Raw genomic sequence first — 112,049 nt, forward strand, 5'->3', positions numbered from 1 at the left:
CATATGAAAGGGGAAACAATCTAGCATCATGTCTCTTTTTCTTCTCTTTCAATATTAATCAGGTTATAGATTACATACAAAAGTTAAAAGGTGTAAAAGGGGCATAATTTGGTAAAACAGTTGGACCTGTTTTGCATGTAATAAGATAACAGTGAACAAATGTGTTCAGTTTCATTCAATTCACACTCGAGTCTTGTGGTTTCTGGGAGATATCAGCTTACAAAATCTTAACCTAATCACAATGCTGTTGCAGACACCAAAGAACAGATGAATGCGATGTTTATTCTTCCAATAGTCGAGGTAAGAAAAAGGGTTACTTGAAAATGATGTATGCCCCATCACTGGAGAGTGCCTGGGTATAGGACCATCATGCTTTAAAGGACGATTGGTTGTTGTCACTATGTACATGATGGCATTTATTCCCTAGGTCATTAGGTCAAGATCATAATGCTTTCGATACTGAAAATGGTTTCTGAACAATACTTGGGAGAAAACTTGGATCTGTATCTGTCAAACTTTATAGGATAATTGCAGAGGATTAGTTAATAATCCATATCGTTTTGGAGTGAGCAGATAAAAGGTATAGTCACAGCTATTTTAAGACTGAAAATTACACACTCGTCAAACCCTGGAATGGTATCATGGGAGACATAGGTTTGTTTTACATATCATACATTTTCATGTTCATGTTTGGATCTAGAAATACAACTTCATTTTTCCTTTACTTTTGTGACAACTAACAAATAAAAGGAGAAAAATACAGTTAATATTTCTTTTATTATAATTATTAACCTTCATATAAATAAACATCTTTCAAACAATTACATCATAATCTGTTATAAACTTTATATATGTACAAAACAATATAATGCAAACAGTATTATAAAACAAAATGTCTTTGGTTGTCTGACAGTAATTTCTGTTATGTTTCTAAAATTGTACAATTTGCACAACATACGTAATTAGTATTTAAACTCCTTCCAGATAGGATAGTATTCCATCTTGTCTTATCCAGTACAGACCAATATCAAAAGCTTTTATTCATTAGTTTGTTCTTCTCTGTGATAAAATGCAGGTGATATACACAGTACCACAACAGTCTCCAAAATGCACCCCAAACACAGCTAGAAATGGCGGATATAATAGAGTTATCATTACAGTAGTTCGATCTGCAATGCTGTATTCAGCTCAAGTGAATTTGCCAGGCCAGGATCACAAGAGCCCAGTAATAATAGAGTTATCATTACAGTACATGTAGTTTGATCTGCAATGCTGTATTCAGCTGAGGTGGATTTGCCAGGCCAGGATCACAAGAGCCCACCCAGCAAGTGCCAAGCATGATCTCTCAAACTCCACATCAGCCAAATGCATGATCCAAGATCAAGCTACTGTTATAATGACCTCATTTTGCCAAATTATAATCTCATCAGAGGCAATGAACTAGGTCACCATTATATATGAAAGTAGTCGTGAATATGAATGGAAGTAATCCTTGCACAGGCAAAATGCAGAAGTGGTCTTTCACATTTGATACAAGTCATATCATGGGGAACTGAATTTTGTAGATTTTGAGGTTGCATCAAATCCACAGAATTAAATCCCAACGAACAAGCAAAGTTGCCATTCTTTTATCTGGATAAGTGGAAATCCACAAACTCGTATTCCCTCAAAATAGCTGATCTGGGCAAAACAACAGCATTTCTACCCATGAAGTTAACCTTTACAATGAACTGGTCTATCATCACATTTCAACAGTACCACTTATTATACAAAGGGTGTACACTGAAAATTTACTGACAGAATAGCGAACAGTGCAGACCATGAACAGCTTGCGCAGATGCGCAGGCTGATCTTGGTCTGCACTGGTCGCAATGGCAAAATCAGTCACCTTTTGGCTAAAAGTTAAAAGTTAAACAGACTAACAAATGATACAATTCCCCAAAATTATAAGAAATACACTTACTTAAGGCCTCTAAAAACTGATATCAACTTACTAGTACAGGTCATACTGATCACAATCATAAAAACATGTGAAACTTTAACAGCATTACAAACGATCTAAGAAAATCTCTTGGCACAATGTGTATCCTATATACATTCATTCTAGTAAATCAGTCAAAGACAATAAGGTCCACAATTAAAAATTCACAGTGGAAGGGAAGTACTTGTGCTTAAAAATATGGTGCAAGTGACCTCCCCTGAAAAATGCAAAGGGGGTTTAGTCAACAAAGGGAAGCTACATATAATAGAAAAAAATAACATAGTAAGAGAAACATAAAACATTTTCTTGTTTTCAGGGCGAATAACTTAAATATAAGGAAACAAATATTGAAAGTCAAAGAAGTAAAAGCCATGTCTCTCGCATGTTTTTAAATTATTTGAGCCAGTGCAGGAAAAACTGCCATGTGCACAAAACTTCAGATTTCACTCTGCTTAAATGAAGGACATATAAAAGTATATGTTTTATATTTTAAGCTTTACAGACAGTTTGTAGTCTTTGCTAAGAAGTGGAGATTGTTTTGAGCTGGCTCAAATATTTTCTTATCAAACTTTCATACTAGAACTGCATTCATCAACCATGTAGTAAATAAATTATTGAAATAACACAAAAAGAACAAGAGGACCATGATGGTCCTGAATCGCTCACCTATCCCCACATGACCCAGTGTTGAACTGAGTATGACGTCGTTATTTCTATTATTTGACAAAGTGACCTAGTTTTTGAGCACATGTGACCTAGATATCATCAAGATAAAAAATTCTGACCAATTTTCATGAAGATCCAATGAAAAATATGGCCTCTAGAGAGGTCACAAGGTTTTTCTATTATTTGACCTAATGACCTAGTTTTTGAAGGCACGTGACCCACTTTTAAATTTGATCTAGATATCATCAAGGTGAACATTCTCACCAATTTTCATGAAGATCTCGTGAAAAATATGGCCTCTAGAGAGGTCACAAGGTTTTTCTATTTTTCGACCTACTGACCTAGTTTTTGACTGCACATGACCCAGTTACGAACCTGACCTAGATATCATCAAGCTGAACATTCTCACCAATTTTCATGAAGATCCATTGAGAAATATGGCCTCTAGAGAGGTCACAAGGTTTTTCTATTTTTAGACCTACTGACCTAGTTTTTGACCCCAGGTGACCCAGTTTCGAACCTGAGCTAGATATCATCAAGGTGAACATTCTGACCAATATTCATGAAGATCTCATGAAAAATATGGCCTCTAGAGAGGTCACAAGGTTTTTCTATTTTTAGATCTACTGACCTAGTTTTTAACCCCACGTGACCCAGTTTTGAATTTGATCTAGATATCATCAAGGTAAACATTCTGACCAATTTTCATGAAGATCCATTGAAAAATATGGCCTCTAGAGAGGTCACAAGGTTTTTCTATTTTTAGACCTACTGACCTAGTTTTTGACCGCACGTGACCCAGTATCGAACTTGACCTAGATATCATCAAGGTGAACATTCTGACCAATTTTCATGAATATCCATTGAGAAATATGGCCTCTACAGAGGTCACAAGGTTTTTCTATTTTTAGACCTACTGACCTAGTTTTTGATCCCACATGACCCAGTATCGAACTTGACCTAGATATCATCAAGGTGAACATTCTGACCAACATTCATGAAGATCTCATGAAAAATATGGCCTCTAGAGAGGTCACAAGGTTTTTCTATTTTTAGATCTACTGACCTAGTTTTTATCCCCACATGACCCAGTTTCGAACTTGACCTAGATATCATCAAGCTGAACATTCTGACCAAATTTCATGAAGATCCATTGAGAAATATGGCCTCTAGAGAGGTCACAAGGTTTTTCTATTTTTAGACCTAATGACCTAGTTTTTGACCCCACGTGACCCAGTTTCGAACTTGACCTAGATATCATCAAGGTGAACATTCTGACCAATATTCATGAAGATCTCATGAAAAATATGGCCTCTAGAGAGGTCACAAGGTTTTTCTATTTTTAGACCTACTGACCTAGTTTTTGACCCCACGTGACCCAGTTTCGAACTTGACCTAGATATCATCAAGGTGAACAGTCTGACCAATTTTCATGAAGATCTTGTGAAATATATGGCCTCTAGAGAGGTCACAAGGTTTTTCTATTTTTAGACCTACTGACCTAGTTTTTGATGGCACGTGACCCAGTTTCGAACTTGACCTAGATATCATCAAGGTGAACATTCTGACCAACTTTCATAAAGATCCCATGAAAAATGTGACCTCTAGAGTGGTCACAAGCAAAAGTTTACGGACGCACGGACGCACGGACGGACGGACGACGGATGCCGCGCGATCACAAAAGCTCACCTTGTCACTTTGTGACAGGTGAGCTAAAAATGTGTTAGAAACATAGAAACAAAAATTTGCACTTCTAAAATATCACAGATTTCAGTATAAACTTAACATTACTAAATAAAGTGGTATCACTTTGGAATCTTAATACCACATTTTGTCTTAACTGCTTAGCAAGAGTGGACGCAGTGGTCTGGTGTTAACACTGTTTGACTACGCAACCAGGGTTCGTGAGTTCGAGCCCCCACTTTTCCAACTAAAAATTACTAACATTGGGATATGAGTCCTGTGTATGGGTGGTTTACATCTGGCCTGCTAAAGAACCAGGGAAGGTTCTGGAATTGTAGCATCTTCTTTATCTTGCACTATCCTCCCACTAAGATTACTAACAGTCTTCTGGAGGAGTCGCCCATATGTGTTACTGGTGGCGACTATAAATAAACTTGTATACAAACAAACTGCTTAGCAGTTGAAACAAAACAATTGATACATTCAGCTATCATGTTTGGTACATATATGGCATAAACACAATAACATACAGCAACAGGGAGAGCCTATCTTACTGGAAAAAGTATCTTAAAAAGAAATATTTATTAGAACTGCATGAATTTCAAATACGAGGTAGTTCAAAAAATAGAAGAATATTAGTTTCTGTAAAAAAAATAATGTAAAGATGGAAATAATTAACACTCAGAAATAGGCTAGTAAGTATGTAGTGTTAGAATAACCATTTTATTGATTAAATGGATATCAAAATTGATATCCTTAATTAAGAAAACTACAAAATACATTTTGAAATATTTAGTAGAATGTAAGTAAATCCATATTCTAACATGCTTGTCTCTGTTAAAACACGCTTACGCTAGAATAACGTCACATTAACGTGTGGTGACGTCAAAGTTTTTGTTGCGACCAAGAAAGAGCACTACTATATTTTATCTACTGTTTTTGATTAAAAGCATATTAGAATTGAAATAATTTATAGCAAAGCCGTGGTTTAACACTATTTATACACTCAGGTGGCAATACATCGTACAAATAATTTCACTCAGGCTGCGCCCTCGTGAAATTATTACGCCCGACGTATAACCGCCCATCATGCATAAAAATTGTTAAAGCACTCTTTTGCTATAAATTATTTCTTAACTAATTTACCTTTTGTTTTGAGTATAACACGGTCATGATTTCAGGTGAATAATAAATTAATGTATTGTCAAAAATCTTTTTTGAAAGAGTATTTTCTATTACAAAGTTCAGACATTTTGGACACCAGAAAGTTTTAAAATTTCAATTTCGGCTTATTAAGCAATGAAACAAACAGTAACTAAGAGATTCTCTTCACTGGCTTCAGATATTGCATGGCTTATGATGTTTGTCCCATCTCTTACAGTCACGGTACAGTAACAGAATACATTTTATAAAGGGAGATAACTCTACAGACTCTGGCAAATATCTATATAACCTAAACTGTGACACAGTTGTCTTTTCTTCTATTAAAATTCAATATTATTATAATATAAAAATAACAAATAGCAAAACATTTTACACACAAAACCATCTCATATATTTCTACTCAGAAAATGATTTATCCTTTTAACAGCAGTAAATAAACTGTTATTTTATGCTGTAAATTTTCTGAGATGTTAATCAAGTACTGACTTGACTTTATTTTACATGTATAGTATAGTTTCTCCAATGGACGGATTCCCACTAGCCCTTCCACATGTGCAATAGATGTTGCTACGATAAATAAATGAAGCCTTCTCATTTCTTCTTCTTCTGCAAAAGAAAAATATTTCTTTCATTTCAATTCCATTAATCACATCATTTAGAATCATGTTCATGCCAAGAGCTATACATACATGCATATATATATATATTAATTTTTTGTCAAAGTACCACCCTAAAAAGCAGCCAGACTGCACCAAATGAACTCAATATTTTGAAAGTTTTCCGGGGGAGGACCCCCATACCCCCACCAGCAGGAGGGAGACACACCCTCCAACACCCACCCCCTTTTCCATGCCTATAATTCATATCAAATTGTGATATACTGCTGTCAATAAAATTACTATCTTTTGCTTGACTCACCTTTCTAATCATCCATTGCAGAAAAAAATCTCACAAAACGAATATCAAATCTACATAATACTAGCTCTAAATCTCTTCATCTGTTTTGGGTTTAATGCCATTTTTCAACAGTATTTAAATTATTTAACAGCATGCAGTTGAAAGCAGTGGTCTTAGATTCTGTACCAGTACTAAACCTGTTCTCTACAAGTTACTTCCAACTTCTCCACATGAATCAGAGATGGAAGGCAAAAAGGGTTAAGACCAAAATTAATGTTATCTATCAAACTGTCAGGGAGAACATACACCTCATCTGCAGATCAAACTCCCAACCACATGAGCTGCAGACCTGTGCTCTCCCTATTAAGCTAGGTGGGCAGTACAGGTTAAAACTGTCAGATAAGAAATAGCAGCTTGGTGGTGTATACAACAGTAGTTTTGTGGTCACAGATTTGGGCTAGTCTCAATTATTTCATTCCTAATGTACACAACTTCTTTTCAGCAATCCAGGCAACAGTCAATTGATACAGATAATTTAAGCTGACAGTATTTACTTATAATAAACAGACTTATTACATACACGTTTCTATTCCCCGTTAAGTTACACTGGTACCGGAAACGTCAATATTTTTCCATACACTGACGCCTGAATTTCATATCGGGTGCCTGACGTAATTCAGAGTTTGTTCTTGCACTATTTTTTTCTGTTTAGTCCAGTATTGTCAATGCTGTTCAGGCTATTAAACAAATTTATAATATTTACGTTATATTTATACGTGTAGATGTGTATGTAATAAAAAGGTTATTATCTTTGCATCGGGAAATATGCACTTGTTCTTCAGCGGAAGAATATTGCGCTCCTAAAGTCGCGCAATATATCCACTGAGAACTCGTGCATATTTCCCGATACAAAGCTAATAACCTATAAATATTCACCCAGTTTCTTGTATTTTACCTTTTTGCCTTTCTTTTTCTTCTTCTTGAGACCTGATCCAAGTTTTACAATGCTGTTGAATACATCTGTGCTCAGTTTATGGGTAGTTCTTACTTTAACCCCGCCCATTTTCTCTGAAATAAAACATTATAACTGGTAACTACACACAAGTCATGAGTCTTTGAATATATAAATCTTACATGTACTCTGACAAGAAAAAAATCTTGTTAAAATTTTCCAAAACTCCAGTTTCTTTAGCCTCTCAAAACAAATAAGAAAACAAACTTACTGAGAGTTTACTCAAAGTTTATATGCCTGAATACAGGCATGCATAGACCTTATGTTTAATAGACATCAACAATAACAAGAAAAGTTATTTTGACTACTCAATTCTGCTGATCTGCTCTGTGTATCGGGTGAAAGCCTGTATCTCAAGTAATGTTGTGACTTTCATTTTAAAAATCTTTGCTTCCACTTACTGTTATCTTAGGAGTGCATTTTTTAGTGTTTCAGTGTATTAGAATCAAAATGATAAACAGCAAAAAGAGTGTTATACTAAAATTGAACACTCCAACCTGGTTTTATGCCATGAGAAATAATTAATTTGGGCTGGCCCCACACAAATTTTTCTATGGGATGTACACCCTCTCTTTTGTGTTTAAATTAAAAAATACTCTATATTATAGATACTAGATAAAGAATCCACCGGTAGGAATCATTCTGCATTTTTTACAGACAGACAAACATGAAGAATCAGCAAGCCAGTCAGCAGGGCTAAATTCAGCAGCAGTGTGGCACAAATTATTTAAAGCAAATGAACTTAACCACCACGCCTTCATTACAGTGTACTATACAGTAATTATATTCTATCAAAGACTACTATGGGCCAACTTTCTTGAATTAAGCTCTCTCTCTCTTTTTGAAGGGTAGGGGCAGCATATGGATGCCCCTATCTCTTCCTAACCCAGAAAAAAAATGTTACACACCACACATTTTTAAACTTCTAGATAAACATATATGAACTTTCACTGGAATCCCTATAAAGCTACTGAAGTAGTTTGCGCCACACACTTTGGAAAAGGAAGACTTATTAGTACCACCATCTTGCCTGCCCAAGAAAACAAAAATGTCAAACTCATCTACACTTTTTTGTGATTATTTGTACACAGGTTCATTTGAATCCACATATTAGTATGGAAGAAGTCTGAGCCACAAACCCGCAGGTAACAAAACTGTCAGGGTACTAGGACCATAACTCTGCAACTCTTTCAGTTTAGTTTATACTAATTCGTTTTTCATTTTAGATCTATTCTGATGAATGCTTCAAGCTTATATGAACCACTCTCAGGTCCACTTCCTGGAAAAAAAACATTACTGGTGTCATATAAGAAGGCTTGGTCATGACCCCAGGCTTAAGCTCCCAACACCCTAACCGCTGTACAACTATCCCCTTAGAATGACCTTGGAAAACAAAGGTCACACACATCTACTCTTCATGATGATCATTTTTATAAAGTTTCATTTGAATCTCTTAAATAAATTCTGAAGCACAAATATTTTGGAACAGACCAACCGATAAACAGATTTCCAGAGGACTCCTACAAATCCACCTTAACTTTGTTTTTGAGCCTAATGGAATTCAGAATTTTCAGTAACCGTTACCTTCTTTTCTATGTTCTAATGCTTCGAGTACTTCTCTACCAGCCAGATCTCCTATCCAATTATCTTCTAAATCCAACTCCTCTATACAGTCAGAGTGCATCAATAGTCTAAATATAGAAACATGGGACATGATTATTTAATATAAGTTTTTCTCCTTCTTTCCATAGGGTATATTGTTTTTGCAAATTTCAATTATGCAGCTGAAAACATTAATTTTTACAAATGGGATAGAAAGGATTCAAAACTGCTCTGTTCTTACTGAAGCCTACATTTGAGCCGCGCCTTGAGAAAATCAACATAGCGACTTTGCGACCAGCATGGATCCAGACCAGCCTGCGCATCCATGCAGTCTGGTCAGGATCCATGCTGTTCGCTTTCAGAGCCTATTACAATTAGAGAAACTGTTAGCGAACTGCATGCATCCTGACCAGACTTTGCGGATGCGCAGGCTGGTCTGGATCCATGCTGGTCGCAAAGCCACTATGTTGATTTTCTCATGGCACGGCTCATTTATTATTTTGAATTACTTTCTCACATAGCATAATAAAACAAATGAGGATTATAATACCAATTGGTTAATATATGATACTGATGTAAAATGTTTCCAAACTTTCAGCTTCTGATATATATATGAAAGGAGAAAATAACTATTAAACAGACTAAGATCATTATGGATCCTAACAAAATGTTTAGCAAAAAAAATTGATAAAATCTTTCACCTAAAAAAAATATAAATATGATAATACTATCATAGAACAAAATAAGAAAAACATTTACTTTTTAAACAGTCTCATGCATATAACTGGAGCAAATTTAGCACCGTAAGCTAGGTTATCTATGGCATTGTCCGCTATATGTAACTTGTGTATCCATGGACCTATCCGAGGTGGAGGTGGGGGCTCCTTCTTCTTTTTCTTTTTACCTTATCAAGAAAAAAAACAACTTCAGTTAAATACTGTGTTTAAGACTTTATCAATATTTCCATAAATCAACTATCCAAGAAATTATGGTTATCTCCCCTAACAGCTACAATTAGATTGTTGACTACAGGGAAAAAAACACAAACTTTTCCACCTATCAGGGAGTAGGGCTGTCATCGATAGAAACGATATCGATGTATCAACGATATATTTTTGTCGATCGATTATCGATTCCCATTTTCAAAAATCGATATTTTACAGAGAGAAAAAAGTATCCAGATAAACACCCAGACCCTCAAAAACAATTAAGTTCACAAAATTGTACATTTAGATAAATGTAAAAGAGAAGTGAAGGCAAAATAAAAATGAAAGATTTTATTAATTTTCATTTCTTTTATTTCATAAATACAAATACAACACAATCAAACAGTAATATGATAAGTATGCAATAAAACTAAAAATAGCATTTACAGGACGGTATATAGTATGCATATGAACTAAAAGGTTGTTAATCTAACTTAATAATCGGTATATCGATGTATCGTCGATATTTGTCTTCTGATATATCGGTATTGTCGATATGCCTAAGACCCAATCAATGACAGCACTATCAGGGAGAAACTGTTTTAGAGACATACTAAAGTGTGGGATTTCTGCCAGAAATGCATCAAATTTCAATAACAAACTACTCTTAGACTAGTAATATAAGTACAAATGATATCCTTTTTTTATTTAGAGATTTCTGATTTGTTAGAAATATAATAAAGTGGACAGAGTATCACCTTTTTTCTTCTTTTTCTTTTCTGGAGCAGCTTCGAGTATATCTGAGGCCTTGCCACTCTGTTCCCCACCACTCTCAGGTGTGTAACGAAGTTTGTTCTCCTTAGCTGAAATCATTAGAAAAAAAGATTATTCTATAAATACATATAAATACAACAGTAGTATTTCTTTCTTTACATCTTGTTCTAAAAAGGTCTGGACCTGTAAAAAAGGAGGTTTATATCTAAGATATTGTTAAATACTCACTATTTTTTTCCTTTTGTTATATATTAAGTGTTTACCGATTATGTTAATCTATCAAATGGGATGAAAATACGGGATGTGGAATTTTGTCAAGAAAAATCTTTAAAATCTTTATACTGCTTCTCTACAAATTTTAAAAATGGCACCTGAACAAAATTACTTAAAATGGATAATACATGTGCACTAAATAAAACATATGTTAGCCACCCACTTCACAAATAAAAATTATACATTATACGTAGCATTAAAACCTTCAGTCTAGCACAAGTCCTGCAAAACAACAAACACACAGCTGCTACAAATTAATGCATGACAAAATATACACAGAAAATGAACTATTTTCTAGCCCCCTTTTTTTAAAATGTTAACCGTAGTACAGCCAACATGCATGAAACATGTTTGATCCAGATGCCTTGATATATATACATACTTTTTTTGAAATCACTGCAAATGTTCATACAACCACTCACAGGTATATTCAAACAAACAATAGCCATTTTGAACATGGAGAACATGGAGAACAATTTTTTCAGTCAAGAATTTGCGGTAAAGTAAACATTCTTGCAAATATTCATCTCCCAGAATTATCAAATTGTATCTGCTCATGAACTAGAAATCAAACAAATATTTAATATAAGATTTGTTGTTAGCAAAGTATAGTATTTATGCTCCATAATCTAGTGCATACATGCTTCATAAAAATATGTTTTAATCCACAATGTAACAATTGAGCTGCACCATGAGAAAACCAACATAGTGTGTTTGCGACCAGCATGGATCCAGACCAGCCTGCGCATCTGCACAGGATCCATGCTGATCGCTAACAGTTTCTCTAATTGCAACAGGCTTTGAAAGCGATCCATGCTAATCGCTAACGGTTTCTCTAATTGCAATAGGCTTTGAAAGCGAACAGAATGGATCCTGACCAGACTGCGCCAATGTGCAGGCTGGTCTGGATCCATGCTGGTCGCAAATGCACTATGTTGGTTTTCTCATGGCATGGCTCAAATGTTCCATTACTAATCATTAAAGATTACATAATTCTCCATATTAGTATTAAAAGTATTCAATGCTCCATAATCAAAATGACCTTGACCTGAGCTAACAAGTCTTACCATACTCATCATAATTGTCATCTATGCTCACTAGTAAGAAAATAAAACAAATCTACAGTGACATATGTCACAACAGAACAAAAACAAAATTATTCCACTTTTTTTTTCTTTTGCTTGGCCCCTATTTGCCCACAACATAACAAGAGATTAAACGTCTGGCTTGGCATCTTTTTACTTTGAGACTTTTTGCTCCCACCAGAACAACTGTCTGCCATTTTATTTTTCTTGTGTGCTTGCTAGAATGAAAGAAATAAGTTGGCAGAAATCAGCCAACATACAAATTTTATATTCCATTCAAAGAATCTTCTATTATATAAGGTAATCTGGTGAATATAATTTTTATGAGTACATCAAAAAATTTCTACTTAACGAACGAATTTCTCAAAATTACATTCATTATATTGTAACTATGTAAAGTGCATGAAATTTCAATGTTTTTGCCAAAATGTCTATTTCATGGGGATATTACAGTCAAACTGCATTTGTTCGAACTCCTAAGGACCAGAAAACTTTGTTCGAGTTATCAGCAGTTCGCGCCTTTGAACAAAATGCATTATACATGGATTTTGCCGGTGGACCTGATGATTTCGAGCGAAGGGTGGTGTATGAATTATCTGAGTTCAAGTGAATGAAATTTGACTGTACATCATGGATTTCATTTTTGGACATAAAATAACATTAATTTGACATTTAATAGTCTGTTCGGATTTTTTTCATGCATTGACAATATAACCCACAAAATCCATGAAAATTAGTCCCCTACAATTACTGACGATTTTACAGTAACACAATTAATGTATACCAGTAGGTGGATAGGTTTGTGTCGTGGAAATGTTCACAAATTCAAAAATTTCGCAAAAATATCAGCCAGGGTAAAATTTCCATGTTTCACCAAGGTATGTCATTATCAAAATTAACTTAAAAACTATACAAATTCAACCTTTGCACTTCACTTTTAGGTAATTCGCAAATATTTCCACTCACAAAACATCTTGAATTGGCAATTCACTAACTTTTTTACCTGCAAATGTATCCGCTTAATATATAGAACATCCTTTAATACACTGAGGGTTCGCAAGCATAATTGTTTTCATAATTTTGCTTACCTGACATAATACATTACATTGTTTGTTGAAAAATCTTTATAGGAAAATATACAGCATAAAGCAGCTTATGTGGTCAAAAGCAAAAGAGGTAGAATTAAATAACAAAACATAATAACAGGTCAAAGAAAAATATGAAAAATAAGCAAACAATCTGGTTGGTACTCTGGTCTTACATCAAACAGGAGAAAAAAGCACAAGGGAAATGCTTGTCAAAGAAACAGAAAAATATTATATTACTCTGAAACTGTTGATGAAAAAACATTCATTGCAGTAGATAACTGGATAATACTCCTGGCAATTTTTTTTCATTTATTTCCCAAATAGTGAAAAATGCAAAAACAAAAAACAAAAAAAAACAGTCCTGTATACTTATAAACATATTAGCTTAAAATAATTTTGCATCATGAAAGTCATAGGAGTAACACCGTCATGTCATAAGTCATAGGAGTAACACCCGTCATGTCATAAGTCATAGGAGTAACACCGTCATGTCATAAGTCATAGGAGTAACACCCTATCTGCTGATTATCATATCATAAAAGTCATAGGAGTAACACCCAATCTGCTGACTTTCTTGTCATGAGTCATAGGAATAACAACCAATCTGCTGACAATCTTGTCATGAAAGTCACAGGAGTAACACCCAATCTGTTGACTATTATGTCATAAAAATCATAGGAGTAACACCCAACCAGTTGACTATCATGTCATAAAAGTCACAAGAGTAACACTTAATCTGCTGACTATCTTGTCATGAAAGTCATAGGAGTAACACCCAATCTGTTGACTAGCTTGTCTAAAAGTCACAGGAGTAACACCCAGTCTACGTTTATTAGAATGTAATTTCAAGGCAAATACATTGAAGCCAGTAACAGACACAGCACATACTAATTTGTTTAAGAATTTTGATCATTTAAAAGTGTCTGATAAGGAAACACGAACAAACAGAGAAGATGTCTGATCATTACAGGACTAAAACTATTTTGTAAAACTTTTCTTATGCATATACATGTAACAAAAAAACAACTCTATATAAAGTAAACCTCCTATAATGAAAGTAGTCAAAAATACACACATGTGAAAACTGAGATCTTGTGTCCTATAAAAATTCTATCACTTTGAGTGATCAAACTCAGGGCTATATACAATATATATGGTTTGTTAAAGTTCCTTCAGATGTGTTTTGTTGTTGTTGTTTTATGACTGTTTTAAAGACTGACACGCCTTTACAGAAAGAGTGATTCATTTTTCCCTACAGGTGAGTAAAAAGCCAAACTTGTGGTCAATAAATTTAAGTCTCTGCAAAAGGAAATCACAGAACTTTTTCTAGAATAGGTACAAGTGTATTTTTTTATATAAACTTTCATGGAAAGAAATGGAAATTATTTTGAATATTTCTGAAAGAACTTTTTTATGATGATTTTTTTTTGTACAAATACCTGTTGGTCTACCTGAACCATAATAACTGACTGTAATACAACACATAATACAGTTAAAATAACAAACATTTATCTGCTTTACTTGAAACACATTACACAGTGCCCCCTGTATCTGTATTCTATCTAAAAATCTAAAGTGGACTGGTCCATTACTCAATTTGGTCAGTACCATTTATCATTCAAAGGGATATTCGTTTAAAATTTACTTACTGAATAGCGAACAGTGCTGACCAAGATCAGACTGCATGGATGTGCAGGCTGATCTTGGTTTGCACTGGTCACAAACTTTTAAGGCAGAATCACTTGCCGCCAGCAGGCTAATGGTTAAGCAGTCATTTGCGAATTACTTTTGTAGCCAGTCAGCTAACTTTCAAAGTTGACTTTCTGACCTAATTTCAACTTGTCTTCAGCAATCACCTGCATTTAGCAGACAGATCACATAGTACAGGTATAAATGTGGTTACTAAAAACCGAGAAGAGACTTGAACCTCCCTCTTGCCCATACACTGTATGGTTTCTTTCTATGAAGAAAAAGTTAACTGCATGGACTTTAAAAGTGACAGTCAATGTCCTTTTTTACTGATTTTTCAAATAAAAATGTCTTTAATACTGTAATCTACTAATTCCTTTTCAAACCCTAAGACATACAAAAAGACAAATAAGATAAGACAAAAGGAAGGGACACTAAATTTGACAAATACATGTATATACAATGTTTTGAAGTCTACAAAAATGTGAAAAAAGAAATATGTAAAAAAAGGACTAATTCTCACTAGTATCAAATTTGCCAAATTATCAAATTTTATAGTAATAATGAATAGAATTGTAGATTTTACTAGGAATGAATAATCAATCTACTCTTAGTATTTGGCTTTCTTTTTATTTCAAACATCAATGAAACCAGGGTGCCAGGTTACAAAACTAAGTATGGAGACCAGTCACAAATCTCTATCAGCTGATTGGTCCTTTTTAAGCAATATAAAAAACTGACCAATGGTAAGGCTGCATTTTCAGACTGGTCTCCAAACTCACTAAATTGTCAAGCAAAATAACCTGAAAAGACATTATTGGATAACCAACCTGCTGTTTTAGTAGCCTCTTCCTCCTCTAATTTTTTCTTCGCAGCCTCAGCCCTTAATAAGGCCTCCATCTCTGACTGCTCCACACACAGTTTGATCAGCTCCATTGCACCCTCACACTCCAAGTTGTTACCATCTATATACAAATCTCTGAAAAGTATAAACAATATACTATATAAATACTCCAGGGAAGTCAAAATTAATTAATAAAATAAATACAGTAAAACAAGGATTGCTCAAGGTCTCAAGTAGGGGATAAGCAAATGCCTCGAGTTATCCACAGTTTCAAGCAACCCAAACATAGATAATATATGAAAATGGCCAGTCTACACATAACTTGCTCGAGTTAGCTCTGGTACTTGAGCTATCGATGCTAAAGTGAACAGTGTTTCACTGTTCTATGCTTCACACTTGTTGGCAACTGTGTGATTGCAATCCATCTACTTACTTTTATTACAAACTAAATGTAGTATAATGTAGGTATTTCAAAAGAAAATGGTTCAAAACATAGTTCACAGGTTATTGTTTGGTTTGTATGAAACAATAAAATGACTACAAAAACTACTAGGACATCCCTACTATATGCCACACCTGTAAGTCAATATACAAGTACGTTCCACTCAATCATTGGGACTTTTCTGTTCATTTGCCCAAGTCATTATTTAAGAACATTCAAAATTGTAGATGCATTTTTTTTCATACCCTATTCAGGTAATATGCATAGCATTTGCAAATATTCAACTTAATTTTTTTTTTTTAAATTCACAAAATGTATGCAACCACATTTCGAATTTTATCAGGCAAGCTTTAACATCGCTCCTAGTAGCAAAACAGCAATAAACTTTTAATGTTTCAAAGGTGCTTTCCCCTTAAGAAAGAAAAATACCCAGCACAAGTACCATCTAACATTTACACTTTTTTTAAATGTAATTACCTGACAGCTGTAGTAGATATCATTTTTCCGAGAATGGTGCCACTTTTGACTCCAAGATCACAATAACACAGACTGACGGACAACATAGTGATATTTTTCTCCAGACCTTTACACAAACTTTCACATCCTTCGTCACCAAATTCATTGTAGTCCAGACTAATTTTTGTTAAAACTTCAGCCACTTTGAAAGACCGAGACAACCTCTCTACTCTATGGGAATCCAGTAGACAATCCATCACTTCGAGCATTCTGATTGGATAAAATGGTTTCTCTAGTAACAATGCCTGAAAAGGAGGGCAATAAATGAACCTAATTATCAATCATTTTATAACAACATTAATATTGTACATTGATATTCACAAAATTTAATAATGTAACTCATATTCAGCCAAAATTGGGCCAACTCAAATATAGAGTTTCCATTACTCTTTTATTTTTGTTTGTTTTGGGTTTAACGCCGTTTTTCAACAGTATTTCAGTCATGTAACGGCGGACAGTTAACCTAACCAGTGTTTCTGGATTCTGTACCAGTACAAACCTGTTCTCCGCAAGTAACTGCCAACTGGTGGAGGACTAATGATTTCAGACACAATGTCATTTATCAAATAGTCACGGAGAACATACGCCCCGCCCGAGGATCGAACTCGCGACCCCGCGATCCGTAAACCGACGCTCTACCTACTGAGCTAAGCGGGCGGGTTTACTCTTTTATAGATTATAAAATCTATGAGAAGATCCTTTGGAAGCAAAGAACGCAACCAAGCAAAATCATAGCGGACTCAGTTTGACTGAGCCTGTTCATGAGGTATTGAAATGTGCATCACCCCTCATGCCCCCTAGCACCAGATTGAGCATAATGCTATTACCGGTATACAGAGTAAGTGAACTCCATGATCCAAAAGAATCATAAAACATTATAACAAAGATATGAAATGATCAGATGATCAACTATTTAGAGAGTGTAGTTGGTAAACAGGCCATTTGAAATCACTAACTAGTAATTACAGCACGTATATACTGACCAGTGTTGCAGTATTCTCATATGACATGGGATATTTCCAGATGTACAGATCTCGGATAAAGGTGTATCTCTCTTGTCTTAATGCAGCAAGAAACGGTTCTATCAACACAGGTAAAGCTCCCTCCTTCTCCATTTCAACAGATTCCAATATAAACTGAAATGTACATAAAAGTCATATCAAAATCTGTATGATAATAATTACTGTAAACGCACATATTTTCACGGGTCAAAATTTCACGAATTTGAAATTCTGAGTATGTTCATGTTTAATATTCGCGAAATTGTAAAAATGATATCCTGCATGAGTTAAAATTATACTTATGGTGAATATTTATGCGAGGATTAATTTTCGCAATATGTAAGACCTTGCGAATATAGCGAAAATTAAACCCTCGCGAAAAATTTCTGCTCTTACAGTAATCATTCTGTTACAAAATCAGAATCATAATCCTTAAAATTATGCATACTGTAAAATCATTAAATTTCATGGGCATGAATTTTCGTGGTTTTGGTCAAAACGGCAATTTCGTGGGGATATGAATTCATGGATTTCAACTTTTGAACATAAAATGAATGGGAATTTTACTTGTTCGTTGGGATTAAATTTCGTGGATTGACACAACCACGAAATCCAGGAAAATTAGTCCCGAAGGAATATTAATGATTCCACAGTATTTTACAAATATCTATAATTTATCATGATAAAACTATCAAGGAAGAGCAGAACTGATCAGTCACGATTTGCTCCCCTGAGTAGTAACTGTATGAAACTAGTAAATTATGTCTTGAATTTTTTACTTGGTTATGTTGCTTTGCTTAAGTTAATACAGTGTAATTATCATGTTGTAACTTGTAAGTTATAGCCTGCTTTGCACAGCTCGTATGTGCAGTAAAATTTTAAATAAGTGCACTATTACAAGAGTTGCCCATAAGACAGTGCTCTCACCTATCTGACAGCTTCTGAGTCAAACAAGGGCTGTATCTTGGCAAGAATTAATTAACCGAGTTAGTTATCAAATAAAATTTATGACAACCTGCATGCAAAACTTCAACCAAATTTTCTAATTCAAACAATGGCAATAATTTGAATCAGTTTAAATAAATTGATGTCCTGTGTGAAGTTTCATTCAGTTGCTACTGAGATGCAGCTTGGCTGTTATTTGTAAGCAAAACTTTAAATGCATTTTCTAAGTCAAAGAAGGGCCATAATTTAAATTAAGTTCAATGAAGAACTTTCTTACTTACTGACTTAAGTAGGGCTGAGGACTGGGAAGCATTGTGTGATGTTACAATGCAACACATAAAGTCGTTACTCAGAAATAGCTTCATAAATAGTTGCACACCATTAACCAAATTTCCTTACTTGAAAAAGGCCATAATTTGCATTTAATTCAATGAAAAGTCATCTAAGTTGGTTACTTCAGTAGATTTGATGATTAGGAAGCCTAACATGAGGTTTCATTTCAACACATTTGATGGTTATTGAGACATGAACTTGCACAAACAAAGGTGTGACATCGACTTCAAGGTGAGTAGAATAGCTCTGACTATTCTTCAAACAGCCAAGCGAAAAACCTCAAGGGTTTCTGTTCCATAATTTGATTTTTTTAGAAATCTTGGCTACTGCCTTCAAGAAACTACAAGTATAACTGCCAGATGAAATGTTATGCAAAACAGATTTTTAAGTCTATAGGAGAAACTCCCACTGGCAGTCTATCTACTGGCATTTCCTTAACCTTAAGCCTGCAGGATGCAAGTCCAGATTCTGCCTTTGCAACCAGTGCAGACCAAGATCAGCCTGCATATCCATGCAGGCTGATCATGGTTTACACTGTTTGCTATTCAGTCAGTAAATTTTCAGTGAACACTCCTTTGAATAAGAAGTGGTACTGCTAAAATTGAAAGACAGACCAATCCATTTGAACAAGAGATCACAGAGTGATCTTGGCGCCCACCAATGTGCCATTTTGGAGTGTTCCAAATTTCAAGACTTACTGACTAGCTCAAGGTCAAATTTCATTTACGTACACAACACTGTGCATGTGGTCCAAATTCGAAAGCTGTAGCTTGAGAAATGTGAAAGTAGGTCACTAGATCAATCTTAAGGTCAAAGTTTAATTTGGTACACAAAACTATGCAAGTGGTCCAAATTTGAAGGCTTAGCTTGAGAAATGTGTAAGTAGGTCACTAGGTCAAAATCAAGGGTCAAATTTCACTTCAGAACACAAATCTATGCATGTGGTCCAAATCTGAAGCCTGTACCTTCAAAAATGTGAAAGTAGGTCACTAGGTCAATGTCAAGGTCAAAGTTTGTTTCGGTACACAATCCTATGCATGTGGTCTAAATTTGAAGCCTGTAGCTACAGAAATGTGAAAGTAGGTCACTAGGTCAATCTTAAGGTCAAAGTTCATTTCGGTACACAAAACTATGCATGTGGTCCAAATTTGAAGGCTGTAGCTTGAGAAATGTGAAAGTAGGTCACTAGGTCAAAATCAAGGTCAAATTTTATTTCAGAATACAGAACTATGCATGTGGTCCAAATTTGAAGCTTGTACCTTCAAAAATGTGAAAGTAGGTCACTAGGTCAATGTAAAGGTCAAAGTTTGTTTCGGTACATAAAACCCTGTATGTGGTCCAAATTTGAAGGCTGTAGCTTGAGAAATGAGAAAGTAGGTCACTGGGTCAAAATCAAGGTCAAATTTCATTTCGGAACACAAAACTATGCATGTGGTCCAAATTTGATACCTGTACCTTCAAAAATGTGAAAGTAGGTCACTAGGTCAAAATCAATGTCAAATTTCATTTTGAAACATGGAACTATGCATATGGTCCAAATTTGATACCTGTACCTTCAAAAATGTGAAAGTAGGTCACTAGGTCAAAATCAAGGTCAAAGTTTTTTCAAGTGCACACAACTATGCATGTGGTCCAAATTTGAAGGCTGTAGCTACAGAAATGTGAAAGTAGGTCACTAGGTCAAAATCAAGGTCAACTCATGTCAAGGTTCATCTTGCCACTCAAAAATATACATGTCCAAATTTGAATGTTGTAGTTATTGACAAGAAGATTTTAAAAGCTTTTCCCTATATAAGTCTATATGAACCATGTGACCCCCGGGGCGGGGCCATATTTGACCCTAGGGGGATAATTCGAACAAACTTGGTAGAGAACCACTAGATGATGCTACATTACAAGTATCAAAGCCCTAGGCTTTGTGGTTTGGACAAGAAGATTTTCAAAGTTTTTCCCTATATAAGTCTATGTAAACCATATGACCCCCAAGGCGGGGCCATATTTGACCCTAGGAGTATAATTTGAATAATCTTAGTTGAAGACCACTAGATGATGTCACATACAAAATATCAAAGCCCTAGGCCCTGTAGTTTTGGACAAGAGGTTTTTCAAAGTTTTTCCCTATACAAGTCTATATAAACCATGTGACCCCCAGGGCGGGGCCATATTTGACCCCAGAGAAATAATTTGAATCATCTTGGTAGAGGACCACTAGATAATGCTTCATACCAAATATCAAAGCCCTAGGCTCTGTGGTTTTGGACAAGAAGGTTTTCAAAGTTTTTCCCTATATAAATCTATGTAAATTATAGAAATAAACAAAGGGCCATAACTCACTCATAAATTGTTGAACCAGTCTGATTTTCTGGGGGACACAACTAGGGTACCAATACATCATTCTGACAAAGTTTGGTCAAAATCCCCCCAGTAGTTTCTGAGGAGATGCGATAACGAGAAATTGTTAACGGACGGACGGACGGACGGACGGACGGACGGAATGACGGACGGGCGGACCACGGACGCAGAGTGATTTTAATAGCCCACCATCTGATGATGGTGGGCTAAAAATTTAGCACATTAAGCTATGGCCTACTGAACAATAAAATAAATGGCATATAAGCACTGGTAAATTTAAACACAATTAGGTTATCATGACAGTACCTTGATCTTCAATGGTGTATTCTGCTAGAGTGGATTTTCCAGATCTAGATCCACTAGCTATTTGCGACAAGTGTGATCTGGCCTGGCAAAATTCACGAAATGTAATAAACCAAATTTCTATAACTTTAACCGTCAACCTGTTGGTGGCAAGTGATTCTGCCTTTGCAGGCTGATCATGGTCTGCACTGTTTGCTATTCTGTCAGTAAAATTTCAGTGAACACCCCTTCGAATAATAAATGGTATTGCCCAAAGTGAATAATGGACTAGTCCATTTTAGAAATTTAGCAGGGTAAAGGTTAATACCTGTGCCAAAATTGCATTATTTTCCATGCATCCCCTAAGAGCAGCTGCAATTCTGGGACACATTCTAGAGTCTGTATTATGACAATTGCGTTCATAACACTTCAATAATCTCTGCATAATATCCTCTGCATTAGCTGGACCTTTGGCTTTCTTTTTTCCTCCTTTCTTCTTTCCCTTTTTTCCGCCCTTCTTTCCCTTCTTAGGCATGATGTATTACTTTACCCTGGCAAAAAAAAAAATTATGAAGATGTTTGCATTCAAAAGAGCAATCATAAACTGATAACAATGTAAAATGCATCTATGAAGAAAGTGCCAAATTTAGACATTATCTTAAAAATAATGAAGAGGCATTTTCACAAGTGTTTCATTTAGACAATTAAGCTGTGCAAATTTAAGAATTGCGGGATATACTGGCATACCTCACTTTTCAATTTTGGGATATTTTTCCAGTATTCCAAATTTTCCTGTATAAAATCACTGACATTTACCATTGTAATTATTCCAAGAAATAGATTAAAATTCTTATCTTATCTCACACAGCGACCTTGAGCATGTTGAGACAAAATGAAAATAAAATTAGTTTGGAAAGAATGCTTATTTGCACAACTGAATTTTAAAGAACTGTTGGGACTATAAAAGTATCTGTCAATAAAAACAACCTAGTAAACATTCCCAGTGTCTTTTCTGTTTTCAGAGTACTAGGGACACTAGGGATAGGGCCAGTTAGAAGTTGTGACTAAAATACAGGAAAATCACAACAAAATATATAGATTTTTTTTTACATTTTAGGGATGATACTGGTGTCAGTAAAAATATGGAAAACGCATCCTTAATTCTGGATATAAGATTCATGACTGTCTTTAGAATATTAAAGTAGCATAATCACTTTCATTATAAAAATAAAAAAATACGATATTTCAATCAGGCTTTAGGCATGTCCCACAGATTAGCCTTACTTATTTGGCTTATCGGGATGACTTATTTTATGATCTGTTATTTTATAGTTGTCATCCCTCTAAGCCTTACCTGTATCTGCATTTTACTGTTATGAAAACGCTAAAAAAAAGTCATAAAATACTGGTCAAACTTACTTGCTCCAATAAATTAAACATTAATATTCACGTAGAAATTTCCCATGGGTTGAATATAACTCATACTTTTAAAAGAGACTTTAATCTTCAGAAATATGTGTAAATATCATATGTACGAGGAGATTTCTACCCAGACGGCGGTTTCAACGCGGTAGGCCTAATGTACGAAAATAAGGTTATTTTCGCGAAAATAAGATTTTTTTACGAAAATAAGCCATATATTTTTTATTTCTTTATTTTTTTAAATTCTTTCTTTGGTTTCTTAAAGACTATATTAGTATATGCTTCCATACGAAAAATGAGCGATTTTTTTATAATAATAAAGAAATAATCATCATTTATATGCAAACCGCGCTGATTTTACTTACGAAAATAACCGTAATAAATGCGAAAATAAGGCATATATTTTATATCAGTTCTTTTTTCTAAATTCTTTTTTTAGTTTCTTAAAGACTATATTAGCACATTCCTCCATACGAAAAATGAGTGATTTTTATTCAATAATAAAGAAATAATCATCATTTATATGCCAACAGCGCTGATTTTACTTACGAAAGTAACCGAAATAAATGCTAAAATAAGCTATTTCTTTTATATCAGTTTATTTTTTATATATTTTTCTTTAACTTTCTTAAAGACTATAACAATACATGCCCCCATACGAAAAATGATTAATTTGAATCTTATAATAACGAAATAGTAAGCATTTATGTGTCAGCCGCGCTGATTTCAATTACGATAATAGCAGTAATAATTGCGAAAATAAGCCATATCGTTTAAACTTTTTTTTTTAAATATCTTCTTTTACTTTCTTAAACACTGTAACAGTTAATGCCTCTATGTGAAAAATCAATCATTTTTATCTTTTAGTGAGAATAACGGGAATTATTAACGAAAATAACGGGAATTATGTATTAGATTACGGGGATTTCAACTACTATATTATAAAATAACTTTAATAAAGTTACATATTTTAAATCTCTTTTTATTATTATTTTTTTATGAATGATACATGCATCTCATTTCAATGGGTTTCATCCCAATATAAATATTTGTAATGTTATTCAAAGTAGTTTATGATGTTAATATTTCCAATCATAAACAGGAAAACGTTATATATATATGCAGAGAGATGCAGGTTTCGCATTTTAATAAACGGGAATAAGAATTACTTTTTTTGGTGAAATTTCCGTAAAATACATAGAAAAATAGTTTATTTCATACAAAATAACGATTTATGTCCCTTTGAAATAATATGGTATATAATAATATTTCTCTCCATTGTTCCCTTTAATTGCTACTACAAACAACATATCACTTTTGATTGGATTATCACACCTTGATTAATTGTTTATATAAAGCACGTGTATATTATCAGCAATGCGCATTGCAATTAACAATCAATTAAGCGATTGTGCTGGCATCGGGTAACGCTTTGAAAATATTTCTTTCTTCATATAATCGATCTCTATCTTATCATTAGTCTACCAAATTTCAGTAACTTATTTTCGCATATAAGAAGTTATTTTCGTTATGATTTGAGGTATGTTAATAAATTTCGCTAATTATTTCATAAAATTGTTGGACTAAAATCATTAATTTTCTCTTCATAAGTGTCTTATGATCGTATCTATATAATGATATAAATTCAAGTTGAATTAGATAAAAAATAAATAAAATATAGCTTATTTTCGCATATAAAAAGTTATTTTCGCAAGCGATTTTGACGCATGTTAATTAAAATCGCTAACTATTTCCTAATTATTGGGCTAAAATCACTTAATTTTGCTGTATTAGTGTCTAATGATCGTATCTTTATGATGATATAAACTAAAGTTCATTTAGTTAATAAATAAATAAAATATAGCTTATTTTCGCACATAAAAGTTATTTTCGCAAGCGATTTTGACGCATGTTAATTAAAATCGCTAATAATTTCCTAATTGTTGGACTAAAATCGTTTTGTTTTGTTTTATAAGTGTCAAACGATCGTCTCTATATAATGATATAAAATAAATTGTAATTAGATATATAATAAAATATATATGGCTTATTTTCGTAAAAAAATCTTATTTTCGCGAAAATAACCTTATTTTCGCACTTTAGGCCTACCCGTTTCAACGCACAGTGGACTGCTGATGACACTAAATTGCAAATTTTTTTATCAAAACGCAAAATACACATTAAAAAATGTCAGTGAGGCAATTTTATGCTTTAATGTCATCATAAATTCATTATCAGAGATGTAATCATTACAAATATATTGTAATGTACCAGAAAACATTCCCAACGGATTTTATTGGGGACTTAATTCTTAACAGAAATATATGCAGAATAAGTTTGGACGTAACAAGACAGCGACAGTCAAAAGTTATCACACTGTCGTAGCCCAACTAACTAGATACAAAAAACGAAGGGTGTGGAAAGTGTTGTGTTTTTGGGCCATATATAATGCAACTAACTGTACAAAAATATAGACTATAACACCATCCTTTAAAGCGGACATATGGTAAATGTCACTCTGTGAAATCGATCTATCTTGCAGTTGAAAATTGAGACTACCCGCTGTCATCCTATTTGTACTACCCACAGATGTACTAGACTGATGCATGTGCAACTAAATCCGACTAAAACAAGTGAAAATCGGGCGAAATCGATGTATCGGGCGAAATCGGTGTACACAATCGAGTTTTTTAGTTTTTTGGAAAATTTTATCAGACGTATTTATCAGTACGGAATTAAAAGAATGAATGCAAGAATATTGCATAGATTAAATGATAAGACTTAAAACTGCATGTTTTAAAATAACAACAAGTACAGATTAAAAGAAATTGATAGTATATTTTGCAATTTTTGATATAATTTTACTTTTTGTTTGGGTTGTTGTCATCCACACTTTTCACGCCTCCTTTGAAGATCCCTTTCGGCGATAAATGTCGGTATACGGTATACAATTCCTGATTTGCCTAGTATTAAAAACTATAAAACTCCATCGTGCCCATCTCCAGAAAAGATAGGGTATAGAATATGAAGTTATACTGTGTTGGATTATATATCGATTGTCAAGGAAACTCTTAATCCGCGAGAGGATTTGACCAACCATAAGTTCGCACTTTTCAAAGACTATAATAGAATCTAATCGGATCAGGTCAGCCTATTGTTTGTTGTATACCGGTTTGACAATATCGTTTGCAAGCATAATTCTTGTGTCGCACATGATGCTTTCCCCCAGAAACCATGCTGGAGATGGTACAGAACACCGAAGGACACTACACGCTTCTTGCTTCTGCAAAGATATGGACCGGTAGTGGACTTGGTCAGACCTTATAGTCGGTTCATTTAAGCACCTAGAGTGCTTATGTTGTATTGTTACTTGTCTTGCCGACTCAAAATAAAATTTATCTTATCTTATCTTATCTTATCTTACCTGTCGTCCTTTTCACTTTTATTAGGTGTTGTTTTTTTTGATCAAACAATATATTTGTCTCGAAGATCTATTTTGTGTTAAAGCTGTCACTTTTGAAGTTCCATCTGAATGAGTTTGTTTTAGGTAGTTAAAAGGTTGCATGAATGCTGCACTTTTTCTGGAATGCTTCAGGTGGAAACAGTATTTTTAGTTGTAAGGTTTGGAAGCCGGAAGGTATATCAGGCTGATTAACATTTTGAATATGAACTAATGTATCTTTGATGAGTCTCTTTTAGTTTCTTCCGGACTGCATGCTTTGAATTCCAGTAAATATTTGCAATCAGGGGATATCTTTTTATAAAGGGCCTGTCATGTCTTTTACTCTTTAATTCCTAATGGGAGAAAGACAGTGAGTTTTGACGCAATATATTTTTTATGATATGTTGTTTAGTGTGGATGAGAAACTTTCTCATAGATCTTTAGATGACAGTCAGAAACATTTGTTCTCCCTTGACAGCTCCCCGTGGTACTTATCAGATCATGAGGTAGAATTGACCTCATGACAGATATGGCAGAAAATCGATACCAGGGGAGACAACAGCTATATGGTATTGGTAACGGGTGACCGGCATTGCGATGTCGATAGTTATTGCCTCCGGGTATTATCGCCTGGATGTTTATTTCAGTTTCAAGAGGTTTTCCATAAGAAATTAAACAAGCATAATTGACATGCACTTTTAGTTACAAACTATGTAAAAGAAGGGACTTTTCATAAGAAATTTAGAAAAAGTCATTTTTACCATAACAATACTAAATATGTAGTTTCTTAAATGCTATTTTGTATTTTTGTCTTTCAAGTCACAAAATATCAATAAATAAAACAAATAAATTTTAGAATTGACATTGTAAAATCATGTCGATTTATAAAAGTTAATACTGCTCTTACTTTTCTGTGTGACTTTTTAGAGTGATGAGACTGTAACCATGACAGTAAAATAACCATGTAATCCAAGGTAGAATGGTGTTTTCTAATAAAATCTATAAAAATATCCTTTGGAAGCAAATAATGCAACCAAGAAGATCTAAAAGAGTTGTAAACAACCCTTGGACGCAAACTGGTAATGGCTTTGATCTGCAATATTCAAGTTTTGTAAAATCAAATTCAATCTTACAAATTGGTTGGATATTGCTTTAAGACGATCGATCTAGAACAAAACCAGTATCTCCATATAGGGTGCTGTATTGGCAGCTGCTTTCTTTGAATGTGACTTTTCCTGTTTCCTGGCAAGGGTTGACATTGTAATTGTTATTAAAAAATCTTATTTTGGATAGACCTATGGCTTTTGTTTTTGTTTTTGTTTTTATGTCTTTGACAACTGCAAAATTGCAATAGTTATACAATTATTTAGTATAGATTATTTTTTAGTTGCTGATTCATCAAAGGTGGATTAATGATGTATATATATTATATAATATATTTGTTCATATGGTGGGTCATTTTTTTGCACTTTGCTCTGCACTCCATAGGAAGTCAATGGAGAGAGACCTTTCAATGCAAAATATAGAGCTGGCTGTGATGGGACGTCATAGATGCAATATAGGCTGCTCTATTCTGAACTTGTTGCAGTTTGTCCAGTATGTTATTAAGGACACGGCGCAACAGCGTAATACAATACACTTATCACGAGGTAACCAGGTAATTCATGATGGATGAGTCAAATATGTGACACATTGTGCGTACTTGTGCCAGACATAGTCGAAATCTTGGCGTGATTATCACTTTCTTTCCATGCCAGTCTGATATCTGTGGACGGATCGTCCGAGGATCTAACTAGAGTCATGGACTGGGACAATGCCAGTCCCATACACAGAGCTGACCGGCCGTTTCATATCCATATTAGAGTCCCATGTTGCTCCCCTTCCCACCTTCTCCGCTTCCTCACACAGTTTGTTGATTTTATGAAAGAGCCATTGGCCTTTGCCGGAACACCAGCGCAAATCAATAAGGGTTTGTTTATAATTAATTGAGTAATTTGACCTGAATATCATTACAAATGTGTGTATTTCTGTTTTACATGTATTCAGCACCAGCGTGTTGCAGTTCAGTCATGAGACAGTATCAGTAAGGCAATTTTCATTGCACCAGTCCTAGACACAGCTTGTCACATAGCACAACACAAACACGAGTCTGAACGTTTTTGATGTTTATTTGCACAATGGAATATTTCGTTCATACTTTCATAATTTATTTTGTAACTTCTTAAGTCTTAACAAATGTCATAGCTAAAGCCTAACTGAATCTTAGTATCTATGAGACCCATTTCGTAGGTCTCACCTGGTCTCTCTAGACCCTTCTGATCTACCAAAATATCTAACCATCAATATATAAGCAGTTCTCTAACATCAGTCTGACAACTTGACGTATAGAACGTGTGGGTTTGATATAATAAACAATTACATAAATGCACCAACAATATATCAACTTGACAGGTGTGTAGCTGGTTTACAAACAATAAAATAATCTTTCATTATTTTACAAGCTTTTGTTGGCCTAAAATGGGTATTTCAAGAGATTTAAGATCTAAAGGAGTAAGCAGACCATGACAACTGCATACCCCACCCTCTTGGACCAAGAATTAATCTCTTTGGCACAGTATATTTTATGAACACAATTTCGACTATCGCCATCAACACGCACCGTTTGATAACGGTTACGTTGATGACGGCATACATGCACTGCCATGTACAAGGCGACTTAACAGAGTTTGTTAACAAAAAGTGCGGATATAAACTGGACTTGTTTTAGGCCGGGCTTTTTAAGTTAGGGTATAGATATAGTACTGGAGCAGAATGGCTTATGAGACATTATTCGTAAGTCATCAATAATACTTTTGCATTTGAGTGTTGTTTGGAGTCATCTACCCTACATGCCATAATTAGGGTTTTTGTTCATTTTGTACAAATTTTACAAGATTTATATTATACGAGGGGAATTCAGAAATTTTGAGAATGTCCATATAAAATATAGAAGACCCCGTATTTAAGCATACTGTTTACACAAATTCCTCAAAATGTTCACACTTAACGGAATACGAGTTATCTACAGCCTGATAGCCTGCAGAATAATCTTTCTTTGGTATACTATGCAGACACCGGCACACTGGGCTACTAAGTGCGCTTCTGGAATTGTAGCGACGCCCAGCCAGCAGTTTTGTCAGGAAAGGAACGAAAATAATCACAGGAACTCAAGTCGGGCAAATATGGAGGGTACGTAAATTGCTTGACCTGCTGGTCCTGTGAATACTACTGTACAATAATGCTCTTGGGTGCAGATGTCATGAATAAGGTAGATGCCCCGTAAACCAGCGACGTTTAACGTATGTTTTCTAACTAATTTTAGAACACTTTCTCTGTAAAACGTTACAGTAATAGGCGGGTGCACTGGGTAGTTGCCGCAACAGGTGCTTTGGAATTGAAGAAAATTGTGTAAAAAACCAGTCTTTTAACAATAACTGGTCATTCTTTTCATTTTCTAAGCCACTGTTTGCTGTTAAAGTTTGAAGTTCGAAATAATGTACCCATCACGTCTCTTCCCCTGTGAGAAGTTCATTAAATCTCCTTTTATCTATATTTTTTATATATATTTTAGAAGATTTTTATTCTGCAAGATTGTACCATTTGGGCTTTTTGCTCTTTTGCCAGAAGACGAGGTACCAAAAGTGCGCACAACGTCGACACTTTCAACTGTTTAGTCAGATTTTCATGAATTCTTCCCGATAAAATGCCCACTGATGCAGCTACTTTGGAAACTATGTAATTCAAGTCTTCTGATACAGTGGTTACTACAGCAGCAATGTTATTAGGGAATGCTGACGTTTTAGTGCGCCCTACACGTGGTAGATCTTGGACTTTGGATAATACCATTAACCACATACAAGCAGCGCTTTTGGTTGGTAAAGAATCACCGTAGCCTCCATGCGCACGATAAAAACACCAGAGTATGTACTAAATAGTAACTATATATAAGCTGTAATAAAACCAGTTGTGTTGAAATTTTCAATGTGCATGGCTGTTGAAACTCCTTTAAAGTCCATAAAAATCGTGCTTTTAACTGTTACAGTTTCTACGGAAGTGCGCTCGTCTAAAACTTTTCTAAATTCCGCCCGTGCCAGATTTATACAGCGCCCTTCATGACAAACACGTTCGTTCAAAGGCTCTTTATATACAAGGGCAGCCACTCAGGGCGCCAATTCAGTCTATACCAGTATAGAAACAGAGCTATCTGGCGATAGAAAGTCACTTAAACACAAAGAGAGAGTAATCTTTTAGATACAGGCTTGTTCGGCTAACTAAGCATAGGTCGCCTCGTTCTTTAACGTGTCTGGTATTTAGGACCGATATACGCGAAGCCGTTTTTATTTCCGAGGAAGAACCAATGTAATATCCTTTTAGTTAGATGGGATGCACTCAAGAGAACCAAGATTTCCCAGGTGTGCGGACCGGTATTCGAATCGCGGATTTTAGATTGACAGTCAAGCTTGTTGACTACTAGTGGTAGGGTGACTTTCTGGCTTTAAAAAAATATGAACCTGGACCCCCCTGTACAACAATATAAGTTATATACCAAAATGTTCGTAGAAGTCTGAAGTTTATGAAACTACCGGCATAAATCAGCATAAATGATGGCGTTCTGAGAAATTCAAGATGGCGTCCAAGATGGCCGCCAAAAATAAAAAATATCATATTTTTTCAGCTTTGTGGACCCCAGTGTTGCACTTAATGATTTTAATTATGTTTTATGTCTTTATATGCACGGATACACATTGAAATTACATTATTTAGTTGTTTTGTATATATATTTCTGTAAATTTTACAAACAAGTAGAAAATTGTTCCCTCGGAATTGGTAAAATTTAGGGTATTGGGTGTTATTTTTAACAGCAGGTAAAAGGATATGACAAAATGTACATGTATTTATGCTCAGATATGAAATGTAACATTCAGATAATGAAAATATATACACAAGAGTTAGAAAAAAATACATTTTTTTGAATTCATAAGCTTTTATAAGTGGGTGGGGTGATTTGACATGAATTTTAGAAATAAATGTAAATGGTTAATATGACTAGAAACTGACATTCCCTATCAACTCCAAGCACTGTTTGTATATATAATGTTGAAAACATGTTATATTTGAGCAAGAAGAATGTGTAAACTGATATGTAGAATCCAAAGTGGCTTTCAAAATGGCCACATCTTTCACTGAAAATAGCCAGACTTAAAAGCACTGAGCATATTTTGTATTATCTTTTCTGACTTAAGTCACCTTTTCTTAACCTACACATGTTTTTTATTGTAAGAAAAACATTAAGCGTTTAATATGAGCTTACATCAGTTTTACTTCAAATATTTACCTACCAGTATTTATGGAACAAACTAGGCTGTGCCTTGTTTGATCAAGAGTAACTCATTTGGATGTCATGTTATAAAATAACACGAAGAACAGCTGATGATTGGGAATGGAAGAAACTCGTAAGTAGGATTGATCTTATATGTCAATATCTGTTTCATTTACTATCATTTTAACACTAATTTTGTTGCTGCAACAAATTTTGTTGGTTACCAATAGTATTTTGGGGTAGGACCAAATTGTTGAGGTACAAATAGCCATATCACTGGTTAATGTTTGGAAGCGGGAACATTCAAATGAATAAATGTAAACAATGTAGAAATACATAAAATTACATACTATATGTAATAAAGCCTAAAAAGGGTAAATCTAGAAGAAAATATTTTACAATTATTGTTCCTGATAGATTTTACAATTATACACAATGTCAATGTAATAAAATATTGAAACCCAGAACGCAAACAGTGCATGACCGTGTCAAATTTCTAAATAAACAAGAATCAATCAAATCATGGGGTTAAAACGAGTAGACAAGTCTAAAATACTTCCATGAATTATTTGTACAACTGAATAATTTGTTCAGGACAATGATTTTGTTAATTCAAAGGCTGTCAGTATAAATGGAGAGGAAATGTATTTAAGACTGTTGGCCATCAATGCCCTCAAGAAAGTACCACTTGAACGAGTACTTTCATTTGAAAATGCTCCTGTACCAATTAGTTTGTTTTCTGATGACGGAGACATGATGTCAACGAAGAAGTCTGATTTTGATGAGAAGCTAGAGAAATTTGCTGGTTCTGATTTCATTGTCTCAAGTGTTTCTGAGCCTGACTGTATTGTTTTTGATGCTCTGACTATTGTTCAAACGCTACAACCTTCTAAAGATAAAAAGCAGACATACATTCAGATGGCCTCTGGGTTTTGGAGCTATGTCCTTAAAAGCAGTTTGCATTGTAAACAGGTTCATGTTGTCTTTGACCGATATTTGACAGATAGCTAGAAGTCCAAGACACGCAGGAAGCGTGGTAACACTAGTACTATTGCGCCAGTTGCTATGCAAATGTTGATTACTGACTGGAAGAAAGTCTTGACTAGGAGCAAAAGCAAGAATGAGTTAATAAAGCTGTATACAAGATATTTGACAGAAAATTGTCATAATCTGCTTGAGACAGATAAAGTTATTTTTGTTTCAGGTGGTATGGATGAAAAAATCCTACGAGTCTGTTGTAGTGCTGTTTCTTTTGTTTATCAAATGGAATCAAGTCAGGAAGAAGCTGATGGTAGGAAAATATTACACTTGGCATATGCATCCAGTCTTGGCACCAGGAAGGCCGTTGTTAGAGGTGTTGCACATTTCATTATCTCTCATGACCAGACTCAATCAAACCGAGTCTGCTATTATTATTCTTGGTTACATTCTTTGCTTCCAAAGGATCTTTTACAGATTTTATTAGACCAGAATCAGACATTTTGGTTTTGTTAACTCTTCACACCAGTAGTCTTGGTATTGACACAATCTTTCTCAAAACTGGTCGAAGGTCTACACATACTGACCTTACCAGATATATACCAATCCATATAGTGGTTGCGAATTTGTCGCCAGCCCAACAGGATATCTTGTTACCTGTATACTGTGTTATAGGATGTGACACTTGTTCCTCAATGTATGGTGTGGGTGAAAAGAAGGCATTCTAGGTACTGCTGAAATATGCAGAACAACTTCATGATCTCTCCAGTCTTGGTAGTGCACCATGTTTGTCTTTCAAAACTAAGTCTGCTGCCACTGCTTTTGTGGGGTACCTTTATGGGTCTTCAAATTGTCTTTTTTTAATTCCTTGCGTTCAAGTATTTTTCTCGAAAAGAAGCGGTTGAAACCAAGAAAGCTACCACCAACTGACGACAGCTTTATGTTGCATTTACTCCGCTTTACGTATCAGATATTAATTTGGAGAAATGCGGCAAATAAAGATTTTAGTTTGCTAATCCAAGCCGATTTTTGTTTCATGGTTGATCCAGATACTGGTCTATAGAGTCCACACATGATGTCTCAGCCTGCAGCAGCACCCGAACTCCTAAGTGACCTAGTGTGTCTCTGTAAAGATTTTTGCTCTGATAACTACATTTGCACAAGAAATGAATAGCCATGTACGCATGCCTGTGAATGTAAAGGCTGCATTGACAACACAGATACATGCCAAAACGTGTTTACAATATTAGCTTTTGTTGCAACTAATGACTATTAGACTTAAAAACTAAAACTGTCCCTTGCAGTCTTATCCTTCTGTTTACAGTTAAAGCAAACTTTAAGTTTGCCATTTATCTAACTTTGTGTTATTCAGTTACACTACATTACAGGTAGTCAGTAATACATTTCTACAGAACTGAAGTATATCCAAAATTCGATGAATTTATTTTGTTTTAAGCAAATATAGATTCGTCGCGATTGTTTTGAATTAAAGAAAGGTTACATAAATTTTATAACCTTAGAAAAACCACAAGGGACATGTATCAATAAATCGATACACCAGTACGGTACTGTAAAGTAACAAGAGGGCCATAATGGCCCTATATCATTCAGCAGAGTTGATCTGGCCAACTGACCTAGTTTTTGACCCCAAATGACCCAGTTTCGGATTTAATCTAAAGATCATCAAGACATTCTGACTAAGTTTCATATAGATTGACTGTTGCCTTTAGAGTGTTCACAAACTTTTCCTTTGATTTGACCATGTGACCTAGATTTTGACCCCAAATGACCAAAATTAAAATTAGACCTAGAAATCATCAAGACAAACATTTTGACCAAGTTTCATAAAGATTGAGTTACAACTGTGGTCTATAGAGTGTTCACAAACTTTTCCTTTAATCTGGCCCACTGACCTACTTTTTGACCCCACATGACCCAGATTCGAACTTGACCTAGAAATTATCAAGACAAACATTCTGATCAAGTTTTACAAGCTAGGTCGGACTCAATATGACCCAGATTCGAACGTGACTTAGAAAACATCAAGACAAAGTTTCATAAATATTGGGTCACAACTTTGGCCTCTAGAATGTTCACAAGCTGTTCCTTTGATCTGGCCTAGTGACCTAGTTTTTAACCCCACATAACCCAGTTTTAGCGCCATATGTGCCCTCTCCGCGACGTGCACGCACCAAGGAGGTCGGAGAAGAACTTTTCCTTTGATCTTGCCTACTGACTTAGTTTTTGACCCAACATGACCCAGATTCAAACTTGACCTAGAAATTATCAAGACAAACATTCTGGTCAAGTTTCATAAATATTAGGTTACAACTGTGGCCTCTAGTGTTCACAAGCTTTTCCTTTGATCTGGCCTACTGACCTAGTTTAGACCCCACATGACCCAGTTTCAAACTTGAATCATCAAGAGTAACATTCTGATCAAGTTTCATAAAGATTGGGTCACAAATGTGGCCTCTAGAGTGTTCACAAGGCAAATGTTGACGGACGACGCAAGACGGATGCCGACGGACGCCGGACAATGACCTCTCACAATAGCTGACCTTAAGCACTTTGTGTTCTGGTGAGCTAAAAACGCATGTCAGAGTACCCCATCCGTTTATAAAAGCTTTTAAAAGTATATTTAATATCTGTTTTCTATCCAAAATGAATAAATATGAATAAATTCTGTTTAATACAATATGTTTTGTTACTTTTATGTCATTAAGTCCAATTGCCACTCATATGAATTAAATTTAGCCTTATATTGGACCATTTTCAGTGTAAGTGGCAGCCATTTTGGAAGCCATCTTTGATTTTCGCTTTTAGATGGTACATTCTTTTAGCCTAAATGTAGCATGATTGCAATATACTATGCACACAGAGCAATCAAAGCTAACAGGTAAAGTTTAATAAATAGTTAAAAAATATAAAATGTAACGGTGTACGCATTTATATCTAAAACGCGTGCAAAATTACCCCACCCACTTATGAAAGCTTATGGTTTCAAGTATTTAATCTCTTTTCTTATGTCATGTAACTATTTTTATTACCTGAAGGTTACAGTTGATTTCAATGCACAAATCTATTCAAATTTCGTAAACAGATCTTTGTTCTGCTGTTAAAAACGCAACCCTATTCCCTAAATTTAACCATTTTATGGGAACATTTTGTCTATTTTTTTGGCAATATTAATGGAAAATTCACGAAATTTAGCAATAAATGATCATATCAATGTGTATTCTTGCATATTTAAGACATAAAAATTAATTAAAATCATTATGTGCAATATAGAGGTCCACAAAATTGCAAAAAGTGATATTTTTAATTTTTGGCGACCATCTTGGACGCCATCTTGGATTTCTCAGAATGCCACCACTTATGCAATATTTGCCGGTAGTTCCTGAACTTCGTCTATTCGAACATTTTGGTATATAATTATCTTGTTGTACGGGGTCGGTAACTTTAAAAATGAGAGCCTTTTGACTCGATTGACCTACATAAGACCACTGGCCACACCGGTATTACATGCCATTAGTGAAAATGGTATCAGAATTTTAAGCGGTCCATTAATAAATTGTAATGGCGTCTTTCTAACTGGTGATTGTATATCTACATTTTGTGGGATCCGAATTTGACACCCCAGGAATTTGCCCCCAAGAAAAAGTGGATGCTAGACATTTGCCCCCAGTGAATGGTAGATGGAATTTGCCCCCCAGTGCTTATTTCTGAAACTGGACATTGCCCAAAATGTTGTCCCCAGTCATTTTTTGGGAACTTGTACAAGATTCGTATTTTTAGGACAATGGCTTTGATTTTAAATTTGATGTAGAATATTGCCAATTACAAGTTTGAGTGTTAAAAAAATGCACTAATAAGAAATATATCACTGTTATGAGCACCTTTTTATTACTCAATAATAGGCTTATTATCCTTAACCTTGAAGTATTTAACATATTATCAAATTATTATAAAAAAGACTTATTTTTACTGCAAAGTGCCTTAGAGTAATTTAAATAAAACACCCTAAATACATTATATAAACTGGCATATAGACGAATATTGGGGGCAATGTCATTCCAAATAAGCAATGGGGGCAAATGGTCTATCGCATTTCAACTGGGGCAATGTCCACTTCATTTTTTCATTGGGGCAATGTCCTTTGGTGCAAACTTGTCCTAAATCACATTTTGTACATTGATATAACGAAAAAAGATGCACACCCAAAATATACATAGAAAATGAATGTTTTGGCCGTAACACACTTTAAACTCACCTTTAACGAAAACCACTAAATCATATTTAATTCTCAATAGTTGCGTATACAAGTTATGCTATCATAAATAAAAAAAGATAATTGCAGCGAGGTAGCGCCCTTTCGATTTAATTGTTTACGTATGTGATGTTAAGCGTGATATAGTAGTGTTTCGGATGAATGCGCCAAAAAAGTAGGCAAAATGTTAAAAAAGTGGACGGGTAACTGAAGAACAGTAATAGGTGGATATGTAACCAACTAACATCTTGTATAACATTAAGGTAAATGGTTTATATTTAGCTTGCTTTTTTTGTTGAGATTTTAAGATTAAACTGGTATTTTCAATATTTTGTTTTTATATTATTTCATATATTGCATTGCCCATAGCATATGGTGCATATTTTACTAGTTTTAAAAGTAGCATACTGATTTTTTCATTCTAGACACGCCTTAATATTCTCTATTGAAAGAGAAGGCGTTGAATTTAATATAGACTCACGTTCTTTAACCGCCCACGAAAAAGTTATTGTAAATTAATACTATTAGCCAAAAATCTGTTAAAATATCTATATGATTTTTCGGGGCCTTTAAAATGTAAGAGACACACAGATTTTACATATTTTTATTTCCGGATATATTTTTGAATATATCACCCGAGTATAACAGAACAGAACAGAAGAGAATATTATTTTATTATGAATTATCTACATACATAAGCTCGTTATATACATGAAATATTATATATGGTATATATTGCATGTATATAAATAGCATAGGTTCGATCACAGTTACAGAAACTAATGGCATCTATCATACTAGCTTCTGTAAAATGGTAATTATCATGCTGGACACGACTGATTATGTCAATACGAACAGTGTAGATCATGATCAGCCTGCACATCCGTGCAGTCTGATCAAGATCTACACTGTTCGCCATTCAGCCAGTATCTTTTTAGTAAGTACCCCTTTATACATTTAATGGTACTGTCCAAATTGAAAAATGAACACGTTCATTATAGAAATTTAGCAGGGTAAGGGTTAAATCCACCGAAGAATAAAGAAGCTGTATACCTTAAAATATAACCAAAGCATTGAGAACATATTATATTTCTGTGACAGGATGTATAGTGGTCGTTTGCCTGAGACAGGGAGAAGGCCTGTGCGCTGGGGGCGTCCACATGACGATTATATATCAGATTATGAGGCACATTTAGCAGCCTCAAACCGCTATGTAAATTACAACTCAACGACATCGTCGATATATGGAGGAGGTACTTTTCTTTATGTGAGATCACTTTCTTACGACAAATGCATTTGCCATATTGGGTGAAAAAGAACGAATGATATAGCAAATGTAGACGATCATTTCAAAAATGCATCGTGCACGAAAGTGTTAATTTATTCCAGTTTATGAAACTAACTCAGTCGATTTACCTTGAATAAGATCCATGGTGTAATTCATTGCTTATCGGATCATTGAAGTCTTATGAATATACATATATTTTTATGAGTTCATACAAAACTATGTAACATAATATAAAATTAATGATGTTTTGGTGTAAGGATTAAAGCAGCTCACTCGACATAGTTTCGCACAATTTAACTTTTCCGCATGCGTCGTTTTTAAGTTGATTCGACGCATTAACTACTGCAGCCGACCCGACATATCTTCGCTCAATCTAACTTTTCTGCCTACGTCGTTTTGGAGTTGACACTATTTAAAAAGTGCCTGAAAAGAGAATGAATTGGATCCGATTACCAAAACATTCCCCATTATATTATTAGATTGTGAAACATCCAAGTCGGTCAATAGCTATTCATAGCTAATGTTGATTGGTTTTGCCATACCGATAAAAAATAAAATTGGTATTGTATTGTATTGTATTGTATTGTATTGTATTGTATTGTATTGTATTGTATTGTATTGTGCAGATAAAGCATATCTGTAAAAGGATTGCAAAACATGATTTTTATTGCGATGCATACTATAAGCACTTTTTTCCCAGAAAAAAATCTGTGCACTTCTTATGAGTTATAATCTGTTCCCAAAGGAATTGATAATTTAACCGTTTAATTTACGGACTATTCCATTTCTTTTTCATTGTTTTACAAGATTTTAAATAATTTGTTTTATATTCAATATAAATTGTCTCTGTATAAGGCTTATTGTAAAAGATTAAGACTTATTTTAAAAGATTTGTTACCAAACTTTATAAAAAAGAAATAGATGTTTAGCCGTTTAGAATATATATTCTGCTATATATGCGGCTGTCTTAACTAGCCGAGGATTCTAAAATTTCTTTTTCACTTTTATTTCGTTCTCTATTTTACGTGTGCTTTTTTTTGTCATCTTTAAGATGCTGACGCTATCAAAATATCTGACATTGACCTGATCATCAGGTACAATACACAGGCCCACCATACTAATGAGTTTGACATTACCAATGCGCAAGTATATGGGGCTAGCAAAGAAATGCTTGTTGCTAGACGAGGTCAGCAGTTCTTCATTAAGATTACGTTCAACAGGCCGTATGATGCTGCGAAAGATGACGTGCGTTTAGTTTTCCAATTTGGTAAGAAAAATATATAATATTTCACTTTAACCTTGCAATTTGATAGGAGAAACCTTCAAAGTATTACTATATAACATGTAAAGTTTTAGTTTAGAACGAACGAGAAACCTCTAATACAGTGACACTGCTGCAAATATGACATCACAAACCTCAGTTTTGTATGAGAAACATTCAAAACATTGTGGTATGACAAAAAGGCCTCAGTTTCGTATGACAAACATTAAGCAAATTATTGCACAACATCCCAAACCTTAAATTACACTGTTACATGTCATATACAAACCTGTTTGGTATGAGAAACCTTCAGTTATTCAAAATGAATCTACCACGCCCTTGTGATAGCCATGTAATAATGACGTCATCAAGTTTACTTACCACGGTTTATGATATATTAGTGAACTTTATGGTATGTCTAAAATTAACAACGCAGTCAAAATATAAAGACATTCTACTTACATCAGCAGGCATGTAATATCATTATTAATCAAACCGGTATTTTATTCGATATAGTCAGTCTCACTGGCGGGAAATTGTTAGGGAAATAAATTTTGGATTTGTGTGCTTTGAAAACGTGTTTTATTTGTCAACAAAGCCCGAAAAACTAAAATCTATTTCCATTCTTACACGTTCGAAATACACCAGGAAGGAATATCAATCTGGAATCCTTTTTAGGCGGAATAGCCAAAAATAGGTCATTTTGTGAAAATACACGGTAAAATCCTTTTTTGTTTATATAAAAGAAAGTCTTAAAAGTGTTAGAATATATGACATAGCATATCCCAGTCTAGTATGAGAAATCTTATGATTTTATCAGAGTAATGTTTCTTCAATACAGTAGACTAAGTAGCGAATCAAATAAAATAATGTGGCGGGCTTCATTCAATGAGCTTAATCAATTCGATTCGTTTAAAATCGCGTCAGGTTTTACTAAGCATGCTCTAAATACCATGAAGTGCATTTTTATATTTTTAATATCACTACAACATACACAAAAGATCAGAAAATGTGATTTTACATACTGTCTGCATTTGTTAAGGTGACTTCAAGTTTTGTCGAGAGTAATTATTTTGGATGGAAGCCATTCTTATACATTCATGATATGTTCATGCTTATTTGCAAGTAATACCTTTTTGAAATGTTAAACATATCTTGCATAATTTGTTAGGAAAAAACCCTCTACCCTCAAAACAAAGTCATATAGAACTCTTCCTGTCTACAAATTCAAAATATGACGAGAAGAAGTGGAGTGCTTCCATTCAGTCTCAAGATGACGATTCAGTGACGCTTGTGGTTGTGCCGCCGCCGACATGTGCTGTTGGTAAATGGGCCCTAAAACTAGATGTGGTGAAATCAGTTGTGAACATCAAGCCGACGGTTTTTAGATACGTCTATTGGGATCCGATATATATTCTTTTCAATCCTTGGTGCAAAGGTAACTGATCGTTTTTTTTTATATGTCTGTAAGATTTTCTAAATAAATTATTGTCAGACCTATTAATATAATCTGGAAAGTAGATCCCTCGGAAGCACCGAAAACAATGCAAACAGTGAAAATAGCAGACTCGGTTTGATTGAGTCTGTTCATGAGCAGTAATGGAAATTGCAACACTGCCCACGCCCCCTAGCACCGGCTTAAGCAGTATTCAATTTTCAAATATAAATGAATTGAAACAAAATAAAGTAAATCAATTTTAATTACATACATATTTACATTTACTAAATAGTCTGTTTAGAAAGGAAAAACAGGCGTTTACTATAAGGGGTGCAATAATAAGAAGAGCAATCCTTTCGCGAGTCTGGAGTCATTCACATTACTTGAGTGTATATCAAAATCCCCTTGATCAAAATCCCCTCCACTGAAAAATGACTGGGTGTTACAAAATCCCCTTCCACATTTGCAGGGGGTGTCATAATCCCCTCTGTGATTAACATTGTAGATATATAGATATCAGTGCTCCAAATTATATTATGTTTGCTAAAGGCATTGTATTTACGTGTTTTATGCAACAGACTTTTAAGTTGTATATAGTTGTATTTGAATTTGATGAAATAAGTAAAAATCACAGAGGGGATTATGATACCCCCTGCAAAAGTATGGAGGGGGTTTTGTAACACCCTGTCATTTTTCAGTGTAGGGGATTTTGATCAAGGGGATTTTGATTATGTACTTCGCTTTGGTTATTCTCCACTGGGGTTTAAAGATTGATAGTCTGACTTTAATTACTATTTTCTGATACTCGTGAAAAGAGTCCATCCGTTTCGTGTAGCTGTCTACTGTATGATGTAGTTGTAAATTTGGGGCAGTGATGAAACACAAGGATTTCTGGCAAATCCGCACGCAATTTGAATATTTTAGACTATATTTTGATTTTGAAACGAACTAACAACCTTCATAAGTTTAAGCCTTACGTTTCTCTCAATTCGTAATTTCTACATCTTATGTGGAAGTTATAATTTCATTATGTGGAGAAGGTCTACAATCTAACACGAACTACCTGTGCCTCCTGTACTCGGTTAGTGCGATTAAATTTTAACTGCGATTCATCATCCTCAATAGCGCTAAAATTTGGTTCTTTGATGTTATTGTTTTTGTATATTTACAAGAATTTTCTTTTTTGTCTTTCATATGTTCTATTTGCATATAAAAATATAAATGCTACAGATGATCAGGTGTATATGAAGGATGAAGATTTACTTAAAGAATACGTACTTAACGAGACAGGAAAACTATATAGCGGAAGTTCGGAAAAGATTACCCATTTTCCATGGAATTTTGGGCAGGTAATGGTTTATTCTTAGGAAAATCAAAGACTGGTCCCCTGCGAACTTCCAAAAAAATACTTCTTGGGAACAGCTTTGAATGGGAACCATCATATGACAGGAAACCAGATTAAGAGTATCACAACAATATGTTAGGCTTTTTAAAAAAAGTATCACATAGCAAATACGATTTTTTTTCGCTTGTTCAAAAGGCACCAGAATATTGTTGCAAAACCAGAATTTTAGCATCCTCATATTCTATTTGTAATATACATTTTTATTGAAACAGTATTAGTTAGCATTGTAATTCAGACAGGTACTTGGAGAAATATGTATCTGAATAATATCACCCAAAAATTCTAGGGATGGGAACGAATACTGAAATCAATATTCGAATATTCGTTTTGCCATATTCGAATATATTCGAATATTCGGTTTGTTTTAATGGAAGCTTTAATTCTTATTAAGTGATTGGCATATACACAACGTATTCATTTGTTTAAAGCGTGGATCATTGTGCGTAATAAGGCAAAAGATGTTTGTTTCGGGTAACCCGATCCTACCTAGCAAAACCTGCCGATCCTAGCGTTTTATTTCACGATTCTGTCAGTATAATCATGAACAGATTTAACTAATTCAGTGTTTTAGCTTCAAAATGATACAAAAAATCAAAACGATTATAATTTAGACCGTCTAAAAATAACAGGTCGTCCCATTAAACACGTGACGAGCTGTTGTATTACCGCCGCCATTTTGAAAATTTTCAATCGGCGTGTAAAAATCGTCGTGTAAAAAGCAAATAAGGCAGACTTAAACCTCCTTCAACATGAACTTATGCATCAATCATATGTTATTTCTTGATTTTATTATAAAGTTCTTCAAAATTTAATTCAAATACGGCCGATGGCGGATGAAAACAGATTCTAGGGATGGTCTAACACGTTGTATAAAATATTGTGAAAAGATCGACAATATCTACAAGTTTGGTGTTGTTTTCGAAAAAAAAAATCTACAACTTGTTACATAAAACAGGCGCCAATAAAAATGAACAAAAGATAAAAAGATATCACATTTTCGCCTAATACAAACTGTTAATCCGTAGCGATGACCCCAGGTAATTATGCATTGCAATTTTCTTGTTAATTGGACATCTTTTGACATGCATCTGACACACTGACGCCTGTTGCAAACTGTTAATCCGTAACGATGACCCCTGCCAATTATGCATTGCTATTTTCTTGTTAATTGGACATCTTTCGATACGCGATAAACAAACATGACATGTTTTATTCTGTAGAATTAGCATGCTCATACTGCCCAAAATCAACGATACTTATTTTGAAAAAAAAAAAAAAAAAAAAAAAAAAAAAAAAAAACAATAATTTACGAATATTCGAATTTGATTTTCATATTCGAATATTCGTTCCCATCCCTAAAAATTCATTAAAAATCAATATAAGGCGCTCAAAAGATGCCATTTTTACGTTCAAGCTTTTTCTTCTTGCGAACCTGGTTTATTTTCAAATAACTGAAATAACTTAATTATTGTAAAGCCGAAGTGTAATAAACTACTGATCATCAAATAAAACTTTGTCTTTTGGTAAACTTTAAATGATTTTCAACAATATTTTGTTTGAAGTTTTCGAAGCTTTTCATCTGCATTCATCCGTTTGAGCTAATGCTTGTTTTGAAATACTCTATCAGGGATGATCGTTGTTGTATGATCTTTTTGTTTGAAAAATATTCCGATGTAATAAAAGCTTTTTGATGAAATACGAACCACATTTTCCCGATATTTGCTTAAATGTTAGATTTGACTTTACAGTTTTCAGGTCATGTTCTGGACTGTGTTATGTACTTACTGGACGAAATGTCCGGGCTTTCCGACCAGTTACGCGGAGATCCAGTTCAAGTTTCTCGCAGAATATCAAGTTTGGTAAGTGGGAGGATAGTTCACGATGCAGAAGACGCTCCAATTCTAGAAGTTCCCAGGTTTTCTTTAGCTTGCTCGGTGTAAATAATCCATACACAGAACTCATATACAAATAGTTTTTTAGGAGGAGCAGGGGCTCAAAATTAAGACCCCTGGTTTTGTAGTTAGATAATGCTACCTCCGGACCTCTGTGTCAATTCTAAAGCCGATCATTATGGTCCTAAAAATGTAGATGGAGACTACCAATACTGGGATTCTATCTATTCTTTTTAAACTATGCTGAAATTAAGCGATTATTTTTTCTTGTACCATGGTAAAAAATCAAAGCTATTAGTGCTGATTCAAATTTATTTAACAATTTTATTCTAGTCTGAACCACTTCGTGAATTTGTGTCGGATAAGCAACGTAACAAAAATATTTTTTTGCAATACTATATTCTTAGGTGTAAGTTCAATAAGTTTACATATTCTGTCTACTAGTATCAGACAGACTCTTGTCCCTTTTTAAGAAAAATCTGCAGACCCCTCAATACCATGTGGTATATTGGTATATAGAGGGGTTACATCCAAAGTCAACAAACAACTCTTGGATGATAAGCTGCAGTTCTTAAGTTTTGTAAGGAAATCCGTAGTATTGACATACGAAGGTAATGTTTGCAAATGCGGTTGCAATACATAGTCTAGATATTTAGATATGTTATCAGTAGGTGAACTGCATGCAGGTACTGTAGGCCTACCTGGATATATGCAATACTATAGGCTTACTGTTTGTGGATGAAACAAAGTTTGATGATTCCTATTTCTCTGCTTCATCAGCTATAACACTGTCATCGAAGGCGTTTTTCCATGCTCAAATTTCAAATCACAACCATGAAACCCTAATATTGCAAGCCTCAGTATTCATTATTTGAATGCAGGTTAACAGTAAGGACAATAATGGTGTGGTTATGGGGAATTGGAGCGGTAACTACGGAGACGGCACTTCACCACTTGGCTGGACAGGAAGTGTTGCAATCCTTGAAGAATACTACAGCACAAAAAGCCCAGTGAAATATGGACAATGTTGGGTGTTCTCTGGAGTTGTTACAACAGGTAGTTACAGAAGTTTAAGGGTATACCATGTGTTGTTTTTTTACTAAAATATTTCATCATTCGATATTAACGTGAAGAATAACTCAGAAATATCTGAGTGACTTTGTTAAACTTTTATACAATGGCACAAAGAGAGAAGAATCTGAAGGGCAGTGTATACAAACCGTAACTTTACCGTGATTTCTTTCTGAACTATCTCCCTTTAGTATCAAATTGAAATGCAGATAGGAATCAGTAAAAGGGAGAGCACTGCAAATGGTAACTCTTTCTATCTTTTCTTCAAATTATCTCCCTTCTGTGATCTACAGAAATTTATCATAACGAAAGACTGCAATATGAAGAAGGGCACAATGCAAGAAGTGTAATCTTTCCTCAAGTCTCCTCACTTGGTACAATTTTTAAAGTAGTCTTGTCACACAGTGTGTAAGATTATTTGATAAATCCCTCTCGGGGACCATTAATCGGTCCTCCAGCCAGCCTCGTCTCCAACTGCATAAGCTTGTTATACAAAAAATATAAATATTGAAAATGTTTTATTTGGCGAGGTCTTAATGTTCTGTTTTCACTTACTTATCTGTTTAACAGTATGCAGAGCTCTTGGTATACCAGCAAGAAGTGTGAGCAATTATTTATCTGCACATGATACTGATGGCAGCAACACAATAGACACATACTTTAACAGTGAGTTTGAAGAAATTGAAGAACTAAATAACGACTCAGTTTGGTAAGACATTAAAAGATAAGGCAGCTGACACATTTTGCTAAATCCCAATATTCCGGTAGTTTAAGCAGAAAACTTGAATGACAAATACAAGCAACAACTCTACAAATGGAGTTACTTTTACGTTAAGTTAACTTAAAAACTTCCTTAAATTATAAATTTTTGAACGACTTGGCATGCATGACTTTAACTGATAAATAAACGTGGGCTTTTTGCTGTGATGATTGTAATACTTAATCAGTAAAGTTTATATGAGCGACATATGGATTATACTGAGTCTCCAAACATACTAAACGCGATTTAATTTACAGGAATTTCCATGTCTGGAATGACGTATGGATGACACGGCCAGATCTGCCGTCCGGATATAATGGATGGCAAGCTATAGATGCCACTCCACAAGAGGCAAGCGGAGGTAAGTTTCAAAGACATTAAAACATTTAATAATGCATAGAGATTTATAAGATTTTAACTCCTTTTTCATCTCTCTATCATCTGTAACTATACGTACTGTCTGGATAACACAGTTTATAGAGTTAATTTTTAAGGCTTATATTGCCTATTGCAATATAAAAAATATTGCCAAAATGACTAATTAATACTAAATATAGTTAATACATTGTAAAATATTTAAATCTGGAACATTTTAGCAAAATCGTTTTCACATTATTTAATTAAAATGTAAAGTTTCAAGTGGGAAAATGGTCAAACAGCAAATACTCTGTACAAAATGAAGAGATTTTCTGAGCTGTTTGTATACATCTAGGGATCTACTGCATGGGACCGATGTCTTTAACAGCTATCAAAACCGGATATGTACATCTTCCATATGACGGTCCTTTCGTATTTGCTGAGGTCAATGGTGATAAAATCATGTGGATGAGTTACTCTCCGGGCAAACTGCGAGTAATAAATATATATAAGGACAAGTATGTATCTAAAGATAACGCTGATGTATATATTGCCAACGTCCTTGCCATCTGTAAAATGTTTTTTATGCACAGTACAGGTTTAATTTTGATAGTTATCTTACTTCGAGAGCTTTTCATAGGCTTCATAAAAACATATGTTTATAGTTATTTCAGTCACAACTTATTTTTCTAAATTTCTACTTTGTTATTAACGTGCCTAACAGTAACTATAAATATGATACATTTTCTCATATCTAATGACACATAAAAGATTTCTATGCTTCTGATAATTATCTGTAAAGAGGATTCCATTAAATACAATTTTACATTTTTTAGCACTCTAAACTATAATCATAAAATGTGTTGTCTAGAAATGTAAGATAAATGTAGATAGTTTTAATTAAAATAATGGACTACTGACTTGAATAACCATTTTATTTTGTGTTAATTTATTATAAAATCCTTTCAAAAAAGAAAAAAGTTTACTATAAAATGAAATGTTATGATAAGAATCTTCTTAAATATGTAGCCAAAAATGGAAATGCAACTGAAGCTAACATTCGAATTCCTTTTCGTACTGATCCATTATCTATTCTACATTATTTAAATTTTGGGTTTTAAACTTCCAAATGCAGCCTTTTGGATAAAAATAGCATTTAAATGTCAGAGAATGAGATTAACGTTTTAATTAGATGCAAGTTTTCAAACAAATCAGTTACGGACATAATAGTGTGTAGATTAAAAAAAATGAAAGTCAAAGTAATATCAAAGCACATGTGTATTTCCTGGTGTTCCTCTAAAATTGTATTAATTTTTTATAACTGTATATGGTACATTTTCCTTAATGGTGGTATATTTCAGCTCATCGGAAGTTGAAAGTTACAAACTATATGCAGTTATATGATAAATTCTACCCATGTCCCGTTAATATACGTTTCTTTTTAATCAATGGGTTGGTTGTAAATGATAACTTTTTTTAAAGAATCTGTCCCAAAAGTCAACTACTTTAAGTCTCAGTGCAGTGTAGAAACTGCCGACAATGATAAAATTTGAAAGGATCTATTCTCTAAACTGTTTAAGAAAACAAGCTCTCAAAAGTTCTGAATGCCATAGATATAAGTATATATTCTCAGTAATGCGCAAATTAAACAGAACTGGAATGTTTTCTCTCTCTCTCTCTCTCTCTCTCTCTCTCTCTCTCTGTAATATGAAATTCATCAATATAATAACGTGCTATTTGAAAGTTCAGAAAACAATTGCTGGTTATTTATGTTGAAACTTTGTGCACGGACTTTAAGAACACCCTGTATTATTTGTACATTGAATATTTTGAAATTCTGTTCGATTTCAAAGCTCGTCGTTTGTTGTAGGGATAACGCATGTTTTTTCGTGTTATAACATCTGCATAATCCGTCGGGATACGTTGGTCCCCTCGCTCAAACGGGTTCGGGCACCAACCAATCCCTCGGGATTCTGCAGATGTTATTACACGAAAAAACATGCGTTATCCCTACATTGAGAAATGTCATTTAAAGAAATGTTACAATATAATATTCTTTTAGATTCTGTGTTATAGTTGTAGCATATTAACAGTTAAGCACATTAACATTTATGTATTGTTACATATTAAATAACCATAGTGTAAAGCCATTGTGTAATATGTAAACTAAAATTGAAGAAATATTTATAAGTCTTAACGTTGGTAAACGTGGCAATACTTTATCAAGGGATGTACGTGTACAATTTGACATTAACTTTGCCTGACTGAAAATGATATGAATTTTGAAATGAAAATAATAAATGATTATATGAACACCACTTTCCGAAAACCAACACTAAGGCTTTGCGACTAATATATAGAACCAGATCCCTGCACATCATTGCAGTCTGATCTGGATCCACACTGTGCGCTTATCAGTTACATAAAAGTGCCGAAATTGATAAACGAGTAGTATGGGTGTGGGAATAAACGATCTGTTTGGATGTGCAATCATCTTGATTCTTGCCTGTCGCAAAGCTCTTACGTTGGTTTTTGCACATTGGCGCTCTTTTTTTATATAATATATTTTGTTTAGTGCTGTTCATGCTTGTTTCCCATCATAAATGATTTTATGTATTATCTGATACATAGAATAGGTAAGTTTATCAGCACGAAGAAACCATTGGCACATAGCACAATAAACGACTGGATGTCAAGTGCAGATATCGATAGAGAGGACATCACTGACCAATACAAATTCAGAGAAGGTGAGTTATAGCTTCTATTGATCTTACAATATTTTTCTGTGTTATCGATCAATGTCGTTTATAAATTTAACCTTTAAGTATGTTGTCATGATTTTATATGTAGAACTTATATGAACTAAACAAAAATTTACAGCGTTTACTAAAAGTATGTTGAATATTAACAAAGGTTCAGAGGAAGAACGTGCTGCAGTTGAAAAGGCAAGTCGCCTCTCAACAACTGACAACGTGGATGAAACTAGCAAAAAGGTAAAAGCACAGTTGTTTCTGACAAACATTTCCAATAAAGAACACACACTAGTTATTATTGCTGTTACTTTCGCACATTCTTCATTGTGCTCCCTAAAGCAAATATAATTAACCTTGATCTATGGCAGTTGGCCGATTCGTGGCAATTCATACTTTTTAGATCAAAGAGGCGATAATTCAACCGATTTGTAAAACGTAATTACAGCTGCACAATCTACCATAGTGATTAAAGACTAAGAATAGTTATTTAAAAAATACGCATTATCTACTATTTAAGTACAGTATTGTTTTGTGACTTTTTTCAAAATCATATTTTTTCTTTACATTTTCAATGTTACACACTGCCTCCATATTTGAAAACATTTTGATGACACTTAATGAACGTGGTATATTAAAACTTGTTATCATACGGAATACATTTATTTTGCAGGATGTAGAATTTGTGCTCAGTGCTGACAAAGAAACTTTTATTGGCCAACCATTAAAGATTTCGCTGAGAGTTAAAAATACTAGAAGTAAAAAGAAACGAACTGTTGCCGGTCATATCAAAGTAGCTACAATGTATTACACGGGGGTCACGTATAAAGGAGTTGTGAAAGGGAGACTTCAGAGGACTGAACTAGAAGGGAATGAGGGTAAGCTTATTGAAACGGAGAGGGAATCCGGATAAGTTTAATGAATTTGAGAGGGGTGAGGGAAAGCATAATGAAACTAAGAGGAAAGGCCAGAAGACTCTATGAAACTATGAGAAAAGGAGAGAGAAACTGAGAAAATACTCAATGAAACTGAAAGGGAATGAGTGTAGCTTAATGAAACAGAGAGGGAATGAGAGAAAACGTAATTGAACAAAGAGGGAAGGAGGAAAACCTTAAAGAAACCGAGAGGCAACTAGGGTAAGCTTAATGAAACTGATAGGGAATTAGGGTAAGATTAACGAAAATCTGAGAGGGAATGAAGCAAAACTTAATGAAACAGAGAATAAAGGATGGAAAACTTAACGAGACTGTGAGATAAGGCGGAAAAATGTAGACTGAGGGTAAGCTTAATGAAACTGACAGGGAATGAGGATAAGCTTAATGAAACTGAAAGGGAAACGCCAAACAGCTGAAATGAAAGTGAATGAGGAAAAGTTAAATGAAACTAAGAGGGAATGAAAGAAGGCTGAACGACATTGGTTGTGTGCTATTAAAGATCGAGTGATTTGCTTGATTTCTGAGATATTACGCTGGTTATATAGATCATTGGAACAGGAATCATAAAGACAGCCTAAGGAAAATCATATACAAATAAGGCCTCACAATTCATTGCTCACGATATAAAGGCATCACCACATCCTTTTGTCATAATCAAATATCTTGACACATTGATCAACACATATTCATACTTTAACTCTGACGTATATTTTTCTATTTTTTTTTCTTAGATAGATCATTCGTTATGGAGGTTTTAGTGGACAATTATTTGGATAAACTGACAGACCACTGCTTCTTCAGTATAACTTGTTCATGTATGGTTGAGGAAACGGAACAAACGTTCGCCGATACTGTGGAAGTGAGACTCAGAAAACCACATCTCAGTATAGAGGTATATTTGTAAATATTCATTCAGTCGTAGAAAACATATTTCAAAGATGCTCAAATAGAATGTAATGTTTTCCTTTTCGTCTTTTGAAGCATTGAAAAGTGTTATCAAAAGTCATAAAATAGAGAAAAGTGGAAACTTCACAGGTCGCTCAGCACGACAAAAACGAAAATGTTGCAGGCTCGGTTTGATTGAGCCTGTTCATGACGGTAGACGGTAGTAAAAATGCATGCTACCGTCCACGCCCTCTAGCCCCGGGTTGAGCAGAACTCAACATTTACACATGCTAAAAGTACAAAAAGCAATTTAGAGACATCCGCAGATGTATTCAAACGGCGGTGAACATGGAACCTTCAATGATACACGTGTTGAGGCGTGTATTTCCATGAAGAGCGGCGTTTGGTCCCCAGATAAAATAATGGGTTTGCCCCAAACGAGAAAACAATGGGCAGAAGAACTAAACAAACTGGAATTTAGGAAGGGGACCCATCTGTCATTGTTCCCTCATCCGTCCATAGCTCGTTTCACTTGATGTTCATCTAGTAAACTATGCTCTGTATGAAGGTTTTTATTCTGTTACTTTCAGTTGGATATCATCTATTTAAGATTAATCAGTGTTGTAAGATTTTCTGGTCATTTGCGACCATTCGATCTTTTATGAACCTAATCATAACGGTCTGTTTCAGTTTGAAAAAGTACAGAGATTTATTGTCATTATACTTCCATTAGTCATTCGGGATTATAAAGTCCATTTAAAGTTTCTGAATAATACGATTCCAATCAAGTCAGTGCTTTGGGGCCTAGAAATTTGAAACATTCCATTACCTATCATGAACAGACCCAGTCAAACTTAGTCTGTCAATATTGTGTTTGGTTGCATTCTGTGCTCTTTAGAACTTACCGAAGTATACCGAATCATTATTGTCTCAATAGTTTATGAAAACATAAATGTATGTAGCATGACAGTAGCATGCACACAGATATACATATATAAATACCCGAGTAACCCTGTACACGTTGTAATATTGCTTACTGTAAACTTCATGCATTCTAAGAAAGTCATTACAAACAACTTAGAAAAGAACTCTATAGTATATTATTACAATATTACTTACCTTTGTGATATAAATATTTTACAGGCACCAGATACCGGTTATGTTGGGCAGGCATTCAGGGTTCGAACGTGGTTTCAGAACCCGCTACCTGTGAAATTAACCAACTGTCAGCTACGTGTGGAAGGGCCAGGAAAACAACGACCTGTCACCTACAATCTGCAGTGAGAGTTGCACTCCTATAATTTCCTTTGTTGTTGATACGATAAAAATTCAATCTACGTTTAGAAAGCTATTTTTTGGTTAATAAATTCTAGAAAATCTAAATTTTCAGAGCCTGGAAATGGCACATACAAATATAAGAACTAAAACAGAAAATAAACTTTGTATGTCCCAGATTACTAGTATTTCGCTGTTTTTAATATTTCTGGGTTCCGTTGTTACTTCAATTGTCTGTGTAACTAACAGAAGCATAAGTTCAACTAAAAGTAACACTGATTTCCAAATTTCTTTAGAAAAGATGATATTCTGCCTTCTTTTTCCACTTTAAATATAAATGAGCCGCACCATGAGATAACAAAACATAGTGCATTTGCGACCAGCATGATTCAGACAAGCCTGTGCATCCACACAGTCTGGTCAGGATCCATGCTGTTTGCTTTCAAAGCCTATTACAATTAGAGAAACCTTTAGCGAACAGCATGGATCCTGACCAGAATGCGCGGAAGCGCAGGCTGGTCCGGATCCATTCTGGTCGCAAATGCACTATGTTGGTTTTCTCATGGTGCGGCTCAAATGGTGATTTTTGCCTGTAATTTGAAGGTGTTATAATTCAAGTTATTTCTGTATGGAGTCGCAGGCCTTTTCGATCTCTTATGTTTATACCAGTATAAATATTCTTACAATTACAATTTTAATCAATCTTATCTTTTTAAGTAAAATATTGAAAGTCGGTATAATAACACATTTTGAAAGAGTAATTCTGGCATTTTACTAGTATATAACTCAATATATCTTAACTATATGTTATTAAGACAAGACAAATTACATTATATCGAGCTGTGGTGGCCTAATGGCTAATGCACTTGCCCGCAATCGGGAAGTCGAAGGTTTAAGCCCTCTCCTCTCTCACGTGGGTCTTGTCTTGGTGTGCCACCGCAGCTAGTTAAATAAAGATTACTTGTTGCTTTGTACCTGGCATTAAAATAGGAATTTGTGCAGTGTGTTAAGGTGTCCGATAAGACAACATGGTTTGCCTTCTCAGTAGGGACGACACTGTAATACATAAGCAATATACTTTACTTTTATATCTGTTTACAGAGGTGCTTATACAGGACAAACATTTGTGATTGAGATGACTCCAGTCAAAGCCGGAGAGAAGGAGATTATTATAAACTTCAGCTGTGACCAACTCTACGCTGTCACCGCATCACACCCAATATATATAAACAGATAGAGAAATAAAAATAATTGCGTGGAATCAGCGACAAATATCATCAGCCTAAACATCTCTTGTATTCAAAGCTTTGATGTACATTTAGGGGAAAAGCAAAACATATAAAATAGTCGCTTATTATATGATACTAGGATAAATTTAGAAAAAGTATAGACTCCACTGACCGTAAATGGTTTTTGTGCATAGAAAGGGGATACAAATAACGAGTTAGTTCCTTATTGTCTTTAGGTGATTGAGCATTACAGAGATTGTTAGAACATAGAATTTCAATATGTAAATTCGTGGTCTACATCTCTGAGGACAAAGCAGAATAGATAAATAGAGCGTTGAATATACATGTGACAGCCGGGTAAACTAAGGTAAAATTTCAACAACCCTTTCGAGAAGGGTCAGTCACTAATATTGACACTTGTGGCCTCATTCAAATGCTCTTGAGATTAGTTATTGAAATGTTTGCATTTACATTATTCATTTTTATATTGAATGGCAGACCTGGGGTAATTAAAAATGTAATGGTAATTAATTACAATTAAATTACATTTCCTAAGTAATTGAATGTAATTTGTAATTGCGTCATTTATCAATTACATGTAATTGTAATTTAATTAATTACAGAGCAGTTTTAGGGTGTAATTGACAATTACATTTCAATTACTTTCCAATTACATGGCACATGCTAATCCAGTTTGTTGAACAAATAATATATATATATATATGTTTATTACCAGTGACACTTCAATTTAACATGCTAATTTGCATTTCATAGCTGTGAAAAATAACAATAGAATATTATGGTAGGTGTTAATCCCTTGGACATGCTCCTTTGTTCTAATATAATTGTTTTATTAGACCAACTGGTAATCTTTGATGATGTTTGCCACTATGTTTTTGGAGAAAATGATCAAATTATGATTTGAAATTGTTATTTGCGTCATTATTATTTTGATTTTTATCAGAGCAAAAATTGAAATGCTTCGCATTTAGTTTAATCATTTTTTTATCTGTGATAAAATTCGTTGTATTAAATGATACAAACAATATTATATAGCATTTGACACCACATATCTAAAAAGATAAAAATATAATTATTATTATAGGCATTATGAGTATTCTACAGTTTTAGTGACATAATTATTCTAGGATGGTTCATGAATGTTTTACAACTTATTTTCAATGTGGTCCTTTGGATAACATGTAGTGTCAAGGCTAAAAACTTTGAATATATGTTTAAAATGTAAATGATTAAATACTGAACTTTACTAGTTAAATCTGAAACATATTGCAGAACCATGGTCCTATAAACTTCAGAGAAATTCAGACCTCAGAGAAATACCTGACTTTACATGCATCTTCTCTAACCGATTCTGCTTGACAATGTATTATTTGTTAATTAGGGCTGACTTTTAGCTCCTTCTGCAATAATATTAAAGACTAAGTGATGTTCTCCCGCAAACACAGATTTTACTATGAGCTTAAATTCAGTTTTGAAATAATTGAAATCAGTTTACAGGTGAATTATCATGTATATATAGTACAAAGTAAAGGACTTTTGCTACAAAGTTTTCATGTAAGAAACACCACATTTGGTATTGTAATTGAATGTAATTAATTACAATTTGCGATGTAATTGTAATTTAATTAATTACATCGCTAAATTTCATGTAATGGTAATTGTAATTTAATTGGACATTTCTTAATGTAATTGTAATTTAATTAATTACATTTTAAAGTAATTGACTCCAGATATGTTGAATGGATTGAGAATTTGTTCGGCAGACATTAATTATATATTATAAGCTATTTATCTGTCAAAATGATATGTTCTCAGTAATGTATTTATTTAAATATTAAATGACAGTATGTATACACTTTATATAGTGTAGTGTAGCGATGTAAGTACGAGGTTAAACTGAAATACTTTTTAAGATAATAGGGTTATTATAACAGTAGCTTGATCTGGGATGCAGTATTCGGCTTGAGTGGATTTTGCTAGATCCACACCCTATAAACGACTGTAGCCCCCTCTTCCTCTTGCGAGTGATCAAAACAATAAACAGACAAGCGAAAGGTAAGAATCGTCTTCAAATTCATTATTTTGCTTTACACTGTATGTGTATTAAAGTTTAACGATGGTCTAACATAAATATGTGTATATGGTGATATAATAGATGAAACTGACAGGTAATGTTTACAAGATGTTGACTGATCACACTCATTGCATGAAAATTCACTCGACCAAGTCACGAAACTGACGAATATCACGCCAAATTGATTTGTAATCCAATTATCCATGATGCTTTCTGTAATATGTATGCATACTCCATAAATATATGTAAATAAAATGTTTCGTATTTATTGCGTTTTTGAATGAAATTGATTTTTATCTAGTCTGTGTAAAAACATTAACTGTATGCCGACTTGCCAATTTTGATATTTGATCTGAACGCGTATTTGCGAGTGATACTGTATTCCATCTTGCGAGTACAGTAGGCGATTTATGTCCTTTAAAGGCGTAAATGAAATTTTAAAAAATGCATACAAAATTGTCTCTTTTAATCAGTCGTCATGTTTATAATGTCATTTAATGTCGAACCCCTCGTGCGATGCTTGTATTAATCCATTTGAGGCGGAGATGGAGTGTCTGTGACTCGCTACCCTACTTAATTAAATAATTAATTGAATGCTTCAGCGTCGTTTACATGCAAGTACTCAGTGTTGGTTTTACACACATATGTCACAAATTGACATACGGGCCTCAATGTATCTGTAGTGTAAATACAGGTATTGCATCATCTTTTCGCAAATTTTTGAGTTATTGAGGTAAATGTCAAATTTTACGCATAAAATACCTCTCATGTTTTTCTGTATTTCATAAGTTAAAATTCGGTTCAGTAACAAGAAAGTTGGTAATTTATAAACTTTAATAATTCATGTTTTTATCCCCAAAACCACTATAACGGGCCTTAAATTGTAAATTTCAATCCGCGCCAAAGTAGTCAGATTTCCCGGCTATATCGTGATTCCCGTGAAAATGCAAATAGTCAAAGTACACGCATAAGCCGTAAGTCCCATGAAATTTAGTATTTGGCGGGACATTACCCTACAAATAGACTGGACTAGATATGCCTAGTGCACACCACTTTTGACATTAGACGAATTTAAGTCAAATTGATATTATATTCATGCTAACTTTTGTATTACGTTTATTTCGCATTGCATCGTATTAACTTGTGATTGTAAATAATAGCTGCAGTTTATCATTTCCTTATCTATAATTTTCCATCATAAACTTTTCATATCTTTTCATTACTTTAACTTTAGACTTGTTAGTAATTTTAGAAATAATGGAAGTAATAAGTGACGTATTTTAATCACGTGACGTATGAACTTAGTAGCACATATATTTTGTATAAGTAGCACGTATCATTTATAGGAGCCAATGGAGGTATGGTGTACCCAAAGGAGCAGTTTTATGCCGTTACTTATTTGTTTTGCTATGGTGCTTACCATATGTTATATACATGTATTTCAGCTTCTTCCACCAGACGACTTTTATCTGGTGATGCTGTCACGACCCGGAAGTACAATACCCGAGGCTCATTTGTCTTCACTGGCCTGGATGTGATTTTCCCAGCGCAGAGCTTTTGTCCCATGGTTGTGCCAAAAACCGTGAAGTCAGTTCAGGGATGCAATCACCTACCATCATAGGGAGACAAAACGGAGTCAACGTATTCACGGTTTAAAGGGACTTTGCTTGAAGATATGTTGTATTTTTGTGCTACTTAAAGTTCAAAGTTAACGGAAACATCTGTGTCAACGAACAGTCAGTGTTAGAACTTTATACTTCTTAAAAGAGTTACTGAGCTCAGATTTTTTTCTTTCTTTCTTATAATAAGATTTTCTTTTTCACTTTTCATTTATTCATTGTAAATAATCATTTTCTGTAAATAAATTTTTAAATATTGTAATGGGTGTTGATTTGTTCTGATAGTTATTGTCCCCGGTACGTCCATCCTGTCACAACATATATTATCATAAAATACGAATTAGAAACGGAAAGTATAAACAGGGTCCCTACTATTTCATGCAAGAAATTAACTGTCGATTCCCTACGGAAATCACGGTTACCTGACGATTTTAAAATAAATATGAGATGAGACAGAAGGGGACTATAGGTTGACCCCCGTCTGTCTGTCCGTCTGCATCAAAATGATCCTCTGATTTAAAAAAAACAAAACTATTTCACCCACAAGTATCCTGCGAATAAACGTATAAATAGAAAAGGATAACGAAAACATTACCGGAAAAGTCGATTAAGTCCTTAGTAATTCAGAGTTTACTTCATGGTAAACCAGTCAACATGATTCAAAAGTAGTATAACTATTTTGTCACGAATGGCCTAATGGTTGAACTACCTGATTCCCCCTTCCTCAATAATAACATAAACATGTTATCGTTACAAATACCGTGCACGAGTAGTACAGCCGTCATGATTACTACCTGCCAAGATTTACTGCTATTTCTCAGGTTAGAAATAATTTGAGCCGTGCCATGAGATAACCAACATAGTGGGTATGCGACCCCATGGATCCAGACCAGACTGCGCAATCGCGCAGTCTGGTCAGGATCCATGCTGTTCGCTTTCAAAGTCTATTGCAATTACAGAAACTTTTAGCGAACAGCATGGATCCTGATCAGACTGCGCGAATGCGCATGCTGGTCTCGATCCATGCTGGTCGCAAACCCACTATGTTGGTTTTCTCATGGCGCGGCTCATTTACATTTGATAGTGATAACACGTCAGGAATCTGTCCTTGCGGATTTGACCAGGTGACCTAGTTTTTGAGCCCAGATGACCCAATATCAAACTCGTCCAAGGTTCTATTGATGGCAACATTATGACCAAGTTTCATTAAGATTGGACCAAAATGTGACCTCTGAGCGTTAACAGTCAAATTGTTGACGACGGACAAGGACGACGGTCGACGGACACAGGGTGATCACAAAAGCTCACATTGAGCACTTCTTGCTCGGTGAGGTAATAAACCCTCATTTTTTTCCTCTAATGTCACTTCTGCTTGTAAAATGGGAACTTATTTCATTCGCAGAATGTATTTTCAGTAAAATAAGACAAGTTTCATGTTAAAGTTCGTGTGTTTATGGCAAATACAAAGACAAAACTAAAATAATGTTGTTTACTGTGCGACGCTGTCAAGAAAGCGATCCACAAAGGATTAGTGGATTCAGTCTGGCGCCGTTTAACTCCAAATCACCCCATTCACTGTTCATATTTTCACATCTTATTAATTGTAGTTGCAATTATATACTGGTTTCAATGGTTTGAAATTCTAGAAAGTATAGAATTGTATGCGACACATCGTCTAATTATGGTCTCATGATGGTGAAGTTAATGCCAAGTTATTTCAAAATCCCTTAATGCATAAATAAGTTACGGCACTGACACAAAAAAAAAGCAGACCATGTTTCACCTTTAAGTGTTACTTTAAAAAGAAAAAGGAAAATAATAAGATGGACATTAAGTATATATTGCCGATGTTTGTACGTAATCTTTGAGAGAGGTAGGTGTAATAGCATTGAAGTAATTGCACAATCAAATATATGAGGACACATATATAAACAGACCAAACAGACAAACCGCATGTTGCCTGCTATATTCCACCCTCCTTCAAACTGGGTTATAATTATGAAGAAGTACTACAGGAGCATAGGGAACGACGATATTTTATAAAGAAGTCACTCACAAACAGGCATACAGTCTTTTTACGAAACTCTCAAGGACTTATACAGTATTTAAGCAAGCATACATACAGTCAGGAAATAACACCAAATCTTCTTTCATTGACGGTTATAAACAAATTTGAGAATTTATCAATGATTTGATTTTATTTTACCAAACTAGTATTGTTTCTTTATCCATGAAACAGTGAAATTTACATGTAGGTCATTCTTCAAGCAAGAAAATAAGTACTTTTGACGCCGACAATGTACAATTCTGGACAAAATCAGTGATCAATCGGGTTTTTTTGCTATAATTCTACCTGTCATCAGACTAACACATTATATACAGAAACAAATCATGTTCAGCTTCCAATAAAATGTAAATATACATACCTTCAAAGCAAATTAGTCACTTTAAAATGTTATTTTTTAACTTTTAGCTGTCAGTTTATTGTTTTGATCACTCGCAAGAGGAAGAGGGGGCTACAGTCGTTTATAGGGTGTGAGATTGGATCTCACGAGGCGCGCAAGCGCCGAGTGTGATCTGACCGTGCAAAATCAACGACAGCCGAATACAAAGTCCCAGATCTAGCTACTGTTATAATGACCCTTTTATTATATACCTTTACCTTTTTGATTCTTGTTTTGTACATGAATAAAATCTTCAATGTTTATCGATATTAGATGGAACTTAGTGAAATTTTAAATGTGTCGGGTCATACATAAAAATGAAAATAGTCCGGCAGCATACAATACGGAAGGTACAACACGGAATTTAAAAGGTACAATACGGAAATTTTTGTCTGTCTGTTCATATTTAATTGTGAAATACAAGCCAAATTTTTTACAGAATTTATATAGGTATATAATAAAAAAAAATATTTACCAATGATACGACATGATAACCTATATTTTATACATTCCATTGAAGTATGAAATTGTTCAACGAACTTAATTTCAATATGATTTATTTGTTTTAAAAACTTGTTCAATATTATATCCATATGTAAAAATGTAAGTTACTTAAGTTACCCTTATATGGATATTATAATTAAGTTTTACATTTTTAATAGCATATTTTTTTGCGCAATTTATCGGTTGAATCTCCACAATGATGGTTCTGCCGCTGACCTTGCGAAGGCGATACCCTACATGCCCTACTGTGTTCTTTAAAGTGTTTGTTTAGTCCTGCTGCTTGTTAGTTTTACTTTTATGCTTTTATGTCCATCATATATACATATACACTCTCGCTGCTCTAGGGTTTTGTTTAAGGAAGCTGCATTCTAGGAACATGGCAAATGTCCTTGGGTTTTGCTATGTTTAGAAGAATAACAATACCGTTAAAGGGGCCTCCGTGGTCAAATGGTTACATTCGCTGACTTCGAATCACTTGCCCCTAACCGATGTGGGTTCAAGTGTCACTTGTGGCGTTGAATTATTCATGTGATGAAGGCAATCAGCTGGCTTATGAAAGGTCGGTGGTTCTACCCAGGTGCTCGCTCGTGATGAAATAATGCACGGAAGGGCCCCTCGGGCTTCCTCCACTATCAAAGCTGGGAACAAAAACAAATCAAACAACTTTTAAAATTAAATCAGGGTCCTCATTGAGCAGATATAAGCTAAATTGAAACAAGGAAAAAGTAATAGATAAGAAATAAATATAAAAAGAAGCACAAAATTCAACTACCTAGCAATACAGTAGCAAACTCGGTTCGATTGAGTCTGTTCATGAGAGGTAATGGAAAGTGGAACACTCCTCATGCCCCCTTGAACCGGCTGAAGCGAAATTCTATTACATAGATAAGGAATGTTCTACGTGATCCCAGAGGAAAAAACATTCAATTTTATGCCATTGCAACAGGAATTGTGAAGGGTCTCATTTACTGATAGCAAATTTACATATAATTTACTGATTAAGCTCCCAAGTGGCGGGTTTCCTCTGACCGTTAGAGCGGTGCATCACCGTCTCCCTTTATTTGTTCGTTTTGTCCACACGGACACATACCTACAGACACAGACGAAGCAATAGAACGAGGACCAACTGAACAAATAAAGAACACAGCCCGGCACAACCTTAGGACGGTCAGTTGCGATACTATGACTGGGGAGTTTATACCGGTTTATAGTTCGCACATAACCTTGCTCACCCCAACCAAATTCCAAAATCACAGAACAGTATAAATAAAAATATCCTGGCTGGGCGTAGCGTCCAACTGTAAAAGGGTTGAACACTATACATAAGTTGGGTCATAACCCTTTAATAACACGTTATATTGTACATAATTTGATCAAGCTGTTTAGGTGATCTTCGACATTATATAAATGTAAAGAATATTCAGTCTATGTACATGCCTGTGACATGTCTTATTGTTTTAATACCTTATAAGTGTTTGTACTATAGAACTCTTGATGCAAAAATGGTAACATTTCTGTCAACAAATGTATGAGTATCAGATTACGATTTAGGTTTTATGACTTAAAATTGGATTCTGAAGAGAAACTCTGTACGTTTAATAATATCAATGAGATGTTACTTGTCCTTGTTTTTTTGTGTTTTTTTGGCTGTTAAAATACATAAAATGGTTGTTTTATTGTTGCGTTGGAATTCATGTCTTTGATTATGTCACAATAATTTTATGTCGTGTTTGTTTAGCTTATATTTCATGGTCAGATTTTCATCCATCCTTCTTTCTATCATTGTGCGTATTATTAAAATCATTAAACGCTTGTACTAGTATAAAACTGCTGTTCTTGCCACTTTTCGGGGGTGTTTCAACAGGAAAGTAAACGCACGTGTGTTGACAAAGAGATTCTCGCGCACACGCGCTGTAAAGACACACTTTTATATATGTATGTTTCATGGCAAAGCGAAAATGTATTACGGTCCTGAAACGAATAATTCAAAAGAAATGACGTCAACAGTATAATACAGCGCAGCCAGTCACGCGCACTTTACGGAAAAAAATTACGTTGAGGGACAATTATATTTTATTCATTTACTAGTTTTTACACGTTTTATGCTAGAATAGTTTTAGCGCATGTTTATTTCGTGTTATAATATCTTCAGAATCTCTCAGGATACGTTGGTCCCTTGCTCTTCCCTCGCTAATATATCCTGTTTTTGCTTTTTTTATAGTCTTTTTCAAGTATAAAAATATGTATTTTGAATGTTTAGTGAACACAATGGATTAAACAATGCCAGTAAATATAATAAAATCCCGTGTTTTGGTTACCTCTCTGTGTATATTTATGTAGTACAACGCGTTTTCAACTGAATATCTGTCTAAATGTTAACATAAAGTAATATTTAATGGAAAATGAAACATGCAAAAACAAATGTATCAGAAGAAAGAAAGATTTCCTTATTAGGAACTGTAGAAGATCAATACAAATCATTACATTAATCTTAATAAGCAATTTTACATTAACACGCTAAACAGGCTATAAAATATAAATGTTTTTGTAACTTGATCGTCTGCAGAGACTTTGGAAATGTCATAAATTAAACCGAGGCTAATAATACCACAGAGTAGATGAATGTCCTATTGCCATTAAGGTGATTTGCTGTCGTAAGGATATTGTCATTTGCCAATTAGGTGCAAAACAATTGACGCAGCATATATAATGAATTCTCTATAATAACAGCATAGACAGATTAGTACGACCCAGCATATTATGTTTCTGGATTAACAACTCACACTCAGAATGCCCTGTATATTTACTGAAAACCTTTTTGATGGTTTCTGCACAAGTGATCGTAAAACTAATGTTCGAATAGTGTTGTTTTGTTCTGATTTTCTGTCGTCTTGTATTGAATCGTCATGGTTCCGTGTCTCGCACCGTATCATCATTTCTTCGGCCAACGTTTGTGGTTTGCAAAATTAAAAAGACCCTCAACTGACTCCATATTAAGAACTTGTAACGCTGAATTAGGTTAACTTGCCCGCCGTTAGATAACTGAAATACTGTTGAAAAACGGCTTTAAACCTAACACAAAGATAACAAATGTAACGCCGAGCTTTTAAAAAAAGCCCCCCCCCCCCCCCCACCCCCAAAACGGGGATTGAACGGCCTATGATTCCTCTCTCCCACGATAGTCTTCTGGTATATTCCTCTTCCCTTTATGTCAAGTTTAAGATCCAACGCTCGATTTTTATGGTTTGTATGAAATGTTGCTGTGTTATATTTAGGTTTAAAAGATTTTGAGCTCAACTTCAAATGACAATATATATTTCTAAATAATGATTTTGTATATGAGCTGATGAGACAAAAATATAATAAACTCAATTGTATAAAGTAGGTGAAAATAGTCGTCCTTCAAGCATATCTAGCACAACGCATGCATTTCATATTTAAACGAAAACCAATAAATTGCGTTTCATGTTTCAGTAATACGGGTATATATGTAATGCTACTTTAAATGGGACAATTATTTAAAGCAGCGAAGTAGCACCCTTACAATAAAGTTATTAAAATGTCCAAATATTCAGCGTGATATAGTCGTAGGTAGACAAATAGGTAAAATTTAAAAATTGGACATAAACCTGAATATTCTTTGCGATTGGATTACGTAACCAGTAAACAAAAAAGTAACTTCAAATCATTTTAAGGTAAATGGTTTGTATTTTGTTTGCCTTTTAAATGAGATTATAAAATCATTTTTTTTCTATTGCAGTTCAGACAGTAGTTTGGCCATCGTACCATAAAGTGTATATTTTACTACTGTAATTAAAAGTACCATAGCGGCCGTATTCGATTGGGACTGCATGATCCTTGACAAGGTCTTCTAAGTGAGTAGTTCATTTGGATATTTCCCGTTGAGAACAAATGCAATGACGAATTGTGTAATATGTGATCCCCTTTAAATTGTCTCTTTCGTACCGAGCTTCTTCTTCATTTTTGCTTATATATTTCCCTACATTTTAGGTGCCGGTTATGAATGAAAATAGTGAAGTGTATGCTTTGAGGTTTAGCAAGTTCACAATATCTTTCTTTGCAAGCATAAATATTAGGTACATATTAATATGAGTAGATTTCCAGTCGTTTTGAACGTGTCTGGTTCACATTCGTTGAGAATTCATTGGGAACAATACTTTACTGCCCTCAATTACAACATCCGCCTACCAAAACGGTTGCAATAACTTTAGGATATAGGACTGAATGTTTTGGTAAAACAGCTTTACGGCAATACCTTCAGTAAATCAAACGTGCAAAACTGCCTAAAAAATAAAGACAACTTTAATTTTATTTCTGTTACCTAAGTGTAAACAATTAATGCATAGAAAACAAGAGCTGTCGGAGGACAGCAACGCTCGACTATTCATCAGCCTTGTCAATTGAATGAATACAAAAGTTGAAAAAGGGGCATAATTTTGTAAAATGCAAAGTAGAGGTATTGAACCTCTGTACTGCATGTCATATCATGACAGTGAACAAGTGTGTGAAGTTTCAATCCTTTCCAATTTGTGGATACTGAGATACCAGCTTACATACAAAAACTTACAAAAAACTGCTAAAGTCGAAAGGGGCATAATTTTGTTAAAAATGCCAAAGTAGAGTTATGGGACCTTTACAGTGCATGTGAGATCATGACAGTAAACAAGTGTGTGAAGTTTCAATCCATTCCAATTAGTGGATACTGAGATATCAGATTACATACAAAAATTTAACTAAAAACTGCTAAGTCGAAAAAGGCATAATTTTGAAAAAAAAGAGTAGAGTTATGGGACTTGCTTAGTGCATGTCAGATCATGACAGTGAACAAGTATGTGAAGTTTCAAACCATTCCATTTAGTAAGTATGAGATACCAGCTTACATACAAAACCTTAACCAAAAATTTCTAAGTCGAAAAAGGGGCATAATTTTGAAAAAAAAAGTAGAGTTATGGGACTTGCTTAGTGCATGTCAGATCATGACAGTGAACAAGTATGTGAAGTTTCAAACAATTGCCATTAGTAGTATGAGATACAACTTCATACAAAACCTTAACCAAAATTTCTAAGTCGAATAAGGGCATAATTTTGTAAAAAAGCAAAATAAAGTTATGGAACCCGTGCAATGTAGGTCAGTTTTATCACAGTGAATAGTGTGTGAAGTTTCAATCCATTCCCACAGTGGTTACTGAGATACCAGCTACATACAAAACCTTAACCAAAAATTTCTAAGTCGAAAAATGGGCATAATTTTGTTAAAAAGCAAATAAAGTTATGGAACTGTGCAATGTAAGTCAGTTTATCACAGTGAATAAGTGTGTAAGTTTCAATCATTCCCACAAGTGGTTACTGAGATACAGCTTACATACAAAACCTTAACCAAATCGGGACGCGGACGCCGACGCGGACGCCGACGCATGGGCGAGTCCAATAGCTCTACTATTCTATGAATAGTCGAGCTAAAAATCAAAATCGTCATAGAAAGAATAAAGTTATAAGCATTTACTTTGACTTATCAATCTGAATTTCATTTCCGTCTTTCTTTAAAACAGTTCCCTATATTTTACGAACTAGAACGGAAAAGAAATTTTCTTCCTTTACATCTATAACTGAAAACCTATTGAATGGATTGAATATATTTTCAAGGGTAGTCACTAAATAAAAACTCCTGCAGCGCGAACACATTGAAATGGTTACTTGCTTCTACAGTTAGCCATTTTGTTCAATTTCAAAATGCCATATTTATTTAAGTAGTTGTTCGTTTACCGTTATAAATGGTTGCCATATTTAGGGCTGGCTTTCATAAAAAATCAATACAGTTACGGGTAGTCGACAAGCATTACTCTTTAACATATGTTATATAAGAATAGAACAAAACTAATTCTAATTCATTGAAACTAAACACATACAGTATCTCGTCAAGTACATAGAATGTTTTAAGTATATAATATATATTACATATCTATTTATGTAAAATGCTGAAAAGATGTTATGCTTTGGGTTTTTTGCCGTCTTTCAACAGTATTTCATTTATGTAGCGGCAGACAGTTAGCCTAAGCAGTGTTCCTGGATTCTGTACCAGTTCAAACCTGTTCTCTGAAAGTAACACCTGAATCAAAGGTTGTGGACGAATGATTTAAAACACAATGTATTTCATCAATCGTCACAGAGAACATAGGCTTTGCCCGGGGATCAAACTCCCGACTCTGCGGTCCCTAGACACGCGCTTTCATTTTTTGAGCTAAGTAGGCAGGCAGCTGAGTGGGAACGATTTCGGTTGTTCAGATCTTGATTCATTCTAGTGAACCCACTTTAAAACGTGCAAACTTCGCAGTGAAGTGGTTTGAACAAGCAAGAAACTGAAAACATGTCATGTTTCTTCAACAGGATGTATGGTGGACGTTTTCCTGAAATAGGGAGAAGGGATGCACGCTGGGGGCGTTCGTATAATGATTACGCATCAAATTACATGGCCTCAAATCGTTATACAAATAACAACTCTACATATGGAAGGGGTAACTTAAAATCACGTTTCATGTTTTACAAGACCCTTTGTTTCAGAATGGAAAACCATTTTGTCAGTGTGATATCGACAAGAAATTTGTTGTTGTTGTTGTTGTTGTTAAGATATATGATGAGCTGTCTTTATATGAAGCTGAAAATCATATTTTAAAGGTTTCGTTGCCAACGTTTCTTCTTTTAAATTTCTTCATAAAAGTATGCTGGTATGTACATCTTCACTGTTTAATGCGTTTTGCATTTCATACAACTTCATACTTGCGGCAGCCTTGATCAGGCTAGAATACCAAATCTTTATCGTGTAATTTTTGCGTCACATACCCTCTTTTAACTTCTACTTTGTCCTTTTTTATGTGGTATTCCATTTTTAAGGAAATGGCACAATTAAAGTATCAGGCATTGACATGTTCATCAAGTATAATACACAGGCACACCACACTAATGAGTTTGACATCACCAATGCACACGTTTATGGAGCCAGGGACGAAGTGCTTGTTGTGAGACGAGGTCAACAGTTCTTCATGAGAATCAGGTTCAACAGGCCGTATGATGCCACAAGAGATGACATACGTTTAGTTTACCAATTTGGTAAAAATATACATATTTGAATATTTTAGAAGACATCAATTATTTCAGTTTGGAATAAGGAGCATTAGATACATTATTTTAGGGCATTAAATGTTTCCATTTAATATGAAATTCCTTCAGAACGTTTTTACTTGATTTGGTATTAAAAATCGTCAATACTTTGCAACAATTATGACATCAACTTGTGTCTATTTGAGATAAGAAACCTTAAGAGAATTATGTGACACTTAAAACCTGTTTTGATATGAAAAACTTTCAGTATATCGTTTTATGACATCTTAACTTACAGATAGCTTAGAGAAACAATCTATGCATATAGGATGTCAATGTAGTTTTGTGTAAGGACTGAATATATAAATAACAGTTGAATAATATGTTATGTTGCGAGTGTCTGGCGAGCAGCATATTGTTTTATTGAAGGAGCTTAATAATGTCGGAAAATTAATAACGAAAAGAAAAATAAATAAAAGAAGAAATCTTAACTTAGTGTGCACAAAATTCCAAGAAGTACGTTTCCTTGTAGCGTGCACGAAATTGAAATGAAGTACGTCTTTGTGTTTTGTTTTTCTGTTTTTCCAATTTTTATTTCATTTCAGTACATTGACATTAATACATACATGTTCATTATATGGACACATTTTTTTATTAAAATTACATGTTTTAACATACATCCTTATCCATGTAATTCAACATAGTCAGAGGAAAAGTATACGTTTGGTACATGATATCAATCCCTGAAATGTTTTTCAAATACTGATGAATGGATGGAAAATGATAAATGAATAATGAGATGATGGAGTGTCCTTATAGAAACAAGTGTTGTCTGTAAGACTGTCAATGCTAGACTATTCGAAATATTGTTCCAGAAGCAAGAAAATGCTACCTTAAGTGTTAAAAATATCTATAGAGTTTCAATTCAGTATCTGCACATGTGAAGTTTCAATTTAATATCTGCAATTTTTCTGCAGATGCGACTTGCCCGCAAAACCTTAACCAGAATTCAGAAGTCATAAAGGGGGGCATAATCTGCCAAATATACATGTCAGACATATGAAATCTGACCCAGTGTTGTTGGTTATTGATCCAGAAAATGAAACAAAAATAAGTTTCTAATATAAATATAAGTTGTGACGTTGATGCTAGGGGGAGTAGAATAGCTGGACTATTAATAGTCGAGCCAAAAAGAGGCATAAGCGGTACGTATTTGAAAAAAAAACAAAACATTTTTCACGTTTGGATTAAGTAAAGAAAGGTTTTAAAGAAGGGACGGAAATACAAAAAGCTGCTCTGCTCAATAAAAAGATCTCTGTTTGATCTACAACACCATGAAATTCAGTCCATTTTGAATGGTATACATCTAACTTATCCTTCAAGCAAGCAACAATATATTCGATATTAATTCGTTTTTCAAGACAAAGCTTAAATAGATTAAAAGTTGGAGTGATTTACTATAATATTTACTTCTAAAAATGAAGTATTTTGCAAGAATAAGAATATAGTTAATAACACTTTTCCTATTTTTCCTAGTATTTCCAAAAAACCCCAGAGATACAGTTTGAAAGTCTTGTGGGGTGGTTAATAAATTTTTCATACTAAGATAACTTCCTATATCGCTCCAGAACATGTGGATATATGTTTCTGAAGACATGGAGCAAAAGTCGCATAAATTTGATGGGGCTAGTTGGCACTTAAATAGAAAAGCATTGTTTGGTACTATTTTCATCATAGAGGATATTACATGAGTGTCTTTTCATACTGAATTTATTAAACGAGTTGAATAAAATGATAAAATGCAAGGCTCTGCCGAGCATTTTATCAATTTTATACAGGGGGTTTAATAAATTCAATGTGGAAAGTCACAAATGTAATATTCTTTTTATCACATGTTAGCATGTCCTGTCGAAACATAAACAATTCTACTCTCTTTTACTGTATAAACAAGCCAATTTGACCAACGTTTCCTCTATTATAAACAACGTCGACGTCAAAGCTTTATTACACTAGTGTATTATCGTTTTTATTTAATGGCTTTATTACACCCCCGCGACGTCAAACATGTGATAAAGATATTTGTATTGGAATGTTCTAAGCTTAGTGTCAATTGTACAAATTAAAGTTAGTAAAAATTTTCTTTCAATTAACACTATTTGTGTGAAATAATATTTCCCACTTTTCCTTTTGATTTATTGGTTGTATTTTGTTTTTAAGTTCTAACTTATACAGCATTTTATTTACTTTTTTAACTTCATAAATTTTTTCGATAAGGTAATTTAGTTCTTTTACTTCATTTAAGTTTTCTAATATAAGCTTGTTTTTCAACCCTTTTTCAATGGCTTTACTATTTGATAGTATCGTAAATAATCACCATTAGGAATATTATAAACAAACTGCAAGAAATCAAACGTATAGAATTCTTTTGATCTATAGTCAAAAATATGTTTTAAAAACATAACCCCTTCCTCAAGCCAGTTTTTATAGAAGAATGTGTTGCGATTATTATCTAATAGGTCTCTATATGACTATCGTACCATAAGATTTGTGTTGAAATACAATTAATATCCTCTTTATAATTAACCTTGCACGATGATTTTAAGATTTCTTCAAGGAAAGAATACTTCAAATCAGAAACTTGTTTTTGGTCACAATTAAATTTGAAGAAGGAAAGACCTCCATGTTTTTGGAGTTCTTGTCTATACATTTGTTGACAATATGCATTATTTTCTTGTACTAATCTTTTTTATCCAACTAGCTTTTAAGCGGTTAGAAATGCATCTATATCTATCATCTATAAGCCCCCATTTTCATATTCTTGAATAATTACATTTCTTGCTATTTTATCTGGCTTTGACTCCCACAAGAAATAAAACATACAGTATTTTATTTTCTTGATAATATTTTGTGACGTCTTTGTATTTTACGTAAAAGCTTAACATAGATCAGATATTAAAGTGTGACTTTTGGAATTTTGTTTGTCTTACATACAGTCCGTGGTGTTAACAAGTCATCTAGTTCCGTCAATAGGATCGATTCACTTAGAGAGAAGTATCCTCCTCTACATTTTATGGTAGGGAAGTTTGGATCTTATATGATATATCTATCTGAAAGTAGCATCTTTTTGAAATGTAATACACGTATTGCACATTTTCACAGGGAAAACTCCCAGTTCGTCAAAAGAACGCTATGTAGAACTCTTTCTGTCAGCACGTTCAAAGCCTAGTTTGAATGATTGGAAAGTTTCCATTCACTCACAAGATGGCGATTCAGTGACGCTCGCGGTAGTGGCACCGCCGACATGTGCTGTCGGTAAATGGTCTCTACGAGTAGATGTGGTGAAATCAGTGTTGAACAACAAACCGACGGTGTTGAGTTTCGAATATAGGAATCCTGTATACATTCTTTTCAATCCTTGGTGTAAAGGTAACTAAATGTTTTATATATGTAGATTGTGGAACGTGTTCAGTAACATCGGTAAGTTATTGTAAAACAAGGGCAAGACGCAATACAAGTACTGTAGTCATGTTCAAGGAACACAGTCCTTCAAAACTAGCTTCTATGTATTTGTTCATTAGAGGCAAAGGACAAACTATAACATATAAATAAGCTTGACAAAACAAAAGGAATATATTGATAGTGGGGCCACCGCTGTCGAATGGTCGTTGGCAAAATACTGTAACGACTTTGATGATGATAGAACAAAAAGATAAATACCACGGAAGTCCCGATGAAACATGACTCAAGCCGGTGCTAGTGTCGTGACGGTTGCCACATATTGCATTATCTCTCATGAACAGACTCAATCAAACGGACTTTTCTATTGTTTGCTTGGGTATATCCGAAATTATCGTTTTACAGATTTTGAAAACGTTCTGTGTTCTCGAATTCTAACATTTATACAAAATTTTTTACAGTCCCTTCAAATTTGTGTTTTACTTTCATACATAGATTTCAGAATAGGCTCGTCAATGTCATGGAGAAACTGCAAGCTCTATAGTATTATGTGTTTAGATGTGTTGGCTCAACAGTCATTGTAATTATATTGTCCTTCAATGGCTTTAAACTAAAGATAATATTCATAGTGTGTACATTATTTATTATTAAAGGCATTATTTCCGTTTGTCTGACTTTTATAAGTTATACCTGTAAATGCTTCAGACGATCAGGTGTATATGAAAGAAGAAGATTTACTTGGAGAGTACATACTTAACGAAACAGGAAAACTATATAGCGGAAGTAAAGAAAAGATTACCCATTTTCCATGGAATTTTGGACAGGTAATGTCTTATACACCTTTATTATCAAAAGACATGAGTTGGGTGCTCAAGTGCTAAATTGCCGATATTAACGAATACGTACTTGTCGCTTGTTCGAAAGCAACCAAAATAGTTTTATAAAACATGGATTTGCGGAAACATATTTATCTTTTTAAAATCAATTAATAAACTTAAGTATCAGTGTTTGTGTTCATTGAAAAGAAAAGGGACCATAAATAACTCAATTCTCTTTTATCAAAAATCAGTAAAATATTTTTTTTCAAAACATGTTTAAAACGTGTGATTTGACATGCAGCGTTCAACGGATCTTAAAAGTTCTGCCATTTTTTGTGTGCCATATTTGCGTTCATTATCGATTTTTAATTAGTCGCGGAAAAAGAAATTAAATTACGGTGTCTAATAAGATAATGATCATTAAATAAAGTTATGTCTTTTGGGTGTATTATTTCAATATGAAATGTATATCGGAACAAACGAGTTTCAAAATAAGTTTTTCAGACGATTTCATTGCTTTGATGTCATCTTTATTCTTAACTTCTACCTGACGATTGTTTTAAAATGTTCTAGAATCAGCATCGTCCTAGCAGCTGGTATTATTTATATTGTCCATATTGATGAAAACAAGCCACTATTTCTGATAATTATTTATATGGTTGGTTTGACGTAACAGTTTTCAGGTCATGTTCTGGAATGTGTTATGTATTTGCTTGACGAGAGGTCCGGACTTCCCGATCACTTACGCGGAGATCCAGTTCAAGTTTCTCGCAGGATATCAAGTTTGGTAAGAACCATTTTTGTTGTTCTGTCCGAAAACAGACTCCCGTGGCAAAGTATTGCACGTAAAATTATTTTACTATTTAAACCAGAATTTTACAAGTGTCAGTTTAAAAAAGAATGAAACTTTTATGGAAATGTGAAACATTTATAGACACAATACTGTTGTATTTTCTCTTTGTTTTCAATCGTGGAGTCCGCCATTGTTTATCTGTATAATAGTCGATGCTATGAGGCGTGAGACGTAATGGTATTTCTATTCATAACCTCTAACAAACAGACTTAATCAATTCCAGTCTGCTATGATTATACTTGGTTGTATTTTGTTCCATAAGGGATGTTCATTATATTGTTTTTATCAAGGTCATAGAAACCTTAAAAGTGTAGATGGACAAAATAAATTCTGGGTCTATAAATCGTTTTATTTCACGTTGTAATGAAATTTAGTGGTTATACATGCAGTTAACCGTTGGTAATTTTCTAAATTTTATAACAGTACTGTACTCATTATTTAAATTCAGGTTAACAGTAGTGACAACAGTGGTGTTCTTATTGGAAACTGGAGCGGTAACTATGGAGATGGTACTTCTCCACTTAGCTGGACCGGAAGTGTTGATATCTTAGAAGAATACTACAGTACCAAAAGGCCGGTGAAGTATGGACAATGTTGGGTTTTCTCTGGAGTCGCTACAACAGGTAGTTATATAAAAGGCTGTTGAATTAAATGATAGTCAGTAAGTCAGTAAACAAAACAGTGATAATTGTACTTGAATTCACAGAACCATGACAGTTACCGTAAGGTAAATCTAAAATAACAGATTTAAAATATGCAACTCGGTGATGACCGCTACGTGGCTGCAGGGTATAACAATTGTTTGGATGAACATTCTACCGTCGTGGTACTATTCCGCAAGTGTATCTTATTTATACCTGTCTCAACAGATGATTTATTGTCTGACGTAAGGGAAACAATATTACTTTGCGAAAATACCAAATCAATGCTAATTATTTTTGTCATATATATCTACATTATGTAGTAGCATACATTTGTTCGTTTAGAAAAGTATAACTAAAAATTATTGACGTTTTAATACATTTGAATCCTCTATTGTTAAAAACAATATTGACAGGTTTGCCATTGCAATAGATTATAATTTTAAAAATGGTGTAAGTAACAATATGAATTTTATCATTTGGGCGTAAGTACAAATTTACCGATTATATAACGTTTTTAAATTTAAAGAGATAACAAAGATAGAGTTAGAAAACTTTAGTGTACTATTCTTGGGATAGATCCCGTTTCTGCAAAAAGCACAGCTACATCAGCAATGTAGTACACAATGACAAAATCTCCACATTTTGATAACTTCCTTATTTTTCAAAACCTGAAATTGAAGGTAAACTAAACCTATAAAATTAAATTAAATTTCAACTGTATTTGTTCTGTATTTATTTATTAACAGTTTGTAGAGCTCTTGGAATACCAGCAAGAAGTGTTACCAATTTTTCATCTGCGCATGATACTGACGGTAGTATGACTATAGACAAATATTTCAACACTGATTTGAAAGAAATTGAAGACCTAAATCACGATTCAGTTTGGTAAGACAATAGTTTGTAAGGTAGCTTACACATTTCATAACTTGTAATAGTGTAAAGTTAAAAAACAAGCAATAACCGAGTAATTTTTTTTTTTTTTACTTTATATTTCAATGTTTCACGTGTTATAGAAAATATCTCAGACCATTTTATGGCCCACCAAAGTCAGCAACGGTAATGTTTCATTACTGTGACGGTTGTATCATTAAGTTGAAAGTCTGAGAGCTGAGAGAGTTTTATCAAGATTACCATTCTTACAGGATAGCAAACATATTTTCAGGAATTTCCATGTCTGGAATGACGTATGGATGGCACGCCCAGATCTGCCGCGTGGATATGGCGGATGGCAAGCTATAGATGCGACTCCACAGGAGACAAGTGGAGGTAAGTTTCAAAACGCGAGATCTCAAACCAAACAACATTTTGCGTGCTTATTACCATCTTTTTTACAGTAAGAAATAGGCCACTTAAAGGTTTAGATAAAACATCTTTTTATTTCAGCAATTCATGGAGCAATTATGAAAATGTAAATGGGGAATAGGTTAGAAATCTATGCTTACTTCCTCAATATTTCGTAAATTTTCATGAATTGAAGAAACAAGTATTTTTTTAAAAAAAAAAGATTGTTTAAAGGGCTCTCTAGCACTACGGCAATACTCTATGAAATATAGCAAGCAAAATATTTGTATGACAAGCACAAAACTTTTTATACAACAGAAACATTCTTTATCACAATGACAGACCCCGTTAACAACCTTGTAAATAAAGAACATTCGAACCGCCGAATATGATACATTGCATTCTTAATTGATTTAATATAAGAACAAAAAAAAATTATTTAGATCTTATTTTACTGAATTTTTTCTTAGACGCCTTGAAGTTTCAAACACTACAACATGAAAATGTATACTTTTCTAGGGATTTACTGCATGGGACCGATGTCTTTGACTGCAATCAAATATGGACATGTAAACCTTCAATATGACGGACCTTTTGCATTTGCTGAGGTCAACGGTGACAAAATTATGTGGATGAGATACGCACCAGGCAAAATGCGAGTTATGAAAATTGATAAAAGCATGTATGTATCCAGTTAACACGTTAATGATATAGTAAGTACGAATGCTTTTGTACTGATATTGAGACATTGCAGAACTCTTCGCAATTCTACAAAAAGAAAATCGTGCCATGTAGATATTTATTAGAATTTTAATTTGGTACTTAGGCCTTGACAACTAAAACGTTGTAAACTGGGTCTTGTCTTCTGTTTTTCTTGAAAAAAAAATTGTTGTCAGATTTTGTTAGTGCGCTACGTTTTACAGATGTAATATAATTCCAATCCCAAAGTGTTCTTAAATGGACTTTCATCACAAAATACATAATAAAAACTTACTGTATACACACACATTGTCTACAATGCATCAGGATACTTACATTTAGCTGATTATCTTGTTTCCCTTTCATTCAGTAACGTCATGATACTTCATTTAGCTGATACGATTTTCCCTTATTAGTAACATAATGATATACATTAGTGAATTATCTTTTCCTTATTCAGTAAATTTATCTTTTGAATCTCAGTTCCCTTTCATCAGTAACATCTATTCGTTAGAACGATTTGCCAAATTATTAAATAATCGGATAAAGATGAATAATTCTAATAATTTGAATCTCACTAGATAAACTGGTACTACTGAAAATTTAGTGTCAATATATGATGTTTGAAGAAATATCTATTCCCAATACCGCGTAAACATGATGAAATAATGTCTATTACAATTCTGCTGGTTTTAAAGAATGATCTATTACCATTCCACTGGTCATGATGAAATATCTGTTATAAGAACATTGATATTTGTGCAATATCTGTTATGATACTATTGGTATTGATGAAATATCTACACCTGCTACAATACTATTGGATACTATTGGTATTGATGAAATATATATACCTGTTACAATACTATTGGATACTATTGGTATTGATGAAATATCTACACCTGTTTCCATACTATTGGTATGGTATATCTACTACACTACTTTTTGTGTTATCTAATAGAATATCTACTACAATTCCTTTGGTATTTATAAAACATCCAATACACTATTATTAATGTTAATGAAATATTTATTACAATACTTTTGATACTGGTCTTTACTGAGGTGGTTTTGGTACTGATGATGTATAGGAACCTATAACCAATTACATAAGTAAATTAACTGAATCACGTTTGTGGGCACGTTTGATTTTCATCGTAACTGGTTTTATATATTATTTTATACATAGAATAGGTAAGTTCATCAGCACAAAGAAACCATTGGCACATAGCACAATAAACAACTGGATGGCTGGTTCAGATGTCGATAGAGAGGATATCACTGACCAATACAAATTCAAAGAAGGTGAGTCTTTACTTATTTTGACATTGATATCTCATTAGTGTGTCTTCAAAGTACAGTTTTGTATTGCGGTGTTAAAAAATGTTATCTTAAAAAATTCATTTCAATTCATGCTACAAAGAATTTTGCGGTGAATTTGTCTTTAAGTGTATTGTCGCCTCTGTATAATGTCTCCCCGTACTTGGATTATTCTAGTACTTTGGGATCATAAAGTCCATTCAATAATTGTGTGATAGAGTACCACTTAAGCTGTGCTAGAGGGCTTGAGAGTGTTCCATTTTCCATAACCTCTCAGTAACAAACTAAATCATACTGAGTCTGCTATTATTCTGCTTGGTTGCATTCTCTACTTCCAAGGCTCTTCTAACAGGTTTTATTACATGAATTAAAATCGGTATTAAAAGTGTGCAAATCCTATTATTAAAAGCATGTCGAATATTACCAAAGGTACAAAGGCAGAACGCACAGCAGTTCAAAAGGCCAGTCACCAGTCGTCCATTGACAACGTGTATGAAACTAGCAAGAAGGTAAGACAAATTGCTGTTTTCAGCGAAACATTCCAAAATATAAGACTATATCTAGAATTTTGTCAAATTTTCCTTATAAATATTTATGAACATGTGATGTGTCATGAATACCAACCAAAGAATAACCTTATTCAAACTTTTGTTTACCTATTCCAATAATATTTGGGAATTCTCTTTGGGGAATTATATCTTGCATCACTACGAAATAAACCTACAGGCGTTTCTCGTTGATATTTGAAGACGATTAAGTTTAAAACTTATTGCATTAAACTCAGTTATTATCATATATAAAGTACTGAAAAGAAAATACAATCAAACCAGTTTAGGTGTGGTAGACAGCAAAATTAATTCTTATTTTTACGTTGATTATTTTAAGAATACAGCCGATCATGTATTTACAACTGCACAATATGGCATGGTGATGAAACTGCTACGTACTGCGTTCCATTGTATCATATTTCTTAAACAAGGTTTTTATGTCTTAAATGTTGCACTATGCCTACATATAGTTGCAAACAAACAAGTGTCACTTATTTGACTAGAGTAAAATAATGAATAATGCATTGCATTCAGACGGAATACTTTTGTTTAAATTTACAGGATGTAGATTTTGAGCTGAGTGTTGACAAAAACACATTTATTGGCGAACCATTAAAGATAGTGTTGAGAGTGAAAAATAGAAGTAAAACGACACGAACTATTTCTGGGCATCTCAGGGTAACAACAATGTTATACACAGGTGCCACACATAAATCAATTGTAAATGGAAATATTCAGAAGATTGTACTTACAGGAAGTGAAGGTAACCTCCGGTTTGGAAAATTTAAGACGCGTATTAAACTTATATGACTGGAATAATTATGTTTGTATAAAACGGATACTTAAAAGAATTGTACAGAAAGACAATGGGTGTAACTTTTGGTTTGAAAAAGTTCAAATTCTTATTAAAACCCTTGTAATGTATTTCGTCCAGTGTATAATGAAATGATTTAGGGAAGGAATATGTCAATGTATTCGATGTATTTGTGCTTTAAAAAGAACTAAAGACACGGTGTCACGTGTAGAGTTTAATGTGGCGAACCGTGAAGGAAAACAGTTAACTTTCGTGCGATTCTTCGTATGTCATATCGGCATCATTCGGTCGTAACTGACAGTTCACCGGTGTATACAGAATTTACGTAGTCGGCCGATTGTCAATACGGTCTGCCATCTCGAGACATATATCACCTACTACAAATGAAAAATCATACACACAAGCAAATGTTAGCTTAAGTATCTACAGCTTAGTAAATATTAAATTATAATTACATTCACAGATTTGTCAACAAATATGTTTTCATGTTAATTGTAATTTGTCAAATCTCCTCTAGATGTGTCATTCGGTCTGGAGGTTCCAGCGGCAGAGTATTTAGATAAACTGACGGACCACTGCTTTTTCAGTTTAACATTTTCATGTATGGTCGAGGAAACAAACCAAACAACTGCCGATACTGTGGAAGGCAGGCTTCGAAAACCTCATCTAAGAATAGAGGTACTTTAAGAAATATCCAATGAATATTTAAAAGTGATTTTCATAATGTTACAATAGGGTGTTTAAATTATCTTTTCGTTTTTCTTATTTAAAGTATTGAATATTTAAATAAAACAATCATATTACCTATATTATAATATATCGTTGTTTGCTCATTTTGCAACTGTTAACGTGAAATATTCCGATTTTGTTTTCAATTTATTTTCATCTTACAATCTGTTGTATATATGCTGCATTTGAAGAATTTGATTTGTATGGGCCCATTCAAGTATTGAAGTATTTAGATAGATTATGTGAATTAAAATAATATATATCTCTTCAACCAGGTATATAAAAGCATGCGTCACATTAAAGATACAAATACCTATAAAATCATATACACTTAAAATACTGAGAAGTGTGCGAGGCTGCATGAATTCTTAAAAAAATCATTACGAACTTAGAAAGGAAATTTATTATAAATAATTACTTACTGTTGTAATATAAATGTTTAACAGACACCAGATGTCGGCTATGTCGGGCAGATATTCAGGGTACAGGCGTCCTTTAAGAACACACTACCTGTGAAATTAACAAACTGTCAGCTACGCGTGGAAGGACCAGGAAAACAACGACCTGTCACCTACAATGTGCAGTAAGAAATACATTTATATATTTTCTTTTATTTCTGATAAGATACAGTTACATTTAATGTTTGAATCATTTATTCGTTAATGTGTATTTGAAAATTTAGCAACCATAAGTATAAAACTTAACAGACACTTTTAGATTTCTATGAGTATTTCGCTGTTAATCAGAAGTTTATTTTTATTAAAAGCACATGCCGCTTCAATTTAACAGAAAGGTTTATTGACATGCAATGGCTAAGACATGATGTGATACAAGATTACGAATTTAGTTTTGAAAATAAAAAGGGCAATGTCAAATTATGTATAAGAAATTGAATGTATACATGCATCAATAAAAGACCGTCATGATGCCACTCACAGGAGACCTATATGCTAAGGTATATAGTATGCTGTGCTGACACCTTGAGTTTGACAACTCATTCAATAGGAAAATGCTGACACATATTCAAAACTAGCCTTTTCTCTAAATTAAATAAAGGATCTATACTACATTACTTGTAGAAAGACATAAGTTTCCTCCACCATAGATTTTCCTACATTTTATTGTTTTCTTATTCTGTTACTTATATTGATATTTGGATTCACAACTACTTATCTGCAATTCAAGCAACATCTCTTGTTCAAATATACATAAGTAATCTGTTTAAATCAAGTATAGACAGCTCATATACAGCACAATAAAATGAATTGTAATGCTTACAGATTACATATTTTTGAAACATACTATATATGTCAATCAAAGCACATGTTAAAACCTATACAAGTTATTTCTACTTTCAGAGGTATTTATACGGGACAAACGTTTGCGATTGATATGACTCCAGTAAAGCCTGGAGAGAAGGAGATAATTATCAACTTCAATTGTGACCAACTCTACGCCGTCAACGCATCACACCCAATATACATAAAAAAATAAGAGGGTAGATGCTAAGACCTACCTAAAACATTATCAGCCTGTTGACAAACTCCGCAAAAATATCCTACACACTTGTGTTTTACTACTCGCAATTCAAATTATTTGCGACACCTCAATACACTAGATGAAAGTGTAATTCAAGAACAACCGTACACAGAAAATAAAGTTAAATGCATTAATACACAGTGCAATCAAACACAAAGGTAAACGTTCTGTATTGAAATAAGTACAAATCTCTTGTACAATCAAAATTCATGTGCACAAGAAACGAAAATCCACGGACTGTCGTGCGGAGACGGAATATGTGTATGAGTGTGACTTTCAGCAAAATTGTCAGTATAACGTTTGAAAGAACATTCTTTAGAAGTAGAGTGCAAAGGCAGGCATGTTTATTGATATATTTTCTTGCTTTATAATATGACGTGGAAACATCAATTTTTGAAGTTTCAGATTTGGGTAATTATGTAACATATGTTGAAGGTATTTTTGTCAATAGGTTTCAATGCCAATGTAAACTTCAGGACAGGAAAACACACTTTTTAATCTTTTGGTCAGAGATGTCTCTGTCTTTAAACGCCGATTAATTAACCGTTATCATGCAGGACACGATTGATTCTGTCTTTGCGACAGTGCAGTCTGATTATTTCTACACTGTTCGCCATTCATTATCTTCTTGGTAAGCACCCTTTTAACAGTTAATGGTACTGTCCAAATTGAGAGATGGACAAGTTCATTATAGAAATTTAGCAGGGTAATGGTTAAAGATATTCGTCTGAATGGATTGATACCTGTTTCCTTTATATTATATAGGAGATCGTTTCATCTAATCCTTAAATTTATTTAATTCTGTGAATAGTTATTTAGCGAAAAAATATGTGCAAGTGTGAAGCACGTTTTGCCAAGTTTGATTTAAAAAGAAAACTTGACAATCTAATTGACTGAGCTTGTGTAGCGAAAGTAGGAAAAGAATGTACTATGTCGCAAATGGTAGAAGGTCATTATGTTTGCAAAATCGTGGGAAGAATGAAACAGGAAAACTAAAATAAATGTAAAAAGAAGTGGATGGGTCATATGCCTATTCTCTTTATATGGTATGCGCGTTAGGGATGATCCTAACATAAGGTTTCCGGTATGCTAAACAGTCCTGTGGGCAAACAGCATTCAAATGGACTCATAACTATCCCTAGTGGTAGTGCGTTTAGTTTAAAATTATTTAGAAATGACACACCTGTGCTAGGTAAGCATCATATTAAGACCGAAAAGAGGCTTGTGTCCAGTTACTGGAAGTAAAGGTACAGGGTCTGTAGGTAATTTTCTTTAATCATTTAATATGCAGAATGGTGCATATAGTTTCCTGTCAGACTTCAGCCCGTGTCACATATACATTTTGATCGTTAAGCTTTGAATTTTAAAGATTTTAAAGGCAAGGATTTGAAGATGAAACTCTTAATACTTGGACATTGTGTTCAATATCTCAAAATATATACAGTATTATAAATTGTAATAAAAGAAACATATTGAAATAAAATTTGATTATACACTTTAATTTGAGCACTTGCAGTCAAAGACTAAATTTGCACGTAGGTAAAACAGTATGTGCTTAATAAGTATCAACACATTGGAACATGGTGGGGATGATGCTTTGTGCACATTTAGCCGGTTCAAGCATGCCAATTGTGGTTTTGCCACTGATCGTTTCAAGACGGTGCCTTGCTGTGTTCCTTGATATGATTTTTGTCATTTGTCTATTTGTTTTTTGGAGAAGTCACTTCTTCCTCAACTAAAATTTAGGAGAAATCGAGCTACCTACCTATCATGCAGGAACGAGCAAGTCATAAACAGGAACTAAATACTTTTATTTTACATAATTTCCGGTTTTTATTTAGGTCAATGAGACTAAACAGAAGTTTAAAGTAAATAACATATTCATTCATTTTCATTGAAAATGCCAGTGAACATATTTCTTAATTTTGTAAATCCTGAGTGTAAATTTCAATTCAAAGGAAAATTTTCAATTTTACCAATGAGAATAAGCGTTGTAATTATCAAAAAATAACCTACACAAATTTTATAAATTTTATATTATTCGAAACTCGGTTAAAGAGAAAATAAAAGTACGCCCAGTGCTAATTGCACTGAATATTTAATCACGAAAACCCATGAAAAATAATTCACTAATGTGTATTTGTAATGGCCCTGAATTAAACTTACGTCAAAAGTAGTTACGTGGTAAAGCTAGAGTCGGACAGGTTTATCCTGGTATATTGGTGTTGATCGATGTATCTGTTAAACATACACATGAATTTCACTTTTTTTTATTAAACAAAAGTGTCAGTAATTGCGTAACTTGTCCAGGTAATGTGTAAATGTTCTTTAGTGGTGTCAAAAGTACGAGTAAAACTTGACTGTGTGGTTTTAGTACTATACTCGGGGCAAGTTACGTTTTTAACGGTCAAAAGAGTGTATTTTAAAATGTATTTAAAGTTAAGGTATTGGACCCGTAATAGAGTACCTCCTGTTTGAAGAGTATTCAATTCCTACCATAAACCTACTTTGACTGCAATTTTCAGGGTGGGGGGGTGGGGGGGGGGCGTAGGTTCAAGCCCCACTGGGACCAAATTTTGTTCCATATTTTCCTTTTTCCTAGTAAGTTTTTATTCCTGTCAAGACTTATTATGGATGTATTGTACAAAAGTGGAAACTGTTCATTTTTATAACCGATTTCTTGCTGTTCAAAGAGAATTTACCTCTGAATCAGGAGGGGTAGAGTAAGACATCTTTAAAAATACTGAGTCACATGCGGTTAAAGTGCTCTATTTTGCCTTCATTCTTTAGATTACATATTATGGAAGAAATGCAGGCAGGTTTTACTTCTGCCCCAAGGTTATTTTTGAATGAAGTGAGTAAAATTCAAAACAGTTTACGGTTTTATTTCGTGTTTTATAATTGTTTAAAAATAGTTTGATGTTTCTTTTATCAAAATTAATACTGTAATGAATGCTCTGCGAACGTTTTAGATAGTGGCCATCACATTGAAATTTGTCTCTATTTGAGCTTGAGGAAATTCCAAATTACCAAAAAAAAAAAACGGCATGGTAAAAGTTGTTTAAAATTTGCAACACAGTGCAAAACATGTTCAACTTTAAGAATATACCAAGCAAATGTCATTTTTTAAACATTTCTATTAGGGGTCGAATACCTTAAAGGACATATGAAATAGATTGGTGGTCACTCATTTCATTTCTATAGTATTCGTGTCACAAACTTCCAGAAGGCTAGTTCTGATAATATTGCCACCATTGGTCAATTTCATTTACGCTATATCTCGTCGTGTATTGTTGCTAAGAAAAAACACAGGGGCAATATAATGTGTGATTGACAAAGGCCTCAACTTACTGTTAACCGGGTTAGAATCACAAATTTGTATAATCTCAGGTAAAATACCAGCCTTTCCGGGAAGGAGAAGTACTCTCATGATCGTGTTATTTGTAATCCCATTCAAATGTTTTTTTTTATATCTATATCTGTATGCATTTATTTAATTCTTGTATTATGTCGAATAAAAAGTGAAATTATGTTATATGTTAAATTTAGCGATCGTTGAATATTTTACATTTGTGCAACTTATATAACACTCGATTTATGTAACGTAATATTTGTTATGAAACAATATAACTCTTCTGTATATCAGTCATAATCTATTTAAAGGGTTGTTCAGTTCTGTTTATGTTTAATATTTCATTGATAATATATAAAAATAAAAATCTGAATAAACTGTTTTTGTTGTGCAATAACTTTTTAAGTAGAAGCAACACAACTTTAATAGTTTCAGCATGCACCCTTTACCAATTATTTTGTCATTATTTGAAGGAAAACCTGTCATACCACCTTTTTATTACTGATCATGAACTACACGTGCATTTTATAATGAATGACCGTGCATATGTTTCATGAGATCAAATTTAAATTTTGAAATCTAAATAATGTAGTCAATGTATGTCTCAAAACGAAAAGCACAAATTCAATACCATCAAACCACACGAGGAAGATGCATTGTCTGGACACCCTAAGAATTGGCATAAATCGACATAAATCGACGTTAAAAATAATCAATACTGAAAAACAAGAACGTTAGGAGGACAGTTACCGTTTTTCAAAAGTTTTGTAACAAAAAAGCTATCATTCAAAATCTCAACCAGAACTTTATTAGACGAAAAAAGGGACTGGCCTTGTGACAAAGTAAAAAGAGAGCTTTTGAATATATGCATTGCATATTTCCTCATCACCATTTTGATCAAAGGTGTGAAGTTTCAATTCATCCCAATAAGTGGTAACTTAGATACCAGTTTACTTAACCAGATATTACTAAATCGAAAGTGGGGGCATAACTAAGTGAAAAAGCAAAATAGCGTTTTGTGACTTTGGCATTGCATGTTCGATCAACTCTATGAATAAATTTTCAACAAATGGTTAATGAGATAACAGGTTATATTCAACAATTTAAAGCAATTAAATGTATTGAAAGGCTTTGTCGTTTTTTGGTAAGCTATTTTGCCTTAAAAAGGAATTATACAAAAAAATACCGCATTTATTACATAAAATGTTACTTTTGTGATATTAAGATCATAAGGTTGGTCTAAAATATATGTCATTTTGACGTAAATTTCAATAAAATTATTTAAACGCGACAATTAAACGCGAAACATTATGGGAGCTGTCCGTGTAAGATTTCAAAAGAAAAGATTGTTAAAACAATTTATACAGCCATTATCATTTGGTGTCTAGTTAGAAATTTTGTTCAGTATTTGAAATTTAAGTATCCATTATAATTTAAAGTGTTCTTTTACGTACTGTGGCGATCAATACGATAATATTAAACCTGAATGACGTATCTAAACATGATAAAATCTTAACAATCTTTAACTTAAAATGAAATATGACCTTATATCTTTATACCCTCAATTAAAATACATCTATAATGAAACACAAAATTTCGTACAAACTTTATACTAGTATGATAATATAGTTTTATAAAATTTAATAGTATATAAAACACAGTGAAGATTCTAGTTGATATAATAATGTTAAAAATATTTCAAGTTCTAGAATCGTATGACTTAACTGTATATGTTTACTAGATTCATGTTATAACTTTTTAATAAAGACAATAGTTATTAGACTTAAACAAAATGAAAATAAATTAACCTGAAAACAAATATTGAAATTTTCACTCTTAGCAGGTCGGGAGATTACGAACGGTTAACTGTTGTGCAAAGGAAGATGCCCAATATATGGCATGAGATAAAGCTATTTTACATAGAATTTCTTATAATCTAAGACTCACAACATATGAAAAAGTATTTCTAGTTCTAAGAAAGACTGTTTAAATTGACTTTTGTGGCGGACCTATTGTCATGGATATTTAGCTGTATTCCTTTCAAACCTTTACTCGGACGTTTATTTTGGCAGCTGTAAATAGTTTATTTTTGTAGAACTTGTTTGTGATGGTTTTTGCTCTTTGCTTGGAATTTGCAACGGGCCTTCACAACTGAAATGACACACCAAAACTTCTTGTCACTTTTTGAACTTTATTCAGTGTTTGGCCTTGTCTGATTTTTCTAAGGAGTTGTTTGTTTATACGTCGCTTGGCCTCAAAATAAAATCCAGGTTTCATCCCCAGTAAACATCTCGGATTACAATTGTTATATTTTTCAGCAGTGTTTAGGCGCAACCTAGAGTCTTGTATGTTTGTTCCGGTGTCAACAGATGGGGGACCTTTCTAAAATGCCTTTAGTGTGATATGTTTGGGATTTGGGATATTCTACACCCATAACGGCATCAATGTTTTTCCTTTGTTGCTGCAACAACAGGCCCGCTCGGACGGTTACTGACGCTTATGCTATATTCCAATGACAGCGATTGCATGTTCGCGATAAAGTCATTTTAGCAATATAATTAAGAATTGTTTATATATATTTTGATTTAAGATTGCTTTCATTGGTACGACCTTTTTTATTATTATGATACTGGCAGGTAAAGTTTGTCTTTAAAATCAAATTATCAAATTATCGAGTTTTCACTTTAACAATAACTGTCTAAACAACTGCTTTATCTCATCATTAGCATTATTGGCCGTTAAGCATGAAAATTATACAAAACCCACTATACAATGAATGTTACAAGGCCATAAAATACAATCTGAAAAGGTAGCATTGATGCGTGAATCGATCGTCTGAAGTACAAAATATGGATCGATTATTGGTATCAAATAACAGACAAACCTGAATTTGACGACCTCAGTTGAAACAAGTAGGTGAATGTTGTATAATACAACAGACACTGCCAGTTAAGGACATTGTCAACCGTAAGAACTTTTATCTGCTTACATGGAAACCAAGAAGTATCTTTAAAAAAGAAATCTACAGTTTTAACCAGTTGTTAAATTACCTTCACCCAGATATTTACAGGAAGTAAAGGTGAATTCAATAACGCCTTGGGGTCGGAAAAAAAAGAATCAACACAACGTTAATAATGCATTGGTATTGCTATTTTCTATCTGCATTGTCACGTTCTGGCAGGTATTAAGTTTCCTTGCAATGTAAGTCGACTCTTTAGTCCATATCGTATTAAATGATTTGTATTTTGATGGTACAGTTTTAGCATATCCCATCTTATCACATTTTTATAATTTTTTTTACCATTAAAATGTACCTTGTTGAAGGATATTCAAAGCTCACCTTCTGCTGTATCTTTCCATTACAGATTCTATATGCTTGTGAAATGCTGCTGTAATGGTGTTTATTCTTCTTATAATAAGGTTTCTAAGGAGTCTGTTAATATTTGTTCACTCTAAAGTTCTAGAAGGCATTTTCTACTGTCAGAATTTGGTCAAGGTATGTAATATAACCACAAATTCTTTCAGAGAATAAACCATTTGAAATATTGAATTTAAATATTTAATGATAACTAAACTGGTGATGAATTGTTTATAGCGGTTCAACTTTTTGGCGGCAAGTGATTTTGCCATTGCGATCAATGCAGACCAAGATCAGCCTGCACATCATTGCAGTCTGCTCATGATCTGCACTGTTCGCTATTCAGTCAGTACATTTTCAGTGAACACCCCTTTGAATAATAAGTGGCACTGCCAAAATTGAATGACGGACCAGTCAATTTTAGAAATTTAGCAGGGTAAAGGCTAATATGGTAAAGAATGTCAATATGCAAGATAGTTGCTAATATGTTAGGTTGAAACAGTACAAGGAAAAAAAACTATACCACTAAGCTCAATGACAAAAACCGTCGGAATATAACATCTAAAGGTTGCAAAATGTTTGCTAAATATTTTAGTTGATGACCTTGGTGTTTAAATGATCAATTATACAAATATGTTTTCAATAAGTTGTTATGTAATGCATTGTGTAAAATAAAAGATACCGTAGCTTGATACTTAAGATAATATCTAGTTTGGCATGAAGGGATATCATGTTGCAATTTAGTGGAAATTATAATGATTCATGAACATTTCGTCCCTTGATATTTTTGATAATTCAAATCTTAATTGTTTGGTATGCTTATTGTTTCTCAGTCGATTCATTGTTTGATATTTATTGGTTTTTTTTATAATATTTAAGGATGTAATATACCAAGAAATTTAACTGTGCTTATGTCAAACCGGAAGCAAATAATGAGAATCCACGAAAACATTACAACAAACTAAATGTGTTTGTTTAATAATTTTTCTAGGTTTTGCGTATTTTATGTTGTGCATGTTGTCTTCTTTGTTATTGGCGTTTCTTTCCTCATTCTCCTCACTAACCCCCATCGCCCCCTCTCATCTCTTGCCCTTGCATTTGCGCTCCCTCGCATTTGCACCCTAGGAGTAGATTATGTGACAACCATAATTTTGGCCGCCGGCCGTCCGTAGACGTTTTCCGACTGTTGTTTTTCCTGCTTGTTTGTGTGTGCGTGCTCGCGTGTATGTGTATGTGTGTGTCTCAGTGTTGTTTTTTACGTGTTTGTATGTTAGTTGTGTGTGTATGCGTGTGTGTGTGTGTGTGTGTGTGTTTGTTTGTCTTTTGTACGTGGATGTCTGCGCTGCTGTGGTTTACGTTGTAGGGTTACTGCGTTTAAGAAATGTGGCTTTTCCTTTTGAATATTTACCCTTGCTCCCCCCGTCCCTTTTATCTACCTCTTACCCCTTCCCGCCTCTTTTTTTCTGTATTTTGCATATATTTAAAATGTACTTGTTGGATTTTTGAAGCAACCCGTCTACAATATTTTTCCGTTGCTATGGGTGTGTTTGGGGGGAGATCTACCCTTACCTTTTATACAGTGAATAAATGAACAAAATACAGTATTGCGTTAAAATAACATCATCGATGTCATGGCGTTACTTAGCAGTTAACTTGCAACTTAATCTTGAAACAACATGATTTTGAGTTTCATTTTTTTTTTTATTTTGAGCTAACTTTACTTTACATAACCAGTATTTGCCGAAATATTTTTCATGAAATTTCTGTTTCGAAAAATTACCAGTATATTGAATGTCATATGTAAGACAGTGGTTGTTGATATATGAAAATTTAGGAAAATAGGCGGTTGCAAGGTAAATTATCGTTGTGATTTTCAATTAAATTTGGCAGTTTGATTTCTGTCTTATTTTGCAGAAAATAGTGATATTGTAAATTAAATTAATATTACCATGGAAACCAATCATGTAACCTATATTTCTAACTTTGCAACTCTCTAACACATGCGATGGCACTGACCTATTATAGAAATAAAGTTTCAACTTTTTATCTCTGTTTAAAAAATTTCGATGGGAATAATAAAAATTTCAAGCATACATTATTTTTCCATATAGAATTTGATGAGAAGTACTGCTGCAAGTATTTTAAGCTTTGCTATTTGTTCAAATAACAAAACAACAAATATATTACTTATTTTGAAAACAAAATGAGTTGAAGCTACATGAAATATTAAAAATAGAATTGTTTAATATTGTTTCAAGAAATTACCCAAAAATAAGGTATTAGATATTTTAAACATACTGTTCCCATAGTAACCGCATTCTTTGAGATACAACAGATAAAAATGAGTGTTTGGTACACTGCTAATATACTTACTCAGATATTCCATTTAGGTCATAGAGAAAATGGCTCTGAAGTCGTCGAAAACCTCGTTATAGTCTGTACTTGCTTTCAAACGGAATTGTGTTACTACGGAAACACGAGTCCCGCAACATATATATTTTAAGCTTATATCATAAAGGTTACGTACATGCTAACAAACTTATCAATATGATACTTCTACGGGTATATATCAAAACCTGAATTAAACTTTTACCTGAAGGGGCAGAGACAAACAAACGGGAGATTTTAACAGCTTAAACATTTATTCTAACATGACTCGATTTGATTTCCAGTTAAACAAAGAAGGAAATCAAGCTCTGTGTATTCTGCGATAAACAACGGTTGACGCGCGGACCGGTAAGAGAGCATTATGACGTCAATTATGACGCCAAATTGCCGCATTGACGTCCAATATATTACTCCTCGGGTAAATGAAGTCAAGCATAATATTTATTAAAATATGTCAATGAGCATGTCAGAATTAAAACAATCAAGGCCGTCTTATGATTTATCGTCTAATTTACCACGGTTCAGATGCTTCAGTATTTAACCAGTCGCCCGAATGTCCTCGTTGTTCAATCTGAACTTTGAATGTGGTAAATCAGACGATAAACCACTCGAAGGCCTTGATTTTTTGTTAAATTACAAGAGGTATAATGAATTAATAAGATTTAGTAACTTTGGATCTACTCTGGGGACCTGAGGTATACTGCATCCTTAAGTAAATCCCCAGTAACTTGGCTTTTATTTGTAACATATACTTTTTAAATGTTGATTTTATATGATCATTGATAAGATAAAATAAAAATGAACTCGGACACATAATGTAGGTGAATTTCTTCTGCCTTGTCACACAGTCACACTTCATTTCATACTTAAACGAAAATCAATAAAGCGGGTTTTATTTCTCAATAACAGGTTATGTAATGCTATAACAGGAAACTTATTTAAAGCAGCAAAATAATAGCTTTAAAATTTATGTTTTAACCTTAAAAAGCAGTGCGTCGTCAAAATAGGTAAAAGTACAAATTATTGTACGGGAAACTGAAAGGCAGTACCAACTGGATCATGTAACCAGGCACCAGCAAACAAACAACTTGTTTAAGATAAAGGTAAATAGTTTATATTATGTTTGAGTTTTACGTAAGATTACGATATTCTATGTTAAACTTTCCATTTTCTTTAAACATTTAACTACTGCTTTGACCATCGTGCCATTACGTATAATTTTCTGATTTTAGTAGTAGCATAGTGGGCGCATTCGACTGGGACTATCATTCAGAGCAAGTATGATCTTCGATTTGATTAGTTCAATAGAGTATTTTCTATCACGAAAAACTCAAAAGATTTGAATACGCTTGCGTAATCAATGAGTACCCTTAAATATCTTTAAGCGCTGAAAGTTTCGTAATTATAGCTGTCACAGGGGACCGCGCGTCTGATGTTTTCGATACTGTATATTGAAATAGGCACATTTGAGAAAGCTGGAGCTACCGGACTAGTATTCAATGGCGATATTTGACAATAGTTTAAGTCTGAGTCAGATGTATTTAGAAATAACAGAGACAAGACGTAAGTGTATCAAAACACTGATTAAGTATAAACGGGACATAATTCATGGAATAGCGCTGCAAGATTAATTTTTTTTTTTTTTTTTTTTTTGTTGGGTTTAACGTCGCACCGACACAGCTTAAGGTCATATGGCGACTTCCCAGCTTTGACGGTGGTGGAAGACCCCAGGTACCCCTCCGTGCATTATTTCATCACGGGCGGGCACCTGGGTAGAACCACCGACCTTCCGTAAGCCAACTGGATGGCTTCCTCACATGAAGAATTCAACGCCCCGAGTGAGGCTCGAACCCACATCGATGAGGGGCAAGTGATTTGAAGTCAGCGACCTTAACCACTCGGCGACGGAGGCCCCTTGCAAGATTAATGCTCCGTGTGTCGAATGATGTGGCTGATAATGTGAAACAGCTATTTTAAGTTTGAATGAAATTCATTTAGTAATAAATGAGATAGAGCTAAAGTGCATCACTACTTTCACCTGAAATTCTTAGTAAGAAGGACGCATAATTTATAAAATATTGGTGCTAGAGTTATAGAACTTGCGACATATGATGTGAATAATGTTATGGAACAATCATTTTAAGTTTAAATATAACCCATTTTGTACCTACAGAGATTTAGTGAAAAACATTAAAGTAATCTAAGCTGTTAAGTGAAAGGGGACATAATAAATGCAATATTTGTGCCAGAGCTATAGAACTTGTGTCATATAATGTGAACGGTGATTTTGAAGTATTATTTTAAGTTTGAAACACATCCAATGAGTAATAACAGAAATATTAGCTTGAGAGTTATTGCCTTTGTGTCATGTGGCTTTGTGTCATGTGGAATAAATATTTTGAGTCCGAATCAGATCCATTAAAATAACATAGATAAAGTCATTATGCATTTAAGTCAAAAGAGGGATAATGCAGGAGTTATCAGTTAAAGTTTAAATCAAATCTCTATGTAGTTACATAGATATAGTGTAAATGCCTTAAAATGAACCTAAACTTTTAAGTAAAAAAGGCATAATTTAAGACAACTTGGTGCCAGAGTAGTGGATACGTGTCATATGATGTGAGTGATGCTATTGAACAACTATTTAAAGTTTGAATCAAAAACAAATTGATTCAGTAATATCAGAGATAGAGTGGAAGGTCACCAAAACTTTAACCTGAAATTTTATGTATAAAGGGGGATAATGTATCAAATTTTAGTACGAGAGTTATGGCCCTTGTATCGTATGATGTGGGTTATAATTGTGAATAAACACTTTTAGTTTGAAGCAGATCCATTAATTTATAACAGAGAAAAATTGAATGTGTATCAACATTTTAATCAATATGTGGACGCGGATGCGGATGCGGACGCGGACGCCTAAGAGAGTAGGATAGCTCTCAATTGGCATCATGCAGTCGGGTTAAAAAACAGTATGTTTTGACTTTTTTAAATATGAGTGTTATATTAAAAATTATTGCATGACTCCTTTTGTAAACCGCTGGCGATAGTTTGTTTTACATGCCTGATCTTAAGTTCAGCACCATATTTATTTAGGCTAAAGCTAAAGCGTAAACAATTAACTGATATCTATATCTGATGCCATGAAATTTAGCATGCTGGTCATTGATAAAAACTATTAAACGACGTCCTACAAACCTCGGGTAATAGCTTTTTCTATTGACCTGAATTAGCCATTCAGTAAGTGTATGGTCCTAGCTACGTCACTAAGATATCTATAGAAAGTACCTGTAACTTTCAAAATATGTATATTTGTTTATTTCATTCTATTTCGTTAATGTTTTAGACTCTATCCGGCGGTTTTTACTATCTATGCACGCATTAAAATTATGTAGTTATTGCATTATACATAGTTTTCCATTCGTCAAGGTCACACTCTGTTGGAACATATTCTTTACTTCATCACCTTTTTATAATCATGTGCCAGCCGAATACCACCATCTTTTATTTTTAGATACAATCTGTTGATGAAATTTTAATTAGGCCTTACATTCTTTAAAGTCCTTCGAAGAAGGTTGTGATGGCCTTATAGAATAGAAAAGTAAATGATTTCTAATGCGTTTCCGCAAAGATTCTATCAATATTGATGCTATGGTGGGAGAATTAATTACATAGCATTTCCTTATACCGGTACATTTTTATTATTTTTAAAAAGAAACGCAACGTTCTTTTAAGTTACTCCTGATTTCTATGTAAATTTATTAAAGACAGCGATAGCCATTTTCCTCAAGGACGAAGACTTTCACAAAATTAAATACAGTTTTGCTTCTTCTTTGAGATACATTGAACGGCTTTGATAACGCACAACTTTTGGTTGTGCCAAAACTTTGTGGGAATATTTAAGTACGATTCCTAATGTTTAATAAGATGACCCGTCATACCGGCTTCAGATAATAGTTCAGCCTAGTGAATCCTCTTTAAAACGTTCAGACACCATAGTGTGGCAGTTTGAATAAACAAGAAACTGGGAACTTGTTATGTTTCTCCGACAGGATGTATGGTGGACGTTATCCTGAAATAGAGAGAAGAAATGCACGTTGGGGGCGTTCGTATAATGATTACACTCCAGATTATATGGCCTCAAGAGAGCGGTAATGGGATTTTAAATTTTTTTACAACATGCATTGATAAGATTTGAATTAATCGCCGAAATTAATTTCAATGACTTCATACAATGGCTCATGTAATGATTCTTAATATTACATCTTCATTCAAATATGTGAAAGCGTACGGTAATGTCCTACTTAAAACAAATACGGCGATTTATAGAAACACTCGTGAAATTACAAAATTATTACATGACATTCTATAAATCGCCGGTCGGTAGTTTTTGCTTCATGATCAGTCTAAAGTTTAACATCATGTTGTTGAGCAAAACACGAAATTTGAAAAGATGCTTACTGATACATATTTCTCATGTCATGTCATAAAGCACATATAACATGTTTTTTTGGCCAAAAGAAAAACTACTAACACAATTTTGGAACTCGTGTAATAGATTTTTTAGTAGGACAATGGCTTTTATAAAATTCAATTAGGCATGACTTCATCTTTACATAGAACATTAAAATAAGTGAACAGAATTTAATCTTACTAATACATCTCATTACAAATACACAATATTTTACCAAATACATGAACTATTACAAGTACACAATTTATATTACATATGTGCATACAACTTGCATAACAGCAAGAGTTGGAAACATAACAAAAAATAAATAAAATAAGTAGAACAAGCCAAAGCAGCTTCAGATAATCATTCAATCTAGTAAATCTTTATTGAAAAAAAAAGGTTTAATCAACACAATGTAGCGGTTAGAATAAACAAGAAACTGAGAATATATGAGCCGTGCCATGAGAAAACAAACATAGTAGGTTTGCGACCAGCATGGATCTAGACCAGCCTGCGCATCCGCGCAGTCTGGTCAGGATCCATGCTGTTCGCTTTCAAAGCCTACTGGAATTATAGAAACTGTTAGTGAACAGCATGGATCCTGACCAGACTGCGCGGATGCGCAGGCTAGTCTGGATCCATGCTGGTCGCAAAGCCACTATGTTGATTTTCTCATGGCGCGGCTAATATTATGTTTCCCCGACAGGATATATGGTGGACGTTTTCCCGAAATAGAGAGAAGGGATGCACGCTGGGGGCGTTCGTATAACGATTACACTCCAGATTATATGACCTCAAACAACCGAGAGCGGTAATAGGATCTTTTCAAAATACATTAATTGATTTTAATTTATCGTCGAAAATAATTTCAATGGCTTGAATAAAAGGAGTCATGTAATCATTTTGAATATTACAACCACATTAAAATATAAGGAAACATACGGTGAGATCCTTTAAGAGAAGGTGGCGATTTGTGGAAGGTGTCACGTAATTAGCAAAATAATTACACCTTCTATAAATCAATGGTCTATAGTTTGCTCTTCACGACCAGTCAAAAGTCCAACACCATATTTAGTTAAGCTTAAGTCAAAACTTGAAAAAAATCGATTCTATTTCTGATGTCATGTTATAAATCACATATGAAAGGGCATGCAGATATATAGTAAAAACCACTGACACCATGGTTTTTACTATTGTCTAGCATAAGTCAATCTGTAAATGTATAGTGTTTGTTGTCTAGGTAACGCCACTAAGATATTTTACAACGTCTTTTGTTTTCAAAATATGTCAAACTGTTCATTTCATTCGATGTTTCTGACTGCTGTAATTTTTGTTATGCGTTTTTAGTATCATTCTTTTTAAGTATGAAAAATATGAAGAACATGATCGATATTAATTGTACATTGTATTATGCATACGTTTGGGACACATACGTATGGGCCTTCCCCTTTCCGTGCTTAAAGAAACATGCCAATCGAATACCGCCTACCAACGTTTTATTTTTGACACATTCAATAACTTTCGTCAATGCAATTTTAAGGTCTCTTTAATCGGCCATGAAAAATGCCGTGATGGCTTTATAAAACAGAAAGTTTATGATTTTTAATGTTGGTTATATATCCCGAAAACATTTAATCAATACTAAAAAGATACTAGTTTCAAACATGTTTATGGAGGAAAAGCCACATTGCTAATATCTCCATTTCCTTAAAAATGTATACTTTTAAGTTACTCTTTATTGCCAGGTCGAATCATTAAAACAGCGAAAAATGCGGGTGGGATCAGCTGAAAAATGATGAAGTTATGAACATTTAGGTATTTGACTAAAATAGCGTAAAAGAATAGAAAACATGTCATGTTTTTCCAATAGGATGTATGGTGGACGTTTTCCTGAAATAGGGAGAAGGGATGCACGCTGGGGGCGTTCGTATAATGATTACACATCAGACTATATGGCCTCAAACCGTTATGGAAATAACAACTCTACACATGGAAGAGGAGGTATTTATTTATTCCTTTATATCAGAATTGGGCAACAGACCAGTGTCTTATGATAAAGGCATTTTGTGTTTAAAACATATATATATGAATCATATTGAATTTACCCAGACGTTCGTTTTAAATAGCATACAGTATACAAAAAATGTAAATGTATACTAGTTTATGAAACCAAACCAATCAATGTACTCTTAACTGGGACACATGAAGTAATTCAATGCTTATCGGATCATTGAACTATTATAAACAAGCTATATGAGATCATACAAAACTATGTTTTCAAGGTTTTTTGGTTTCGGTGTATGGATTTAAATTGCCTAAATGAAATCGTAGGTCACATAATTTTTCAAGTTTTGTGCAGCGGAACAGATCAAGCAGGGATAATTCATATGAATTCTTTTATCATATTCACATTTTCTGCCCGTAGTAAACTTAAGTCACAAAACGTTTACAATACTATACAGAGATGTCAGATAAGTACAGGGCGTTAAATGCGATGCTCTGATTTATGAATTATTAGATAATGAATTTTAATTTTTAACAGAAGTCTACGAATGGCAATGACTTATTTCCTTTCCTTCATGTATTGATATTCTAACCATTCAAATCACGAATAGTTTTAAAAATATACTATCATCCCGTTATTTGACATCAGTTTACAATGATTTGAGCCGCGCCATGAGAAAACCAACATAATTACTTTGCGACCAGCATGGATCTAGACCAGCCTGCACATCCGCTGTTCGCTTTTAAAGCCTATAGCATTTAGAGAAACCGATAGCGAACAGTATGGATCCTGACCAAACTGCGCAGATGTGCAGGCTGGTCTGGATCCATGCTGGTCGCAAAGCCACTATGTTGGTTTTCTTATGGCGCGGCTCATATTATTTCAGACTGGACAATCATCTTACAGTTATTTAGATATCTAGTCATTTGTTTCACTTCAAGAAGAACTATCTCTATATTAAACCTGACAAACTTCTTTTTCAGAATGATTCGTTGCCATTATTTTCAGTTATATAATATACTAACATATACATCTTTATTGTTTAGAATGTCCGCCGTATAAACTCTTTAAAAACCGCGGCTACCTTGATCAGCTTAGAATACTAGAATTTATCACGTATACACTCTATTTTCACTCTTATTCGCCGTACTTTTTACGTGATTTTTCGTCTATAAGGTTATGACACAATTAAAGTGTCTAGCATCGACCTGTTCATCAAGTACAATACAGAGGCCCATCACACTAATGAGTTTGACATAGCCAATGCGCAAGCACACGGGGACAGCAGTGAAATGCTGGTTGTGAGACGAGGTCAAGAGTTCTTCATGAATATCAAGTTCAACAGGCCGTATGATGCAGCAACAGATGACATACGTTTATTTTTCCAATTTGGTAAGGAAATACATAATAAATATTTTTATATGAAACCTATCATTTCAGTTTGGCATGAGAAACCTTACTAGATACATTTTTGACACCATTAATAATAAGTTAATTTAATTCTAATAATAATTTAATATTTATGTTTTCCCAGAGAAACAATAAATATATATTGGATATCGAATCTGTAAAAACGTAATTTGATTGAATTTGTTAACAGTTGAATAAAATGATATGTTACGAGTCTCTAGCGAGCATCATAGATCTATTATTTACTTATTGCTTTTAATCAGTGTGATACAATTATAATAAAAGAATAAAAACATTTTAGATAGTAGCAAAAGGCTCCACTAAGAGTGCACACATTTCTGTAACGTACGTTTCCAGTGAATAAATCATGAACGAAATTTCGAGTTTGTGACTATAATTTCAGTATCACCATAGCTTGACTTGTGGAATCCCGTTTGTTTACATACTTTCTATGGTCTTAGGAGGTCATGCAACTCCGTCTATAGAACTGGTTCTATTAGAAAGAAGTCATTAAGTACCATTCCTGTTTTAATTCTATGAAAAAATGTTGGGGGCTCATATCCATTTTACAGTAGTGTTTTATTGCAATGTTGGTGTTTTTTTTTTGACATAATGCATATTTTCGTATGGAAAACACTCATTTCGGCAATAGAACTGGGTTTTATATATTGATGAAATGTTGGAGGTTCATATCTATTTGAAAGGAATGTATTATAGAATTGTTGTAGACATACTGCATATTTTCTCAGGGAAAGCTGGTAGTTCGTCAAAGGAGAGTAATGTAGTACTCTTCCCGTCAGCACGTTCTAGACCTAGTTTGAATGAGTGGGGAGCTTCCATTCACTCACAAGATGGCGATTCAGTGACGATTGCTGTAGTTGCACCGCCAAGGTGTGCCGTCGGTAAATGGTACCTGAAAATAGATGTGGGGAAATCAGGGGTGAGCGTTAGACCAGAGGACTTCAGTTTTAAATATTCGGATCCTATATACATTCTTTTCAATCCATGGTGTAAAGGTAACTAAATGTTTTATATCTGTAGATTGTTAATAGAGTCTATTAACACCCCGCGTACTAACATGTAAACTGTTCTAGTACCTTTAAAAATTCTATATAATCTTCAGGCATTGTAGATTTCGAGGAAACAAACGCACATACATGATCGCTGGTATCAATAATGTATTTAATATGTACTTTGTTTTGTGTTTGTTGGGTTTACAGTCCCACCGACACAATTTAGGTCAGTTAAGACAGTTGGTGGAGGAAGACCACGGCTGTCCCTCCAAGCATCGTTTCAGACTTAGGTGGGCACCTTTGTAGAACCATTGATCTTATGCAAACCAGCTGGATGATTTTCAAATATGAAGGTTTTTCACCAAATGGAAGGTTTGGAAGCCACTCGGTTACGGGCAAGTAATTCGAAGCCAGCGATCCCCTTGACCATTGCTATTTTAATTATTATGTCCTTTGATGAAGCTAAATAAGCGGTATTGTTCCTGTTATTTCCGTTTTTTCTGCTTTAACCTTTAGCCTGCTGACAGAAAGTGATTTAGCCTTTTCGACCACTGCAGACCAAGATCAGCTTGCACATCCGTAGTAAACACCCCTTCAAATAATAAATGGCACTGCCCAAATTAAATGACAGATCAGTCCATTACAGAAATTTAGCAGGTTAAACGTTAATAAGACATATAGAAACTGCTTCAGATGATCAGGTGTATATGAGTGAAGAAGAATTACTTAGAGAATATATACTTAACGAGACTGGAAAACTATACTGTGGAACTTCGGACAAGATTACTCATTTTCCATGGAATTTTGGACAGGTATTGTTAAATTTCTACGAAAATTTGTAAAACTTTTTTATCAAAAACTTTTTTGTTGTTAATGGTCTACTTTCAAGCAGAACCTTGCAGATATTAATATACGTACTTTTTAGTTCAATAGCTATCGGGATGGTTTTGTAAATCCAGGAATTTAGTGATTCATCATGAGAAAGTAAAAGAAAAATTGTTTAAAAATTTGTCTGTACATACGGCGTCCAATTGAGATTTTAGATTTTTCATTTCTGTGTCTAAAAATTATTAACTAGGCATATCGGTTTGACGTTGAATGATGGAAAAAGCCTTAATATAATGTAAAATAAAGTAATGATCATTCAATAATGTTCAACCATTTGATAGATTGTAAAAGAATAAGAATATGTCAGTTGTATGTCAGAATATAAGACTTTCTAAAACAAAGTCTCAGATGATTAAAAAGCTTTGATGTTATCTTTATTCTTTCTTTTGACCTGATGGTTGGTTAAGATGCTGTATAATCAGCTTTTCTGGTTTAATTCATGTGCAGTTTATCAGAACAATAAAGCAATTATTGATGAAATACGCACCATATTTTCCTGCTATTTGCTTTGATGCTTTGTTTGACCATTCAGTTTTCAGGAAATGTTCTGGACTGTGTGATATATTTACTAGATGTATCCGGCCTGCCGGATGATGTACGCGGAGATCCAGTCCTTGTTTCTCGTAGAATCACAAGTTTGGTAAGAGCCATTTGTATTGTTCTGTTCGAACAAAGGCACACGAGGCAAAATATTATACACAGTATTTTACACTACAAATAAAACTTTTTTTACCTTTTCTACCAGTTTATCTAAGTGAGATTATGCAAGACACTATGAAACTTTTAGACTCAACATAAATATAATTTATTTGTTCGCTCTTTTGAATAATGGATTTTGGTCATGTATAAATGTATAATAGAATTCCACAAAAGCCGGAAATAGAGTCATGCGGGGTTTTGCTCACTTCATAGCCTCTTATGAGCAGTCTCATTCATATCTAGTTATCTGTTACATGTGTTCATCAATCCAAAATACCTACTTCAGATATTTTTTTATCCAGAGGGCCATAGAAGCCACTTTAAAAGTAGATGAATTAATATTTGCCGTTAAGAACTTTTCTACCTTTGTATTGAAATTTTGCGACTACACAATCTATTGGCAGTTTTCTAGATTTAAATATTTACTCTGGTCTTAGTGTTGTTGGCGTTGTATCATGGTATAGCTGATATTTTTACTTTAGTGAGAATTCGGTTTGTGACAAGAATTTTTCTTGTATAGATGTGTCATTTATATTCCCGGTAATCTTTGAAAGATTGAGTGAGATGAGCAACATCATTATATAAAATCATAATGAACTCCGATGCTTGCATTTTATGGTTTAAGCCTGTTGATAAATATTTCTCTTCTCATTCAATCTACTATAGAAAGACCAGGGCCCAGATGTTCGAAACTTTAACAGTTGATTAAGATAACAGTCGATTAACTTTTATAGTTACATTTCGACATTTTAGAAGACTTAGTAAAACATATTATAATTTAATAAATATGAATACTTAAACATCTTTACAGTAAAATTAAAACATCATACAAGTGGTTCCCATCATGCCTAATATTTTGAATCAAAATTTAACAGGCTGTTAGTTTAACGGCCAGTTAAAGTTTCGAACAACTGGGCCCAGGACTTAAAAAAAGAACCCGGGCAAATTAAACCAAAGGAGAGTATTCTAAAATAAATGAAACTGACATGAATTAGTTTGATTGTCTTACACAAACCCCAAGATTTTATACAAAACTGCTCAATGCAAACATGTCTAGCTAGCCTTCAACCGATATAATTTGTGTATGTGTTACAATTGGTAACGTATTGGACCGATGTCTACCAAATATTGCGATTCTGGATTCTTTTAATTTGCAGACAAACTGAGATAAACGGTTAAATAATACACATAGTATTATAACACAAATAAAATTGATGAAAGTTCTATTCATAAAATAGGTATTCGTCAGATTTTACAAAGAAAACTTAATGTATTGTTACAAAAAACAAACCTTGAATTAATAATTCTGAACGCCTACTTTATGCATTGCTCGAATGCAGCTTAATAGTAATGACAACAAGGGGGTTCTTGTGGGAAAATGGAGCGGATCCTATGCGGATGGCACTCCGCCACTTAGCTGGACAGGAAGTGTTGAGATCTTAGAAGAATACTACAGCACCAGAAGACCGGTAAAATATGGACAATGTTGGGTCTTCTCTGGACTTGTTACAGCAGGTAGTTTTATACATGAACATTTAGCAACAAACTTAGTGATAAGCAGAAAGGAAAAATAGTACATTGTGGCGTTATTAGTGTCGTTGCAAACCTGATTTGAAATTAATAGGCTGAAAAAGAAAAAAAAACTTTCTCATTACTACACGTTCTGTCAATTAATTAACTGATTAAACGACTTTTGATTTTAAGGTTAGCATACTTTAATCATTATGACGGAATGAGTAAACGTCCGATTGTTATTTGTTTTATGTTTTATTTAAAGAAAATAATCAATATTATGTTTTATTTTCCCCGAAATTTATTAAAATCTGACGGAAGTAAAAGCGGTGGAGTTAGAAATGCTGTATTATTCTTGACATCTTTCATTTCTGCAACATGCATAGTCAAACTTATAATGTGTTACATAATAACAAGAACTTTAATGATTCCATTATTTTCCAAAACTTGAGAAAGTAGGGTACATGTATATGAGACCTATGAAATAAAATTAATTAAGAACAGTTAAATTTGTTCTGTATTTATTTATTAACAGTTTGCAGAGCTCTTGGTATACCAGCAAGAAGTGTTACCAACTTTTCATCTGCACATGATACTGACGGTAGCGTCACAATAGACATGTATTACGATAGTAACATGGATGAAATCAGAGAACTAAATCGCGACTCAGTTTGGTAAGATATTTATAGAATTGTTAGCTGGTATATCTATATACAACAGTTATAAATAGCAAGTAGCACTGGCTACTTTTAATGACAATAAGTATATATCAAAACCTATATCTGCTTTAAGGTATAGACCAGAGTTCAAATATAGGGTTAACTTTTTAAGTGTTAGTTCCCACATCAGGTACACCACTGCCACGTTTATAATATACCCATGTACGTGATCATTTAGATAATTGAATCAAACAAAATGCCGACGCTAACGATCATTTCAACTTGACGACAGGAAGTAAATGAAAACACCAAAATGACATAACGCATCAATGTCAGTCCAAGAATAGATTATTGTGTTCGCTTCCGGGTTTTTGGCCTATGTTGCATGATCCTGTCCTTTGCAGTTTTGTTTAAGTAAAGTATATGACAATACATCCTATTACAATGCTTAAAATTCTACCAGAAAAATACATAAGATATGACTTTGCAGACCAATAGTAGAAATCAACGGTGACGTTTTACTGCTTCAATTGTTATAAACTACGTTGCAAGTCTGTCCCCCTGAAGTCAAATGAGTTAAATAAAGAATGTATCACATATTTTATTGACAGGAATTTCCATGTTTGGAATGACGTATGGATGGTACGCCCAGATCTGCCGCGTGGATATAGTGGATGGCAAGCTATAGATGCCACTCCGCAAGAAAGAAGCGGAGGTAAGTTTCATGACATGAGATTTCATAAAAATAAAAGGTTAGGGTCGATTTCTCGGGAACATATAATTCCCCAAAATCAACCTGGGAGTCATGCATTCCAAATCAGTCCCGCATCAACAATAACAAAAAATACAGAAGTTAAAAGATATAGCTAACATGTTGCTTGAGACAAAATAATATTTACCGCTTTATTTCCATCTGTTTCAGTAAGAAATTTGAGACTTTTATGGTTTAGTTTTAACATAATTGATTTCAGCAATTCATGAAACATTCAAAAAAATATGACGAGAGGCATATGCCAGACTGCTATACCTATACTTCCGCAATGTTTCGTAAATGTCTCATGAATATCATTTGACGTTAAACATACCTTTAAACACTTTTGAAAGGACGTTAAACCATCGAAATATATCAAACAAAACATCTATATGACAAACACATGTGACTGGCCCATTTACCGAATTATTCTCACGTAAATGACCCTGTAAATAAACTGGTTAGAAACATGTCGATCTTCATGTGTCGTTACATACGAGGGTCGTTCAATATGTAATGTTACTCCATATGTAGTTCCATAACCGCTGGCTATTTTTAGATGCGGTTTCGGCACATTATAGAGCAATTTATTGGGAACACAATGATATATAAATTATAACAATCGGCTTGTTCAAAGTAAAAATATAATCATTTGAGTAAGGTGTACTCGGGTATACTGGACCATAATTTTAATTTAGGTTTGTTATGGGCATCCAGAGTCTCAGAAAAATAGAATAACTAGTAAAATCACAAAATTTTATCATTTTTCTACGTGGTACAGCAATTTGTGATGAGTTTGCGTCTGTTTTAAACTATTGCATTTTTAATTTTACAACACAGCTAAAAAAATCTAAACTCGAGGTTGATTCCATCTGGAATGGGTGTTGAGAGCGATTAATCAAAGTTGTAAGAACTAGTTTCGCAGTCGAGTATTAAGATACTATATGATCTACACTGGTCACAAGGTCAGAATCAGTCTTGTCTAGTTTACTAATAGGGGTTGCTTTATTACAAGTTAAATTGATTGAAATCTTATTTTTATGAAGTTTGTCTCTGAACCTTCTTAATCATGTAGTTGTGTGCTTGGAATGAGACTAATGAAGATACTTTAAATGACATAAAATCGAGTTGTATGTTTTTAAGGGGTTTACCGCATGGGACCGACGTCTTTAACGGCTATCAAAAACGGACATGTTAAACTTCCATATGATGGGCCCTTCGTATTTGCTGAGGTCAATGGTGATAAAATCACGTGGATGAAAGACAACAGAGGCAAAATGCGAGTAATGACAATTGACAAGGACTCGTACGTATCTTAAAATAACTTGAATAGAAAGATAGAATTGTGTACGTTTTGAACTGGTTGAAATACTGCGCAAATCTACCATAATCCTTAAATAAATACCACCCTCTGTGATCAATACTTTCTATAAAAAGATAAATCTGTAGAGGATAAAACAGCTACAAGTCATGACTATCGGGTGTTATTTTGATTTTTACAACATTATTCCTATTGATTAAATATGTTTTTTATAATACTTTTAGTGGTGCCTCCTCGGCCGAGTCATAAAGGCCACTGACTTTAGATTATTTGCCCTTTACCAATGTGGGTTCGAGCCTCACTCAGGGCATTTAATTCTTCATGTGAGGAAGCAATCAAGCTGGCTTGCGGTAGGTCGATGGTTCTAACCAACCTGAAATAATGCATGGAAATAATGCATGGAGGGGCACCCGGGGGTCTTCCTCCACCATCAAAGCTGGAAAGTCACCATATGACCAATATTTGTGTCGGTGCAACCTTAAACCCAACTCAACGCAAATATTGTACAACCAAAGTGTATGCTCATTGCCAAAATTATGAACCAATTTGTATTTACGAATTTTAATTAATTGTTAAATTGTCTAAAGTGTTTGTTTTAAATACGTTATCAAAATATTATGAGCTAGCTGAAATGTTTATTATTTCCTTACTGAAAGAATGATGGTTCTTATTAAGTATTACAACGGATGTAATAGACCTACAATTATCATGAACACAAAAATGTCTCTGCAGTAAAATTATAACATCGTACTGGTGTTTCCCACCAAGACTAGTATTTCGAAACAAAATTTATCAAGCGTCTAGTTTATCAGCCTATTAACTTTTCGAACAACTGGGCTCAGTTGTCAAAGTGTATCCAAAAGGATTTAATATGTGCAGTGATGTCACTGGCACTAAAAAAAAATCAGTTACATGAATGAATCACGTCTGAGGGCATTTATTTGTCGCAAATAATCTTATGTATTATTTAACTTATAGAGTAGGGAAGTTTATCAGCACAAAGAAACCATTTGCACATAGCTCGGCTGCTGGCTCAGCTATCGATAGAGAAGACATCACTTACTTATACAAATTCGCAGAAGGTGAGTTGCACATTTGAATGAATTTGTTCTACGTTACTATGGAATGTTCTTATAAAGTTGTCATTTCTACGTATACAATGAAGCATGTTAATTTGTCTTTAGAACTGACATGAACTACATGTACAAAAAGTAACGTTTCATCTAACAAAACTAAATACCTAATGTTTAGAAATCCTTTTATTAAAAGTATATTGAACATTGACAAGGTACAAGCGAAGAACGCACAGCAGTTAAAAAAGCACGTCGCCAGTTAGAAATTGACGAAGTGAATGAAACTAGCATCAAGGTAAGACAAACGTCGTCATCCTCTAAGCTTTCCAAAACTTTTTATCAACACTTAGACAGTGTTATAATAAGCCGTTAGTTTTTGGAACAGGTTTTAGTTTTTCAAACAGTATTATTTTATTTTGCTTAGTTGCATTCTCTGCTTCCAAAGGATCTTTTTGTCGATTTATTAACTGTCACAACAGCATCTTTAAGCACCTTTAAGTGCCATGTTGCGGCCATAAAAATCTCTCCTAACTTGGAATCAGTGTTGTTATATTTTCTGATCCTTTTGGATCAAGGAGTCCATTCAATATCTTGAAGATTTCCGCTTAAGCCAATGCAAGGGGGCTTGACGGGTGTTTCACTTTCCCTAAACCTCTTATGAACAGAATTAAAACAAGTTTTCTTATATTTGCTTGGTTGCATCCTTTGCTTCCAAAGGATCTTCATAAACATTTTGTCGCTCAAACATAAAATACATAAAATAATCTGTTCGGAATTTTTTTGAGAAATTGTCTTTAAAAATGACAGAAAGAAACAAATCCTCAAATTTCCCCAGTTCAGTTGGCATTTTCATGTTTTATTTAAGGTAGTTCCGGCTTTTATTTTATTGTGGACCTATATACCTGTAAAGGTAGCATTTTCAAGATCTTTTTGCATTGGTAAAATGTAAACAAACCTTATATCAATTGTGTTCATACCCTAATTTTAGCAGTTTGGATCATTTTGACCTGTCAGACTAAAATCTATCTTAGAACATCTTCATAAAAAAGCCCCACAGGTTGCCCAACACGACATAAACGAAAATGTTGTAGACATGGTTTGATTGAGCCTGTTCACCGACGGTAGTGGACCTTTACTTTTCTTGGTGTTTTTTTATGGTTTATAAGTCAATTAAGAACATAAGGCTAGAAATGATTGGCATGGTTATGAGTTACAGCTCTCAGAAGATTATTGATTTTATATTGAACATATAGGAAACTTATTTACTACTTTATAGCCAACACACAACAGGTCTTGTATTACGTAACTAAAGCTGCTTTATATAGCATTGTGATTAAACACTAAAAATTGTACACTGAATAAATGTATCGGTGACACTTATAATACATAATCGGTTGTCAAAACGTGCATTTCCTTTTCATTTTGCAGGATGTACAATTTGAGTTGAGTACAGACAATAACACATTTATTGGCCAACCATTAAAATTGTCGCTGAGAGTCAATAACAGAAGTCGGACGAAGAGAACTATTTCTGGGCATGTCAAAGTCACCACAACATTATACACAGGAGACACATATAAAGATGTTGCGAGTGGAAGCCTTACGAAGGTGGTACTGGTAGCCCATGAAGGTAAATAGTACAAAGGCTTATTAAACGCGTTGTATCGTCTCACACTCTATAATTAATAGAAACATTGAAGAGTTAGGGAAAGAATATATATTAGATAGATATAACCGTATTTTGAAAAATGGCTAAATGCAAAAATAAATCCATTTATCACATACCAATATTGGATAATCATATATACGCTCAACTATAATGTGAGCTGTGCCCTGAGAAAACCAACATAGTGGGTGTGCGACCAGCATAGATCCAGACCAGCCTGCGCATCCGCGCAGTCTGGTCAGGCTCCATGCTGTTCGCTTTTAAAGCCTATTGGAATTGGAGAAACTGTTAGCGAACAGCATGGATCCTGACCAGACTGCGCGGATGCGCAGGCTGGTCTGGATCCATGCTGGTCGCAAAGCCACTATCTTGGTTTTCCAATGGCACGGCTCATATGTATTATCTAGAAATGAGTTAAAGTTATAAATAAGTCAACACATATTCATAAAATATCATATTTATCTTAATATATTTTTTCAGATAAATCATTCTATATGGATGTATCACCAGAAAGGTATATGGACAAACTGGCGGACCACTGCATCTTCAATATAAAATGTTCATTTATGGTTGAAGAAACAAACCAAACCTTTGCGGATACTAAGGAAGTCAGGCTTCGAAAGCCGCATCTGAGCATAGAGGTACACTAACAAATAGTTATTCAAATTTTGAAAAAAAAAATATCAGGGTGCTCAGGTATTTCTTTATTTACACTCTTTTTCTTTGAAGTGATGAAAATTGATTTAGTACAGTAATGAAACCGCTCTGCTATTGTTTACTCACTCGTGCATGAAGGATTCATTTCGAATAATTTTGAAATCATTTTCATACACCATATTATTGCATATGCTACATGTATGTATGGATACTTTGATGTTGTTTCTTATTGGATATGCATTCATTCAAATATGATATAAAGTTAAACGTCTACTTAATGATAAAATAAAGAAATACTGATCTGTTCATCTAGGGATGAAAATTTTTCCTCGACACATTAAAGATGTTTATAAAAAATGTACAATTAGAAAATCTTTGATACTGTTTGAGCTTTTACTTTTTATAAATTTAAAGGATTACGTAAAATGAAATAGGTTATACAGCATTACTTATTGCTGTCATGTTATACGTTTTACAGGCGCCTGATATAGGTTATGTCGGGCAGACATTCAGGGTTCGAGCCTCCTTTAAGAACCCACTACCTGTGGAATTAACAAACTGTCAAATGCGTGTTGAAGGACCAGGAAAGCCACGACCTGTCACCTATAATCTACAGTGAGCAATAAATGCACTAATATCAGTTCTTTATTTTTGACTAGATAATGATTATATCAAATTTCGAGTATTATTCTACTGTAAAACATTGAAGCATGCATAATTTAATGAATTGGACGTGTGTTATTTATATTTCTAGTTAAAAGAAGGTCATAAAATGAACCTGTAAGACTAAGTTAACATTTTACGTTTATGGCTTGTTTAGTATAGCCTTAAATAAAGTATTGACAGTCCGTATACAACACAATCTAAAAAATAAAAATTCTGACGCTATATAAATTTGAAGCGCACTAATACATATTTGGAGAACATATTGAAAAATCGTAAACAAATTATTTCTGCTTTCAGGAGTTCGTACTCAGGAGAAGCGTTAGTGATTGATATGACCCCAGTGAAGCCTGGGGAGAAGGATATTATAATTAACTTCAGCTGTGATCAGATCTACGCCGTCAACGCATCGCATTCAATATATATCAAAAGATAAAAAGTAAAGTAAAGTTACCAAGACCTGCTTGAAATTTAAAAAAAAATCGAAATTCTTACCAATCTGTTGATATTCTTAAACAATTTTCTGTAAACTACTAGTATGCTAGACAATTCTTGTATCAAGTGAAAGTCTAATTCAAATATAACCATCGAGATGAAAAATTATGTTCCTCTGCGCACACTGAAGATACATTTGTTTGTGAAGAAGAAAAAAGCTCACAAAACTTAAACGATATTTCATGCACTGTGTATTTGGAAAAAAATACGTGTTAGAACCATATACATTGTACTTGTGTATTATTTCATCATTTACTGTCTTTTCTTCAGTTTTTCAGAAAATATTTTGCTTTTCACTATTATTATTGACCCCTTGGTTTCTATGAATAAGCAATTTTATGTTTTGACCGAGGGATGCAGAAATGACCCTGAGAAAATACGTGGTCGGATAGAAATTGCCAATTACATTGTATAAGTACATGTCCACTACCTGTTTCTATTTTGTGGAAAGCAACCCATTTTTTCATGTACCTCGTAGTATGTGCTTTAGGTAATTATATATATCAATAAGTAGATTCTGAGATAGATTAACGATCATTTCTTATTTTTGTTATATGAATATTTCATTTTAAATGCCGACTGCTGAAAGAGGCATACCCTATACCTTGGTGCACCTGAAAACCGTCCGAAATTTTATTTACGGAGAATTTATATTTTTACATCGAATGACGCCGATCTCAGATCGCTGGACCTTATGGTTCTCCCATAATTCTCGTTTTTCTGTCAGTTCTTCTGTGAAATTTCATTTAATTTGTTATTTAAAGAGCATATAGCTTATAATATAGGTTCTCTGTATCTAATCCCCTCGTTATAGGGTATGCCCCTTTAGTATGATAGGAGACAGGCAGCTGACTTATCAAATGACTAGTTACTTGAATATTTTAGCAAATGCATGTATGTAAAGTGTTGACTCGTTTACTGATGTTAAAAGGTTGTCATGTTTACAAAGGCAATGATTCTAAGAGGCTACAACGTATAGATGTATATTGTTTACCTTTTTCAAAATTATAACGCTACAAATACCGCTTTTTCCTATTTTACTTGGTGGCGCTTTCAAAGTCATGTCTTTACAATAAAGGTCACCGTAACATGACATTTAATATACATAATTTTGGGCCTGGAGATTCGTTATAAAATGCAAGCGTCATAATTAACTTGGTTTTAGAATGACATCAGTTCCGGTTATTCAGAATCTGTCTTTTCGGAGAGATGAACTGTCTAATGTTTGAATAATTTGAGGCCCGATTCAAACGCTGTCAATATTAATTTGTGATAATGCATGCATTTTATTTACTCTTGTATTATATTGCATAAAATGTATATGTTTATTGTAATTTGGCAATCGTTGGATCGTTCATTTGATTTGACTGAACATTTGCACAATGCTTGATTTATGTAACGTAGGATATATCTCTAACAACAATTTCTTTCTGCAATATATAAGCTATTCACTTGTTAAATGTTTGTTCTTACTTGTATATCTTATTCAATAGTTAAATGGTAATATATTATATGAAAAATGTCAATATTATTTAGTACTACTTTATGCGTTCCATATTTCAAATATCTTGTAACCCTTTTGAAATAAAACAAAATTTGAGGTAAATTACGAAAAAAGTACAATTTTGACCTTTTGACCTTGAATTTGACCTTCAAATGACCTTTCAAAGGACGAAAAATATATAGCATGAGATGTTCTTATACAACAAACATTTTATTTCACTCAGTTATGTTACTTTTTTACATAGAATATAACAAAAGTGCCTCAATGTTTGATAAACGGCAGCCATCTTGGACGCCATCTTGGATTTCTCGGCCCGCAGAAAAATCTAAAAACCTGCCGGGCTTCTGAAAAACTACAAGGTACCCTGAACATTTTGGTATATGACACAACTTGTTACCTTTTCAGGCCCAGTAATTCCTTATGGAGGCCTCTTTTAGAAAATATTTCCTCTACTTATAGTTTTCCCATGTCATTAAGGTACTGGTATCCGATCCACAAATAAGCAAGTTCTATATAACAGTGCTATTAAGATATATCAAATATACCTATCGGATACCTTAATACAGATTTTCTCTTGGAAAGGGAAATGTCATAAAGTTCTGCATTTCATATGTCATAAATGAACCTGTGATTATTAGAGCCATGCGACAACATTTTAATAAACATTTATTGGGTCGTAACGAGGTGGAAGTACAATCTATTGTCAAAACACATTTTCAAATGCTCACTGTAAGCTGGCACGAAGATAGCTGTGTTTATGAAGCTTCAAGTATACACCAAGTGACCGGAATTTTTCTCCTAAGAACATTTGTCCCCGTCCTCAATAAAAAATGTGGACTGCTTGACATTCACCCCCACCTCCCTAATTGAAATGGAAGATAGGACAATTGCTGCCGCAACCACCCAGTGCTTATTTATGTAATGGAAAGTTTGCCTCCACCCCTCCCCACTTACCTCCCTTTCTGCCCCCACCCTCTCCCCCTTCCCCCAAATTTTTGTCCCTGAATGATTGTTTTGGAACGTAATAGAATATACAAGATAAATACCTTACTGCAGGTAAAAATTATCTTTATTTGTTACAATTTTTAGTTAGAGCGTAAAAATATAGCTCAAATTAAAAATAAAACAACAACAAAAACATAATGTCATTTACTCAATGATAGGGTAATATTTGCCTTTACAACTGAATGTTACTAACAGACTTAACGGATTTTTATAAAATAAAACACTTTTTGGATTGAAAATTGTCTTTAAAAGAAGTTTTGAAATAAAAAGAACACAGTATGCCTACTGACCCATGTGACAAAAAATATTGGAGTGAGTGAGGGGTGGGAGAGGGTTGGAGGACAAATATCCATTCTAATAATAAACAGTGGGGTAAATGACCCAGGAACAAATGTCCTACATCTTTTCACCGATAGCAAGGCGCCAAAAATGACCTTTATAACACTACAAGTTCAGAAGCTAAGACTGGAATCATGAATCCCTATTGCCATGGTAAGGAATCGGCATAGACGGTTATGTTGTTTAATCGTAACTAATTAGTTTAAAGTGGAGTTTCTTAATACTTGCATACTGGAAGTCTGGTTTGATTTTTGTGTCTCTGTGTGTATGTCTGACGCGAAGATCTTTTTGTGATAGTCGACACTTGTTACCAGCGAGTTATACTTGATTTGGGCTTTAAATGGACCGATCAGTGCCAGCAAAACTGAAACAAGTTGAATTGCCAAACACAGGTTGTAGACGTCTAACAAATATTTTTGCGTAAAAGACTTCATGGAGAGGAATTTATATAAGTTTTAAATAACTTGTTTTCCGATCCATTAATTTCATGCATTTATTATTATATACCATGTATGTCAAACTTTCTGAAATAAAGTTTAAACCAAAAGACTTTAAAGAAAACTGCCTCCTTCAGTATTCGACAATCTCCCTTTGTTTATTTTCTCTTGCGACTGTCGTATCACCTCTTCTTATCTGAAAAAATATTAACATTCACCCTATACTTTTCCATTGAAAATTATGACTTTCATTTCGTATGGACAGCAAAATGAAAGGCGCGAAAGTAACGTCATCGCTGCTTAGTAATTTGACGACGTCCGCGTATAGTCAGGGAGAACGTTCCTTA

The 112,049-nt window shown here is 33.9% G+C and overlaps 3 protein-coding genes across 7 annotated transcripts; 2 read left to right on the forward strand and 1 right to left on the reverse strand.

Annotated features, from left to right (window-relative positions):
- Positions 1-758: 758 nt before the first annotated feature.
- On the reverse strand, positions 759-25,898 carry LOC123554471 (uncharacterized). 4 transcript variants are annotated; one of them, XM_053548065.1, is made up of 11 exons: positions 25,843-25,898; positions 21,884-22,106; positions 17,626-17,778; positions 16,604-16,887; positions 15,671-15,819; positions 12,046-12,075; positions 10,690-10,794; positions 9,765-9,909; positions 8,988-9,094; positions 7,347-7,459; positions 759-6,100 (listed from the first exon to the last, which is right to left on the reverse strand). In XM_053548065.1, the coding sequence occupies exons 2-11, from the start codon at positions 22,088-22,090 to the stop codon at positions 6,086-6,088; spliced, it is 1,308 nt and encodes a 435-aa protein (XP_053404040.1). In that variant the 5' UTR covers positions 22,091-22,106; positions 25,843-25,898; the 3' UTR covers positions 759-6,085. The 4 variants fall into 4 exon arrangements, with proteins under 4 accessions (XP_053404040.1, XP_045200585.2, XP_045200584.2 ...); XM_045344650.2 differs by lacking the exon at positions 25,843-25,898 and adding an exon at positions 22,543-22,560; XM_045344649.2 differs by lacking the exons at positions 12,046-12,075; positions 25,843-25,898 and adding exons at positions 14,591-14,620; positions 22,543-22,560.
- Positions 25,899-37,123: 11,225 nt separating this feature from the next.
- LOC123555953 (uncharacterized) lies at positions 37,124-108,687 on the forward strand. The gene is made up of 47 exons (XM_053547092.1): positions 37,124-37,289; positions 38,128-38,279; positions 39,366-39,581; positions 40,747-41,013; positions 42,244-42,362; positions 44,167-44,277; positions 45,192-45,366; positions 45,952-46,090; positions 46,399-46,502; positions 46,854-47,016; positions 49,130-49,245; positions 49,412-49,491; positions 49,922-50,126; positions 50,915-51,075; positions 52,212-52,348; positions 53,445-53,574; positions 64,246-64,331; positions 66,640-66,767; positions 67,144-67,359; positions 70,510-70,776; positions 71,512-71,630; positions 72,926-73,100; positions 73,868-74,006; positions 74,284-74,387; positions 74,922-75,084; positions 76,291-76,406; positions 76,851-76,930; positions 77,531-77,732; positions 78,301-78,461; positions 78,959-79,095; positions 93,202-93,300; positions 94,312-94,416; positions 95,476-95,606; positions 96,787-97,002; positions 97,770-98,036; positions 98,727-98,845; positions 99,454-99,561; positions 100,961-101,135; positions 101,668-101,806; positions 102,403-102,506; positions 103,686-103,848; positions 104,842-104,945; positions 105,152-105,231; positions 106,365-106,566; positions 107,083-107,243; positions 107,738-107,874; positions 108,223-108,687. Exons 2-47 carry the CDS (start codon positions 38,129-38,131, stop codon positions 108,356-108,358), a joined length of 6,813 nt encoding a protein of 2,270 aa, XP_053403067.1. The 5' UTR covers positions 37,124-37,289; position 38,128; the 3' UTR covers positions 108,359-108,687.
- Positions 63,780-83,809, forward strand: LOC128546004 (protein-glutamine gamma-glutamyltransferase K-like). 2 transcript variants are annotated; one of them, XM_045346541.2, is made up of 16 exons: positions 63,780-63,929; positions 66,640-66,767; positions 67,144-67,359; positions 70,510-70,776; positions 71,512-71,630; positions 72,301-72,411; positions 72,926-73,100; positions 73,868-74,006; positions 74,284-74,387; positions 74,922-75,084; positions 76,291-76,406; positions 76,851-76,930; positions 77,531-77,732; positions 78,301-78,461; positions 78,959-79,095; positions 79,871-83,809. In XM_045346541.2, exons 2-16 carry the CDS (start codon positions 66,641-66,643, stop codon positions 80,004-80,006), a joined length of 2,253 nt encoding a protein of 750 aa, XP_045202476.2. In that variant the 5' UTR covers positions 63,780-63,929; position 66,640; the 3' UTR covers positions 80,007-83,809. The 2 variants fall into 2 exon arrangements, with proteins under 2 accessions (XP_045202476.2, XP_053404052.1); XM_053548077.1 differs by lacking the exon at positions 63,780-63,929 and adding an exon at positions 63,993-64,109.
- Positions 108,688-112,049: the final 3,362 nt, after the last annotated feature.

Source organism: Mercenaria mercenaria, chromosome 7 (genome assembly GCF_021730395.1).
Source record: "Mercenaria mercenaria strain notata chromosome 7, MADL_Memer_1, whole genome shotgun sequence".
In the NCBI taxonomy this organism is placed as follows: domain Eukaryota; kingdom Metazoa; phylum Mollusca; class Bivalvia; order Venerida; family Veneridae; genus Mercenaria; species Mercenaria mercenaria.

What these genes read in the sequence shown, in the direction of transcription:
- LOC123554471 (XM_053548065.1), bottom strand. Translation starts at nt 22,090, where the DNA reads ATGCCTAAGAAGGGAAAGAAGGGCGGAAAAAAGGGAAAGAAGAAAGGA. An exon ending in AGAGGCTACTAAAACAGCAG is followed by an intron (nt 12,076 to 15,670) that starts GTTGGTTATCCA and finishes TTTTCTTACTAG; the next exon opens with TGAGCATAGATGACAATTAT. An exon ending in AAAGAAAAAGAAGAAAAAAG is followed by an intron (nt 9,910 to 10,689) that starts GTGATACTCTGT and finishes TTTCTTGATAAG; the next exon opens with GTAAAAAGAAAAAGAAGAAG.
- LOC123555953 (XM_053547092.1), top strand. Translation starts at nt 38,129, where the DNA reads ATGTATAGTGGTCGTTTGCCTGAGACAGGGAGAAGGCCTGTGCGCTGG. An exon ending in CTCGTAGAATCACAAGTTTG is followed by an intron (nt 99,562 to 100,960) that starts GTAAGAGCCATT and finishes GCTCGAATGCAG; the next exon opens with CTTAATAGTAATGACAACAA. An exon ending in TCCGCAAGAAAGAAGCGGAG is followed by an intron (nt 102,507 to 103,685) that starts GTAAGTTTCATG and finishes TATGTTTTTAAG; the next exon opens with GGGTTTACCGCATGGGACCG.
- LOC128546004 (XM_045346541.2), top strand. Translation starts at nt 66,641, where the DNA reads ATGTATGGTGGACGTTTTCCTGAAATAGGGAGAAGGGATGCACGCTGG. An exon ending in ACGTTTAGTTTACCAATTTG is followed by an intron (nt 67,360 to 70,509) that starts GTAAAAATATAC and finishes ACATTTTCACAG; the next exon opens with GGAAAACTCCCAGTTCGTCA. An exon ending in CCAATACAAATTCAAAGAAG is followed by an intron (nt 76,407 to 76,850) that starts GTGAGTCTTTAC and finishes ATATTACCAAAG; the next exon opens with GTACAAAGGCAGAACGCACA.